The sequence below is a fragment of the Anabrus simplex genome, chromosome 9 (assembly GCF_040414725.1).
Source record: "Anabrus simplex isolate iqAnaSimp1 chromosome 9, ASM4041472v1, whole genome shotgun sequence".
NCBI lineage: Eukaryota > Metazoa > Arthropoda > Insecta > Orthoptera > Tettigoniidae > Anabrus > Anabrus simplex.
In genome coordinates, this window is record NC_090273.1 from 151,193,623 (window position 1) to 151,337,801 (window position 144,179).

Consider the following 144,179-nt stretch of genomic DNA (forward strand, 5'->3'; position numbering starts at 1 on the left):
CTTTGGTAGAACAGTTAAAAATTCTTGCTTGAGGTTGTGTCTTCTTCTGGTTTCTGCTGCTTGTGAACTGATAGTATCAGAGTATTGAGACTGCTTCAAAAATACTCTTGCTTAATTTATTTTACTTCCCAGTTATCTAAAACAGACGATTAAAATTATGAAGCATACGTATTGAGTAGTTCGGTAACTTTATGATATACTTTTATGCTGTGTCTGTACCTTAATTAAGGCCACGGCCGCTTCCTTCCCAGTCCTAGCCCTTTCCTGTCCCATCGTCGCCATAAGACATATCTCTGTCGGTGCGACGTAAAACTACTAGCAAAAAAAATGATATACTTTTTTATTTGTGTTTGCTCAATGGTACTTTATGCGGAATAATTTATGATTTGATTCATACTAAACAGCAATTTACCGATCTCGATAGCTGCAATTCCTAAAGTGCGGCCAGCATTCAGTATTAGGGAGATAGTCGGTTCCCACCCTACTGTCGGCAGGTATGAAGATGGTTTTCCGTGGTTTCCTATTTTCACACCAAGCTGTACCTTAATTATGGCCACAGCCGCTTCCTTCTCACTCCTAGGCCCTTCCTGTTCCATCGCCGGTGCGACGTCAAAACACTGGTAAAATATAATACATGGACTTTTTGTTATGAAACAGGGAAATGTGAGCTGCGGTATTTCAAAAGTTGGGAAATTCTGCGCTAAAATTGAGTACATTTTCTGCATGATGACATGAATAAACCCAATTTTGGATATTCTCCTCTACATTCGCATGGGTTGAAAACTGTCTTCTTCGCTTCACCAGCAAACCTCTACCACAACGATACATCTACTTTAAATGACATGAAATATGGCATACCCCAAATTATTTCTGCCATCGTTATTCCGCGAGGGATGAAGATCTTACACGAGAAAGAAAAGATTCTTTCAGCCGTCGTCTGCGTGGGATCGACAGTCACTTTTACACAATCGTCTTCTTGATTTATCACTTCACCGTTTTCCCCTCCGGGCCCCAGGAAACATATTATCTTCCGACTTCCCCTCATCCCGATGCACGTGCGCTCTCCCGGCTAAACCAGACACTGACATCTTGTCTCTAAGGATAATCTGTGAAAAATGGAGAGATTAAGACGCTTGAACCCCTCCGGGAAACTCGACCATAATGTCATTTTTAAGACAAATGCACAAATATTTATTTTCATTGCCCATTCCCCACGGGAACAGGAAAAACGGCTAGACACGGATTTTAAAAAACCAATGAAATTAGATTTTTCACTTATCATCATCTTAAGTTGAAACAGTGCATTGGGTCTCGCATCCTTGTATTACATTAATTGTCTTTAAAAAATAATAACAATATTTCTTTATATCCATTTCAAACCCGAGAGGATACAACTTTTGTCAGAAAAATGACTAATTATCAGGTGAGTAGGTCCACCCATTCAACATTTTTCATATCGTACATTTAATGAATATACATAATGTTAATCATATATTCAATAGAATACGCTGTAAAGGAAATCAAAGAGGAACTTGAAAAATCAATCACAATCTAAGCAGAGAAAATCAAAACCCCAAGATTTGTCCATAATATTGTTATTTTATCTCAGGCTGCAGAAGATCTGGGGACATTGTTGAATGGGGTGAACAGAATCTTGGGGAAAGAGAACGAGATGAAAATAAGTAAGTCCAAAGCAACTGTAATGGAGTACATTTGAATGAAGTCAGGTGATGCTGGCAAGATTAAATTACAAAAAGATGTCTTAAAGGAATTAGATGAGTATTGTTGCATAGGTAGTAAAGTGACTAACGAGGCAGAAGTAAGGAGGACACACAATTCAGACTAGCAAAGCAGGGAAGATCTTTCTTAAGGAAGAACATTTCTGAGGGTGATACAGGTAGATGGAATCTCGAATGAAGGGATACTGGATAGAATTGGTGAGAGGAGATCGATTTGGTTAAATGTGACGACAGGAAGAGATAGACTGATACCACACATCTCTAAGACCTCCAGGAGATGTTCAGTTCGTTTTTGAGGAAACTTTACACGGTAGGAAGGGAAGGTGTACGCCAAGTGTATGACAAGCAGATCAGGATGTAGTAGTCACGTAGAAATTTAAAAGATTAGCACTAGAAACGGTGGGATAGAGCGCTGCATTAAACCAGTGTATGGACTGATGACCCATACAACATTTAATTAGAGATTAAGTTTGTAGAATATATGTTTCTGCTAGTTGCTTTACGTCACACCGACACAGTTAGGTCTTATGGCGACGATAGGATAGGAAAGTCCTAAGAGTTGGAAGGAAGCGGCCGTGGCCTTAATTAAGGTACAGGCCCAGCATTTGCCTGGTGTGAAAATGGAAAACCACGGAAAACCATCTTCAGGGCTGCCGACAGTGGGATTCAAACCCATTATCTCCCGGATGCAAGCTCACAGCCGCGCGCCCCTAACCGCACGGCCAACTCGCCCCGTAATATATGTTTCCTTCAGCAGACATTTTCAGTTGTTTGAAAAGCTTAACTTTAAATCACAAGAATGACAGTTACATTGAAAACACTTAAAACCATTACTCATAGGTATAATTTTTAAATTGATTATAGTCTTTAGTCTTGTAATAGTTGAAGTTAACAGTATCTATGACCAACAATCTTATAATCTATGTGAAGCACGCACGTTTAGAAACATCGTTTTATAGATATATAATATAGAGTTGAATGGAGCCCAGCAGTTATTAAAATATCCAATGGAGAGGTTGTATGTACTGTACTTTGCATATAGATCTGTCATATCTCACTAGGAAGAAATTAGTTAGCGCTTAGTTAAAATATAGTAATGATTGACTTTCAAGTGATTGTCTATAATTATAACGAAAATAAAAGTTTCCAGAGTACAGACCTGGAACGAATGAAGCCCTATGTAGAGGTGACGATAGGAATTGTGCCGGCTGCCGAAGCCTGTCGCACTCCTCTGGGTCAATGATTAATGACTGACAGATGAAATGAAATGGTAGTGCAGTGTGTTGCTGGAATGAAGGATGACGGGGAAAACCGGAGTACCCGGAGTGAAACATGATCCGCCCCTGCTTTATCCAGCACAAATCTCACATAAAGTGACCGGTATTGAACCACGGAACCCAGCAGTGAGAGGGCGGCGCGCTGACGCCTGAGCGACGGAGGCTGTCTTTAATTGTTTCTTTAAAATTAATTTGAAATGTTGGCGGCATACTCTTCGCATATGACAGTTTCTCTTATCCGTAAGGAACGCGTCGACATTGGCCCATTGTTCGAGATGAAATTCATCAATATTATTGTAGTAACAAATATTAATTCGGAATTCTTCAAGCTATAAAAATGCTTTCAGGCAAGCAACATAATGTTGAAAACATCGTAGGGATATGAGCTACGAATTTTAAGCGAGTAAAATATAATAAATTGTGAGAAAACATTATTTTTTTCTATAAGTTACAATCCATTTCTTAGTCATCGTTACCAGGTCGATTAGATTAGCAGTTTGCCATTTTCTTTTACCACCGCGAGCGCTAATGTGAGTCAATGCAGAATATCACTTAAGCCCTTATAACTACTTTCAATATGGACATTTTCAAAAATCCAAAAGGGCTTGAGGGTATTGAACTAAGGAACACATAAAAGAATTATGGAAATCAGTTAATTTGGCTAGGATTTGAATAAAAAGGACGACGAGTTAAAAAACAAGCGATTTAAGGCTTTCTTCGGAACTGCATTTAGGCCGGAAGTGATTTTTCACAATTTGAAACTAGCTCTTTAGCTGCTCAACAACTGAGGAAATTGCTTAATTTTAAAGTTTTCGTAGTATGGAGACCATTACTTTGTCTGCTAAGAAAAGTTTTCAACACAAAACATTAACACAACTTAGCCGAAAGTTTTGGGCTACATATTAGTGTGTTGTTACTAAATTTCATTTCCTCTTTCACAGATTAATTCTAACTGCAACTACACATATTTACACTCCGGTGGTCGCGCGAAGAAAAGTCACGTCAGTGGTCGCGCGGACCACAATTGTGATCCGCACTTTCTTTGTGATATAAGGTTATTCTATGCTATTTATTCAATGAATATGATTATGCATTGTGAAACGAACTTTATTTTCTGTACAATATAATATAATTATGCATGAATTTATAAACAATACCTGAAAAATTACCGGACATTGTGATTTGTCTCACTTACTCCCTCCATACTCTTTATGAAGTACCTCACGGTCTGGTTCAATCAGCCATCGATTTATATTCTCATAGCCATCCATTTTGTATTTATATACCAATAATTAATATAAATTCATAAAACGGAGTAGATATATGCACATGAACTGGGATTAGACACTGTAATAAGGAAACAAACAAAGTCAAAAGAAGTCACGCCAGTGGTGGCACGGATCACAGTTGTGATCCACAAGAATAAATGGTTTTATAATGCAACAACCATCAGTCAAGGTTAGCAGACCACTGCGTTATCAGAGAGGGGATGGGGGGCGAGGAAGGTACGCAGATGATCAAGGTCGACAGTCATACCAAATACCAAATAACTAAACAGCTGGATCACTATTTCTTCAACTTGAAACATAACGTAGAATTTCACCTCATTAGAATTTCTAAATGGTCTGCATTGTTTTAAAGTATGAAATAATTCTAAACGGCAACAACTTGACATTAAACATCTATAATACAACGTCTAATTATAGAGTTAGACATATCTGTCCTCGTATCGTAGTACTGTTTCCAAGAATTAATTAATTTGTAGATTTCTTTTTCTTCTTAATCTGTTTACCTTTCAGGGTTTTCACCTCGAACGCAGCGAGGGATCCTATCTCTACCGCCTCAAAGGCAGTGTCCTGGAGCTTCAGACTCTGGGTCGGGGGATAAAACTGGGGAGGATGACCAGTACCTTGTCCAGGCGGCCTCACCTGCTATTCTGAACAGGGGGCTTGGTGGGGGATGGGAACATTGGGAGGGATAGACAAGGAAGAGGGAAGGAAGCGGCCGTGGCCTTAATTTAGGTACCATCCCGGCATTTGCCTGGAGGAGAAGTGGGAAACCACGGGAAACCACTTCCGGACGGCTGAGGTGGACATCGAACCCACCTCTACTTAGTTCACCTCCCGAGGCTGAGTGGACCCCGTTCCAGACCTCGTGCCACTTTTCAAATTTTATGGCAGAGCCAGGAATCGAACACGGGCCCCCGGGGGCGTGCCAGCTAATCACACTAATCACTACACCACAAAGGCAGACGTGTGTAGATTTTTATATTTCACTGTATGACTATAGCAGGTTACAAGCGAGGCGGTGCGGTTCCTAGATCACTTGTGGATCCTGATCCTGTCTTATATAGTCTGCAGAGCCCTGGGGTATTCTCCAGAGTACAAACACACTAAGCTGTTCTGGGAATCTCGACGGAGCTGTTAGACCGTGTTACTTTACTTTGAAACAAGTTGAAATTGGAGAAATTTAGAGCAAGACTATCTACGAATGAAGAGAAGATTGTGTCAGTAGCATATGCCTCAACGATTTCTCTCTCTCTGTAGTAGACTGGGTCTCTGGTAAATTGTTCAGTTCACTCCGTACATGCTATAACTAGAAATTCTAATATTCTCAGGCCATGGTGACGTAGTTTATAATAAGAACTTAGTTATCAACGAAAGCTAATACTTCATTTATATTAAGAGGAAAGTAAGTTAAGGGTGTATTGTGCCCGAAGGCAGGTCCTAACCTCCACAGAAGTGTGCCTGAGCCGGAGTTTACGTACGGTAGAGTACCCCGTTCCTTTCCGCTCATCCATTCCCTTACCCCTAACCAACAACGCGTGGAAACCCATCCAAATCTTGACCACGTCCAATGTTGCTGAACTTCGGAGATCTCACGGCATCCGGTGTTTCAACACGGCTACGGCTGTTGGCTTGTTAAGAGGAGACGATGACTAAATAACTGGTATATTTTGAAACTCCAATTGCTTTTCTAATATTTAAAATATAATAAAGACTTTTGGGTCTGCCTCTGTACTATAGTGGTTAGTGTGATTATCTGCCACCCCCCGAAGGCCCGAGTTCGATTCCCTGCACTGCCACGAAATTCGAAAAGTGGTACGAGGGCTGTACCGGGGTCCACTCAGCCTCGGGAGGTCAACTGAGTAGCGAGGATTTCGATTCCCTCCTCAGCCACCCTCGAAGTGGTTTTCCGTGGTTTCCCACTTCTCTTCCATGCATATGCCGGCATGGTACCTAACTTAAGGTCACGGCCACTTCCTTCCCTCTTCCTTGTCTATCCCTTCCAATATTCCCATCCCCCGTCAAGACCCCTGTTTAACATAACACGTGAGACCGCCTGGGGGAGGTACTGGTCATTCTCCCCAATTGTATTCCCGACCCAAAGTCTCACGCTCCAGAACACTGCCCTTGAGGCGGTAGAGGTGGGATCCCTTGTCGAGTCCGAGGGAAAAAACCAACCCTGGATGGTAAACAGATCAAGAAGAAGAAGAAGAGGAAGAATAATTAATGACCTTTGCATTTACATTGACAAAAATTTAAGCAGTGTACGTGGTGTTAATGTCAGTGTAATCTTCATTCCTTCACTAATCACACCACTCAGATACAGTTTAAAAAACAACGAGACACCCCTCTTCTAAATTTGGCATACGCAGTTTATGGCATTAGGAACTTCAATAACTGGAGACTTTTCTTTATTTTTAAAAGTCATTGTTCATTTTGGCCATAACAGTGCAACTTGGTGAGACGTCATTTCATATTAAATTGATGTTTTTTTGTGAAACTGACATTACCCAATGGAGAAGGGAGAACCCAGTTACACAAAAATCGTAAAAATCGTTCTCAAATGTTATGTAATGCACTTGTGCTATGAATATTGTAAAACTTAGAAAAGCTAAATACAAAAAAGTATTGTTACGAAGGTCGGCACCGCGATGCAGGGGTAGCGTGTGTGCCTGTTTTCTGGAGGGATTGGGTTTGATTACCGGCCAGGTCAGGGATCTTTGCCAGGATCTGAGTTCTGGTTCGACGTCCACTCAGCCTACGGAAGATATCTGACGGTGAGATGGCGACGCGGCTCTAGGAAGCCAAGAATAACGACCGATAGATTTCGTCGTGCCGACCACCAAGCCTTCGGGCTGAGCAGCGGGCGCTTGGTAGGCCAAGGGCCTTCGGCAGTGTTGCGTCATGGGGTTAGACCTGGGAGGAAGGGACGAGCTGCTCGACTAAACGACATGTTTCCAGCTGTCAGCGGAGGGATGGCGTGGAATGACATAAATGGACGAATTAGCAGGTGTGGTGTTTCTGAAAGTAGGAAAAATGATAAACTGAAGATAAAGTTGGAATTCGAAAGGGACAATTTGGGACAAATTTATAGTAAAAAAGAGATTGTGATTGGAATTATTTATGAAGAGAGGTGTATGATAAATTTCTCAATAGTTTGAATTCATTTAAGAAAAGAGTAGGAAAACACTGATAGGCAACAAATAATATTATTATTAATATAATAATACTATTATATAAGATCACACATATTAGGCTACAGTAAACATATCTACAGGAAATGGGTCCGAGGTCATGACGGAGTATAAGAAATGAGAGAGCTGATGAACTTGCCAAAGCTACTGCTACTTCTTCTAACGCCTTGTTGATATAATGAAAAGTGCCCTGTGTCTCTTGTAAAAAAAAGGAGCTGAGAGAGTATACACAAGATATGTGGAACAACCAAGGGATTACGAGCATAAACGGCCGGCTAACAAGGGACTTGTTCTTTCCAAATATTCAGGACAGACTACAAAGCAGGTTATTGCAACATGAACGTATTTTAACTCACTTTCTGTCAGGACATGGAAAGTCTGGATCGTACTTCGAGAGTTTTACAATCAATATTCAGAAGCCCTGCAGCTGTACCAGTGAAATGCCACAAACTGTTCCTCGTCTTTTATTTGAGTGTCCAGTTCTTGACAGGAGTAGATATGAATTATTAATGCACACCAAGCACTTCTCACTATGGTATTTCAGAGAGGATGCTCTTATAAAGTGTTTCTTAAATTTCACCATTTCATTTAAAAGTCATCTCCATTTTAAATGCAATTGTCATGTGTTAGCTTAGTCTCACTATCTATAGCCCTAATATACTACTTGTAAAATAGGGTTTGTAACTGGATATCCAATAATAATAATTATTATTTCTGCATTAAAGACAAATATATATTAGCCCTGATGAAAATCAATGAAACGTGACTGAAAGATCAGATTTTTTAAAGGCCTGCTAATATACACTCGTGGAAAGAAATATACGAACACCATGATTAAGGAATGTAGAATGCGGACTAGAGGTTAATATCTACGTAAGAAACTCCGTCGCTAATGTGACATGCTGGTCCATTAATAACCTATGTCATCGCTTGTCTGTTGAATACGTGAATGCATTGTGTCGTACAGGTGCCGAATGTCACCTTGTGGAATAGAGTTCCATGGCACTTGGGCGGTCAATACAGGTACTGTTATTGCCGGCTCTGGATGACGCTGGAGTTGTCGTCCAATGACGTCCCATACATCCTGGAACAGGGACAGATCGGGAGATCGAGCAGGTCAAGACAATATGTCATGACTCTATAGAGCACGTTCCGTTACAACAGCGGCATGGGGGCGTGCATTATCCTGTTAAAAACACCCCCGGGAATGCTGTTCATGAATGGCAGCACAACAGATCGAATCACCAGATGGACGTATACATCCGCAGTCAGGGTGAGTGGGATAACCACGAGAGTGCTCCTGCTGTCATAGGAAATTGCTCCCCAGACGAGAACTCCGGTGTAGGTCCAATGTGTTGATGCCGCAGAGAGGTGCAATGCAGGCAATGATCTCCTTCCAACCAACACACGGCCATCACTGTCACCAAGGTACAACCGGCTTTCATCGGAAACACAACGGATCTCCACTGCAACATCCAATGAACTCTCGCTGAAATCACAGACGGCAGTGGTTTGGGGAAGTGGAATTCACACCGCGCGGCGTCTGACTCGGAGCTGTCCTTCATGTAACCGATTTCGAACATTTCATGGCGTCACTGTGGTGCCAACTGCTGCAGTCAGCTGAGCGACAGCCATACGCCGAATACTGCGGTCCCCCCTCTCGGTGGTGCCAAGGGATGCCTGGATTTTGACGTCTAAGGCAATTCCTATAAAGTCAAGAAAGATGTTTATGAAGTGTTTTGTGTGGATTGTGGTGTCACACGGACCTGAAACACGCACATTAAGAAAGAAAGATATAAAGTATTTGGAAATGTTTATAATACAGTATGGTTGTGAGAAGAATGGATTAAGAGAAGTGGACAGATAACGTGAGAAATGATAAAGTGCTAAGAAGGGTAGAATAGAAGAGATACCTGATCCAAACGAAAAGAAAGAGGAAAATATCCCGGTTGGGTCATACACTACGCAGAAATTGTTTTCAACACAGGGCGATGAAATGAAATATAGATGGAAGAAGAAGACGAATAAGAAGAAGAAGATGAAGAAGAAGAAGAAGGTTTACCGGGCGAGTTGGCCGTGCCCATCGTCGCCATAAGACCTATCTGTGTCGGTGCGACGTAAAGCCCCTAGCGAAAAAAAAGAAGAAGGTTGGGCATGTGAACACATGTCAAGCATGGTATAAGTTATAAACATGTTTAGGACAGAGAATCATGGAGGATGTCTAGTTGAAACCTGTCTCACTACAGATTCATAGAAAAGAAGAATCCAATACGATTTCACAACCTATACCTGTTTCCTTCTGATTACGGTGGAAATACAATGGTGGAACAGGTAGACGATTTCAAGTATTTAGGATGTGTATTCTCTCATATGATGCAGTGCGCTCGTATTTGTGATCAACAGTATTCTGTAAGAAGGAAGTCATCTCCCGGACGAAACTATCTTTACATCGGTCTGATTTCAGACCGACTTTACTGTATGAGAGTTAAATCTGGGTGGAATCGGGATACGTTGTTTGTAAGTTATAAGTAACAGAAATGAAAGTAATGAGAATGATTGCTGGTACGAAGAGATGATAATGATAACAGGAGGGTACTCCGAATGAGGAGATAAAGAATAATTTAACTTAAACTCAACTGATGAGGCTGTACGCATGAAGCGGCTTCGGTGTTGAGGTCATGTGATGCGAATGGAGGGAACAGGTTACCTAGGAGATTAATGGACTCTGTTATGGTGGGTAAAAGGAGTAGAGGAGCACCAGGACGATGATAGTTAGTCTCAGTTTTAGCGATCTAAATACAAGAGGTATAGAACTCGGTGAGACCACAGAACGAGTTACTAATGAAGGATTTTTGTGGAATTTCATAAAATCATAGAGGATTGCAAACTGAACGGTGAAATGAATAACAGTCTGTAATGAAGATGCATGTATGTTAGTGTTAATAGATATGATTGTCAAGTTGTAGTTTTTCTTAAAATAATCACAAATACAATTAGATAATTCTCACTATGTTTATAACAGAACGTTTTCCGGCGGTGGCTGGGAAGCAATACATTACCGCGACAAGAATAGGATTTCTTATAGATATCCACTTTACTGGCTCTCATATCAGACAACTCCTCAGTTGGCCTCGCAAGGCTGAATAAACCCATCACAGTCAAAAATGAATATCCTTGTATGGAGTGCAACCCACCGCACAGCGATGACAGTCAAGTGACCTAAACATCATGGCAATAACTGAGATTATTATGTAGAAAATCGAACATTTCGTGCCGGCTATATTCAGTATTAGGCTGCGTGGAGTTTTGAGGTTCAATGAAGCTCTTTAGCAGCAGAAGTACAATCATTTATCGCATTGTTGGCTGGAGCATGTGGTGCCGTCCAAGAATCCTTTATACATTCTGGAAAGAGCTTGAGCTACCTGTGAAAAGCGTCGATGAAATTGTCATTGCTACCATTCGAGGATCTGTTGCGAATAAATAAGAAGAACTAGAAGATACGAACCCAACACACTGAGTGTCTCATACAAACCCAGAGCGAACGTACAATGTTTGTATTCCGCGCTAGGAGGGATGTACAGTCTGCAACTGCTCGGCCTCGTAAGCATGAATCACCAGACTGATTTTAACATAGTAAGACAGTTATCATTGCATCACCGTATTTTCGTATGTAAAAGTCCTGGTTTCATCTTAATGGTCATGTGGACAGTCATAACTTTCACTGAAAATGCTAATGGTGTTTGGTGTTCGATGTGCTGTTCTTTCTAGACGACATTAAATACAGAGAAGTACTAAGATGACATTTTAACGCCGTTCTTCGATGAGTTAAAAGCAGAAGAAAAATCGCGTGGGTGGTTTCAGCATGATTTAGCCCCTGGTCATACAGCAGAAGATTCCCTTCTTACAATCTCGGAAGTGTTTGCAGACAGAGCGATCAGTACTGTTCAATTTCTTCCTCGTTCTCCAGATCTAACAGTGTGTGATTTTTACTTGTGACTGAAAAAAATGTGTATCGAACAAATCCTCACACATTAGAGGAACTGAAAGAAAACATTACGAATGAAATCAGGGAAATGGACGAACTCACCCGCGTCAGTCAGAATGTGGGTAGTAGTTACAATGCCCGTATAACCCAGGAAGAACGATCTTCCAGCATCTTTCGTAACTGTTCCACCTCGTCAAAACACTTGGGGAGATGAAAGTTATTATCTAGGGACACATGAATATCAAATAAACTATTTGTGGCTTGCCCGAAAATTGCCACGCAAATAGAAACAATAAACATTCCATGGTTCCCCATTTCTCTATGTAAAGTTTGGGTGCCATAGTTACAGTTTTAAATAAAACTGTAAACCAAAATTTATATTTACTAGCATAGAGACTTATACTTAAATCACAGGGGTAGGATTTTAAATAATTAACCATTAAGTATCGCTTAAAAAGGAAAATTAACGCAATATAAAATACAAATGAATTTATTATACCAAAAAAAATGAGATGAATCGGAAAAGTTTCCTTAAAGCGTGGAGGAATTTATAATTTACTGAATTTACCATTGCTTGCTTTATCTAATTGAAGCTCACCAATTGCAGCTTTCGTTGACGTCATCTGGTTTCCGTGGTTACTCGTTCTCTTCTTCTCGATGTAGACTTTGCTCCATGGACATCCTTCCTTCCTTCTCTGATGTAGTATGGGCTGTCTAGACTAACACTCCCTACTTGCCTAGTCTTTAAAATAGACATTGGCCCTATACTTGTAAAAACTGATCAGCGTTGATCATAAGAGGAAAAAATTCAGGGATATGAATTTTTCCATATTACTAGAAATCTCAATCCAACTGAGCTATACTGTTTAAACGGTACAGACTTGTACCAAAATTCCGTAGACTTGAACTAAACGTAGTTCTTCGTCCACAATATTTACTGAATATCACACAAGCCATAAGCTTGTTTCGTTTCTCGTAGATCCGATAACATTACCGCAGCGACAACACATTGTACAAAAGCAACTATGTCGCGGAGCGACCACACACTGTATCAAAAATCAAATCACGTCGTTCAAAGTAGATGTTCACAGTAGAATTACTAGTGATGGAGTATCTCCTTAGGATGTTAGCTTCACAGCAGAAGTTGTACTTAGTTAGGTCGTAAGGTTCTAAGGTAAGGTCCCGTTCTCGTGTAGAGAATCAGTATATATCCGGGCTCACCCCCACTCTTGGTAACAGTTCAATCTCAAAACTCATATACAACGAGGTATCTGATTCGATAGATCGAAGCATCAACTCCCCTTCTCTTCCTCGACAAGTCCAGAAGGCGTGGCGATGATATCGCTGACCATCTTGCAAGCCTCGCGCACGGGTCGCTGTTTACTAGCCTTGGTCATAAAATAAACCCATGACTAACGCAAAATCCCAAGCTTCAAGAATAACCCTCCGTATACACAAACATGAGATGAAATGAAAACAACTATGTCTCAACATATTGACCGTATTTACAACATAATGAATTCTTATCCTACATAATATAATAATTTAAATACTAAAACGATGTTATTATATATACAATATGATTCCAAAAAGCCTTGAATACAAATGATTGACGTTGAATAAATATGTTATTAGAAATAATTGCCGATAGCGGATAAACTTGATATCAAATGATATCGCGTAAAATGATATTATATTAAATTAGTAGGGCTGGAGAAGCCTGGACGGTTACACTTTCATAAGGTAAGATTTTATATGAGATTGTATAAAGTGGGGTGGCCGCGTGCGACATAAGTTCGGCCGAGGCAGCTGCCGTAGCACAGAGCACGAAAGTTGTATTCCTTGCCCGAAATATCACCTGTATCTAATATTCCTGCTAATTCACACGAATATTCATTTTAATGTATTGCATGAAAGGTTCCAAACTGTAAGATATTACTAAGATCTGTGTAGGCCTATATTAATCATAAGACATATTTCACAAATGAGATGACTCTCCCTGTGAGTCAGGACAAACTTTGTAAAGGCCAGTCATGAGGTGGTTACTCACTGGAGAACCTACATCATGACTCGCACTGAGGATTGTACTCCATGCGTATATTAGTCATGAGGGCTGTTGTTCATAACAGCCTCATGCTTTTATGACTCTGTAGATCTTTGTACATTAAGATAGTATAAATGAAGGAAGGACTCCCTACTCGAGGTTCATTCTCTTCACCACTATTCTGTGCAGTACACGATGGTGCTGGTCTTATGATATAAGCAGACCATGTAAGCAACTTTGTAATTATCAACCAGACCTTTCTACTTGTAATACACAGTTATTCTACAAAAAGTCTTCAATCCTTTCTGAGTTAAGGAACACGCAGACACCATCTGAATTTGACGGACCGTTAGCCGTACAAAGCTAAAAACTTAACTCAAACACCTGCGTTCGGTCTAATTTTGAATGAGAGACCCTCTACGTTTCACAATTTGTTTTACGTCGCACCGACGCAGATAGGTCTTACGGCGACGATGGCATAGTAAAGGTTGAAAGGGTGCGACCGTGGCTTTGATTAGGGTACAGCCACAGCATTTCTGTTGTGTGAAAATGGGAAAAGTCAGAAAACCATATTCAGGGTTACCTACAGAGGTGTTCGAACCCACTATCTCCTGAATGCAAGCTGACAGCTACGTGACTCAAACCACGTAGCTACTTGCTCGGACATCTGGTGAGGTGTTATGTTAAAATCTTCAAAAGAGAATACGGATGCGTAAACCAGAATCTGTTTCTACATTATTTTACCCACAAATTTATCGATGTGTAAAGTAACTTGCTCTTCACCGTGACTCTCCTTGTGGCACGACGAAGTTCGGAGCGCTTCTGCTTCTCGAGACAACGCCTGCAGGATGTACCGCCGAACACAATTGTTCTGCGGGTAACATACATTAGTTTTGTACGGCGCTGTAATACAGCACATGAGTGCGGTGTCCTTCCTCCTAGCCAAAACTATACATTCAAATACAGTACCTACCTTGAAGTAGGTTTTCCTTTTTGCCCCCCAGCGACCTAGGGCTAACGAGCCTGTCTCTCAGCCAGAGAATCCTTTAGGCGGGAGCGATAGAATACAAACACGGTATCCCCTGCCTGTGGTAGGAAGCTCTGAACTTTAGAGCGTGGGTTGACGATCGTAGTTACCCCAACTGCATTGTGGCATAGCTTCCACTTTCTTGTGCGTCTATCCTACCTGACCTTCCTTAGTCAAGTCTTGTTCTTCTCCGACCCGGACAATATTAGATTTACGAGGCCCAGAGAGTCTTTCATTTTCATGCCCATCGTTCCCTTGCATTTATTTTGCCAATTCCTTCATTTTTCCGAATGTTCAGGTTCCTTACATTTTCTCCCTCTGGTCAGTGTTAACAGAGGATGGTTGCCCAGTTGTACTTGCATTTAAAATAATAATAATCACCATCAACTTTTACCCAGAAGCCTCGGGTTCGGTTCTCGGCTGGCCAGAGATCTGGATATGAGAACTGGTTTGAGGTCACATAGCCTACATGAGAACAAAAGAGGAATTATATGTCAGTGAGATTTTGTTTGAAAGCCAAGAATAACAACCTGGGGGACACATCATGCACAAAATTCGTCATGTCATAATTTGCAGGCCTTCGGGATGAGCAGCCGCTGCCTGATGGGCCAAGGCCCATCAGGGATTTAGCGCCATCAGGTTTGGTTTGGTCTGTTTGTTTACTTCCATTAATTTTCCTTACATATCATTATGAACTACGTGAAAGACCTGCTACTACAGTGGTAGAGTCGGGTGATATTTCGAAGGTACTTGATACGCCAGCCTCGCGTACTTACATTTACCCATATATACAAGAACTCCAGGCGGGCAAAATTTACTGCCCCTTTACGTCTTTGAAACCAGTCAAATTAGCCAACACCAATAAAATATTATAAAGAAACAGAGCCCCTTTAGTTCACTGCACGGTTCTAAGGAACGTCCATTTTCAAACTGTGGGCTCGAAGCGCACTGTCAAGAATCCTGTGGTCTGTACTAGCGATATGACGGGTCGCATAGTTTAACTGAACTCAATGTCCGGCTAAATGGCCAAATGGTTAGCGTACTGGCCTCTGTTCACAGGGGTCCCGGGTTCGATTCCCGACAGGGTCGGGAATTTTAACAATCATTGGTTAATTTCGTTGGCGCGGGGGCTGAGTGTATGTGTCGTCATAATCATCATCATCATTTCATCCTCATCACGACGCGCAGGTCGCCTACGGGAATCAAATCAAAAGACCTGCACCTGGCGAGTCGAACATGTCCTCGGACACTACCGGCACTAAAAGCGATGCGCCATTATTTACTGGACTCAAACATGTATTCGACCGAATAGCCTCGAGTGCGGCCGAGTGCTTTGGTTACGTTCAAAGACCGCTATATCTCTCCCTCGAGCTGCTATGAATATAACATGATCTATCCAAACTTTAATCACGCCACTTAGAATCGAAAGGGGTTTCATGACTTTCAATGAATAAATAAAGGAATAAAAGAAGTAAAGAAAGGTCCACTTACCTGGTGTTGATTTCTCCTCATCCCATGTTGGTTGCTTGACCGCTACATGATAATCCTCTCTGCTTGCTCTCGGTGTCCTCGCGGGTTCAGTTTTTCATCTTGCGGACACACAATGGTTTATAATATCACTTCGTTCTATGTCTATATAACGTTCCTTAAACTCATAATGTAATAACAGCATTGTGCTACACATATTGACACATGCCATTCACAAATTACGGATCACACTCACCCGAGGTATATTTCTATTAGATGATTTTGTAGGCATATGCTCGCTTTCACCAAGCATTACACCATTTCACGGAATTAACCTCGCGTGCCTTTATGATCACTTGAACTGTGAGAGTTGGTCATGTGATAAGGGGTGCGCAGGTGAGGCCTTGCATTCAGGATTTAGTGGGTTCGAATCCCCCTGTCGGCAACCTTGAAAATGGTTTCTCATGGTTTCCCATTTTCACACCAAGCAAATTCTGGGGCTGTAGCTTAATTAAGGTGGTGACCTACCTCCTTCCTATCCCATCGTCGCCATACGACATATCTGTGTCGGTGCGACGCAAGGTAACTTGTAAAGTATATAGAAATGAATCAATACTCACCTGGCTTCACTTTCAGTTAAAGAGTGAATTATTCTATCTTATAGACCACATTCTATGACCTTGAGCTAAAATCACCTCAACTGAAACTGAACAGAATGCCCCCGGGGAAGTAATAATTCTCTGTGTCTACCCCAAAAGCAACTAAACATTTAATTTATTATGTTACATATTTATTTGGCTGGAGAAAGCTAATAAAAATGGAGCCTTGCGGTGTGTGTGTATGTATCCCCATTATTCTTCTCCCTCAATTCCCGTCACATGTCGGCGATGACAGGCCTGCTAAACTTTTGTGACTGGCCACATGTCAGCTCGCGCTTCAGCCCGGATTTCAGAGGACGGCTTAAAACGTCATAAATGTCAAGCTGTTGATATGCGACTCGCGACACCCCAGCTTTTGTGAGGCGCACACAACCTGTAAAGTGCACCGTCCGCGTTGCTCGACTGATGTGCGGGTTGCAGATACTTAGGGACCACTGACCCGCACAACAGTCGATAGTTTTGCTGCAAATCTTTAAACCTGAGGTTGCTACATTCCCAAGGCTGGCTGGTTCTTCAGCACCTCATTCATGAACTGTCATAGTCAGCTTAGGCGCCACTGAAGAGGCATACGTGGTAAATGAGGAGTGAGGAAGTTTCCCATTGTTTTCCTCACCGAGGCTATTGCATTTCATTTTGCCAAAACTGCTCTATATACGCACCCACCAACTCTGTAAGAGACATGTTCACACCATTCTTAAGATGGGTTGGCTGCATAAGGATTGGCATTACTAGCATCGAACTTTTCTCAATCACTTTCATTTTGTATAAGCACTAGACGTATACTTTTCATGTATCAGCATACAGTATTGTTAATTTTCGATCCTTTTATAACCTCCAGACTCATCTATACCAGGTGGCGCGCTAGCGCCGTACTTTCTACTTACAATGTCCCGCATGCACTAGTGATGCAAGGGATGCCTAGCCACTTGTTTTCGAAGGACTGCTACAAAGTGCAGTATTGTGGATGTTGTGAAACAAATTTTACTGCACACGTTCCACAACAGGGAGCATTTGTAAATACGCCTAAGGCGCTGAAAATAAAACTGAATAACTTATTAATTTATGCATGTGTAGACATTCCACTCTATAAAACAGTCGTTTGTATGAAACAAAGACTAATACTATTCGGCGAGGTACGTGTATGGAAGGCAGAAGTCTGTTTGGAGCTTCCGCTGCATTGTCACCAGATTCTCCACAGATTAAAATGATATCTGTGTATTCGTTAATGCTGAACACACTAGCCATGGCCGATATGCAGATAGCAAATATAGCCGGCGCAATTCCTATCCTCTATTCCTATAGTACTGATATACACTGGTACATACACAAACCTAGTACTATGCGGACGTAAACGAGATTTACTAAGGCGTTTGTAGCCCGCATTACATCCAGTACTTACCTGGTTACACAGTTAAGAAGCAATACTTTTAAGTGAAGATACTGAATTCTTTTCCTGCCGCTTTTCCCACACCTGTGGGGTCGCGGGTGCGAACTGCGTCGCACATGTGAATTTGGCCCTGTTTTAACGGCCGGATGCCCTTCCTGACGTCAACCCTCTATGGAGGGATGTAAGCACTATTGCGTGTTTCTGTGGTGGTTGGTAGTGTAGTATGTTGCGTGAATGTGATGGGGAGAGTGTTGGGACGGACATATACACCCAGCCCCGAGCCAGAAGAATTAATCAGAAGAGATTAAAATCCCCGACCCGGCCGGGAATCGAACCCGTGACCCTCTGAACCGAAGGCCAGTACGCTGACCATTCAGCCAACGAGTCGGACAAGTGAAGATACTCAATAAAGGATTAAAAATGACGGCGACTCTAAACAAACCTGAAATTTCAACCAGACTTGGTACACATATGACTTAATATTATCCGGAGGGAAACACTGTGGGAGAAAGAAACACCTGGCATCCCTAGGGGTGGACGTGGGGGGAGTCATACGTAAAAATAATCCGAAACGACCTAAGCTGGTATTAAATCTCCAGTTTTCAGGGTAGCTGAGATAGATAGTGACACTCCGGATGGCATTTAAATCTAAGTTTTGCCACCATCAGCATAGGGGTTGAGGAGGGGTGGAAAAGTAAATGTCCAAACGAAACGCAATGATGTGTATTTATGTGAAGTGTATGTTCCAACATAGCTTTCAACCAAACTTGGACCACATATGACTTACTTTCTGGAGCAAAATACAGTACTGTTGGGTTAAGACACACCTATGCTGAGGGGGAGGGAGTGAAATAAACATAGTCGAAAATTACTGCTCCTAATATATCAACGTAACAATAAATAAGCCTAAAAATATTCACTTCACACATAATTAACAGGTAGTACAAATCTAAAATTAACCCTCGAAAAGCTACCCGGGAAGCGCATGGAGAAATTTAAGGCACGTTACCTGACCACGGGTTTTCTAGTTTTATATAAATTTTGAATTGAATTAATGCTTTATATGAACGTAATTTGTTGTTATTTGTTTAAACCAGAATAGCACGATACTTGCATCAAATCAATGTAGAATACATGAGGAATGTTTTATAGTCTTCTATTTATAAAGATCAAAGAATTAAAAAAATCCACTTCCTTCAATTTCAGAACTTCCGTAGCTCGTACGGAAGCGCACTAGATTCTCACCACTGTGTTACGTGGTTGAAATTCCGGTCACTCCATGTGAGATTTGTGCTGGACAAAGTGGAGACGTTTTTCTCCGGGTACTCCGGTTTTCCAGACATCTTTCATTCCAGCAACACTCTCCACTATCATTTCATCTGTCAGTCATTAATCATTGGCGCAGAGAAGTGTGACAGGCTTAGTCAGCCGGCGCAATTCCTGTCCTCGCCGCTAGATGAGGCCTTTATTCACTCCATTCCTGACCCGGTCGAAACTCCAAAGAGGCTATGGATTGACATTTGTCACGTACATGTGTATTCGCTTTAATTTAAAACAGCGTGAAAATATTGTTATCTTTCTCAAAAGTTACTGAATTTCCAAGATATGTTAGAAAAAATACGCTAAATCACATGCAAAGATATCAATACATTTTCTCTCACATGGTTTATGTGTTGTCTCCAGAAACCACCTGGGAACTTCATGGAAGACTCCGTAACGTGCTGATATCTGGCTGTTTTTGTTCACCAAGATGATATAGCATTCCTGTGTTTCCTCTAAATGCAATGCAATTCTCGAATTTTACAGTTTTTCCATTTTCGTTTTGGTAGGTTCGCACTTGGCCCCAACAAGTAAATAATTCCTTTATATATGAAATATTAATGCTACACCCATAAACTAGGCATTTTTGACAAGTGCAATAAAGTTATCATTAAATGCAATAAAAACAAAACAAGCGAAGCGATAGATCATTTCTCTTCTTCTTTTCCTGCTCCTTAAGACGCCGTATCCATATGGAGGTTCGCGATCTACGTATCCAGCTCTGGTCTTTGCATTGTGCTGAGCCATTACTATGTGAATTTATAGGGATATCCTTGAGGATCTTGAATGCGGTGGTTTCCCGTTGCCTCCTGCATCTTAATGCCGTTGACCAAAATCTGATTCTTCCGCTTTTAGGGACAATTTCTTGCCACCATTACAATAGAGTGCCCTAACCTATACCTGCTCATCCACTTTGAGGGAGACTGTTGGCACTTGGTATAGGAGATCTCCTATACCGGGACCCCTACGCAATTTTCCCGCCCTGGAGATGGCTGACTAAGTAAGGGCAGAAAAACTCTGTGGCCTGGACAACGCAGAACATGAAGAGTGGAGTCCCTATCTGTATCATAGTTTCCATGGCAATGTTTTTAAAGCTTGAAAATTGGCAGTTCTTAGGGCAATATCATCAACAAAAATAATAACCTGCCCTTGTAACAGATGTTAACTATGGATTGACCGAAATAAATAAAGATGTCGGGCCGTTAGGGCTCAACAATATAGCAAATTATGACTCTAATATCATTTATAACAGATCGTAGTCACAGGATAACATCAACACAGGGTCAGCGCATATAATCAAACCAAAAATACCTTCTATAACCCACAACTGAGGCACAGTTCTTCTCAATAGATCGATATATGACCCAACATATCTACACCTAATCTTATCCAAGGCCTGCTGTATAAAAATAAAAGGTTGAGAGAGGCATTTAAAGGTTTATAAAGTATAAACCATGCACAGTACAGTTAAGCAGAGTTTGCACATCAATCGGTCATCGCAGAAAGGTCATGAGTCAGCTATTTTACACAAATTAGGTTTGTGTGGGATATTTATGTGGAAGGGTGGATCTAAAAACCTGCGCTGAAAGGTCACGGGTAATTAATCAAATACTCTGTAGGCTGAGTTTCAAAAAACTGTGTCGTGAAGAAACGACATGAGTCACTGACTGAGGGCCTTTCTGCTCATTTCAGAAATATTAAAACTTGTATTATTGTTTCTTGTTATTTACTTAAGTTAAAAAAAATCATCCGAATGTTTCAAAGCATGTCGGATAGTTATTACTCGATATATTTCTGCGCTTCCAAGAGGATTACTTTGGAAAACACTACACACACACACACACACACACACACACACACACACACACACACACCTGGCCAAGTGGTTACAGAAGAATTTACTGATGGTCTTAATAAAAAAATAACAACATAACATCATAACTGTGAATGTTTTTTTAAAGTTGGCTTAAATTCGCACGGACGCACATAGGTCTTATGTCGACGATAGGATAGGAAATGGCTAGGAGAAGGAAGGAAGCGGCTGTGGCCTTAATTAAGGTAAAAATTGGAAGCTATTCTGGGTTGACAACAGTGTGGTTCTAACCCACTGTCCCCCGAATGCAAGCTCACAACTGCGCGACCCTAACCGCACAGCCAACTCGCTTGGTAATACAGATGTCTTCCTTCTCCAGGTCATATTCATGTTTAGCATCGCGCTACAGCTAAATGCTATTAGATGCTTTATTTCCGGTTACAACCAACGCAGTATGGAATATGAAAACCTTAAAACATGGTTCACGCCTCTGAGAGGAAAGCGGTGTAATGAAGAGGCGGAGCTTACCAATCGTGAGTTTGAATCTGGGCCAGCGACGTGTTGTGTTGGTTTTGCTGGTGACAGGTGACATTCCACAGACTTGTTGCTTACTGATGGAGCTTGTCACTGGTTTGTGAGCCAGATGAATGAATGAATAAATGGGTGGACCATGTCGGGACCCCATCCATCAATCTAAGGCGAAACAACCTGCGGAATGCATTAACCTTGCTCTGTTGACGGAATTAACACATATACTGAGCTCTAAACTCGTAGCTAGGCGGGGATGAGAAATACTTTTTCATTGTCCAAACTTTAACACTTAGCCGTTCAATTTTAAAATAACTTATCCGAATTTACTGTGGTATTAACAGTTTCAGAAACATTTATAAAAACTAATTTGCAGTAAGAATCAGTTTGGGATTTTATACAAAACTAGCTTCGCCCAAGTTCAACCGCGTTAGATGTCTGCAAACCGTTCATTAAGAAGTAAAAGGAAAATTATATTTATTTACACATATCACTTTCTCTTTTAATATTAGTCTTTTTCTATTATTTCACCCCCTTTTCAACCCCCACCATTAGAGATATCTTACCTCATAATTTTCTTTCCCAAAGAGTAAGTCATATGTGTATCCTGTTTGGTTGAAAGCTATGCTGGAACATACGCGCGTATATCCGTAATGTCGGTCATTTTGGACATTCTTTCTTCACCCCTCCTAACCCCCATACCGATTGGGAATGAACTTTGACTTAAACGGCATCGAGAGTGTTGCAGTTCCTCTCCGCTAAGTTAAAGATTATGTATTCGCCACTCATATGGGTCATTTTCAAGTTTTTACATTTCACCCCGTTCCCTTAGTCGTGCTAGAGGTTTCTTGCCCTTACAGTAATTTTTCCAGGTAGTACTGTAAGTTGTATGCGTAACCGGTATCAAGTTTGTTCGAAAGCCATGCTGAAACATATACATATTCAACCATAATCTCTGTAACTTTCTACATTTTCTTTTTTCAACCCTTGTACCAGTATATATATTATTTATAGAAGAAGGAGGAGAAGGCGAAGAAACAAATCACGATCTTCACATACTGTTGATTAGACAACCCGCTAATCAGACTTGTCTTGCGGCTTGCTTGCCTTCCGCTATTTTCTTCTCCTACCCTTCTCACGCCGTATGTCGAACTACTGATCCGATTCCGTTCAAACCACTTCCTAAACCCTCTCAGGAATAATACAAAAAATGTAAAATTTTCAGCGAAATCTGTCCAGTAGTTCTTGAGTCTACAAATGACACATAAAGAAACATTAATTTTTATATAGAGAGAATATGAATTAGCCTATATCCCATACACCCATTAAGGTCATCAGGTACTCCAAAACGGTTTCTGTCCAGCGGGATGACCTACAGCACTACCTCCGTGATGTACAGGCCGTACTGTTGCTCCGATGACGTCACGCAACAGTTTCCTCGGTCCGACCCGCGCAATGCAAGGACATGATAGGTCTGTACCTTGTAATTACGAAATATTCAGGAATGTTATATTAATATAACAGAAGAGATCATTAATACCTGTAACCGCATCATATCTGGTAAGTTAGGTCCGTGCAATTTTAGGAGAAGTAGGTTTGAAGAGTGATCCACAAGGTCAAAGCTTCAGGGTTTTGCCTGTCAAGGTTTCCAACAATATGTATTAATACAAATATGGAGATATATCTCTAGATATCCATAAATACAGTAGATTTCTTGGTTCTTCTTGACACTCCTGGAACTATCCTCCGAAGCCTTTTTTGACACCCTTTCTTCCACACAAACATTTGTATCATTTTTTGCTTAGGAATAGATGTTTCCCCAAATATTAATGCACTGACCAGGAATATCAGTTAGTTATTTACCACATTCCTGGAAATTGCCCAGGAATAATTTCCTAATTATCAAGAAACAATTTCTTCATTATTAAGTTGTATTGCTTCTAACAACTAAATGTCATCTATCAGCAATAGTTAAATTTTAACGTTTAGTTCTACATTTATAGACTGGGATATGCTTTTACTCGCATTAATTTTGGGGAGAAAAGGCAGCGCGTACTCAACATTATTAAACCAACAAATAATCATATGAAGGTTCACGTCACGGTTATGATTGTTCTGCATCAACAATAAAACGACCTGCTATAAATCTACACTAGTGTCCAACGTTAAGCATAAGTTACGAGTAAGCAGGGCAGTAGGAAATAGACCGCAAGTCGCACGACATATGCAGCTACCAATCTTACGTGTTCGCTCTGCATAGGACCGCAAGTTAAACACAGCCAGTGCCTGCGCTCCATACTCCATCAGTCCTGTTTGTCCTGTTATAGTGTGCGGAGTGCAGCCTCGTGGTAAACGTGACAACATAATGGTACAGCGACACCATTTGGAGCCCGTTGTGCAGAGTAGAATACTCGGCCGCCTGGAAGCTGGCCATACGCTTATTCGTGAATGTGCCACAAAGTGTCATTTCCAGGCTTTGGAGACGATTTCTAGACACAGGGGATGTTAGTCGTAGGCCAGTACCAGGTCGACCAAGGGTAACTACCCCACAGCAGGACCGATATCTGGCATTAACCGCCCGACGAAATTGGAATGCACCTTTAAGACAATTGTCGGTGGAGCTTGCTGCCGTCTCAGGGGTTATTGTTTCCTGGCAAACTGTGTACCGGAGGCTCAGAACAGCAGGGCTGTTTTTCCGACGTCCGGCGGTATGCGTCCCGCTCACTCCAGCACAGGGACCGGCCCGTTTACTGTGGAGCTGTCAACATCGAAACTGGACCGTGAATGAATGGAGGCATGTGCTCTTCACAGATAAATTCCGCTTCAGTTTGCAGAACGATTCCCGTCGCACATTAATCGGGAGAGAACCGGGTAGCCGATACAACTACAGGAACATCGTGGAATGGGACAAGTATGGTGATGGTGGCGTTATTGTGTAGGGCGGCATCATGTTGAATGGCCGCTGGACCTGCACATGTTCATGGGTGTACCGAGGGACACTTATAACGCTCGAAGATACAGGAATGAGGTACTGAGACTTCGTCTTCAGAGGTGTAGTTAGTCCAGACTTCCTCTTAATGGACGATAATGCCCGACCGCACCGCGCTGCTCTTGTGGATGATTTTTTGGCTGGGGAAGGCATTCATTGCATGGACTGGCTAACGAGGTCTGCGGATCTGAATCCTATATACTGTAACATGCCTGGGATGCATTGGGGAGGCGAATTGCATTCCGTCAGCCTCCATCTAGGACTCCCAGGACCTTCGCATTGCCGTTTCGGAGGAATTGGATCGACTGCCACAAGAGCTCTTGGACCATCTGATAGAGAGCATGCCACGTCGCTGCGAAGCAGGTGTGGCCGTTAGGGGTAACCATACACCCTATCAACAGCATATTTTGTTATGAAAGACATTGCCAAGTTCTGTTAGTTGTTGTCAAAGGTGTACCTTTGCTATCAGAACATTTCTGACACTGATTTTTTAGACAAGTTGTGTGACATATGGTGTGTGATTCAGCTTCCGTTTGTTCAGCAATCCGTCTGACATTCCTATCAGGCTGTATGGCCTCGTTTAGTAATTATGCTTAACATTTGGACACTACTGTATGTATCACGAAAGCCAAAAGCAGAACCCGCCCGCAGTTCAGGAAATAGAGTAAAACATATTCCTGTATTTTTCATAACAGGTACATTTTCGTTTGGGATCATCGTGTTTCATAAAGGTATTTTGCGCTCATACGAAGAAAATTAAAATGTTAATGTATATGTACTTATAGTAGTATTTTCACCGTGGTACGCACAAGTACTTAGCATTTTGACATCTCCGAACTTTCACACACTCTATTTAAACAAGAACATGCTATACGATAACAATATTCAATGAATAAATTCCACGAGAAGTATTACGTCCCTTGAATGTACATTGCATTACTATGATGTCTCATTATCTTAATAACAGCTGTTTATGTAATTCCTGATGTGATATATTTAGAGAACAGACATGTAGTATACTTAAACTTAAAGGTCTGTCTTTCAACAGTGACAATTATCCATAGAATGCTCCCAATCCCTATGCATTACCTTTACAAATACAACTTATAACATTCGCTTAGCTCGCCTCAGTTGATCACTTGATAGGTTTGGCGCGGTTTTTCTTTTCAGTGTGGCCTGTACATTAGGATGGCAGTTCCTACAGATATTGTGTCGCACATTATTATCAGCCATAGGAACTTATCCTTACGCCATTGGACTTTCGGTTCCTTTGTTCACAACATAGGGAGGGATTTGGGGTTCTAGCTTAAAACTTGAAGAATGTTATTACATGGCATTACAATCCCAAAGGGCCTTGGTCTAACTAGCGGCCGATGCTCATCCCGAAGGCCTGAAGATGACGGGATGACGATTGGTCCCGTGGCGTATACACTGCGGAGCTCTTTGCCATCTCCGAAGCTCTGCAGTTTGCGCTGAGTGATGAAAAAGGTCACTTTCTCGCGTGTACCGAATCGTTAAGTTCTCTTCAGTGTATCGATACCTGTTCCATCTACTGCTGCAACAGATTCATGACCTATCTGCCTTTTTTGTGTGGTGGTGGTACCAGAATCAATTTCACGTGGCTTCCAAGCCTCCTTGGCATTTCACGAAATGAACTTGCAAAAGAAGCAGCACTTTTATTACTTTGACTTAGAACGTACCTGATGCAGATATTCGTTCTCAGGTACGTAAAACCTTCTTGGCGTCCTGGGAATCGGAGTGGCTAGCTATCCAGGCTGAGAGCAATTAAGAAGACAACTACCGTGTGGCGGTCCTCTTTCCCGCTTTCACGGAGAGAGGCCGTAATATTGTTTAGGCTGCGGATAGATCATGGACGATTTACGCACCTGTATCTCCTAAAGAGGGAAAACCCTCCCACCTCCCTGTGCGTTCATGTCGTGCCGACTTCACCGTGGCCCACATCCCCACAGAGTGCGCCGATCTCTCTTGCCTAAGACGGAGCCACGACCTGCAGTAATCACTCGAACTCATATTAGCCGATGACGCGAATACTGCTGATCTCGTTATCCGCTTTATGTGCGACAGTGAATTCATTAAGAGAATCTAAATATCAAGTTTTCAGTGTCCTTTTCGGTACGAAATTATTATTTTATTTTTTATTTCACTTTTAATTCCCCGTTTAACATATATTTTTAACTTTCTTGTAACTTCTTTCACTTAGTTTGTTGAGAGAGAATGGTTACCTAGTTGTAGTTTCCCGTAAAACAACAATCTCACGACCGCAACCACTCTCGGCCGTTATTCCTGGTTTTCTAGACCGGTGTCGCCATCTCACCGTCAGATAGCTCCTCAGTAGTAATCATGTAGGCTGAATGGACCTCAAACAAACCCTCAGGGCGAGGTAAAAGTCTTTGACCTGGCCGTGAATTCTAATAAAGTGGTAACAACTACCGAGCGGAACAGCCATCTTGTTCGACCAACCACCCTGTAGAAATGAAATTCCCTCCTATTGGCCGTTTCTGATGGTTGAAATGTTTTAATTCACATATTCCTTATGGCTGGGAGTTGTCTGAAACTCATAATTATCATCATGTGGAGCAGTTTCCAACCACAGGCTGGGTCTGCTTGGAACATAAGCTTCTCCATCGACCACTTCTCTTCTGTCACTGTTGTCCAGTTCCCTCCTCTTGCCTCAATGCTCTTCCTTACACCTTTCACCCACCCCTGCTTGGTCTTCCTATAGGTATCCTTCCCTTGAGCTCCATTTCTAACATTTTTCTTGTTATCCTCTCTTCTCCCATTCTTTCAACATGCCCATATCACTGCAGCCTTGATTTTTCTATCTTTTCCTATAGGGGTACCTCATTTATCATTTCCCGAACTCTCACTTTTCTTACTCTGCCCATTGTCGGTAAACCTATTCGACGCCTTCGGAACTTCATTTCCGCTGCTTGTATTCTACTTTTATCCCTCTCCTTCATCACCCATGTTTCTGACCTATACGTCGAAATTGGCACAAAATATGTCTTGTAAGATACATACTTTACATGTCTGCGGTACATCCCTTTCCATATCAATCCTCCCACACTCTTAAAGAATCCTTTAGCACATCTTCCTCTTTCATTGAGTTCTATCCTGTTTCCCCCATTTCCTTCCATTACACTTGACAGGTATGTAAAGCTTTCCTTTCTTTCCCTCTGCTCGTTACAACATCCGTGACGCGATGTTGCCTAGCAACGGTGCACGCTGTGCTGTGAATACTCATGGATGGCCATGACTGAGACACATATAGAAGGCTCTCCTTCTCATCACGCTCTAGAGAACTGATTGTTTTATTTGTGTTAGATTCAGAGGCTCTGAGTCAGTTTCCCACTGCATCCTTCACTCGTCGACTCCAAATTACAGACAAATGTCTCGAAAACGATTTGTAAGATGCAAATAAATTTATCGTTTTAAATTTGAGTTTCATGTAATGCGAGACATATTTATGATCGTTTCATTTTCCCAATGGTACTTTTGACTCCATTTTCATCTGTCACTCGCCCAGGCCAGAGCACTTCCACTACAGCCTTCAATAACGGTATTCAGAGCAGTACTAGCGCGTCTTACAAAGTGTAATGAGAAGTGCTATTGTAGTGCCAGTTGTGGTGCAGTAGCAGGTCTACTTTCTACCCCAGTGGAAAAAGCAATGGAAAACTACCGGACTCAAAATCTTGCCTATTTCGCCTCAGTTTGGTGCCAACATCAATGTTTGTGGTTTACATAAAACTGCATTAGTTTTGGTGGTGCTATTTGAAGGTCCAACCAGCTATTGACATAACAAACAGACAGACAGAAATGAAATAACTGGAAGAGATGTAACTTCTTATCCATACTTTATTATAAAAACCCGACATTGTTGTCATATGTAAAACGTTATTTCATTCCTTGATACCTAACGGTTCTTTTTACTTTTGTTGCAGGTGAGTTGCTGATGAAGTTTTTAACACCATCCTCTAAATTAGATAAGGTATGTACTTTGCATTTTAGTTACTTGTAGCACTTTTATATGGCTTGCTTGCTTGCTTGCTAATCCTCTTGTATCTTTTGATGGAGACGTTTGAGAAGTATTTATGTAATCCGCAAGATTTGCTTGATTGAATTTTGAGTTGACTGTGTGTCAGTCAATCAACACTTGTTGAGGTGTTCTTGCTCCATGTTCCTTCGGAAACATCTTCACATGCATTCTCTCAGGGTTATAGCAGGGAAATCTGTCGGTTCGTGCTAGTTCCTTTACTCACCGAGCTGGTGCGTTGTCAGATCGTCTGAGCTAATTCAGTTCGTCGCATTGTGTAACATTTTGGCAATCTAAGGGATCTTTATTCTCTCGCTGATCTGTATTTACGTTTTAGAGGTCTTTTTGCGTTTTGCAGTAATATGAACAAGTTAGTATCAATTGTATAGTGTATTGCAAACGCAAAACATAACTTCAGTCATCTGATGAAAATAGAATCTGTACGGGTATATTGATCCTCAGGGCGATATATTACGCAAAAAATGATCGCCTAATTAGGCTAGAACTTAACATAGTTCATAATGCATATTATTCCATACACACCGCACAAAAAAGCTACAGAATTGTCATAGTCGTGTGCTTACAATTTCCTTTAAAACAAGGAACAATTATGGCGTTACTAATTCCGAATCAATGGTGTCAGAACGTTCTGATCAGCATTCTAATAACAATTGTACAACGTCTGCTGTCATCGTTTCCGAATGTTTATACGTAGGAGGTGCTCTTACACTTGCAATTAATGGAAGAGATATTATGAGCAGTCTGTGTATTAAACCCATGTTTGTTGAAACTGTACATATTTTCCTTGTAAACAAAGCCGTCTGTGTATAAGATCCACGTCTGTTGAAACTCTAGATGTTTTCCTTGTAAACAAAGCAGTCTGTGTATCAGATCCACGTCTGTTGAAACTCTAGATGTTTTCCTTGTAAACAAAGCAGTCTGTGTATCAGATCCACGTCTGTTGAAACTCTAGATGTTTTCCTTCTAAACAAAGCAGTCTGTGTATCAGATCCACGTCTGTTGAAACTCTAGATGTTTTCCTTGTAAACAAAGCAGTCTGTGTATCAGATCCACGTTTGTTGAAACTCTAGATGTTTTCCTTGTAAACAAAGCAGCCTGTGTATCAGATCCACGTTTGTTGAAACTCTAGATGTTTTCCTTGTAAACAAAGCAGTCCGTGTATTAGATCCACGTTTGTTGAAACTCTAGATGTTTTCCTTGTAAGCAAAGCAGTCTGTGTATCAGATCCACGTTTGTTGAAACTCTAGATGTTTTCCTTGTAAACAAAGCAGTCTGTGTATCAGATCCACGTTTGTTGAAACTCTAGATGTTTTCCTTGTAAACAAAGCAGCCTGTGTATCAGATCCACGTTTGTTGAAACTCTAGGTGTTTTCCTTGTAAACAAAGCAGTCCGTGTATTAGATCCACGTTTGTTGAAACTCTAGATGTTTTCCTTGTAAACAAAGCAGCCTGTGTATCAGGTCCACGTTTGTTGAAACTCTAGATGTTTTCCTTGTAAACAAAGCAGCCTGTGTATCAGATCGACGTTTGTTGAAACTCTAGATGTTTTCCTTGTAAACAAAGCAGTCCGTGTATCAGATCCACGTTTGTTGAAACTCTAGATGTTTTCCTTGTAAACAAGGCAGCCTGTGTATCAGATCCACGTTTGTTGAAATTCTAGATGCTTTTCTTGTAAACAAAGCAGTCTGTGTATCAGATCCACGTCTGTTGAAACTCTAGATGTTTTCCTTGTAAACAAAGCAGTCTGTGTATCAGATCCACGTTTGTTGAAACTCTAGATGTTTTCCTTGTAAACAAAGCAGTCTGTGTATCAGATCCACGTTTGTTGAAACTCTAGATGTTTTCCTTGTAAACAAAGCAGTCTGTGTATCAGATCCACGTCTGTTGAAACTCTAGATGTTTTCCTTGTAAACAAAGCAGTCTGTGTATCAGATCCACGTTTGTTGAAACTCCAGATGTTTTCCTTGTAAACAAAGCAGTCTGTGTATCAGATCCACGTTTGTTGAAACTCTAGATGTTTTCCTTGTAAACAAAGCAGTCTGTGTATCAGATCCACGTTTGTTGAAACTCTAGGTGTTTTCCTTGTAAACAAAGCAGTCCGTGTATTAGATCCACGTTTGTTGAAACTCTAGATGTTTTCCTTGTAAACAAAGCAGTCTGTGTATCAGATCCACGTTTGTTGAAACTCTAGGTGTTTTCCTTGTAAACAGTTCTGGATATATCCTAGTAGGCTATAGTTATTGCGTACTTCCTGTGATTCTTTCGAAAGATGAACTATCGGCATCTGGTATCTGTAAACACTGTATGGTCACTTAGAACAGTCTTTCAAGTGCAGTCCTAAAGTACACCGAGTGTATTCAGCAAATTTGTTAAGATCTTTTAGCAGTTGAGGCTTTCACGGCCGGCGTTATGAAAAATATCTGTATTATATGGGCTTGTAGGCCGTGGTGACGTTTCACCAAAGAATGTGTTAGGCATCTTCAGGGGTTCCGAATGACTTCGATGGCTACGAAGCTCTCTATGGAATGAAGTGCTGTCAGAATTCCACCTCGATGTAATATGTGGTCTGCAATGGTGGGGGCGGTCTCTAATTGACTGTTCCTTGACCAATGATAATGCAGGGTACGGTACGTTGCTTGCCTATTGGTCCCCCTTGGTGCGGGTGCGGTCGTTGATTGGCTTTTATTTGCCCAGTGATTGAAGCCAGGGAAATAACGGCGTTAGTGGACCTGCCTAGGCGGAGACAGGCAACTGATCACCCGTTGCATTTTCTGGCTGAACGCAGTCTTCAGAAAAATCTCCGGACCATCATAGGCTTCTAGATCACGGGCTACAAGCCGAGAAATTGTTAAGACCAACCATTACTCAGACATTCTAATGTCACATGAAATATCTTTACCATTGTACTATTCCTGCAGTTATCTCGGCAGATATTTCAGCATTACTACAAACGTTCCATGCCGTATTTCCGTCATTCGTATTTCTAGTCGTTTGTTCTGGTGTATCTGCCAGCAAACCATGAGTACTATGCAACAGTTCCTCCAGACGATACTCCTCTCCGCGCGCATTCGTCAAGCAGGCAGTCCCACCCATTCAATGTGTCAGTTCAGTTCTATCTAGTGTCTGGTACTTTGTTAGTGTATAGCAGGGCCTCTCAGGGTGAATGCGCCTGGTGCATGACTGTGCACGGTGCAAAAGATGACTTCGCTTGGTTGCCCAGAGTGCAGACCCCCACTCCTCGATTTGGAGCAACAGCGCTGTCTCTCTCTTTCCCCACGCCTGTCTCATTCGCTCCCCCTCTCTTCCTCTTCCACACTTGCTCCATAGCGCTCCAAATCCGAGCCGATTTGAGCCGAATTCAGCCAAGCTTAGCCGAGTAGCCCAGAGACGAAGCGTTGGTCCGAGCCGAGCCGAGTGGAACCGATGCACACTGCACGGAACTCTTGCGCCTCGATTTGCACGCTTGAGATTTTGGGCGTTTGAGAGGCCCTGGTGTATAGTCAAATACGAAATGGCCTTTTAATTGTATAATCGCGCCGTACGTTTATTTAATGGTAAGTCATGTGCAATATTGTTCCTTAGGTGAAAGTTTTACTGCATAGTCTTCTTCTCGTTTCATCCATCTGAAGACCTAGTTATTTCGTATCAACTTCGTTTCTTCTGGTCTTTCTCCGTGTCCAATATTATTTCATTCCTATATTTTGCAAAATTCTTCGCTCTTGTGTCCATGATTAATTTGTTTTGGGCCTAGTTCTGTCCTGAAAATCCGTGACAACCTGAATGTTTCATTTAAAAATCACTCTGTTGTATGTCTCTTGTTTCTGTATTCCCAGTTCTTCTAGATCCATTAGTACCTGTTGGGTTCAGCCTTTTTAGGTCCACAAGAAACTGTATTATTTGCAGTGTTAACCTCCCCTGGTCCGTTCTCAGGATGTGTCCGAAGAACATGTTCCTTCTTTTCCGTATGACGTCCGAGTTGTCTGTATCTTCGTGTACAGTTCCTGGTTCGCTTGTCTTGTAAACTGATGGTTCTTTGATCTTCACCGCCCCAATATCTTCCTGAAAATCCATGGTATTGCATAGATTTGAATCAAAATATCAAAAGAGCTATAGTACTATGCAACAGTTCCTCCAGACGATACTCCTCTCCGCGCGCATTCGTCAAGCAGGCAGTCCCACCCATTCAATGTGTCAGTTCAGTTCTATCTAGTGTCTGGTACTTTGTTAGTGTATAGCAGGGCCTCTCAGGGTGAATGCGCCTGGTGCATGACTGTGCACGGTGCAAAAGATGACTTCGCTTGGTTGCCCAGAGTGCAGACCCCCACTCCTCGATTTGGAGCAACAGCGCTGTCTCTCTCTTTCCCCACGCCTGTCTCATTCGCTCCCCCTCTCTTCCTCTTCCACACTTGCTCCATAGCGCTCCAAATCCGAGCCGATTTGAGCCGAATTCAGCCAAGCTTAGCCGAGTAGCCCAGAGACGAAGCGTTGGTCCGAGCCGAGCCGAGTGGAACCGATGCACACTGCACGGAACTCTTGCGCCTCGATTTGCACGCTTGAGATTTTGGGCGTTTGAGAGGCCCTGGTGTATAGTCAAATACGAAATGGCCTTTTAATTGTATAATCGCGCCGTACGTTTATTTAATGGTAAGTCATGTGCAATATTGTTCCTTAGGTGAAAGTTTTACTGCATAGTCTTCTTCTCGTTTCATCCATCTGAAGACCTAGTTATTTCGTATCAACTTCGTTTCTTCTGGTCTTTCTCCGTGTCCAATATTATTTCATTCCTATACTTTGCAAAATTCTTCGCTCTTGTGTCCATGATTAATTTGTTTTGGGCCTAGTTCTGTCCTGAAAATCCGTGACAACCTGAATGTTTCATTTAAAAATCACTCTGTTGTATGTCTCTTGTTTCTGTATTCCCAGTTCTTCTAGATCCATTAGTACCTGTTGGGTTCAGCCTTTTTAGGTCCACAAGAAACTGTATTATTTGCAGTGTTAACCTCCCCTGGTCCGTTCTCAGGATGTGTCCGAAGAACATGTTCCTTCTTTTCCGTATGACGTCCGAGTTGTCTGTATCTTCGTGTACAGTTCCTGGTTCGCTTGTCTTGTAAACTGATGGTTCTTTGATCTTCACCGCCCCAATATCTTCCTGAAAATCCATGGTATTGCATAGATTTGAATCAAAATATCAAAAGAGCTATTATTACCGCTCTTAAGTTGCTAGACTGTGAGCCTTTACCTCTCGATCGAAATTCGCCCAGAGAGCATAATAAACCCACAATTTTCCAGCCATTTTATCAATTTTGATGTTATCCCCCCACCTAATCGCTCCCCACTCCCTCTCTCCTCCACTTACACTAGTGTCCAAAAGTTAAACATAAGTTACGAGTAAGCAGGGCAACAGAAAATAGACCGCAAATCGCACGATGTGCACCTACCAACCACACGTGTTCGCTCTGTATGGGAAAGGAGTGCTCCCTACTTTGACTTGCGGCGTAACCGCAAGGTGAACACAGGAAGTGCCTGCGCCCTATATTCCCTCAAGTCGTGTTTGCCCTGTTATAGCGTGCGGAGTGTAGCATCGTGGTGAACGTGATAATATAATGGCACAACGACGCCATTTGGACCCCGTTTTGCAGGGTAGAATACTCGGCCGTCTGGAAGCAGGGCAGACAGAGACCGAAGTCGCCGTATCCTTGAATGTGCCACAACGTGTCATTTCCAGGCTTTGGAGACGATTTTGAGACAAAGGAGATTTTTTTTTGCTAGTTGCTTTACGTCGCACCGACACAGATAGGTCTTATGGCGACGATGATGGGACAGGAAAGGGCTAGGACTGGGAAGGAAGTGGCCGTGGCCTTAATGAAGGTACAGCCCCAGCATTTGCCTGGTGTGAAAATGGGAAACCAAGGAAAACCATTTTCAGTGCTGCCGACAGTGGGGTTCGAACCTACTATCTCCCGAATACTGGATACTGACCGCACGTAAGCGACTGCAGCTATCGAGCTCGGTCACAGGAGATGTTAGTCGGAGGCCCGTACCAGGTCGATCAAGGGCAACCACCCCACAGCAGGACCGATATCTGGCATTAACCGCCCGACGAAGTCGGAATGCACCTGCAAGACAATTGTCGGCGGAGCTTGCAGCCGTCTCTCGGGTTACCGTTTCCCGGCAAACTGTGTACGGGGGGCTCAGAACACCAGGGCTGTTTGTCCGACGTCCAGCGGTGTGCGTCCCGCTCACTCCAGCCCAGAGATGGGCCCGTTTAGTGTGGAGCCGTCAACATCGAAACTGGACCATGAATGAATGGACACATGTGCTCTCCACAGATGAATCCCGCTTCAATTTGTATAACGATTCCCGACGCACATTAATCTGGAGAGAACCGGGTAACCGATACAACCACAGGAACATCGTGGTATAATGGTGGTGGCGTCATAGTTTGGGGCGGCATCATGTTGAATGGCCGTACGGACCAACACATCTTCATGGGTTGTCCGAGGAGCACTGTTAACGCTCGGAGATACAGGGATAAGGTACTGAGAACACATGTTCGACAATTCAGAGTGCGGTTGGTGCAGACTTCATCTTAATGGACGATAATACCCGACCGCACCGCGCTGCTCTGGTGGATGAACTTCTTTCTGGGGAAGACATTCATCGCATGGTCTGGCCAGCGAGGTCTGCGGATCTGAATTCTATAGAACATGCCTGGGATGCATTGGAGAGGCGAACTGCACCCCGTCAGCCTCCACCAAGGACCTTCCAAGACGTTCGTATGGCCGTTTGGGAGGAATGGATTTGACTGCCATAAGAGCTCTTGGACCGTCTATTAGAGAGCATGCCAGGTCGCTGCGAAGCATGTGTGGCCGTTAGGGGTAACCGTACACCCTATGAACAGCATATTATTTTGTAGAAGAAATCGCCAGGTTTTGTTAGTTGTTGTCAAAGGTGTACCGTAGCTATCAAAACCTTTCTGACACTTTTTTTGGACAAATTGTGTGACATATGGTGTGTGATTAAGCTTCTGTTTGTTCAGCAATCTGTCTGACATTCCTATTACGCGGTATGGCCTCGTTTAGTGATTATGCTTAACTTTTGGACACTAGTGTATATTTCCCAGCCACAGCTACTGACTTGATGGAGGCTTGTAAATGCTGCCCTGACCTTCTCAATGAAAATGAAAATCCACAGCCTGTTTCCAGTCAATTAACCTGGTTATAAATGGAAGGAATGGAGCCCTATCTATCGGCAAGGATAGGAACGCCGGGCTGAGTGAGTCAGGCGGTTGAGGCTCTGGCGTTATGAACCCAACTTGGCAGGTTCGATCCTGGCTCAGTCTGGTATTATTTGAAGATGCTCAAATATGTCAGCCTCGTGTCGCTAGATTCAGTGGCACGTAAAAGAACTCCTGTGCGACTGAATTCCGGCAACTTGGCGTCTCCGAACACCGTAAAAGTAGTTAGTGGGACGTAAAGCAAATAACATTATAAAAGAGGATAAAAGCTCTAAAGTGGCAATGATTAATGACTGACAGACGAAATGAGATGATAACGGAGAGTGTTGCTGGAATGAAAGGTGATATGTAGTACCCGCAGAAAAATCTGTGCCGCCTCTGCTCGCATGAATTGAAAGAGATTTGAAGCACGGAACCCAGCAGTGAAGGATCGGCTAAGCCACGGAGGCTCCTCGGCCTTCTGAATGCGGCTCTTTATTTCTTGGGAGTGATCCCAGTGCTCTTTGACGACTCTGCATAGGTACGCGATTTTCTTGACCCTCTGTATCGCAACTTCGCTGATCCACAGACAGGGCCCTTGCTCACAATCATAATGGTCTTCTTTTCGCACGAATCCACTGCTTTTAACAAGATGTGCTGCAGGTTTCCCGCGTTGTCGTCAGCGTATCTGATGTTGCTGATCGTCACTCTGTGCACTTTGATGCCGCTATCTATATCGTGTAGAGTCTCCGTGAAGCGGGCCTCTGAGTACACTTATGTCGGCGAAAAATGGAACGTGTGGATAAAGCTGACAGGAAACGATCGATTCTTTTGAGCTTTAGTTTTGGCCACGTCTGCGCAAGATACCGTGCTTAGCCAGAATTAGTAATAAGAAAATGTTGGAGGATATCAATCCTAAAGTTTCGTTCGTTGGGAGAATAGTGAGATAAAATATATATATCTATACTTTGGCCCATGATGAGAAATACCTCCCTGGAGAAAGGATACTTTATTCGGAAAGCCGGGTAGAAGAAGAGGAATTAGAAGCCCTTGATCGATTTAATTAAATCTTCCGTGCCATGGCTTAAGTCAAACATAGGTAGATCAGAGGATACAAGTGTTTTTACAGGGTGTTATATACACTTTGAGGGCTAATAAGGAATGCCGGATAGATAACCATTTTGAACGGAAACAAAGGTCCGTAAACGTATCCTTTCTCCGCTAGAAGCAATTACAAATCGTAGAGGGTTTCAAAAGAACAACACAGAAAAATTGATTTATCTTTTCTCTGATATAAACATGTCTTATGGCTGACTGCATCTCAAATTAGTAGCCGATGATGGATGGCCATGATCGAGAGACATCGTTGCTATGGTTCCAGTACCACGTATCTGACAACGCTATTCCTATCCATTATGTTTCTCAAGACTGATCACGACTCCCAGCCACGTATTGATATACAGTCTGTCGAAACATTTTCTTCGTCCTCAATTCCCTATGTGCGTGTGTAAATGAAAATCAACTTCAAAAATATCGTACCCTACGAGTGGGTAAATATGTAATGCAAAAATACGTTCATATGGTATCGTACAGTAAGGAAAATGAACTCAACGAAATTATTGCTATTAATATTATTAATATTATTATTTTTGATACTAGTAGCAGTATTAGTCCGGGTATAGGAAGCGAAGAACAACAGCAGAGAGGATTTGTCGTTCCGCTCACAGGACACGTCGTAATGTGCAGGACTTCAGGCTGAGCAGCAGTCGATTGGTAGGCCAAGGCCCGTCAGGGCTATAGTAGCAGTAGATGTAAATTGACATATGCTTGTAGACTGAAAGCCGAAAGGCATAACAGTCTACAATCAAGGTGATGATGTTGATTATTATTATTATTATTATTATTATTATTATTATTATTATTATTATTATTATTATTATTATTATTATTATTTTACAATTTGCTTTTCGTCGCACGGACACAGATAGGTGTTATGGTGATGATAGGATAGGGAGGAGCTAGGAGTGGGTAGGATCGACCGTGGCCTTAACCCTTTTCCCGCCCACATTTTCACTCCCCTTATCCCCAATTTTCAACCTATTATTTAGGAGAAATTGAAACAGAACACATAGTTTCAGAAAAAGTTAAATATAATAAAAATATTGATCAAAATGTATTCAAAATTTCAATAATATCTTAAAACATACCATCACATCCATTTCTCTGTTCATCTATATATATAAAACTAGCAAGATACCCGTGCTTCGCTAGAGTATTATACTGAAATTTATAATTGAATGCTTATTGTATTAGATATATAATCCGCCGAAATTCGCGATCTGACTCGTTTTGTGCGAGAATCCACCAAAATTCCCGATCTGACTGGTTTTCTATGATTTTACGGCACGTTTCCTCCCACTTTTAAATCTTCCTTTCCAGCAATCGATTTCGTACTTCCCGGGCTAGGCTAAGGTATTCCTCCCGGTCAGTTGGGTCCGTAAATCTTTGCCATCTTTTCCCATAATATTTTTAATATGGATAAAATCCTGCAGGAGATCCGGCGTGGTGTCATATTGGGTGCCTTGGCGGTACTGAACCCGCGGCCGGACTGCATTCTTAGTCATTACCCGTCCAGGAGCCGTTTCCAGCGCGTTCCGCACATTTGACGACGGTCCGGATTATTATTCTTATTCTTATTCTTATTCTTATTCTTATTATTATTATTATTATTATTATTATTATTATGTGTTGCTGGAATGGCTGATGACAGGGAAAACCGGAGTATCCGGAGAAAAACCTGTCCCGCCTCCGTTTTGTCCAGCACGAATGCCACATGGAGTGACCGGGATTTGAACCACGGAACCTAGCTGTGAGAGGCCGGCGCGCTGCCGCCTGAGCAACGGAGGATCCTTATAAGTACATTAATAACAGTAAAATCAATTGGTCTCGCCTCCTTCTACACCCCACCGCCGTTAAGTTTATTTACCGCCATCCCCCCCACCCCCCCAAAAAAATTAAAAGATTGCTTGTTTCTTTATGTTTAAGGGAGATTCCAAACACCAAAGTTCACGTCTATTACCTTCAGTATTGAGATATAAGTATCCCCATAAAAATAATTCACTTTTTTTTCACTTCATTTCACAATAATCCCCCCCCCCCCTCCTTAAGTGAATTTTCCCGCAAATAATACTTGTTTCTTTAATAGTAAAGGACCTTCTAAATACCAATTATCACGACTCTAACTTCTTCGGTTTTCGATTTATGTGTCCTCATGAAAGGAATTCAACTCCTTTACACTCCCGCCCTCCAAGATGGTTTCCCCACCAAAACGCGTTCTTCTTTGTTTTTAAAGGAGGTCCAAATAAGAATTTTCACGTCTGTAACAACTTTAGTTTTTATTAGATGTATGTATTCTCATACAATTCAGTCAATTAATTTTTCAATTTTTCACCCCTCCTCCTTCATTGGATTTTCCGAGAATACGTGTTTCTTTACTTTTAAAGCAAATTGCAAATATCAAATTTCACGTCTGTAACATCTTCATTTTTGAGATATCAGTAGCCTAATTAAAAGAATTCATCACCATTTTCAGTAACATTAACCCCCCCCCTCCACCCAAGTGGTATTTCCGAAAACTAAAAGTACACGTTTCTTTATGTTTAATAGAGATAAAAAATACCATTTTTCACTTCTGTAACATGTTAAGTTTTTTAGATATTCTGTAAAAAATCTCATTTTAAAATTTCACCCCTTTTGAGTTCCGCTTAAGTGGAGTTTCCAAAAACAAATCACCTATATTTCTTTGCATTTACAGGAGATTTACACCCACTCTTTACGTCTGTAACATTTTACGTTTCCAAGATATTCTGTAGATATAGTCTTTCAAAAAATTCACCCCAATTTGTCACTCCTGTTTAACCGCCATTAATTGGCTTTTCCAAAAACTAAAAAATACGTGTTTCTTTATTTTTAAAGGAGATCCCATATGCAAATTATCACTTCTGTAATATCTTTCGTTTCTGAGATATGTGTATCCTCAATTAAGGCATTCAACCCATTTTTCACCCTTTTACACCCCTCCTATTAGGATTTACAGGAAACAAAAAAATACGTGTTCCTTTATTTTTAGAGGAGATTCTAACTACCAATTTTTACATCTGTAAATTTTAAAGTTTTAAGATGTGGACACACTCATTTTAAAAAATTCACCCCCCTTTTCACCCCCCCAATATTTGGATTTTCCAAAAACGAAAAAATACGTGTTTCTTTACTTTTAAAGTAGATCCAAAATACCAATTTTCAGGTCTGCAATATCTTCAGGTTCTGAAATATAAGTAGCCTCATGAAAGGCATTCAACCCATTATTCACCCATTTACACCCTTCCTATTGGGATTTTCCGAAAACAAAAGAATACGTGTTTCTTTATTTTTAAAGGAGATTCTAAATACCAATTTTTACATCTACAAACTTAAAAAGTTTTGAGATATAGTTACACTCATTTTAAAAAATCACCCCCCTTTTCACCCCCCCCCCATTAATTGGATTTTCCACACAAAGAAAAATACGTGTTTCTTTCTTTTTAAAGGAGATCCCAAACACCAATTTTCAGGTCTGTAATATCTTCAGGTTCTGAAATATAAGTAGATTCATGAAATGCATTCGACCCATTTTTCAACCTTTACCACCCTTCCTATTACGATTTTCCGAAAATAAAATATACGTGTTTCTTTATTTTTAATGGAGATTCTAAATACCAATTTTTACACCTATAACCTTTAAAAGTTTTGAGATATAGATACAGTCATTTTAAAATATTACCCCCTTTTCTCCCCCCTTCATTGTGTTTTCCAGAAAAACAAAAAAATACGTGTTTCTTTATTTTTAAAAGAGATCCCAAACACCAATTTTCAGGTCTATAATATCTTCAGTTTTTGAGATATAAGTAGCCTCATTAAAGGCATTCAACCCATTTGTCACCCCTTTTCACTCTTCCTATTGCGATTTTCCGAAAACAAAGAAATACGTGTTTCTTTATTTTTAATGAAGATTCTAAATACCAATTTTTACATCTGCAAACTTTAAAAGTTTGGAGATAGAGATTCACTCATTTTAAAAATTCACCCCCTTTTCACCCTCGCATTAATTGGATTTCACAAAAACAAAAAATACGTGTTCCTTTATTTTTAAAAGAGATCAAAAGTACCAATTTTCAGGTCTGTAATATCTTCAGTTTCTGAGATATAAGTACCGGTATCTTGATTAAAGGCATTCAACCAATTTTCCCCCATTTTCGCCCTTTTCCATCCCTCATATTGGGATTTTCTGAAAACAAAAAAATACGTATTTCCTTATTTTTAAAGAAGATTCTAAATACCAATTTTTACATCTGTAAACTTTTAAAGTATTTTTTTGTTTTCGGAAAATCCCAATAGAAGGGGTGAAAAAGGGGTTGAATGCCTTTAAAGAGAACACTTATATCTCAGAAACTGAAGACATTACAGACCTGAAAATTGGTGTTTGGGATCTCCTTTAAAAATAAAGAAACACTAATTTTTTGTTTTTGGAAAATCGAATTAATGGGGGGTTAAAAGGGGGTGAATTTGTAAAATGAGTGCATTTATATTTCAAAACTTTTAAAGTTTATAGATGTAAAATTGGTATTTAGAATCTCCTTTAAAAATAAAGTAACACGTATTTTTTGTGTTCGGAAAACCCCAAAAGCAAGGGCGGAAAAGGGTGAAAAGGGGGTTGAATGCCTTTAATGTAGCTTCTTATAATTCAGAACCTGAAGATATTACAGACCTGAAAATTGGTATTTGGGATCCACTTTAAATGTAAAGAAAGAGGTATTTTTTTTGGTTTTGGAAAATTCAAATAATGGGGGTGAAATTTTAAAATGAGTGTGTCTACATCTTAAAACTTAAAAAATTTACAGATGTAAAAATTGGTATTTAGAATCTCCTTTAAAATAAATGAAAATGTATTTTTTTTTTGGTTTTCTGTAAATCCCAATAGGAGAAGTGTAAAAGGGTGAATAATGGGTTGAATGCCTTTAATGAGGACACATATATCTCAGAAAATGAAATTACAGAACTGAAAATTTGTGTATGGGACCACCTTTAAAAATAAAGAAACACGTATTTTTTTTTGCTTTTCGAAAATCCAATTAAAGGCGGTTAAACAGGAGCGACAAATTGGTGTGATTTTTTTGAGACTATATCTACAGAATATCTGAGAAACGTAAACTGTTACAGACGTAAAAAGTGGGTATTTGGAATCTCCTGTACATGTAAAGAAATATAAGTGATTTGTTTTCGGAAACTCCACTTAAGGGGAACTAAAAAGGGGTGAAATTTTAAAATGAGAATTTCTACAGTATATCTCAAAAAAGTTTTCAGAAGTGAAAAATCGTGTTTTTTTATCTCTATTAAAAATAAAGAAATGTGAACTTTTAGTTTTCGTAAAAAGCACTTGGGTGGAGGAGGGGGGTTAAAGTGACTGAAAATGGTGTTGAATCTTCCAATTAGGCTGCTGATATCTCAAAAATGAAGATGTATGTTAGAGACGTGAAATTTTATATTTGGAATCTGCTTTAAAAGTAAAAAAACACGTATTCTCGGAAAATCCAATGAGGGGGGGGTGAAAGAATTGAAAAATTAATTGACTTAATTGTATGAGAATACATACATCTAATAAAAACTAAAGTTGTTACAGACGTGAAAATTGGTATTTTGATCTCCTTTAAAAACAAAGAAAAGCGTGTTTTGGCGGAGAGGGGGAGACCATCTTGGGGGGCGGGGGTGAAAAGGAGTTGAATTCCTTTCATGAGGACACATAAATAAAAAACTGAAGAAGGTAGAGTAGTGATAATTGGTATTTAGGAGATCCTTTACTATTAAAGAAACAAGTATTTTTTGCTGGAAAATTCATTTGAGGGGGGAGGGAGGATGTGAAATGAAGTGAAAAAAAGTTAATTATTTTTATGGTATACTTATATCTCAAAACTGAAGGAAATAGACGTGAACATTGGTGTTTTGAATCTCCTTTAAACATAAAAAATGCGCCTTTTTACATTTCTTGGGGGGAGGATAAATAAACTTAACGGCGGTGGGGTGTAAAAGGAGGTGAGACTAATTGATTTTACTGTTCATAATGTACTTATAAGGAGCCTCTGTTGCTCAGGCGGCAGCGCGCCGGCCTCTCACAGCTGGGTTCCGTGGTTCAAATCCCGGTCACTCCTTGTGACATTCATGCTGGACAAAACGGACGCGGGACGGTTTTTTCTCAGGATGCTCCGGTTTTCCCAGTCATCATTCATTCCGGCAAGACTGTCCAATATTTCATTTCATTTGTCATTCATCGCTCATTGCCCCAAAGGAGTGCTTCGGCAGCCGGCACAATTCCTATTGTCGCCGCTAGATGGGGCTTTGTTCATTCCATTCCTGACCGTATCGAATGACTGGAAACAGGCTGTAGATTTTCCATGTACCTATTCTAACCATAAACCGATCATTTTTAATTTTTCCTGGGTTCGTTTTCAACAGCCATCTTTCCCTTCGGAGAACCTTCTTAGATTACAGGTGATTGTCCTGGCATATAAATAAAAATTTAAACACATTTGAAATAAACGATAGGAATGAGAGTGAACGTCAAATTGTTCACCTCTATGATAAGGTCAATAATGCACAGAAGTATGTCATTCGTATCGCCAGAAATCCCGCTCACTTGCCTACGCGCGACAATGGTGCTGGTCACATTGTCAAAAATGACTATGGCAGCAGATGTAATTTACCGCCAAGTAGCGGTCTCGCATCTTGCTGTGGGGTCCAGAAAATCTAATAATAATAATAATAATAATAATAATAATAATAATAATAATAATAATAATAATAATAATAATAATAATAATAATAATAATGTTCTTGACCGTCGTGAAATGTGCCGACCGCGCTGGAAACGGGTCCTGGACCGGTAATGACTAAGAATGCAGTCCGGCCGCAGGTTCAGTAGCGCCAAGTCACCCAAGACGACACCACACCGGATCTCCTGGAGAATTTGTTCCATATTAGGAAAAGATGGCAAAGATTTAGGGACCCAACTAACTGGGTGGAATACCTGAACCTTTCCCGGGAAGTACGAAATCGATTGCTGGAAGGAAAGATTGAAAAATGGGAGGAAACTTGCCGTAATCTATTAGAAAACGAGTCAGATCGCAAATTTTGGGGTATTCTCGCAGAAAACGAGTCAGATCGCGAATTTCGGTGGATTATATATCTAAAACAATAAGCATTCAAATATAAATTTCAATATAATACCGTAGCGAAGCATGGGTATCTTGCTAGTTGAGTCATAAGGTTGTTGGTTCAAACCTCCACCCCCTACTGGTGATACTCGACACAGAGGTAGGCTGTATTTGCTTCACTCTCAAGTTGTCTGAATCCCTCTAAACCAATAACCACATGATTCTGGAAGTGGAATGATGCCCATAACTGTATATCAGCTTCTATTTCCCCTGGGCAAGTGTCTTCCCATTCCGTATCTATGTTACTGGAATGTGCCTGTTAGAATGATGCATTGATCTATATGAAATTGGCTATGTCACTGAAGAGTTTGTCCCCATCTTAACACATGTAAATGTAATATATTTCTCGTAATACTCTTTCGAAATTATGTACAGGTTCAACGTCGTCCATATACTCATTCAGAGTAACGAAACGAAATGTTTGTGTCACCTGACCATCAGGTCCGATTTCTCTGTATCCGTTTTTCATTTATATCACTGTTATTAAATTTACCTCCGGTGATACGTTATTCACTGACTAAAAGGTTCACCTCCACACGTACTCAACGATTCTGTGTCACTTTCTTCGCCTATATTCAGCTCAGTTTCAATACCCGCGCTATTCACTCCCGCCATGTTTACGAACGAAACAGCTGACCCGCATTCGCAGAAGTTTAAGACCGTTGTCCAGGCAACTTTAAGACACATTATTGCTCTTCTTTTATTTCCTAAGCCTTGTAGATTGTAGATGCCTTATAAACACTTCACTGCCGAATAAAATGCAAAACTATCAGAAGTGCACTTATAATGCAGGCGGGCGCTTTCGAGTGCTAAGGGAGGGTGAGGGTTAATTTAGATACAGCCCCATCATTGCCTTGTGTGAAAATGGGAAACCGCGGAAAAACATCTTCAGGGCTGAGGACAGTGGAGTTCGAACCCACTATCTCCCGAATGCAAGCAACATGTCCAAAACCACAAGGTCACTTGGTCCGACGAAAATTGCTGATGGACTCCATATTAGTATGTGACTGTGAGGCGTGAATTGTCCTAAAATATATAATGGATTGGAAGAGCATTGTGAGATTCGAGGTTTTGGAACAGTAGCGACGAAATTTTATAGATTTTCGTAAAAGGAAATTAGGTATCTTAACTGCTAAAAATTAAATCAATGACTTGGACTTTCAATACGATATATAAAAAAGCTGATGCCAGGTTTCTGGAACGTGCGATGTCGAACCTATAGTGGTATCGAATGGTTTTTGCATTGCTTCAACGTAAAACACATCTACCTGTTTGATAAACCGCCCAAAGTATGAAATGACATGGCGTATGGCTTTTAGTGCCGGGAGTGTCCGAAGACATGTTCGGCTCGCCAGATGCAGGTCTTTTGATTTGATTCCCGTAGGCGACCTGCGCGTCGTGATTATGAAGATGACACATACACCCAGTGATGGTTAAAATTCCCGCGACTCCTGTGTCCAAAGGCCAGCGCGCTAACCATTTAGCCATGGAGCCGGACACCAAGTATGAGGTCCCTGAACAATTGGTATCTATTCGTTAACTTGGCGATGTTTCCCCGAAGCCATTCTATACATGATTAACGTTCTGGAACGACGACGATTATTATCATTGTTGCCCTAATGTTCTTAAAAAATAAAGTGACGATAAATTGAAAGAGAGATTCAGGCTAAACAAATATACTGCCATAACTTTTGCTGAAAGGACAATTCCTGCCCTGCGACAAATTTCCATTGTCTTCTCTTGATCGAATATTTACGATACTCTTTTATACTACTGAGTCTTATCAGATTTTTATTGGTGACTATTCGTGTCCCTAAAAACACTGGTAAAAGTGACTATAACAGATAAATAACTATAACAGGCCTATTTGCATTGGCAATCAGCATTATACTTTCATATACTTTTTAATTAACGATATCACATTACAAGGAACTAAGAGATTATGCATGGTAATTACTAGATCTCGGATTTTTAGGTGGTAATGGGTTAGAATGCAAAGTAATTTGGTTTGTAGGAAGTGTCATGCAACCCGTTGTACCATAATGTAGGAAGAGTAGCATCAATTCAAGGAGTTCTATAGGCTGTACTCCTAAAGTCTACGCAAATCTCATATCATAACCGTTGGACAGTGTAGGGTATACTTGTTACTGGGTAAAGTATGTTTGCATTCTAACCTATCAGAACCTAATAATCCCGACTCTAGAATTACGCGGTATTTGTCGCTATACTGTGGCCAAATACACTTGGGGTGGACACATGGCCAGGTTGCATCAAGATAGGTGGGCTTACACCACAACAATACGGGATTCCAGGATAGGAAGGAGACACAGAGGACGTCCACTACAGAGATTGTCTCAGGAATTCAGGGAAGTGGCTGATGTTCAATGATCGAGGGCAGCAAGAGACAGAATGAAGTAGAAACTGTTTATTGCGAGATCGCTTTAACCACGTATTTGATATAACGGCGAAATGTAACGGCCCCGTCTAAAATACTGTATATTAAACATCGCTTATTACTACATATCAGATAAAACGGCGTATTTTGATCACATTTTCGGAGAGTTGTATCGGCTATAACGTTCAATGTTGATTTTTATTTGTTAAGCGTTTCGGGATTGCTGAAAATAATGTCAAGCTTATTTCTAAAATCTTGTTTTCATTAGATTGTAGATTTCAAATCAGTCTGTCTGTTAAATTGTCAAATGCTGTCAATTTGTCGAAAAAGAAAGTGTTTAATATCGAAGAAAAATCACATATTATATGGCGATTACAAAATGGGAAAAGAAGCAATCGGAAGCAGTTGTGTGTATCACACTCAACGATTTCTACAATTTGGAAGGACGAAGAGAACATCTCATTTATTAGCCAAGCCTGTGCGCGACATTACTGCGACATTGCTACTACTTGTTCCCTCACTATTTTATATTTTGCTGACATATTATTGCTGTACGTCCTATCACTGCGCCAAGCCCATCAGCTGATCAGTACAGACGAGATAAGTAACAAATCAATAGCTATCGGACACATAAGTTACTGTACCATTACAGAAACCGGGATTGATACTCTTAAGGCCTGATACGAAAGAGTTACTGGCATGACGATCGCTGGAATTGAAAGAAGCTGCTTCAATCAATCAATCAATCAATCAATCAATCAATCAATCAATCAATCAATGATCTGCATTTAGGACAGTCGCCCAGGTGGCTCATTCCCTATCTGTTGTTTGGAATGTTTCGAATAACAGGAGTAGATGGCGAAAGATCGTAAGGCTCGGGGAATATCGTTTCATGCGTTACAGGTGTTGTTAATGTACATACTTCGGTCCTCAAATTCTTCTGACTGTCTTTAAACTGTACGAAACCGAACGCAAGTCGGAATACCAATTTCTCGCTGTACGAACGCCCTTGGTAAATTATTCCAATTCCTAACTCCCCTTCCTATAAACGAATATTTGCCCTAATTTGTCCTCTTGAATTCCAACTTTATCGTCATATTGTGAATATTACTTTGTCGATCAGCTCGTCTCCTTTCTCCCAAGTGTTCCCAGCTCAAACTTTGGAACATTTTCGTAACGCTACTCTTTTGTCAAAAATCACCCGAAAGAAATCTAGATGCTTTTCTTTGGATTTTTTCCACCTCGCAAATCAAGTAGTCCTTGTGAGGTTCCCGTACACTGGAACCATACTCTAGCTGCTGTCTTACCACAGACTTATATGCCCTCTCCTTTACGTCCTTACTACACCCCGAAGTACTCCCATAACAATGTGCAGAGATCTGAACCCTTTATTTGCAATCCCATTTATGTGATTGCCCAAATGAAGATCTTTCCTTTTATTAACACTTAGGTTCTTGCAGTGATTACCAAAAGCAACTTTCATCCCATAAACGCAGTAATTAAAACTGAGGGGACTTCTCCTGTTAGTGAAACTCGCTGGATTAATGCTGAATGGGGATGCATGGTCCACAGAATAGCCGAGAATTGTAGTCCACTGAACTGATGAAGGAGATTTGCGTTGATGTTTTTTCCATTAATGTAAGTTTTATTAAACTCCTGCCCCCTCAACCAATTGTTTTGGTCTTTAAGAAAGGAAACCATGATAAAGAAACACCCAGTTATTCCTCATTATACATTTGTTCGCGTACAGTTCCTTTGCCATTATGTATAGATAGATTACTTAGCATTACAGTTAAGCATATTATCGGCCTTTCTCGCACTGGGTAAAGTTTCAACGAGAAAATGTCACTGATTAAATCTTTGCAGAGTAAAAGCTCTGTTAATAAGCTGGGCGAGCGAACATTGTCTTGATGTTTAGATATTCTCCGAGCATCTACCCACAGCTCTCCCAGAATTGGTTTAAAAAGTTAGCAAAGAAGGAGAAGGTACGGAGCTGAATGCATTTATGAGTCGTTTTTCCCGGAGAAATACGATGGGATTGTTTCTGGCTAATATGCAGATTAGATTGTTGTAGCAGCGAGCTGGTCCCGCCGTGTGAGAGGGGAAAATGTAATAATGTAAGTCTTGGGTTACCAATTTGATTCTCCAGAGTGGAGCAGAGAGATGGAGAAGCAACTTTCTTGAGGTTTCGATAATGAATGGAGGCTGAAGAGGTGAGATGAGGTCACGTGACCAGTAGACATGCGAGGGAGCAGAAGAATGCACAATTTACGTTATCTCTTAGCCCTTCCTTGACGTCGATGATTGATTTCCTTCCCCTTTCATCAATAGAATGCAATTCGGCTCTATAGTTAAATGGTTAGGGTGCTGGCCGTTGGTCCAAGGGAACCCGGATTCGATTCCCTGCAAGGTCGGGGATTTTAACTTTCATTGGCCAAATACGATGGCTCGGGGGCTGGGCGTCTCTGCTGTCTTCATCATTAGAATTCATAACAGGTAGGGCCCGATTCTTACAGAAGCGCAAGTCGCCTATCGGGGGTCCACTCGAAATACCTGCACCGGACCACTCCATAAGATGTACGCCATTATTATTATTATTATTATTATTATTATTATTATTATTATTATTATTGACTAAAAATATCTATGGCATACAGCTCTTGTTGCGGCTTAAGGGCTAAGATATAGTACATTCACTGGCGGAGAAAGAATATCGAAACACAAAGGAAGGGTCGTGCTAGATAAACGAACGTTGGTAGGCTTGTTTATACATCTCAAAGATGACGTTGATTCAAAATTCATACAAAACGCATTAACGTGGCGCTAGTAGCGGCCCTATGACCTTGCTCATCACGTTCGCTTTAAATACGGGCTGTACTGGACGAGAGTGTTAGTAACCTTTGAGACTGGACGGAGTGACTGTGAGTGGGTCAAGAATGCCTTTACGACGGCGAAGAGGCCAGTATCAACAGCTCACTGCGGTTGAACGAAGCCGTATAATATGGCTACGTGAAGGTGGATTTTTGGATTTTCCTTCTGCGGTATTGGAGGACGACTTGGCAAGAATGTCTCCACTGTGCATGCGTGCTGGCAGCAGTTGTCACGAGAAGGTACGCTCAGGAGAAAACCGGGCTGCGGACGTCCCGTGGCACCACCGAGAGGGAGGACCGCCGTGTTCGTAGTATGGCTCTGGCTCAGCGGACTGCGGCAGTTGGCACCACAGTGACGCAACGAACTGTTCGAAATCGGTTACTTGAAGGACAGCTCCGAGCCAGACGCCCTGCGTCGTGCATTCCACTTACCCCAAACCACCACCGTCTGCTACTTTAATGTTGTCAAGCGAGAGCTAATTCTAGGATGGAGTGGAGATCCGTTGTGTTTTCCGATGAAAGGCGGTTCTGCCTTGGTGCCAGTGGAGGCCGTCTGTTGGTTAGGAGGAGGTCAGGTGAGCGATTGCATTCCACTTCTCTGCGGCGTCGACACACTGGACTTACACCGGGCATTCTGGTCTTGGGAGCAATTTTCTATGACACCAGGAGCATTCTCTTGGTTATCTCACTCACCCTCACTGCAGATGTATACCTGTTGTGCTGCCATTCATGAACAGCAGTCCCGGAGGAGTTTCCAACAGGATAATGCACGCCCCCATGTCGCTGTTGTAACCCAGCGTGCACTATAGAGTGTCGACATGTTGCCTTGGCCTGCTCGATCCCCGATCTGTCCCCAGTCGAGCACGTGTGGAACATCATTGGACGACAACTCCAGCGTCATCCCCAACCGGCATTAACTGTCCCTGTATTGACCGTCCAAGTGCGACAGGCATGGAACTCGATCCCACAAGCTGACATCGACACCCGTACGACACAATGCATGCCTGCATTTAACAGTCAGGCGATTACACTGGTTAATAGTGGACCAGCATGGCACATTTTCTATGGCTTTTCTAGCGCGGATATTAACCTGTAGTCCTGTACCCTTGATCAGTTAAATATATTGCCAAAATTTCCGTATTCTACATTATTCATTGCTTGGTGTTTGGATATTTTTGTCTGCCAGTGTATTTCGTTTGCTAAATTTATTTAAAAAAATAATGTTGTTGGCTTTATGTGCCACCAACTGATTTTACGGTTTACGCAGGCGCTGAGGTGCCGGAATTTAGTCCCGAAGGAGTTCTCTTACGTGCCAGTAAATCTACTGTCATGGGGATGACGTATTTGAGCACTTTCAAATACCACGGAACTGATGTAGGATCGAATCTGCCAAGTTGGATTCAAAAGGCCAGCTTCTCAACTGCTTGAGCCACTCAGCCCGGCTAAAATGAATTGTGATATTTGAGGCTATTTCGTTTCAGTTTTGAATCATTTGATTTATAACTAGACATCGGATTTGTAAAGACAAAGACAAAGTCACCTCCGTACAGGCCATGAAGGCCCTTGGAGGAGTGGAAGGTAAAGGCTTCCACCATTGACAACCGCGGCACGTGATGGGGTAGAGTGGTTAGCTCTACGCCCGACCGCCTTTGCCCCCAGGAATTAACCTGGTACTCATTTTTGGTGTAGGCTGAGTGAACCTCAGGGCCATATGCACCTCCGGAATTGGAAATCTCGTTTCTTAAATTTTACGACTTCCTGACGGGGATTCGAACCCACGTCCTTCCGGGCGAACTGAGCACGCCTTTACCGCCTCCGCCAGGCAGTCCCTCATCGGATTTGAATGAAAATGAATATTTTGTTTGCCGATATGTAGACATCCTAAACTGACACGTTCATTAGTGCATAAATATGCACATTTGCATATATTTGATTTTAGTGGATACACTTCAAATATCTGATTTGTTTTTCATGTTTTCCACTTTTATTATGGATATTTTAACATGTCTTACAAGCAGTATTCAACAAAATATAAGATATTAAATGCCGTGAACTCTTTCAACTATGAAACGGTTCAAAAAGGGAGCTGGCAATTGTCAAGACACACTTCCAAATCATACCAGAATCAAAGGAGAAGCTAGAAACACGTGGACGGCGTCTTTGTGAGTGATTCGCTGGACATTATGGAGATCGTGAAGCGCGAAATGGGAGATATCCCAGAAAACCTCGGACTCCGTATGCAAACAAAAAATCGTGATGTCTACATATCGGCAAACATGAAACAAAATATTCATTCTCCTTTTCATCTTTATTACAACCCTTAAATACCCTCACAACCATATGCAGAGATCTGAAATCTTTCTTAACAAGCTCGTTTATATGATTACCCCAATGAAGATCATTTCTTATATTAATACCTAGACTCCAGTTAGAGTATGGTTCCAGTGAGTGTAACTCACACCAGAACTACTCGATAAGATAACCGGGAAAGACCCGAAGGAAAGCAACGCGATTTGATCTGGATGATTTCCGACAAAATGTTTACAAAGTTTTGGCTGGAAATACTTGGGAGAAAGGAGACAAGCTACTAGACTAAGTGGTATGTTCCGAGCTGTCAGTGGAGAGATGGCGTGGAATGGCATTTGTAGAAGAAGAATAAATAAATAAATAAATAAATAAATAAATAAATAAATAAATAAATAAATAAATAAATATCTTTCAAGTACCTCTAGTCATTGATAGACTCTTAGATTCGTAATTATTTAATCGTTGGAAAGGTAACTTGAAGATAACTTTGCAAATCCAGAATACAAATGGGGGGAAATATTCACTTATAGGACGAGGAATAGGAGGTTCGAATAATTTATCAAGGCAAATGTTCTATGCATTTTCACTGAAAATATTTAAGATAAGGCTATGTAAACAACTCATAGGGAATCTTCCACCTGAGAGACAGCCAACAATGCAGATAATTAATGACTGATTGTTCTCGCTCCATTCCCGACCCCGAAGAAAAACGGCGTAAAGGTTGGATACATACACATTGAATATTGTTAATTGAGGCATGCAGCCGCTCACTTCTGCTAGATAGTTTTACTTCTGTAATTTCTCAATAACGGGCTCTATCACTATTCTTCTTCGTACCGTTATTTGTGCACAGTGGAAAAGTCACAGCCTTCTTCAGTTTATCCAGCTGGAGTCACCCACGCTGATTTTGGTTTAGGCGGGTCATTTGAGAGTGGATTGTTTCCCTAACACCAACTTGATGAATGAGACGAAAATCTAAACCCAGGATCAACAAGGATTCGAACCACTGCCTTCTGGGCAGGAAGCCACCACCTCGCCAGTGACAACAAAAATCCAGGTGCTAAATCCGTAAAGTTATTATCGCGATTGATCCGCTGTCGCTTAGGTCGTTCATGAACAGTTCATGCTTCTGTGCCTCCATTTGGGATTTTCTTCATAGTAGCGCAAACTGTGAGAATCGCTCTAAATCTAATTTAAAGGGGATTTTGTTTCTATCATGGTGGAATATGGAGCATGTGTTGTCATGAGCTCAGTAAACAAGTGCGCTCGTCACCATATTGGAATAAGGTATAGCATTTGATGAGAGCATCTGGTTCCCGATAATCCCACGAGATTTGATTCTCATTGCGCTACCATTTCACGATCATTCTCGCTAAGCATACGGTTCTAATGCTTTCTCATTAGCAGTAATATCAGCGTACGGAACATTTTGTCGAGCCCGTCCAGATCAAATAACATAGAAAGATTTATTACACTGTATAACACATGCTCCGCCATAACCGTGGTAGTTCAGTGTCTTTCGCAGTGTTACCAACTTAGCGGATTTTCCGCTAAATTTGGCGGAATTAGAAGACTGTCGGCGGAGAAATATATAATTTAGCGGACAGCGGATTTTTTGGCGGAATTCTAGATTTATTATAGCGGAATTTACTGTTTTATCCATTTTACGTTTTTTAAAATTTGTACTCCAGTCTGTCTCTGAGCTATTCCGTATTTCTTGTCAGGAGCTAGCATTCACATGAGGAAAACATGTTATTTGGATTTCATGGTATGAGATCATGGTACCATAAATCGGGGCCGATGACCTTCGATGTTAGACCCCTTTAAAACAACAAGCATCAAGCAGGTATCATAAATTTGTAATGCGTGGGGAAAGGTTACTTATCTCTTAGTTGACGAGTGACGACAGATAATGAAACTGTGTGAGAGTAGCATTTACATTTATGCTATGAAGGAAGACCTTTTAATGAACTGGCCTGTTCTGTGTGTGGCCCTTGAGGTAGAGGATTCACCCGGCACTGAAACGCCTACAAGTTTTTTTTTTTGCTAGTTGCTTTACGTCGCACCGACACAGGTAGGTCTTATGGCGACGATGGGACAGGAAGGGCCTAGGAGTTGGAAGGAAGCGGCCGTAGCCTTAATTAAGGTACAGCCCCAGCATTTGTCTGGTGTGAAAATGGGAAACCACGGAAAACCATCTTCAGGGCTGCCGTCCGTGAAGGCTCGAACCCACGATCTCCCGGTTGGAAGCTCACAGCCGCGCGCCTCTACGCGCACGGGCAACTCAACCGGTCCTACAAGTTTTAGCTCGCCGGCTCACAGGCAGGAGGTTAATCCTAGTGAAACTCACAGATCAGGTGAGTGCAGATATTTACTATTATTATTATTATTATTATTATTATTATTATTATTATTATTATTTCTTATTATTTGAGATCGGATTTCTTGGCGGAATTTTAGCGGATTTTTAGTAGTATTTAGCGGATCTTGAAAGTATAAGTTGGCAATACTGGTCTTTCGTCAAATGGTTAACAAACAGAATTATTTTGTAAAATGCAAGTAGACTTAATGATTGTATTCGTTGGGAGACATGCGAAAATTTGTGAAACGCGACTAAGTATGTAACGGAAGTGGCGTCACTTCAGTCGTTGCCGTAGGCCTTGGTCGTCAAAGATGCTGCGGCTGTGGATTTGTATAAATAGAGTGTGTTGAAATAGAAAGTGTACCGTCAGTGACGTCACATTAGTCGTTACCGTAGGCCTTGGTCGTCAAAGATGCTGCAGCTGTGGATTTGTATAAATAGAGTGTGTACCGTCAGTGACGTCACATTAGTCGTTACCGTAGGCCTTGGTCGTCAAAGATGCTGCGGCTGTGGATTTGTATAAATATAGTGTGTACCGTCAGTGACGCCACATCAGTACATACCATAGGCCTTGGTCGTCAAAGATGAAATATAAATTTATGATCATTCTATTTTCGCAAAAAGTAATGTTTATTCTTTCTGTCGTTCTTCATTTATTTTCTTAGTGATTTATTTAAAAAGCATCAGTAATTTACATTAAAGCCTGCAAGATCACATCGACCACCTGTACTCTGCCTTTCATTTCATCTGTCAGTCATTTATCATTGCCCCAGAGGAGTGCGACAGGCGTCTGCAGCTGGCACAATTCCTATCCTCGCCGCTAGATGGGGGCTTCATTCATTCCTTTCCTGACCCCGGCGATTGACTGGAAACAAGCTGTGGATGTGCATTTTCATACTCAGTTACCAAACCCATAATAAACAAGATACTAGAAGAAATATTAAGTAGCTTACAGTTTATCGGAGACTGAAACTTATCAGTGTCTCTGTGCAACAGTTCTTAAATATTATACTTCAGATTCTTTTCATGTAATTGTATTAGACTATGTTCAACACATCAGTGGACGCAGAGTGGCCCAGCCGTGTCCGTGGTCCGACAGCTCTGCACTCCGACCGACCAACCGAGCTGCGGAAGGGTGGTTACGGCTCTACGTCTCTGTATTTGCGACACGTAGAGGGGCTGGCCCCCAACGTCGGCTGTCCTGAGAATGTTTTTCAGTGGTTTTCCATTCTCCTGCACTAAGGCGAATGCTGGGACAGTTCCTAATATAGGCCACGGCCGGTAACCATCTCACTTTTTTCACACATCTCCTGGCCTGAGGCTCGCGTCTCACTTCAGGGGAGGAGTGAAAACTGCAAGACAAGAGTGTCTAGAATTTTGAAATAGTTTCCTCAGCCAAGCCAGCAAAGGCATTGAATTACTTTCCGCGTAACAAAAGAAAGCCCTGAAATCATTTAAGACGAATATCAATTATCATATTGAACCCTTGACCTTACCGTTCCATCGCTAGTCATCTGCCTCGGCTACTTAAGTACAGCAATGTCGTACTCTCGGATCTCAATGTCGTTACAAGTTCTTCTGTCACTTCATTGACAATCGATATGGTTCAGAGGAGAGCATAACTACTTCAAATCAGGGGCAAAATTGTGCTTACTAAAATTATTTATTCAATGTAATCACGATAAATTGTTTACTAAATAAGTAAGGAATGTCAGTTAAATTTGTCACAAACTGTTATAACGCAATTACAATCGATAACGTGAGTGGGAAAATTATCTTGAAATTGTTTATGTTATTGTATTCCAAAGAATGAAAACACAATATAAGATTCGTGGACAGCAAAAACCAGAAAAGGAAAATAGGAAACCTGAAAACTGGGCAGCATTGATCCAAATGATAACTGAGAGTTAACCAACACGATCCGCGTAAATCTGACCTTTAACAAGTAAAATTCCAGATTTATATTTAATTAAGTTTATCCACTAGTCGACTATCCTACTGGATATTGGAATATTCCCCGAATAGATCCTTAATTGAGTCAACTCGATTATCAGTCGCTTTGGGTAGGTTGCGAAATATTACTTGAAAACAAGGGGTTCATTACAAGTTAACAGGAATTGTCACAATCCAAAATAAAATTCCACCATGTATTTTTATCTCGTGACACCCTTAAGTTACACAGGAATCCCGATGCTGAAACATGCATCACCCCAAACAGATGTTCAGAGGGAACCAGCAACACTTGATCCGATGGGATCTTACATTACATCATTCTGAAGGAACAAAACTCAAAATGCAGGAAAACATTAATTCATTGTGAGTTTAGAAGAAACGCGATACATAGAAGTTAAAGAAAAGTGATAAATCACTAGAAAATGCTCTTACTAAACTAACTTTGAGGTTATGAAAGAGTTACGTCATTCAATTAATCAAAATACAAGTCCACAATAAAAACACAAACAATATGAAACCTTTCCATTCTCTATAACTACGACTACAATTACAAACCTGTCTACCTACACTTGTCGCGTTAAACCAAACTACAAGCGATCGATAGATCAACGTCTTACACAAATGATGTGAATAACGAAAAATGAAAATAAAATATACTAAGAACTGACAAATCGAAACCGCATTCGTAGAGTTAATACTACAAAAATTACCTAAGTGTAAACACACGGCAGTAGCGTAATATAACATACACCCAAACAGTAAATCTTAAAGTAAAGGTAAAGAAACAAATAGAAACGAAAGTTCATCGAACTTGAGCACACGCGGCTAAGTAGTAGGGCTCAGTCTCCATTAGGCAGGTTTCCAGGTGCCGCTACTGGCGGTACGCTATTACGAGAGCACCTTCCGACTAGTAAGGATTAAGCCGAAACATTGCCTAAATAGCACCTGCTAATATATTCCACATTGGTATCCGCTACTGCAAACACGAACATCGTTCACGTCGATTCGCAAAACAGCGTAACCATTGACTCGGATATGTACAGATGGCGTCCTAATAGTGTCCTTGAGTCAACGTTACAGTGTCTACTCATCCTTAACGATAATTATAATACAAGCGGCATACTAAATCTATCGTTGATACAACGTCACTCATACTGCCAGGCGAAATCGAAACTTTAACACAATGTCCGGATATTTAAATCTGATCCTCGTTGAAACTCTAACACATGAAGTGAAATTCGCTACAAAAATGAACTGGAATCTGGAAATATTAAAGGGTCAGGTCAGAACCTCAGCAGAGGTGTACTTGTAGTTAAGTACGGTAGAGTGGCCAGTACGTTACCGCTCCTTCTTTCCCTCACACTCCACCAACAGCGAGTGGCAACCCATCCAAATATTGACCACGCCCATTGTTGCTTAACTTTGGGAGATTTGACGGGATATGGTGTTTCAACACGGCTACGGCCGTTGTTACTGTGTCCAATTCCTACAATAAAGCGTGAAATTGAAACTAAACAACAGGTGCGAATAGTTTAATTTATTCCTTATAACAATTTAAACAAATGCGATGAAGTTCGCTAAATATAAATTAAATCAAATCTCGTTTAATATTACATAATATCACTGAAAACAATAAACACAACCATCACGATATTTACGGCATAACTCGAGTGTGGGGCTCCAACTGACCTGCCATGTCAACACTCCAAACATGTATCATCGTGAACTGTCCAGTGAAGAAACATCTCATCAACATACACAGGATAAACCCCCAGTCTAATCAAATTTATTCTCTCACCCGCAATGTTTCCAGTCCGCGAAGTTTTCGTCTCGTAAAGAATCAGAATATAATTCAATTTACAATCTTTCTTTCTTAATCTGCTTACCCTCCAGTGTTGGTTTTCTCCTCGGACTCAGCGAGGGATCCCACCTCTACCGACAAGGTCAGTGTCCTGGAGCTTCAGACTCGGGTCGGGGATACAACTGGTGAGAATGACCAGTACCTCGCTCAGGCGGCCTCACCTGCTATGCTGTACAGGGGCCTTGTGGGGGAATGGGAAGATTGGAAGAGAAAGACAAGGAAGAGGGAAGGAAGCGGCCGTGGCCTTAAGTTAGGTACCATCCCGGCATTTCCCTAGAGGAGAAGTGGGAGACGACGGAAAACTACTTCCAGGATGGCTGAGGTGGGAATCGAACCCACCTCTACTCAGTTGACCTCCAGGGGCTGAGTGTACCCCGTTCCATTCCTCGTACTACTTTTCAAATTTTGTGGCAGAGCCGGGAATCAAACCCGGGCCTCCAGGGGTGGCAGCTAATCACACTAACCACTACACCACAGAGGTCAATTTACAATAATTTAGGTATTATCTTGACTGTTTGTCAGAATGTACTTTTTTCGTGAGGTCGACCATCACAAAATGCACTTCGCTGGAATCAAATAGAATCGTCACCTCGACTTAACTGCCGTTCCCTACGGTCTTACATAACATAGTAATCACGGGAGAACATCAACTTGTATTTAAAACGGGTGGTACAACGCACCCACTAGGATTTGACAACCCTTATATTTTTCAAACGTTCTAGATCGCTACAGGAGACGCTCCTCTTATACAACCTGTCTCAGAAATGTTACACATCATCGTATACACCATGTCACAAAAAATCATTTCCATCGAATCACAGGGCCTCTTATTCTCGGCATACTGCTTATTCTACATCACTCATAAAAACAGACTTAATCTGCCTTTAACTTCTTCCTAATTATTCTCATAATATTTCATTTCCATTACAATCAATATTCTTCTTGCTTGAAACTCCTTAAATACAAGCGATCCCATGACCACACAACTTTGTAATGATTTCAAAATTAACTTCTCGAAATTTTTCCGGACCTCAGGAGCAAAATAGCATGCCGTAATTTTCTATGACACAAATACACGGTGTCACGAAATGTAAATTTCCTAAATACCAAACTTTATCATAATTCACTGGGTTTCGATATAAACTGAAAAACCGCATATCTAACTGCTGAACGCATTATTATTATCATCTCAATTTAATCCTGACCTGATTATTATTATTATTATTATTATTAATATTATTATTATTACTTTGGATGCGTTGTTATTTGACTTTCTCACACTCATAAGGGTTATTTTATCGTTATCATTATTATAACTTTTACCGGCCTGAACATTATTTCATTGATTTTGATTGTAATATTTAACTTCACTTTAAAGAAAATTAAACTTAGTTTAACGTCTCACGCGCTTACGTAAATAACAAACAATTCGCCTCCACAATGTAATAACGACAAGACACATCATCGTCATCGTAACGTACTTAATTCTACACACGCCACATATACAACGCGACGTTATGATTTATTAATTAATTAATTAATTTAAAGGAACAAGCATTTACATCCACAACTACAAAAACACAATATTTGAATTAGACAGACCTGTAATTGTGCCGCTTGACATGACGTTACCTTGGCCTCGTCTCGCAAGCAAGCCACCTCTGAACTTAGCCCCTCATAATGGTAGGAGGTATTCTTCGCTTAAATGCTACCTTATAAGTACACTGATTCTGGACTCGTCTTGAAGTAACACACATAAATTTCCTTTATGATCTTTAACTTAACAAGAAATTTTATTCTGTATACATACACAAAAATTAAACCACACAACCTCGTGTGAAGTTTTCAATTGATGCAGTTTGTGGAAAATTCCCACCTCCTTTTCACCAGGTGGCCCTCAGATGTTAATGACTGTGAGACAACGGCTTTATCTCTGCCAGACTCCAACAATCCTCCCTTACCTATTATCAAAATAACCTTGTCCGAAATAATTTTAAAGAGCTATTACTCTGCTGTCTCCCTGCGCGGAAGTTCAGGAATCCTACAAATATTATGTTATAATATTCCCACCTAACAGGATGGATGTCGTAAAGACATGTTTCAATATCTAAGTTATCTTCACTCTCCATTACCTCTTTGTAAAATATTCATCCCTCGAGCCAACTGGCTCTAGCTCCCACACTTTAATTTTAGAAGTCATCTTCTTAATTTCATTTAACGTCGGTCCACCCTCTCGGACAACTGAGTGATGACTGACTTTCTCACTTGTAGAGGGGGTATTTATGCATTCTCCACAGACGCGCTGAATTGCATCATCTACTGTTGTGCATTTATTCCATTTGATAACCGCTGGACTGATTTCTTTGAGACTCAACCTCAGAGATTTCGCCTATTTTTCAGTCACGATGGTGTTGTTCGCTGATTTTTCCTATTCCCTTAACGGGCGTAATTAATTAATTTCGTGTACGATGGTTCACGCACATTTTGACCTTTATCCTTGACACGTATAATTTCACTCTGCCAGGATGGATGCCAACTTCTCTCCGAGCATAGTTAAATATATTTCCACCCCGTGAAATTAGCTTCATTAAACGTTTCCCAAAATTTGTAATTAATTATCTCTTTGTTGATGACAGTGCCGAAAACTCTCGCAATGAGTGTTATTATCCACAATTCCATTATTAATTACCCGAGGCTTTCCGAAATGTTCCGACCTCGTTCGATGTTTTGGTGGATCGCCTCCCGCTGTGAGTTGGCACGCCACGGAACACGAGGTAAGCTTGCAATAAAAATACGGATGCGCATTTTTTCTCCATCTCGTAGTTGGTATTTCAGCATTGTAGAATTATGTGCACAATATCTATACTAATATTATAAAGAGGAAAAATTTGTTTGTTTGTAACGAATAGACACAAACTACTGAACCGATTTAAGAAATTTCTTCACCTATAGAAAGCTACATTGCCAGTGAGTAACATGGGCTGTATTTTATTTTCAAAACAATTCGAAGTGGGGGGCACACGGGGGGGAGATATAAAATAATAGGCTAATATAAGCAAAATATCGAATTTGTCGTATAAGGACGAGACAATGCTCAATTTATTCCTCTTGACGCAAAGAACAAAACTCAGTAAGCCCTACGGACCCGAAAACCATGTTTTGTGGCCGTAAAACCAACTCTTACGGAGATATTGGCACCACACTACCCCTGCTCTAGGAATCGGATAAAAGAAATGAACTGCCATAACCATGGCAACGTCAGCTCCAGAAATCTAGGGCAGCGAAATTATGCATGTACGTTTGGACATAGCTGCCAACCACAATTGGTACACATAAGACTTACTATCTGGAAAAAATATACTGTTGTGTAAGGCACGGATGGAAAGGGGATGAAGTATAAAAATCTTATCTTACTATATATAAAAATGGATGTGTGTGCGTGTGTATGTTTGTAAATGACACATCTCCTCCTAAACCACTAGAGCAATTTCAACCAAACTTCGTACATGTATAACTTACTATCGGGAGATGAGCACTATGGGGGTAAGCCATCCCTAGCGCATTAAGGGAGGGAGGTCAGGGGGGTTAGTTATAAAAATAATCGAGAATAGTGTCGAATTCATAGTTTTCGGGGTCGCTGAGTTGAAAAGTAATACTCCAGAATTTTTAACGTCCTAGTTCAGACCCCTTTTAGGTGGGGAGCGAATGGGGGGTGAGATATAGAAATAATTCAAAAAAGCTTCGAATCCATAGATTTCAGGGTGTCTGAGATGAATAGTAATAATCCGGATTTTTTACAGGTCCAAGTGCCTGGCGAAGGGGGTGAGATATAAAAATAATCGAAAAACTATATATAAAATCTTATCTTCTTCTTCTTACTATATATAAAATGGATGTATGTGTGTGTGTGGGTGTGTAAATGACACATCTCCTCCTAAACCACCGGAGCAATTTCACCAAACTTGGTACACTTATCAATTAGTATCAGGAGACAAACCGCGTGGGGGTAAGAAACCCCTAACTCCCCTATGGGCAGGGGGCGAGGGGGTGGTATAAAATAATCTAGAATAGTATCGAAACCATAGTTTTCGTGGTCGCTGAAATGAATAGTGACACTTCGAATTTTTTAAAGTTCATGTACATCCCCCTTTTGGGTGAGGGTGAGGGGGGAGTGAGATATAAAAATAATCGAAAACAGTGTCGAATCTACAGTTTTAGGGGTCACTGAGATGAATGGTGACAACCCACATTTAGGGGGACAGTCTCATTGAGAGTTGAAATTCTGTACATCGTATCTATAGTGCGAAGGCTAAATACATATAGTTAGCACTTATTAATTTTTAACAGTATCAAATACTTCCCAGTCGATTCGAGTTTCCATAAGGACGAAGTTTTACTTGAAAATTAAATAATTTAAAACTTGAAATCAAATACATCTAAATAATTCTACAACTACATTATAGATCGTAACATATCAATCTGCAAGTCAAAAGAGAATTCTATAAAAATTCACTACACACGTAACTAACTGGTAATGCAAATATTAAAGAGAAATATTCAGAAACTATCCGGGCAACGCCGGATACTACAGATAGTATTGAATATTTTGATATAACCACGTGTTCCTTTATTTTTCAATCACACCCGCATACTTTCAAATTAAACCTATGATAACGTTTGTCTCGTAGTCATTATAATAACACTTTAGTTACGTTTTACTGCGCATGTATACACCGCACACCATAGCCTATAATAATGTCAAACACGTGTTACAAAGTACAGCTCCAATCTGAGCGCTTTATGTAAAGAAACAAAAGATGCTCACTGCGAATAGCGTTCAGAAATCTCACGGAAAAGTGTTAATTTGTCTTTAACAGCTGTTTCGTGTTGAAACTGTGTTAGTGAAACAGAGGACTTTTAACAGAAGTGTAAAATTAATAACGATTGAATCACCCATTTAAGAAACGGCACTTATCTAATCAGTACCATGCTGATATATAAAGTTGAATTGTGTGTTGTTTTGTTATTCATTTAAGTAAGGACACTTGTCTTAGACATGACTTGACCAAGCTCGATAGCTGCAGTCGCGTAAGTGCGCCCAGTATCCAGTATTCGGGAGATAGTAGGTTCGAACCCCACTGTCGGCAGCCCTTAAAATGGTTTTCCGTGGTTTCCCCATTTTCACACCAGGCAAATGCTGAGGCTGTACCTTAATTAAGGCCACGGCTGCTTCCTTCCCACTCCTAGCCCTTCCCTGTCCCATCGTCGCCACAAGACCTATCTGTGTCGGTGCGACGTAAAGCAACTAGCAAAGAGATGACTTGCTTGCTTATATAGGAAGTAAAGCAATATTTTGAAATCATCTTACGGTCTTCTAAGAGCCATGACAAGTTTTCCATCATTGTGGTTGTGACAGTGATGTTCTGAACTTCACTGCGTGGTGGGCGAAGTTCTATAAGAGGAGAGGACTGTCAGAAGAATGTCGACGAAGGAGAGGGCGTAGCAACTTTAAAATTCATTTCCATCCATCATCATTCATGCAATTAGTTTACTCATTCGATGAAACAAAACCGTACGGACAAAATATTTGACCAGTGGCCTAACTGAAGACACCTTCCGTTTGCAGCTGGACAGCAACGTCCAGTTTCCAAAGGAGCAAGCCTAGAAAGAATCAATTCATAACGATACGAATAAGGGGAATGACCTAGGGTGTTTAAAACTGTACATTTCAGGAAGTACAAAGACTTTTACAACGAAATACCCGTGTGGCGAACTGTTTTTGTGACGGGCAATGAGTTTCATTGACTGTCCTCATTCAAATGATAATTACTGTAGAACAACGAACTTACGTGTGTATTTCATAGCAAAACAGATTTTCTGTCATGCTACACATTATACATTCAGCCATCACTACAGAAAGGCACGTAGCTATTATATTTAACTCCCAATTTACGTAAATGACTGTATATTGACGCCATATTTCATCACGTTACCTACCTACAACCATCAACTCTAACTGTAGAAGCACATGCATTTAGCGTAAATAGCAATACTGGATTCTAAGTCAGTTGTCTGTTCCAGAAAAGCTACATTTCTGGGGATATGCCGTTTCTTAAATGACTGATTCAATTGTTAGTTCATATTTTTTAAGCGAAATATAACACAGAGTTCGAGAAACAGGGCATTAGTCTTCGTGTTCCTCTTATGATATTTTCACACTTAATATGGCGAAATTTCAGTTTTAGTTGGGTTGTACATAACGTGAAAAACTAGGAAAAGAGGGGATTATCTGAGTGTAACGTGAAAGCTTATGTTCCCCTTTAACACGTGTGGCGGCCAAGTTCTTGTCGTACTGCAGGGTTGCGGTTCGACACTCTCCTAGCGACTAAACCACACGTTCGTAAGACACAGCCGCATCCAGAACAGTGTGTGCGTGTTAACAAAGTTGTTCCTAGTTTCCACTTCGCCTCAACTAGAGGAGGTTGCTTCACTTCATTAACTCTTCAAGTGCAAGACATACACTTTATTTAAGGTGAGTTAGTTCATTCAATCTCATACATCTTGTACAGCACCAAATTCTTCCTTCAGTTCAATATTTCACGATAGAAGTTGTCCAAACTTGTTCAGCATTGCTGAAGATTTGACAGTTGTGGTTCTTGTACTGGCAGGGGGATACGTTATTAAAAAGAAGGAAAATGGGCAGTAAACCGAACTTTACCTTGGGAAAATATTAATGTGATTTTTGTAATGTAATTACTGTCAAAAACCATTTGCAGAGGTTACGTTATATTTCATTTCCTGACATTAACTGAACAAAATTGTACCAATGCAAGGAAATTCTTGTCTTATCACACAAAAACATATTAGTAATATACTAATAATAATAATAATAATAATAATAATAATAATAATAATAATAATAATAATAATAATAATAATAATAATAATAATAATAATTCCAATAAACATAATGATAATAATAATAATAATAATAATAATAATAATAAATAAGAAAAAGTCCCTCTCTCGAAATGCAAAATAATCTACATTATCAAGCATTATATGCAGCAGAATGTTTAATACTTCGAACACACTGTCTGCTTGAAAAACTGGCAATTAAGGAAATGAGAATTATCCAAAAATTTCTTTGTCCCAGTCTCAAACATGGTGTTTACAGACTTCGGAGCAACTTAGAAGTATACACCCACACCGAACAGATATCAAGCGTAATCTGAAAAAGAAGGATAACATTCTACACTCACCTCTTCAGATTGCCAGCTGAAAGAATCTCTAAACGTTTGTTATTCTACTTCAGAAATCTGAAAACGGTTCCTCCGTGGTTGGCGGCAGTTGATAAAGATCTTCTAAAGTATGGAATCTCAGAAACGGGCATTCAACTCCGAGCACCACTCAAATACAAACTTGGACAGGTTCATCAAGAAGAAGTTCCAACTCGGCTGAAGCATGTCCATCCTGATGGATGGAAGAAAGCACACTCTGAAAGGTTGAAAACCTTTTGTGGCTGCGAGAAAAGAAACAATTGATATCTCGCGGTCCTTAGTGGCCCTAACGATGAATAATAATAATAATAATAATAATAATAATAATAATAATAATAATAATAATAATAATAATAATAATAATAATATGCGAAGATCGTTATGCCTATAGGTCACCGTATGGTAATAAACATAAATCTGTCCACCTCATTGAGATATTTCTCTTCCAATCTCCTCGTACGCTGTCGTTTCATTAATTTTATTATGGTACTCCATGGAGGCAACTTAATATAGGAAGGGATTACCTATCAATTATTACACATACAACATCCCACGGTCGTAAAGACGAAGCAATGTTCGTAGTTTTGATTCCCGATCCCGGCAATCCCAGCATGCCTAGCGGCATAGAGTGCAACGCTAATACTCGAATTTCAATGGTCAGTTCTATTAAAGACTTGGCAATTCTTTGATCGATTACAACTTTAAAGACTTTTGAAGACTTCTCGAGACTTGCCAAGTATTGAGAGTGATTTGATATGTAAACTTGTTAAGTATCGAACATTCTTGTGAAGTCTTGAATCTGTCAACAATTTGATTGTGTACAACAAGCTTCATACATAAGAACATTTCAAGAATTTTGCATCCATGTCACAGAGATCTTCCCAATTCAATTTTAAAAAACTTAGGTTTTATGGAATCTACTTATGGAATCTACTGAGCAAGCATTATGTGAATTTTAGAAGTACAATCCATTAGAAATGTCCAATGTACTTTGAGACATTTTATTCCTTTTTCGCTTGAAAGTACTAATATTCTTTCTCCATCGCTGTTGTCTCCAAGGAGAAAAGTACTGCGATCGGTCATGCGTAGAGCGTCTTCGTCCAAATTAATATCGTTTCGATGTGTTGGTTCGTTCTGGACTCCCTGTGCTTTATTTTAATATCTGTACAGCGTAACTTGTTTCATCCCTGCTCATAAAACGTATAATCCTTCTACACTAAGATTAGTTTAGCATTTCCGAAGTAATGAATAGAATAACTGAGTAATTATCAGTGTAATATTCAGAGAACTTCATCTGTAGTAGGGGCATGCGATATCCCTTTCTAAAAGTACATGGAAAAAGAGGCGTTGCAGGGCAAATTGAGTCATCATGTAGCTGATGCGGTCATCGTAGGTACTTGCTCTCAGAAGGCATTCATTTCGTGACTTATTAAAACGTTTATTAGCCACTTGTTTGTAGTTGTGAGTTCTGAAATTATTTTCTGCGGATTTTAGCTCGTGAGTTTGGAGATTCGTGAAATTTGAGACATAACCGGTGAAAGTACTACTCCTCTAAGTGGAAGTGACTGGGTCGTTGTTTACTTCGAGGGTGAAGGTTTCACGCATGAAGGAGGGAAATTCTTAACAAGATGCTGACTTCAGATCGATGTTCAAATCACCACCAACCACGATAGGTAGTGGAGACCTGCATATTTCGTGAACATGATCCCTGTCCTTAAACGTTTGGTCTCAGACAAACGATCCTTTACAGAAAATTAATACATATTTAGAGGAACTTTTGATAAAGTTTCCTCTAAAAAATGACCCTTTGTTTCGATGTTATTAAATTTTTGTTTATAATTTTTTAAAGAAAATAAGCTATATTTTTAGTACATGAGGAGATATGGACAGTGCAATATGGAGATTATATTAATAATTTTTGTTATGGGGAAAACCAGATACCTGTAGAATATTTTTAATTTCAACAGAACAACAGAATAATTTTCCATTTATAATTCCCCCGTTTTAAGCCCTTCATGTTACGGAGATAGATTTTATGTTAAGTTGCGGTGGGATATTGACATTGCAACGTAACGTACAAACAACCTCGGTAGCTCGAGGCGTCTCCGATCCAGCTAGATCAAGGGATGTTTGTTTTGTTACCTCTTTATATGGTTCTATTCGGAGTTATAAAACGGGGGAATTTTTATATGTGTAAAAAGCGGTGGCGTGCGATAAACAAATAGTATCAACCGAAGTGATCTAATATAGTATAGAGCTTAAGCAAAGAGTTCATAGAAAAGGGAGGCCCGAATAATAATAATAATAATAATAATAATAATAATAATAATAATAATAATAATAATAATAATAATAATAATAATAATAATAATAATAATAATAATGTTGGGTACTCAGCCCGAAGGCTGGTTTGATCCTCTGCAGCTCCACCAACAGCTGTCATAAATAGCCTAGGCGTCACTGAAGAGGTGTACTATGGAAATGAGGAGTGAGGTAGTTTCCCGTTGCTTTCCTCACCGAGCCGGCCGCTGCTATTACATATCGGTCTGCCAAGCCCACTGAAATGCATGCACCAACCGACCCTATGAGCGATACCTTCACACCATTCATAACAGGGACTGGCTGCATAAGCAATGGTATTACTAGCATCACTCATACCTCAGTCACTTTCATATTGTCAAAGCCAAGGATGAGACTGAGACAGGTCAATGAAAGTAACAAATTTGATATAGCCCATACCAGAAGACATAGTGCACTGTACACACTACATCTCGCCAGCAAAGGCATAATAATAATAATAATAATAATAATAATAATAATAATAATAATAATAATAATAATAATAATAATAATAATAATAAATAATGATTAAACCATGGAAACGCGCAGTAAGAAGGAGCTAGGCCAAGAGGAAAGCCAAAAATTAACAATATGGATAGAATATATTTAACAATAAAACATAGTAACAAGATAAATAAATCGAAGACAAATTTTAACAAGTGGTGAAAGATAAATATGTAAAATATGTAATAACTTGAGAAAATTAGAAAAGTGTGCCACATTTACAAATACAATTTCAGAAATGCATGTAAGAAAAGCCTATTGAACAAATACAAGTTTACAATGAATACATACAGAAACTGAATAAAAAAAGTGGAAGCAAATCCTGAAGGAAAAGAAGTACGAAAGGAAGGGGAAAGGGAAGTGGGATAAGGATCAGAACGGAGAAAGGATTTTCTTCACCGGGTTATGAGAACAGAATTTAAAAATAGCATACGTCTTAGAAGACAACTGAAGTGATTACAAACATTTTTTTCTGTCCGTAGCGCAGTTCGTGTAGAAGTGCAGTCTTTCATATGAGCTTTTAAAACACAAAGTATTAAGTCGGCGGAAGAAACGTTCAGCAGGCAGATGGCCCAGATGAAAAATTAATGTCCAAATAATGACAAATCTTGCTCACCAAATTGTTTGAAGTCATACAGTCCAGATGGAATTGACATATTACAAATGAGCACGGTTATTTTGGCGCTCCACCACTCCGAGACGAAAGCAGACTCAAATTGTGGAGCAGTGGAGTGGGAATATATAGGTGTGTAGACAGATCTAGAAAGGTGAGGAGGCTACAAGCCAGCAAGTTCGAGAAGCATCTCATCACGTGTCCAGGATAAGCACGCAGCCCACAGACAACGGAGGAGGCGATGCGTAGAGAGGATGACGTCATAGTCACGTGATGAATGGCGCAGCCAGAGCACAGGTGAGCGGAGTAGTGGAATGCTTGAAGCAGCGGCGACAAGATCGAAGAGAACAGGTAGGGAATACACGTTGTATATTCGGAGATCGTAACATATGGAAACATATTCTGTTGCTCTACTACAATTATAAATATTCTAGAGATATATGTTTCTCCATAACAAAAATGATTAATGTAATCCCAGTATTGTACTCTCCGGATCTCCTCAAGTACTAAAAGCATAGTTATTTTCTTTCAAATTATTATAAGGAAAATATTGAAACACCAGCCATTAACCTCGACAATGGCAAACAAATTAAAATTCTGAATAATTTCAAATATCTAGGGGAAATTATAACCTGGAACACAAAAGAGAAAACATCGATCGACAGCAGAACATCTACACTGAAAACAGCACAGTGAATCACCTGGCCAATTTATAAAAAATATCCCTCTAGATGAATGCTAAATTTCGACATGGGAATACAGTTGTAAAACTGGAATTAACTTGTGGCAGTGAAACACTCTTCAAGTTGGGAAACACTAAATCAACAACCGATAAATTGCAGAAAGTAGATGTAAGAATTATCAGGACAGTCATCAATAAGAAACACTACGTTGATGGCCAATGGAGATTATTACTTAATGAAATGATATATCGTGAATCAGTAATGGATACAATGTGGGAAAGAATAATTGTCTTTTTTGTCATGTATTCAGACCGCCAGAAATCTGATTGGTGAAGCAGTTATTTTGTTACTTCTGGAAAAATAAAACAAAGAACACTGGTTCACAGAGATCATGAATGATTTGGAAGAATAAATTTATCAATGCTTCAAATTGGACACAGAGAAGAGAAGACGATTATAAGGAATAAACACTTACGATTCAAACTGTGAACGTTTGAACGAAGGAAGTACACCATTACCGACAATGAAAGGGCAACCAGGTTGGACAGAATGAAGAACTTTTGGGAGCTGAAAAGATGACTCTGTTTAATACTATTAGACTTTAATGTATGTGACTGAATAAAGTGCTCCAATGGGGGCGTAAACTATGTAGAAAATTAATAATTTCAATACAAAGAGGCATATTTCAATGAACAGTTTCTCTAAATATGTACTAGTTCCCTGTAAAAGAATCGTATGCCTGAGATCAAAACTTTGACAGGAATCATGTTCACGAAATATGCAGGTGTCGTTGAACTTTTGCTAAGACCTGTAGCTACGTATTGATGACGTCACTGACTTAGGATACACAGATGACACACAGTGGTTGCCATGGTAACAATGGTGTCGGGAAATTTAGGAATATACTAGCAAATGTACCCGTGCTTCGCAACGGTATTCTACATTGTATACGGATATCGACGTAAATACTGTGCGTGCAGCAAATGAGATTGTTTTAAAATTGCATGTCTCTTAGCCTTATCCGAGAAATAGCATGGGGAGATCCGCATACGTTGTTTCCAATGTAAAGTGAGGGTTGCGGAGTTGTGATGATAACGCCAGGCTCACTTGCCTACTGCCATTCAGAATCGAGTTGGCAAGTTTACATTATAATTGCAGGCCCCAATGCCTACTGCGCGGTCACAATCGATTTGGGGAGTTTTAGTTACAATGGCAGACCCATTTCCTACTTTCAGACAAGTTACAGTTGAGGAGTTTTGATTATAATACCAGGCAACTTCCCTACCACCAGTCAAAATTGAGTTGTGCAGTTATCATTATAATGACAGTCCCTTTTTACTGCTGCTAGCCAGCTTACTGCCAGTCACACAGAATTAGTGAGTTTCCATGAAAATAGCAGGCCACTATGCCTAATGCTAGTCAAATTTTAGATTGGAACATTTGTTTATAATGGCGGGCACCCTGGCCTAGAGCCAAACACAATAGAGTAGGGGACTTTCGAACAAAACTGCATGATCCCTTGCCTTCTGCAAGACAAATCGAAAAGTGAATTATTCATTAAAATGGTAGGCCCTCCTTACTAATGCCAGTTACACAGGAGTTGGAGAAGGACCCCATTCCTACTGCCAGCAGTCAAAGTCGGTGCAGGGAGTACTGATTACAATAGCAGACACATCCTTTCTCGATCGCTACAAATCGACATCAATGAATATATACATATGGACATACGAAAGTATATGAATGTTTACAATATTGCAGACCTTCATTTACAGATTAACTGCTGCTAAACGGTACGTCATATCGACAAAGGATTGTACCGTAAGGCTCAGTATTTAGCGATCTAAATGGCTGGTCCTTTGATATTTTCTCGCATCTAATCTATTCATGGGTCAGATTGAATCAGAAACGTTGAATAGGTTGAAATTTGTGTAAGAATATCTTACATTGAATTACTTTTCGGATAATTATGTGACATAGCATTTGGCTCACATATGGGTACTGGGTGGGCCAATGTTCGTGCAGAGTTTGATCATACTGTCTTTCCTGTAAGTGATTGAAATGATGCACATGAGAAGAAAAGGTTTAGAAATTAATTTCCATTAAGGTAGGTAGATTTCCATTAAGTTTGGTTGTGTGTATTTTGAGGGAGTGCAAAATCACGGTTTCGGTTTCGTATAAACCCCCAATTAGTTCAGGGATTTAGAAACAATATTTGCCTAAAACCTCCCCAAAGAACAGGTGGATTCTAATTATGAAGTTTGGTGGCAATATATCCAGTAGTTTTCAAGTTAGAGAAAGACAAACAGAGCAACAAACAAAGAAACAAACAAACTAACTAACTAACTAACTAACAGACACCAAGGAAACATACCCTTGGACAGATGGATGCTATATATAAAATTTGGTTCAAATATCTCGTAAGTTTTCAAGTTGTAAGAAGTACGCTTTACACGCACCCGCTCTTGCGTTAAGTCCGCTGGGATTTGTACCGAAAAACGGTCCGTTAATGATATCTCCCTTACTAAATCCTGTTATCGAAATGATGCACATGAGAAAAAAAAGGTTTAGAAATTAATTTTCATTAAGGCAGGTTGATTTCCATTAAGTTCGGTTGTGTATACTTTGAGGGAGTGCAAAATAACGGTTTCGGTTTCGTAAAAATCCCCACTCAGTTCAGGGATTTAGAAACGATATTTGCGCTAAAACCTACCCAAGGAGAGGTGGATTCTAAATATGAAGTTTGGTGGAAATATATATTTAGTAGTTTTAGTAGTTTTCAAGTTATAGAAGGACAGACAAACAGACAAACAGACAAACAGACACCTAAGCTAAAAATGATCCAGATGGTCATTATTACACATGAAACGGATAACTGTACGGAAATTTCGCCAAAATAATCAATGTACAGACACACGGTCGTTACGATTTTATTTTTTGCGCTAAAACCTACCCAAGGACAGGTGGATTCTAAATATGAAGTTTGGTGGAAATATATCCAGTAGTTTTCAAGTTATAGAAGGACAGACAAACAGACAAACAGACAAACAAACAGACAAACAGACACTAAAGCTAAAAATGATGCAGATGTTCATTATTACACCTGAAACGGAAAACTGTACGGAAATTTCGACAAAATAATCAATGTACAGACACACGGTCGTTACGATTTTATTTATATAGATGACGGATAAGCATGAGCACGTTGAAAAGTGCAGACTTCCACTTCGAGATTCATATCTCCTAAACGGTTTATGATATTAAGAAACGGTTTGCGCCATCAGACGCCTCATTTATCGCTCTAGATGTTTATTTCTAAACTATATCCTCGTATCTCACATATTAAGGGGGTAAATTGAGTTCAAATTTTGAATAGGGTGAAATTTGGGTGCATTTTTTACATTTTACATTACGTTTTGCCTACTTATGTATAAGCTAGAATTATAAAATTTGGTACACATATGTCCCTTAATCGTGCCAATGTGCGCACCCAACGTGATGATCCTATCATTATTATAAGTGTGTCAAACAATGAAATATACTTGTAAAAATCACCAAATTTACGAACAATCCAGAAATACGGCCAAATTTAACGTATAAGGGAGAGAGATAGGACAAAATGTCACAGGACCAAAGTTGTAGATCACTCCGAATTGAAGGGACATTGTTCCATCCGTTTTGTGATACGACTTACCGTTTAGCCAAAAAATAGCTCAAAATGAATGTCTGCACAGTCATTAAAATTGCCTCCATATTTCGATATCATTGGGGGTAAAAAGTGAAAAATTTTAACATTTTGGAATTTTCCCGTCGGTTAGGGACCAAAAGCTATAATTTCACCAAATTTCAATTGTCTACCTCGTCTGGCAGGTTGTGCCGCCATCTTGATTTGGGGGGATAGGTGATAAAAATGAAGAAATTCCCGAAAATTTTTAAGCCCACGAAACCTATAGGTTATCGTTTTGGATATACTATACGACTGTGTTCTTATGCTGAGCCCAAAATTTGAGCCCCCCCCAGCGTGCCCCCTTCAGGGAATTTTGAGAATTTCCGATTTTTCTAGGGATCCTGGGGTCATCAGTTTCCCTCGTACCAAGTTTCAAATTTCTGAGATTTCTGGAAGTGCCTCATTAATTCACGTCTTTTTTCATTTTTAAATATTTATATATACATCGCTCCAGCCCGACTTGCATTTATGTATATAGATTTCTAGATATTCGTATCATACGAAATCGTCACTGGAACCAGTGAGCGGCAGTCAAGATCAGCCGAACAAGATAAGTTTCAGACGAGGACTACGCCAAGGCTGCATACTTTTATCGCTCCTATTGAACCTCCATACCGATGACATCTTCAGTGAAGCCTTGCATGATACTGAGCCGTATGTGAATGTAAACGGAGTCGCCATAAACAATATTAAATATGCCGATGACACCCTAATTACACGTGACACCATAGCATGTCTTCAAGGTCTGCTCAGTAGAATTCATCTCACTGGATAAAGATGTGGTCTAAACATCAATACCACAAAACAAAATGTCCATGGTATTTATCAGAAGCAACCGCGAAGGTGTATCCATTGAACATTGAAGGAGTAAGTCAGTTCAATGTGGACCGTGAAAAAAGAGATCAGATGCCGTATTGAGATTTCTAGATCATCCTTCCAAAAGAGGAGGTAATTCTTTTGCGATGATAATCTAAATCTCAAACTAAGGCAAAATCTCTTGAGATGTTACATCTGGTCAACACTGTTTTATGGAGTAGACTCGTGGACTCTATGAACGTATCAGAGGCCTTTGAAATGTGGTTACACAGGAGAATGTTCAGAATATCCTGGACAGATTTTGTAACCAATAATCTCGGCGAATGGATTGAACCCATATTATCATAAAGAGCATCCATGAGAGTCAACCAGTTAGAACTCACCTATTGACTGGCAAAGAACACTTAGAACAAAAATTGCCTATGTCGCAATCTGGAACTGGTCATACGACTAGAAGCTCTGTATGTCGTGGAATGTCTTTCTCTGAAACGAAGAGTTCTGATGGAGAAACTGTAAATCAGAGTGAGGATAATTCACAGGAAGATCTTAGGTCCGGTAAAGGAAGATGAAGACTTCCGTATACGGCACAATTCCGAGCTCCACGAACACGTAGAGAGGCTCTCTGATTGTGCTAGGAAAAGGAGAGTAGCCCTCTATGGCCATACCGAAAGACTGACCAATCGCCTTTCATCTTCTGGCAGAAAAAGAAGATTCGTACCGCTTGGGCGACAGAAACTAAGAAGGACGTTCGAGAACTGGGAACATCAGATATTCACAATAAACAGTCTGTACGACCTACCCTGGAAGAAGTCCATACATTTCAGGAGAATTCCGGAAGAAAGGTATCCCCTGGACAGATGAAAGAAAGGAGATGCACCGGGAGAAAATGCGAGAATACTGGGCAAAGATCAAAGCTTAACATTTGAACAAGCGTGGTCGAAAGTAGGGCGATTCGAAGTGGTAAGGAGAGGTTGAGGTGAACGTGAGGAGGCAAGGCCAGGAAAACAGCTTATTTAGGCCACGTTCTACGAGGCACAAAGTACGGGCTTCTACTCCTCATATTACAAGGAAAGAGGAGCTGGAACACCACAGACGTCAGGGCTCCGAAACATCAAAGACTGGACTTGCATCAACAACACTGAAAAACTCGCTTACTTGAACGAATCGTATCCATGAAATTTCATTGTAATTTTTTATCTAAAAGGAGGATAATGATTGATTTCACACAAATCAACAGTAAAATTAGCAGTAAATTAATAAATACCATTATTACTAGAGAAATACAGGTATGTAACTATGGCAACTCTCTTCTGTGGCATTCCGCTTCATTGTGCCGTCTTTTGTTTCCTTATGGAGGTCCAGGGCTATCACCGACGAATGGAAGTGCTATATCTGTGAATTCTCAATAACTTCGACTATCATGACTAGCGCGGGCAGTTCAGCCGGGAAAATGGAGGTGAAAACGATATCGTAAGCAACAAAATATTATTTTTGTTTAAATAAAATTAGCATGATCCCTGGACCAATAATTATCTTATATTAATTAATGAGTTATCAGCACAAGTCAACTACTCGCCCCACCGAGTAACATCAAGCAAAGCAAAGAAGTTCATTTAGCAAACACTCACTACACAAAAGTGTTACATAAACAAAAGACATACTGAAGCGCTGTGACGTAGCGAAGTACTTATGAATATATTTCTCTAGTATGGTATTTATTAATTTGCCACTAATTTTACTCTTGATTTGCGTAAAAGCAATCCAATTCTTCCCTTTAGGACAAACATTATAATGAAATATCCTGGATATGATTCATTCACATAACCGAAAAACTCTTCAGGTTGTCTAAGGAAAGGGGTGATTTATCCAAAGTGAAGGGTGATCGCCAACGTCTGGGTGACCACATATGGCACTTGAAGTAGAAGAAGAATAAGTAGAAGATATCTACGAGGGCTAGTCCATAAGTATCTGCAACCATTTAATATAATTTATTACAAAAAGAGTGCACACATTTTATTGGTATCATTTTCAACATAGTCACCCTGGTTTTCAGTGCAGGTTTCTGATATCCTCTACACAAAAATAAAACGTATCTTGGTTGCGCAGCAAGCCACGTATGCACTGCTCCTTCACCTGTTGTTGATTTCATATGCAGAAACATGGCTAATGTTCATATGGTTTGCCATGCTATCAACAATCACTCATTCAGTGATTAAGGATCACATCACGCGCTTGTTCAGTGTTGGCTTCAGTTACACCTGCAGATGGATGCTCGGATTTTTCCACATCCTTCACGATCGCGAGACCCCTTTTGAACTGTTCAAACCGCTGGTAAACACTTCGCTGTGGCAAAACATTGTCCTCGTATTGTGCTGAAACTCTTTTATGAATTTCTGCTCCTAGTACACCCCCAGACAACAACAACGGATTACGGAACGCTGTTCTTGCTTGGTCCAAACAGAGAGTGTCGCGGTCATCTTTACGTCACAACAGCGCAAGATGTACTGATCTGATCATATCCATGTTAAAACTGGTGTAGGTGATGAGGTTGGCTGCACTGCCCAACAAGTAACCAAATTAAACACGATGCAATGTTATAACCATGGCACGGAGAAGAACAGCAAAGCTAAGCTTCTGCCCACAAGATAGTCAATTCTTAACTGGTGATATCCACAGGTTGAAACTCTGTGAGTAAGAACAATCCTTTCTTTCAAAAACTGTAACATAAATCAAACGTCCTGGATCTCACACCTCGGGATGATTTACGATCCGTATTTCAGTTTCTTCTCCACAGACGGAAGCTGCTCTAAGAATATATTTTCCTCTTACGCTGACATCAGCTAAGTTAGCTCGCCGTGGGGAATTCTGCCGGTATGCAAGAACTATGTAGGTGAGATATACACGCACACAACTTCATCAAAGATTCATAAGCTGTTGGACTTATCGAACACTCCACTAGAAATTCCTTAAATCCCGCTGCCACCGATATAGAAATATGGCTCCTAGCTGCTGGCTTACAGTAGACGAGAAATATTCCTTCAACCACCTTAACTGGGTACTAATCTTATGCTCTTAATTCTTTACAACTTTCGTAGATAGAAGCTGTCTGTCTACAAATTCACACTATATGTCTGGACGATATTGAAATAATAATAATAATAATAATAATAATAATAATAATAATAATAATAATAATAATAATAATAATAATAATAATAATAATAATAATAATAATTGTACCGGGCGGTACACCTCCACGCCGAGAATTTACATATTGCGCCAGTTGAAAACTCCTCTACAGGAGAAAGCCTGAACTTTAACAAACTGTATTACCTCAACAGGTTCTCCGAAGATGGCTCTATGTGAATTTCGTGGTGTTTCTGTTTTTCATGTATCAAGAAGTGTGGACATTCTTTACCAGATGTCTCTACTAAAAACTATGATAACGCACTCTGGTGAGAAGGAATGAACCTTCTTGAAGAAATTTAGTATTCATAAGTTTTGCTTTTACTATATTTTGTTCTGTTATTTTTGGATTGGCAACATCAATCCTTTCTTTCCGCCTGTTTTGAATTTAGCCAATCCCAAATTTCTTTAATTTATTTTCAACCAATCATGTACATCTTCTTCGACATAGGTATGTTTTCTAAGCGATCCAATAAAAGCGAAATGGGTGTGTCTAATCATTTCTGAAAGGTCTCGAATGTTCCACGAGGATATATAAACTGCTGATTTTTTGTCTCCGGGCCATTCGTATTACATCTTTCTAAGTGTGTGGATATGTATCAGGGGGCGGGAAGCGCCTCTTTCTTCAAGCAGCAGTTCATCTACAAGGTAATGGCCTATTAACATCTTCATTTCTTGCTAGTTCAGCAGTTTAACTCTCGGGGAGGGTTCGAAACCTTTAGTATGTAACCTACCCTTTTAAAATGTAAATTCTTTTGTGTCTCTCTACAAATTACAAATCTGTAAAGCGGGGATAGAGAGTGCTTCACCCTCTCGAACTCCCCTTCATTTTGAATTTGAGGTGACAATGTTTTCGTAACCGTTTTTCTTTTCCTTCTTAAAGTCTTAAACTTATTTGCCGACTAGTCACCTCCATAGCTTGGGATTATCCCCTGCCTGATCGGCCTAGCGCCACATAGGTTTTTAAACAAAACGTTGTGTAGGAGTGCAAGTTATCGCCTCCATTCAATTTTGTATTATGGGCCAGTAACTTAACCTGTTGTTTTGTTTTCCCCATGTAAAGGCCCTGTAGGTTGGGTATCAAATACCCCTGTTTCTTGGTGTGCCTTGAGGGCAGTCTAAAGTGAAGGTAATATTGAGAGCGGGTCTGCTCTTTTCTTTAACATTGAAATTAGGAGCAAGTGCTCCTTGTACTTAGGGGTTTTCTGCCTGTGATTGTGAGCTGAGAGCTCAAGAGTTAATGAATTCGGGCCGTAGCCCAATATCACTTAACTGGTTTTTGGTACAGCGGTTGTATACCTGATTGTCTTTGTTATTTCCCCTAGTGGGAACCGGTTAAATATTCTCTAAATTGTGTACCTGATTTAACTTGTTGTTCTTTGTTGTATGCTCAAAATTCTATGCTACCATTGTTAGGTTTTGAAAATATCACCTTGTTCAAATTTTAATTCATCTTTCGTGCTTCTGTATTTGAGACCTATTCCAGCCCGCACCTTCTTTCACCTCTGCAAAACCACAAAACTCCGTAACAATAATAATAATAATAATAATAATAATAATAATAATAATAATAATAATAATAATAATAATAATAATAATAATAATAAAATTCACATGTTTTCTGCATTGGCATGTAACTGTTAGCTATCGTTCCGGAGAAAGTGGGTTCGAACCCCTCTGTCGATAGCCCTGAATATGATTTTCTGTGGTTTCCTACTTTTTTCACCAGGTTAATACTGAGGCCACGTTTGCTTCCCTAGCTAATTCCTGTCACCATGAGATTTATCTGTTTCGGTGCGAAGTAATACGAACAGCAAATAAGTTAGTTTGTGAATTATGATGGAAACCATGTACGATTGTACGTATAAATACTGAAGTTACGGAAAATGAGCAACAAATACTTGGCGATTGTTGTTATTGTTGTTGTTTGAGTCACTAATCCATATACTCGTTTGATACAGCTGTCCACGGCACCCTATCCTGAAATAACATTTTCATTTTTATGTAACTATTACGTTCTTGCATCTGTTCTAATCTGTTCGACATATTCATACCTTTGTCTATCCCTGACACTCTCACCGACAACAATTCTCTCGAAAAGAAACTGAGTAAGTCCTGGGTGTCTTAAGATGTGCCTTATCATTCTATCACTTCTTCCGGTCAAAATTGGCCACATCGATTTCCACTCACCAATTCGTTTCAGAATCTCTTCATTCGTGATTAGGTCCAACCATCTCATCTTCAGCACTCTTCTGTAACACCACATTTCAAAAGCGTCTAATCTCTTATTTTTTGAGCTATTTGTAGTCCATGTTTGACAGACATACAATGCCACGCTCCTGACGAAAGTCTTCAAAAACACCTTCCTAATTCCTATGTCAATGCTCGAAGTGAGCAAATTTCTTTTCTTAAGACGGGCTTTCATTGCATGTACTAGTCTGCATTTTTGTCCTCCTTAATTCTGCCATCATTAGTTCTTTTACTACCGAAGTTACAGTATCCGTCTACTTCCTTTAAGACTATTTCCTAAAATATTTCCTGCATCACCTGACTTCGTACGACTACACTCCATTATTTTTGTTTTGGACTTAGATATTTTTATCCTGTAGGGCCTACTCCTTCCACAAGACTCCGTCCGTACCATTCAGTAATTTATCCAGATCTCCTGCAGACTCACATAAAACAACAATAACATCAGCAAATTTCAGGACTTTGATTTCCTTTCCGGCGATTGTGATTCCTCTTTGACTTCCTTTACCGCGTGTTCTATATAAACAATGAAGAGGCGATACAAAAAGTTATGACTTATTCTAGGTCATCAACACTACAAGATTAGGACGCAGTAAATCACGAACATGGACAGCGCAAACATAACTTTTGATGTAGAGGAGATGATTATTTCTTTCTACTGATTAGAGAGGAAGTTATATTGAGAAAGGGAGTACGATTATTTTAGTGCTATCTTTTGTAATGAATTGTTCCACAGTTCTTCTCTGCACAGTCACCAAATATTTAGTCCATATTTGGCTAGTGCTCGTTCAAAAGTCACATCGTTTTTGGACACTAAATCACAAAAATTGTGTCAACAATATTTTCGTTATCATCCCAAGCATTATCCTGCCCACTACCATGAAGGTAGCCCACCCATTCAAGTTTTTAGAAACTGTACAAAACTAACATTGTCCAAGTAAATGATCTGGTTTCTACTGTATGTATCCCCTGGGAGAAATGCCATTCTATAGCCCAAGCTGCGTTGCCAAACTTTGACATTTTAAAAACCGTACAGAAATTCAAAATGAAGAGTATTATCTATCGTAAAACCAAATAGTATTAATATTCGACAAACTACACTAACATGCAATAGAATTCGTGCAATAATATCAAGTAGCAATAATAATAATAATAATAATAATAATAATAATAATAATAATAATAATAATAACTGAAGCGTATTACTAGAATTAAAATAATGCAACATATACACTTTGCCCTTTCTTCGCGACTCTCTGTACTTTTGTTTCCTTCTGGGTGTGTTAACATAAAGCTTTAATATTTTGGGTGTCAAAGTACCTGATTTATTTTTGCACTCGAAAGTTAACCGCATCTTTACTTACTTAACATCCAAAATAAACGCAAAAAAATAATGTATACGTAATTAATACATAGTAAGCTAACCAGCAACAAATTGAAGCACTGCACAATCACGCAAAATAATTTGTGGGTTCATTCAAGAGTGTGGCTGTGAAAAATTATACGATTCTGACGTCCACAGTTGATAAAGTGTGATGGGAGATAATCCCGGCCGCAGAGTGAGACAGAAAAATACCACGTGTCAGACTACTCAGGCGCATCATTGGTTAATCTGAAGCCAGCTCAAGGGTGAACCACAACATTCAAATTTGGGACTCTCCTGGAGATATGAAGGCCACGTCAAACCGGAGAGAAAGAAGTATTTTATATTTTAAAAATCTGAACATTTCCATTTACAATAATAAAATTTCGCAAAACCGTATATAACGCATGCACCTTCAATTACCAGCGGACCTCGCCAGGTTCGAACCTGCCAAGTTGGGGTCAGAAAGCCACTGAGCCCACCTCTATGCTTACAGTACTGTATTTCATATCATAATGGTGAGAATAAGTCGGCGAACAACAAGTAGCGGACGCTACCAGGAGCCGTCTATCGATCTTGATATCGTGAGTGACACTTTGGTTATCTTTATGAATATCAAATGAATCCTAATGGATGTTGTTACTTTCGATGTCAGAGTAGGTCGTTTCTCCCAGTTCTACATTACTATAGGCGGAGAATATCAATTTGAGAAGTAACTAACTGAATATTATTAAAAGGGAGAAAACTCGTCGTATATTCCTACTAAATTTTAAATTACACATTCCAGAGTTGATTTTTACAAGACAAACAAAATGGCAACATAATGACAACATCTGCAGATCTACCATTCAACAGCTCTGGTGCAGTTGTTAGGTTGGATTTGAGAGAAGGTGTGTTTCAATCTCTGCTTTGACATGGCTGAACTTGCTTTTCTCTTGTTTAAAAATTTTACACAAGGAGGATTCTGGGTCTGTACCCCAAGTAAGGCCATAGCCACTTCCTTCTCAGCCGTAATCCTTTGGTGCTGTATCCTCGCAATAAACCTGTCTCAGAATAATACGGCGTTAAAGCATTGGCAAAAAGAAAAGTCCCAAAATGCCCTTTACTGAAGCAATTCAAGATATAGGGATATGATCTACGAATGTTTAGGTAAATTAAATATAATCCCGGCCGCAGGGTAAGACAGACAAATCCAACAGACTATTCAGGCGCTGCATTGGTTGATCTGAAACCAGCTCAAAGGTCAATCATCTAAGCCACGTCATACATGTCTAGGAAATGAGGTGTGTTCAAAGAGGAGTAAAATTTAACTTTGCATAAAATATCTGAACGTTAACAATAATAAAACATATTAATTTATAAATTCCTTAGAACCTCATATAACGTGTTTGGTTTTACATTCAGACCGAACACCGTACGTAGTGGGTTGATAAAAGTACGGTTGGCAATGTTGCCTATTGTGTCAGTGTGACTTGTAAAAAAGAAACCTGCCGGGCTGAGTGGCTCAGACGGTTAAGGCGCTGGCCTTCTAACCCCAACTTGGCAGATTCGATCCTGGCTCAGTCCGGTGGTATTTGAAGGTGCTCAAATACGACAGCCCCGTGTCGGTAGATTTACTGGCACGTAAAAGAACTACTGCGCGACTAAATTCCGGCACCTCGGCGTCTCCGAAGACCTTAAAAAAGTAGTTAGTGGGATGTAAAGCAAATGACATTATTAAAAAATACACCATTTTCTATTTGCGAACACCCAATGACCATATCACTCATGGTTATCCGTCAACGGGTGCTAAATTCACATGACAATCAGGCGTGCAATTCTCGTAAGTAACTTTGTCTGACCATCCATCCATACCATACATCCCAGCTTCCACGTTTGTTAGATAAATATCATCTGACCATCCATCCATACCTTACGTCACAGCTTGCACGTTTGTTAGGTAAATATCATCTGACCATCCATCCATACCTTATATCAAAGCCTGCACGTTTGCTAAGTAAACATTATCTGGCCATCCATCTATCCTGCACGGTTGCTAGGTAACATTGTCTGACTATCCATTCATACATTACATCACTGCCTGGTACGGTTGCTAGGTAACATTGTCCGACCATCCATATCTTACATCGCATCACAGTTTTATAATTGACATTTTTGACTACTTACTCGTGAAACTCAGACGAATCCAATTGCGCCTCACAAGAAGTGCTACCACGCCAGATTCTAGGGCTACACTTCTTTTGTTATCCACGTGACTCGGTTATTTTATCTCAAGATCGTGGCGGCATTGCATTATCCGCCAACGTCCTGCCAATATCCTGGAAATGTAAATGTACAATTTATAACTATGCTACAGTTTAGCTTAGAGTAGTCCAAGATTTGGACATGACTTCTTCAGTACAAGTTGTACAATGCCATCTACTACAATAATACCTTAAAAAATTGAAATAGTTTCCCGCACAGTTCGTTGTAAAGGTCATAATATGTTACACGTTACACATGCCAAAAGTTCCACATAATTATATGTTTCGAAGTTTCGGAACCTGTCAAGTCATACGAAAAACCTGACTTTCGGCCCTTGTAACGTAGATAACCTCAACGTAGAAACTTTTACATGTTCCCCTTTATGATATCTACGTTGAAATGAAATGTCGTATGCCTTTTAGTGCCGGGATATCCCAGGATGGGTTCGGCTCGCCAGGTGCAGGTCTTTCTATTTGACTCCCGTAGGCGACCTGCGCGTCGTGATGAGAATGAAATGATGATGAAGACAACACATACACCCAGCCCCCGTGCCATTGGAATTAACCAATTAAGGTAAAAATTCCCGACCCGCCCGGGAATCGAACCCAGGACCCTCTGAACCGAAGGCCATTACGCTGACCGTTCGGCCAATGAGTCGGACATATCTACCTTATAAACATACATCGTGCTTTCCGAAAATGGGAAGTAGATTTCATTATAATAATGATAAAGGTGATAATATACTCATATTTCAAAGAACCAAAAGACTGACAGGCTAGAGATAGGGAGTTCATATTCACAAGACATGTGAATATGTTCTGAAGAAATGATTAGCATTTGGACCATGTCGGCCCCCAGGTTCATCGTCGACATCGATATCTCTGCGCACCACCACCGACTTGTGAGATATGCCTGCGGCTCTTGTTGTCGTTATGAACCGAAGGTATTGATCAGTGTGACTTGAGCAGACGTGCACGATGCCTCGCAGACGTATGCTAGAACCGTACCGTCAAATTAGTGTGTTTGAAAGAGGGCGCATTATTGACATGAGGGAACCTGATGCATCTATCCTGGAAATTGCTACTTGTATGGGACGAAGTGCGTCGGCAGTGGAACGGGTGTGTATAGAATGGTTCACAGAAGGCTCCAGAACACGACGAGATGGGTATGCCCCCTCTCCCCCCCCCCCCCCGAGAAGATCGATACCTCGTGCGAATGGCATTGCTGGACAGATCTGCGTCCTCCCCGGCTCTGGCGCAAGAGCAGAACAGTGTAACACATCGTGCCCTATCAGGAGTGGCAGTCCATCCCCATTTATTACGATCTGGGTTGCCGGCGCGTCGTCCACTTCTACGCCTACCTTTGACTAATGTGCATGGTGTATGGAACGACGTCACTAGGGAAGAACTGGCAGCACAGAGTGTTTTCCGACGAATCCAGGTTTTGTTTGTTTGAAAATGATGGGCGCATTTTGGTTCGCCGCAGTCAGGGAGAGAGGCATTACATTGACTGCATTCGCACAAGACATACAGCGCAAACTCAAGGCCTCTTGGTGTGCGGTGCTATTGGGTACAACCACAAATCACAAATGATGCGTGTCCAGAGCATGGTGCCCAGTTTGACCTACGTGAATGACATGCTGCGACCCATACCCATACCCTTTCTGCACGACACCCCAGACGCCATATATAAGCAGGACAATGCAGGACCACATGTTGCTGCACGAACACTTCCTTCTTGTTGTCACAGGATGTCAGATTGTTGCCCTGGCCCGCACGGTCACCGGACTTGTCGCGAATCGAAAATGTATGGGGGTATGATGAAACATCGGGTGCTGCGATGTGACCCAATGCCAACCATGAAAGATGAACTGTGGAACCAGCTGAATGCAGCATGGATGACTATACCCCAGGACGCCATTCGCGCCTTATACCCATCGATGCCATCACACATGGAACAAGTTATCAGTGCCCATGGAGGAGCCAGTGCCTACAAGGCAACAGGACACATGCTAAACCTAAGTTACTGAAATGCTAATCGTTTCTGCAGAACATACTAATGAACTTGTGAATATGAACTTCCCATCTCTAGTATTTCAATGTTTTCTGTTTTTTATGGACATGAGTGTGCTCAGCACAGCACTACTGATCCACAAAGGGAATTTTATTGCTGATGATCTTCTCGGTGTGGTGGGGGGGAACCCATATCGTCGTGTTCTGGAGCCTTCTGTGAACCATTCTCTACACACTCGTTCCACTGCCGACACACTTCGTCCCACACAAGTAGCAAGTAACAAGTATGCTTGTGTCTTCAAGAAGATGGCTTCAATGCCACTTAGACGAAACCGAAATACTGTTGGTGTGATTAAGATGAATTTGTAATTAATTTTGTTGCATAATCACCAAATGTGCCACCGGAGATTTTTTAGATTCGGACACCGTACGGAATGGAGTATGGAAGGAGCTTTCTTTCACCTTCTGTTAGTTTTGAACATGCCGTCGTAAGGAACGGAGGCATAATCCATGCTATCAATGGCGTGATTTCAGGTTTGCAGGCCCTTGGATTTTTCCCAATCTAGCCAGCCTATAGTTACAGCACTAAGCACTACTGATCCTCAAGAGGAATTTTATTGCTGATGATGATTACCATTGGTTTCCAAGGAAATCATAAATTCTGAAAAAAAAATGTTTACCACCGGGCGAGTTGGCCGTGCGTGTAGAGGCGCGCGGCTGTGAGCTTGCATCCGAGAGATAGTAGGTTCGAATCCCACTATCGGCAGCCCTGAAAATGGTTTTCCGTGGCTTCCCATTTACACGCCAGGCAAATGCTGGGGCTGTACCTTAATTAAGGCCACGGCCGCTTCCTTCCAACTCCTAGGCCTTTCCTATCCTATCGTCGCCATAAGACCTATCTGTGTCGGTGCGACGTAAAGCCCGTAGCAAAAAAATAATCTTTACCATTTAAAGTCCAAATACTTTGTAAATGTCCTGCGTGGGAATCGGCCGCGCATGTGCAGAGGAGGAACCGAGGGGGATGTCTCGTCTTCCACTCCTCTCTCTGCTCAGTCTTCGTCTTCACATCGTGTTATGCACTGTACGCATTGCCTGAACCTAACGTGTCAACAAGCAAGTTAAGAGATAGCGAACCGGGAAGAGAGAGAGAGAGAGCGCTAATCAGACCTCCCACACTATCTACATAACCACGCCCCGCCAGTCACGGAGAAGGAAGTTTAGTACGTATTTGGACAATAACTCTCTGTCTTCCTTTTTTTGTTTCCCCTACATGTCTGCATCGCGTGCTACACCGTCTGTTAACGTGTAAACAGCCCCTGTATTTGGCCGTTAAATGGATGATTTTTATTATGGCATTAACAAAATTGATTCCTTGGTATGTTTATAGCTAGTGAGAAAGGATTAAAAAATCCCTTTATCGATAGATTAAAGAGCAAAGAGACATTTTTGCGTGTTGCGTGGTGTATCTTCCTCACGCTTATCACAAGATACCACTGAAAATCTGCAGTACAGCCAATCACAGTCAAAGTAAATTATATTTACATCCAGGAACGCATGGGAAGCTCACACAAATTTACAAAATTACTCCCGGAGACGTAATGGTAAACCTTGTATGTAAGGATTAATGTTAAAATTGGCACGGAGTCAATAATTAGCCGGGAAAATCTGAGTCTAATACTTTTCGACCACGTCAACAGTGTTTTAGGCGTTAATATAAGGAATGATCTTCATTGGGGTAATCATATTAACGAAGTTGTTAAGAAAGGCTACAGATCTCTTCACGTGGTAATGGGAGTATTTAGAGGTTGTAGTAATGATGTAAAAGAGGGGGCGTATAAGTCTCTGGTAAGACCGCAGTGAGAGTATGACTCCAGTGTATGGGATCCCCAGGACTACTTTACGCGAGAACTGGGAAAAATCACAGGAGAGCAGCACGTGAAGAGAGATATCGCGGTAATCAGAACTTCCACACTGCCTACATGACCACGCCCCGCCGGTTACTCAGAAGGACATTTAGTAAGTATTTGGACTATAACTCTGTGTCTTCCTTTTTGTTTGTTTCCCCTATATCTCTGCATCGTGTGTTACACCCCGTGTTAACTTGCAAATAGTCCTTCATTTTGCCGTTCAGTGTTTACTAAAATGTTGCAAAATTTGGGCTGGGAAGACTTGGGAGTAAGGAGACAAGATGCTCGACTATGCGGTATGTTTCGAGCTGTCAGCGGAAAGTTGACGTGGAATGACATAAGTAGAAGTTTGATTGGAGCTTTTAAATGTAGGAAAGATCACAATATGAGGATAAACCTGGAATTCAAGAGGACAGATTGGGGCAAATATTAATTTATAAGACGCGGATTAAGGGTTTGAAATAAATTATCAAGGGAAAGATTCGATAAATTTTCATTGAAAGTATTTAAGACAAATCTAGTTAATAGTAAATATAAACAACTGATATGGAATCTGCCACTTGGGTGACCGCTGATCACTGATGATTGATCAGTCATTGTCATTAGAAATTTCAAATCCAGAAAATTTAGAATTAGTTGTATGAGAAAATTAAGATGATTTCTCATGACTATAGGATAAATTGACAAAGACACACAACAATAATATAATATATTTATATTATCACGGCTGATGACCTCAAGATATTGTAAATTCTACACTTTATAGCACGGCTTACTTACCGTTGAATGCTCTCCCTGCCCTTGGGACGCTTCTCAGCGGATAGTAATATTTTTTATGAATGCTACAAGATGTAGGTTAGACAACATACACAGTAGTTTGCTTCTGAATAATTTACGAATGCTGCAAGGCTATCTCATAGTATCGGAGGTAATGGATGAAGGTAGGGTAATGTGATGGTTCCCTCCAACAGTTACTTACCTACTTTATTGCACAGTATACGGCAGTCTCCCAGCAGCACTACAGTTATTAATGCTTCTCCGCAATCAATATGCTATTTCAAGCAATATACATTCGAGCTATTTGCTCATCCACTTTCCATTTCATAATAGTTTGTCCATATCTACGTTCCACTTAGAAAACAATTCATCTTTGATGTCAGAGAACATTCGCCTACGATGTCCTCAATCAGACACGGAAAATCCGAAACCTTGTGTGTGTAGGGAGGAATATATCAACGGAATCCCACCTGTGTCGTGAGCGGTGTCTGAACGTGGTACCCAAAGGTCTTTCCTTTTTTAGGAGCCCGGGTCGGAGACCGCGGTGTATCTAGCTGAACTGGCACCTTCTCACCTTAACCTTAACCTTTTTTTTCAATTTCAATATTCTTCGAGGAATCGTACCTTATCAATTCTCCCTCTGATTGATGCTAACAGAAGATGATTGTGCCAAGATGTACTTCATCTTCAAAAATATTCACCACCACCAAAGTGTCGGGACAGTGCTGTCCATTTTCACGTTGAAGTTTTTAAAATTACAGTTTATCTTTCGTTTTTATCTCCAAGCCTCTTCACACAATTATACTCCAAATCAGATTGAGTCAGAATTAGACCTTTGAATGGCAAAATGTATCTTAAATTAGCTAACATAGTCCACGTAAAATCCGTACGCCTCACTTCTCATAGAACAATGGTCTCATTGTGATATCTTATTCTACTTTTAAATTGTTCGTACATTTTAGAATGTTTGCCCCTGTGGTCTAGTGGTTAGGGTGATTAACTGGCACCCTCATGAGGTCCGGGTTCGATTCCCAGCTCTTTCACGAAATTTGAAAAGTGGTGTACGACGGCTGGAATCGGGTCCACTCAACCTCGGAACGTCAACAAAGTACAGAAGAGTTCGATTCCCATCTCAGCTATATTCAGAGGGACTTTCCGTGGTTTCCTCCTTCTCCTCCAGGCAAATGCCAGGATGATTCCTAACTTAAGGCCACGGCCGCTTCGTTCTCTTTTCCTTGTCTATCCCTCCCAATATTCCGATCCTCTCACTAGGCGCCTGTTCAGCATAGCAGAAGAGGACGCCTGGGCGAGGTACTGGTCCTCCTTCCCAGTTTTGTCGTACCGACCCAAAGTCGCACGCTCCGGGATACTGCCCTTGAGGTGGCAGAAGTCGGATCCCACGCCGAGTCCGGGGGAAGAACCATTCCTGGAGCGCAAATGGATTAAAATAGATAGATGATAATTTAGAGGACTTCTATTTAAACGTAGTTATTGCATGTACCACCTAAAGATCATCCTTTCATTCATTCTGAATTCGTCCGCTAGAGTTTGGATTTTCGTAATTGATTACATAAATAACTATTCTTAATATTTTGGGCCGGTCGATTGTCTTCCCATAGACCCCGGGGTCGGTTTCCAGTCACATCAGTGGCTTTAGCTGAATGTGAGGGCTCAAGGTCCACCAGAGCTCTAGTGCACACTCCCAATGGAGTCACGCACCATCCCTCGAGGAGGACAGCTAACAGTGGTAACCTTCACGCTGCAGAGGCAGACGCATACTCTGTGTAGAAGTACGCATTTTAATCAACTGTTTTCGTGCTCTTTTGTAGCGTTATGTGTTGCCTGTGAATGAAGACGTTTAAAAGGACGAACACAAACACTCAGCCCCCTAGTGAGAGTGATCGACGACACGGAGGTAAGATCCCCGACCGGGCCACCAGTGTAACTCAGGTTTCTATGAATCGTAGCCTATTACGCTGACTATTCAGGTAAGAAGTTGACAATTTTAAAAATAAAATGAATGCTCAGTCATTTACGGGGAATAGAAAATCCACAGTTGTAGCGCTTCAGGCAAGCAGCTCAATGTAGAAAACATCCAAGACATATAGGCTACGAATGTTTGGTAAATAAAGTATAATAAAGTATGAATATATATTTCTTTCTAAAAATTACAATGTTTTTCTTAACCAACGTTATTCAGTCGATTAGATTAGATTAGTAGGTGGCTATTTTTTGCCACTACGAGAACTAATGTCAATCAAGGCCTGAGAGTATTGAACAAAGGAACACATTACAGAAAGAACTATGCAAATAAGTTAATTAGGCTAGGATGTGAATTAAGAAACAAACGATTTTGTGCTGTTTTTCCGGAGCTGCATTTAGGCCAATTTGTTTTTCGGTTTGGTTGAGCTGTCCAAGACTCGCAATTTGAAACGTTTGAGTTTGTACTCATCAGCTAGCTCGCCAAACACGGCCTCCTGGACCAGATCACTTCACGTAATGGAGGTCTTCCACTGTTCGCAGGTGCACAGACTCGTTCGCGATTGACTCAACAATGACTTTCATTCACTCTCGCTCGGCTGAGTGGCTCAGACGGTTGAGGCGCTGGCTTTCTCACCACAACTTGGCAGGTTCAATCCTGGCTCAGTCCGGTGGTACTTGAAGGTGCTCAAATACGTCAGCCTCGTGTCGGTAGATTTACTGGCACGTAAAAGAACTCGTGCGGGACTGGAATCATTGTGGAAGCATTATACATTGTTAATCTACCTCCATTTTCTACCCAGAAGCTTCCTTACCGCGGACCTCAACAATATTTCGGTGATATTATTTTGCTCCTTGCAGGCCGCGCATATATTGTCGCCGCTCACTCGGCATTGTAGCCTCCTCTTAAACTCTCGTCTTTCCTTGTCAAAATATTTAATCATCCGAATTTACTTCCTCGTTTTTACAGGATCATTCACTAATCTGTAATTCAAATACCGAAGATTAACCGCGGATGTGATTGTTTTAATAATATTACTTAACGATTTACTGAGTGTGGTTTTTCATATCATGATCTTGTGTAATCTAACAGTTGTTGATTATCTAAGTTTAAACTGAAAAGAACCGCCTTCTACTAAAACAAAACAAAAACATTTTAAACGAAATTTTCCACGCGCCCAGCCACGTAGCACTGCCAGCCTCTTACACTTTAGGGATAGTTATTATTTTTATTTGACTGTGATAGATAATTATTATTATTCTCTGGCACAGTTTGCAAAATGCATAAGTATATAAACTAAACGTGTTAATAGAATTTCTCTTTTTAACACCATGAAGTTCTACTTAACAATGGTTTGCTCTAATTTTAATCACGCCCAAGGTTACGCATGCGCTATGCATCTCTTAATAACTTTGTCTGTGTGTCACATTTGACCAGGTAAATGCTCGGAAAAATGCTTTCTATTTTATTTTTTACAAGCTCCTGTAAGTCTCACCGACACAGATAGGGTTTATGGCGACGATAGGATAGGAAAGTGCTAGGAGTGGAAAGGAACAGGCCGTGTCCTTAATTAAGATCCAGCTGAAACATTTCCCTCGTGTGAAAATGGGAAACCGCGGAAAACCTTCTTCAGGGCTGCCGACCCTGAGGTTCGAATTCACTATCTCCCGAATGCAACCTCACAGTTGTGCACGGCCAACTCATTATTTCCTTAAGAATGTGTTCTACAAAGTATAACATCGTTGTAGGGATTGAATTTAGGACAGAACCAGTTAAAACGCTATCGCTAACATCCGTGCTATATATTGTGGTTTTAGGTATGTCATATTCCACTAAAATGCTGATCCTATGTGCAATATTTTGAACCCCAAAAATGAAATCCAAAACTGTTTGACAACCAAAAAGAGAATGATGGGTTTACTTTGACTTTCCAATTCCTTATCATGTTGTCATGGTTTACTTTTATTGTTTGTTGTGGAGCGGATATTGACCATCGTTTGTTGCTTGTTTCCGATAACACGGGAAAGGCAGATTAGAGCCTTGATATTCTATGTGCATGCTGCTTTTCAAACATAGTTGTGCAGCGGGTTGCCAAGAGGGCAGTAGGTAGGAGATTACATGCAGGTCGATACATGTGCGGTTACAAAGGAAGTAATAACCTCTGTGAAGTTTCTAGCAATTAAAACTTCTTTGAATGTACACGAGTGAGGAGATGAGCAGTTATTCTCTAAACGTTCCATTACCTTCAGAGATGAATGAATTTTTTTTTAGTGGTTTAATGTGGCACTGACGACGTAAAGACGGAAAAGAGCTAGGAGTGGGAAGGAAACGTTAGTGGCCTCAATTAAGGTACAACGACGGCATTTGTCTGGTGTGAAAATGGTAAACCACGGGTAAACATATTCAGGGCTGCTGACGGTGGGATTCGGAACCACTATTTTCCGAAAGCAAGTTTAATGCTGCGCCGTACGGCCAGTTCGCTCGGTTTGAATGAATGAATGAATTAATTAATTAAGGGATGAATGACATTGTCCATTAAAAGTTGCTGGAATTGTCAGTCTTATCTTTTAATCAGAAGATCATGGGTTGAACTGAGACATCTGAGAAGGTTATGGTTCCGAATATCACCCTGAGTTTTCTAGAGGTTATTATCCGTCAATCTCCCACTCTTGAAAGTTATTATTATTATTATTATTATTATTATTATTATTATTATTATTATTATTATTATTATTATTATTATTATTATTATTATTATTATTATTATTAGCATTATTAAAATTATAATTTTTATTATTACTTCGATATCAACCATCTATATAAAAACAAACCCCTTGGCACTGCAACCCTTTAAAGGCCTTGGCCTACCAAGCGACTGTTGCCCAAACCTAAAGCCTGAGGATTACGAGGTGTCGTGTGGTCATCACAGCGAATCTTCTGGGCCGTTATTCCTGGCTTTCTAGACCGGGGCCGCTGTCTCACCCTCAGATAGCTCCTCAATTTTAATCACGTAGGCTGAGTGGACCTCGAACCAGCCCTCAGGTCCAGGTAGAAATTCCTGACTTGGACGGGAATCGAACCCAAGGCCTCCGGGTAAGAGGCAGGCACGCTGCCCCTACACCACGAGGCTGGCTGGCCGTCCATATACCACGTAAAATAACTTCCTCATTTTGTTTTGCCTACTTTGTTGATATTCAGTCCCTCCGGTAATTCTCCACACTTTCACTCTGTTCTTTCTCCTTCCGTCTGTCCAGACACTTGCCCGCTTTCTGTCTCGACCCTGAAACCTCACAAACTTTATGATCTTATTGCTAAATGTAGGCTTGTTTAGAATTTCTGCGTTAGTAAACCTAATTTCTGCTAAATATTTTTCACTTCGATAAACCAGCTTATCTGTGTTTTGGAATTTTTGTCTATATATATATTTGTACAGACGCTGTTGATAGCCACGCCTAACCTCAAGTACTGACGCTACCTGACATTCTACAGTAAATACACTGGTGGAAAAAATATCCAAACACCATAAAATACGGATAATTTAACAATACATTTGTCGAGTTAACATATTTAATTGATGAAAGATACAAGAATACAGGTCAACACCCGTGCGAGGAGAGACATTGCAAATGTGCTATGCTGGGCTAATAATCACCGGTGTAATCCCCTGACTGTAGAACGCAGACATGCAAACGTGGATGCATTGCGTCGTGCAGGTGCCGTACGTCAGCTTGTGCGATATAGTTGGCCAAGGAAACATGTCGACACTCTAGAGAGTACGTTGGGTTACAACAGCGGCATTTCTGGATGGAAAACATCCCCGGGAATGCTATTCATGAATGGCAGCACAACATGTCGAATCACCAGACGGACGTACACATCTGAAGTCAGGATGCGTGGGATAACAACGAGAGGGCTCCTGCTGTCATAGGAAATTGCTCACCAGGCCAGAACTCCCGGTGGAAGTCGAGGATGCCGGCGCCGCAGACAGGTGGAATGAAGGTGCTCACCTGGTCTCCTTCTGACCAACACACGGCCTTCACTGGCACCAAGGCAGAATCGGATTTCGTCGGAGAACACAGTGGACATCCACTGCATCCTCGAAAGAGCTCTCACTTGACACCACTGAAGTTGGAGATGGCGGTAGTTTGAGGTGAGTGGAATGTACGCCACAGGCCGTCTGGCTCGAAGCTGTCCTTCAAGTAATCAATATCGAATAGTTCATTTTGTCACTATATTGCCAACTACCACTCGAATTCCAGTTGCAGACAGCCCTCTCTGTTGTGCCAAGGTGACTTCCGGAACCCCATCTTCTTGCGAGCGAACCTTCTCGAGACTACTGCTTCCGGCACAGTGGAAGGGAAATCCATCTTCAAGTAGCACTATTATACGGCCTCGATCAACAAAAGTGAGCTGTTCATGCAGGCCTCTTCGTCGTAAAGGCATTCTTGACCCTCTCATACTCACTGGTAACTAACGCTCTCGCCCAGTACAGCCCGTATTTAAAACAAACCTAATGTGCATTGTCAGGAGACAACTACTAGCCCGCCTGTCAACGTTCGTTAATCTAGCAAAGCCCCTTCTTGTTTTTGGAATACTTTTTTCCGCCAGTGCAGTTCTTCCGCCTCTTCAGTCGTTCAAACCAAAGTCATCTTTGTCAGGGTTGGAAGGTAAAAGCTTCCACTATCTATAAACTCGGCACTTGTTGGGAAAAAGCGGTTAACTCTTCGCCCGGCCGCCTTTGTCGCCAGAAATTAACCTGCTACTCATTTTTGGTGTAGGCTGTTTGAACCGGTGGGCAATGTATACCTCCGAATGTGGAAATCTTCTTTCTTAAAAGTTTCTACTTTCTGACGGGGAATCGAACCCACGTTCCGTAGGCTGAAACAAGCACGCCTTTACCGCCTTGGCCAGGTAGCGCGTCTCTACCGTCCTTCGATATCCATAATTCTCTTCCGCCTTCAGAGCCGATGACCATGTATTCAAGAGTGTGTTCTGATCCGTGAGAGCTACTTTATTTAGCTCAGGTCTTCCGGCGAGCCGGTGAGGTGCCCCCTATCCTCTACCTGGGACGCGCCACGTGGGAGTATCACCTCGTTACGACAGCGTAGTAGGTGGCTCAGACTATGAAGGCTGTTATTATATTACACTGTTAATGTGTCAATGTGGAAAAAATATAATTTAATTATTTATAATTAGTTATAGTAGGCTATATAACTATATATATACCACATTTCACATATTTTTGCACCACACTTCGTCTTTATCTCCGATTAGATGGACAGAAACAGAAATAAAAGGTATTCAGTTGAACTACTGTCGATCTGTTTGGTCCTGGGTGGTAACATGTTATGTGAGGTGTTGTTTGGTTCGTCTCAGTCGGTTCTACTCGTATAGGAAAGACTAATTCAGAACTGTAGAATGTTGTGTTGCGAGGAATTGAAAAATCTCCCTTTGAGTAGCTCAAATCCTTCATAAATATGCTGTGCCCCGGTGTCACCAGCTACGCTCCCAAGTAGGCGTGCGAGGATAGCGTCAGTCATTCTTATCAATGCCACTTTCGTTCAAAATATGTGACGCCATATTACCTAGCAACAGTACCTTGCGAGTTGCATAGCCCTTGAATCTGTATGTCATGGCCCCTATCATTACCTCGCAACACAGCCTGCACCGTTGCCAGGTAACCTCACGTCACACATGTTATTGAAGACATACTTATAATCGTTTGACTTTCCCCAAAGGGAAATTTAATAATGTTGTTTATCCGTACGTTTTAGCTTTACAGGAACTTATATGTTCTACGTTCTGTCCAGGATATTCCTATGACATGATAACACACTTATATTTCCAATGGTTATATCCTCTACCTGACATCTTCTTTGATATTACATGCTGACATTGGTGGCTGAAAGCAATCCCGGGTACACCTCAGGATCCCTGTGTCACCAAGTAGGGATGCGAGGGTAGTATCAGTCATTCTTATCAACGTCACTTTCTTTCAAAGTTTGTATATTTTCTGTTTTATGCACAATTTACGAAGGATTTCATCAGTCTCGTTTGTAACCCACCTCGCTCTATCGACAAATGAGTGCAGGTTTTTAATTAAAATTTCACGGTGCGTTTTAATAACGTTGATATAAATGTTTCCTTCTCCTTCTCCTTGTTCATCTCAGTAACAATGGTCACTGCGCTGACACGGCTATAGTACCTCGTATGCTGGCATAAAACACTCCAAAACACTCCAAAGGTGAACTCCACATTTTCTTTGACCCGTATGTAAGGAAACCAAGAGATTGTGGAAATCGTGAAGAAGCGTAATTTTGAATATTTTGTCCATGCCAGCGAGATCAATAGAAATAAAGTCTCTTGTACAACATTCTACAACGTGACACTGAAATCAAGTGAGATCCCGGCAGAAGGAAAACATCCTGTCTAAAGAATGTGAAGAACTGATTTGGAAAATATACCTTCAAACAGTTTCTAGCAGAATTGGATAAAAAGGGTATCATTTATCACTACCTGCAATATTGCTAGGTAACATTGTCTGACCATCCATCCATACCTTACATCACTGCCTGCACGGTTGCTAGGTAACATTGTCTGACCATCCATCCATACCTTACATCACTGCCTGCACGATTGCTAGGTAACATTGTCTGACCATCCATCCATACCTTACATCACTGCCTGCACGATTGCTAGGTAACATTGTCTGACCATCCATCCATACCTTACATCACTGCCTGCACGATTGCTAGGTAACATTGTCTGACCATCCATCCTTACCTTACATCACTGCCTGCACGGTTGCTAGGTAACATTGTCTGACCATTCATCCATACCTTACATCACTGCCTGCACGGTTGCTAGGTAACATTGTCTGACCATCCATCCATACCTTACATCACTGCCTGCACGATTGCTAGGTAACATTGTCTGACCATCCATCCTTACCTTACATCACTGCCTGCACGGTTGCTAGGTAACATTGTCTGACCATTCATCCATACCTTACATCACAGCCTGGACGGTTGCTAGGTAACATTGTCTGACCATCCATCCATACCTCACATCACAGCCCGCAATGTTGCTAGGTAACACTATGTCACCATCCATCCCCACCTTACATCACTGCCTGCACGGTTGCTAGGTAACATTGTCTGACCATCCATTCATACCTTACATCACAGTCTGCACTATTGTTAGATAACATCTGACCATCCATCCATACCTTACATCACAGCCTGCACGGTTGCTAGGTAACATTGTCTGACCATCCATCCATACCTCACATCACAGCCTGCAATGTTGCTAGGTAACACTATGTCACTATCCATCCCCACCTTACATCACTGCCTGCACGGTTGCTAGGTAACATTGTCTGACCATCCATACATACCTTACATCACAGTCAGCACTATTGTTAGATAATATCTGACCATCCATCCATACCTCACATCACAGCCTGCAATGTTGCTAGGTAACACTATGTCACTATCCATCCCCACCTTACATCACAGTCTGCACGGTTGTTAGGTAACATTGTCTGACCATCCATCCATACCTTACATGACAGCCTGCGCGGTTGTTAGGATTACACCCCCGTCACTCAAATTTTCATACGACCCCTAGCAACGAGACGTACTTATGCCAAAATAATATCGACAACGTTCATATATATTTTTTATTGTTATTTATTTTCCGTCACTCCGCAATTCTTCTTCAATGATGCCACAGGACAGGATATGAGCCTGGCCTTAATATTAAGTAAGGTACAGCTCGTTCTGAAAAGGGTGAAAAGCGTAGAAAAATCATCGTTAGAGCTGCCGCCAGTGGGATGTGAACCCACTATCTCCAAAATGCAAGAAGCTCACAGGTACGTAACCCAACCCGCGTGGCCTATTCACTCGGTACCAACGTCCACTAAGCGGATGTGGTGTCGATATAGGAATAATACTAGTAAGTGTAAGGGGGCCGGCGCTACATGTGGACTTAACACAATTTCCGGTTGGATGCCGTTCTTGACCCCAACCATATTCGTACTGCGTGCTTCTGTGGAGGTTGCTATTGTGGTGAGCTGTGTTGTCTATATACGAAAATAACTGTTTTAAGACGAACACAAACACCTAGCCCCCGAGACAGAGGAATTGCTCACATCCAGTTTAAACTCACTACGCGACCGGGAAGCGAACCCGAATCCCTTTGAACGGAAGGCCAGCACGGTGAACATTTAGCTAAATAGCTACAGAATTATATTAAGAAGAAATGAATCCTCTTCGTATTTGTCGGTGCTCTCGTTGTTTTGAAAAGAGCGGTTGAGGGTGACACATCATGTCATACGTAGCCAGATCTTGATCACATTTATCTCGTCTAACCGATTCCCTTAGCTTGCCGACCTCTAGAGAGCTGTAGATCCGCCTGCCTTGTAGAGACAACCTCTCAAGTATATTAAAATCCTTTTATATCATCAAAAATAGGACTTGTAATACAAGAAGATACAAGACACATGGAGAATTATCAACGGAAGAAGTATGATCGTTCAAGAATAAATGCCACCTGATTAACAAAACAAACATGTTCTAGGAGAGACAAAATGAAGTCGACAAAGAATGCAATAAAACACAGAAGTTCTTATTAAAATGTAAAAAAATGGAATAGATTTACACTTCTAATTTAGGAGGCATTATTCCAGTAATAGTGATGTAAGGAGTTCTGTTACTGCATTACATTTGCAGGAAAGAAAGGTACCGGTTTTCTTGCTCTTGTGAAAAATTAAAATCTGTATATTAGTGTCATTGATTGATGTTACTAGGCGAGGGAAATCACTCGCGTAATGAGCAGATAAAGGCTAAGAAAAGGTACTGTTATCAAGCTGGAATTTCTCAAATAATAATCACCACCATCGTCAAGGGCAAAAGTAACAATGACCTGGAAGAATGAAGTTGTGCAAAGTAGAGATAACTAAGACGACCGTGTTCAAATCTCTGCCGATAGGTGGGATATGTTACGTTGTTGTAGTTCGGGACGTCCTCTGGTTATCAACAATCACGTCAAACCACAAGCTTGCTTGCTTTGGCAATGGACTGTCTTAAGTCATGTAAAATGAAGGAGAATAGCATTTTCAAGGAGAATTGTGCATAAGCAGAAGACCCAGGAGATGGAGAGAGTTTTAATTCACACATTATACTGTTTACACATTTACAGGACTCTTTTTCTTATATACGAATTTCTTCTAATAATATTAATAATATTTAATACTAGAAAGAAATTAACCTGTCATGGCCTGAGAAGAATACCTCGTACTTGATAATGTTCTTCCTGTATTCCTTAAGACTGGTCATGACTCCTAGCCTATACAGTCCATCGGAACAATTTTCGTAGTGTTCCTTTTCCTGTGGTTACCTGTAAAGGAAAAGGAATCATGTCGTACAGTACTGTAGGGATGTGTGGCTGCTGGACTTATTTACGCACGCATATAAGCTTTATTTTCCTACATACACAGGCATACCAAAATTAACAAAATTGTTCTGATGAACTGCATATCCGTATGTGGCTGGGAGGCGTGACCAGTCTTAAGGAAAATAATGGATAGGAAGAGCACTGTCAGATACGTCGTACTGCTTCATATATTACAATATTATCATTACTACACTAGAAATTAAAATTAAATTCGTAACTATCTATGACACACACGAAATATTAATATTATTATCGTTATGCTCATTTAAAGAACGCGTTTGAACTTGGCCTGATGGTTTTCGCCTTCTTATCTTCCCAAAATCTCTTCATGAATGCACTGTGTTGCAACTTGCGTATTATGGCCCACTTCCTACCAGTTTCCCTTTTTAGGGTTCTCCACGAAATTGTGCGTGGCTGCTATTGTCCAAAAGACTACACGATCTTGTATGTCGTCCGTGATATTCATTTCTTGGAGGTCCGCCTTAGTTTCTTCTAGCCAGTTAATTTTATCCTTCTTTTAGTTGATAGATTTAAACAATCTTTTAGAGAGAGTCTGCCGCTGTCAATTCTATAGATCTGGCCATAGAATTCCAGGCGTCTCTTGTGTACGTCATCAGGGAACCTGTCAGTTAATGAGTAGAGGTCCGCTATTTTCTTCTTAATCCACATTCCATTATCTCTTCACGTACCATAAATTTTCCGTAAAATTGTCCTTTCTTCCTTTCATATTTCTATAATTTTAGAGTGACCTCTGAGGCTTATGGTTTCTGAGGAGTATTAATATTATTATTACACATTGTTCTGCTCAACTAACGAGCGCGATTGAACTCATTTAGCAGATGAATTTGCTTTCTTCTCTTCTCTGAATCTCTTCATCCTCTCGCTGTATTTCTTCTTCCGTTCTTCCGTCCTTGCCGTGTTGGTTCTTATCTTGGATTTTTCGAGCATGTTGATGTTTGTTCACCAGCGTTCTAAAGCTCGCACTGTCCCAGGTGGTTTCACCTGTTACATTGAGTTCTTGAAGGTCTTTTTCAGTTTCGATTATCCAACATTTCTTGACTTTTTAGCAAGTCTTTCATTGCTCATTCTTTGAATATCGACATACAGTTTCAATCGCCTTTTTCTTATAGTGTCTGATATTTTCAGACCTCCTTTTCATGCACATTCCTTGTATGCATACTGGGCCAAATATTTCTTAAAGGATTTTCCTTTCATGTTTTTCTAAATTTTTAGTTAGTGATCTGCCTCCAATGACTAAGGCTCCTGATGCGTGTATTACTTCAGGCTTATTTACAGTGTTATAGTGTTTTAATTTAGCGTTCTGAGATATTTATTTTTGTTGCACCTGTTCCATACGATGCTATAGTATTTTTGTAATTTAGGTATTCTCTCTTTGTTTACTTCACCATCCGGGTGGCTGAATGATTTCCTATTAGAATTTGAAAATATTATTACTGTTATACTTAACAAAATAATACCAGCCTCATCAGAATCGAGTCACGATATCAGTAATTATGATATCACCACCTTACAGACTATGTAGTATATATAACAGTGCATCTCGGTAAAATACTGCTCTTGATTTCAGTACAAACATAACAACATTTTTAAAAGAATTCGTGACAGCAAGAAAGGCCATCTAATTGATACCACAGTCAGCATGGAGCATCACACCGGCCAGCCTTTATTTTCCCGTTAATGTTATAATAAGCAATGTAGTGTTCTTTGATATTTTCTTTGCTGTGTTTCCAAATGTTAATGCTGTAGACTGTGTTATTGTTATTAATTTTGATACTTTTATTTATGCAGTTCAATTTTGTTCTTGTGGCAATGTAGTATGTCTGGAAAGTAGTTCAGTTTTTCAGTAAAAAGGATTAGATTTAGCTTAGTTTAGAATAGTTTTAAGTTAAGCTAGGTAATATTAACTAATAATTATTTGTATGTTTTCTGTGTATCACAATGAATGCTGCTGTAATTGGGATAAAAATCATGTAGCAAGCAATGAAATGAAATTAAATTAAATTAATATTATGTGAAGTGAAACCTCGTGTGTGGTGATTCAAAATTTTAATTGTGTAAAACAGGTATTTTTAACAATGATACCTGAAGCACGATTATGAGTATGATAAAAAAAAGCACATGCTGGAGCTTCGAATAGAAACTGAGTATGATGAATTGAGATTTTCATTTAGTTATTTCTTTAAAATATTTTAAATATGAATGGAAAAGTATTTAAGAAACGTCAGATTGACTTGCTTGTTTAATTTACATATTTGTAAAAATTCTGCAAAGGAATTAATTAATTTTAGATGAAATATTATAAATTGCGTTTCGTTACACTAGTTTTGCATTGTATGATATACAGCGATGGTACAACTTACTGCATATTGGATATTCATGGTTTGTATTAATCCTCCTCCTTCTCGTCTTCATCCCCATCATCTCTACTACCATCAGTATTTCAATTACGATTTATACTGCTGTTTATAGTAGCTTTTCAATTATGTATGACAAGAAAAAAGGCCAAAAATGAACCTTGCACTGAGGATCTCGGAAAGAAGTGTGAGATTACGAAAAGGGAATTCATTGGGCTTATAACTTGTGCTACGGGGACAATTCATATGCAGAGGTTGAACGTCCTAAGAATAAACGAAATTGCGGACACGTTGAAAACTTCATTGCCGATTGTTAGACACCATTTGTATTCCCTCACCTGAAATGTAATGTATTGGACTTTATTTTTCCAGTAAAATCCGGAAGAGAATATCCGCCTCATGGTTGACAATTTTAATTTTGATTTCTTACTCAAACCCAGCTTACATCAAACATCAGATAGAAGAAGTATTGTTCACATGAACGATCTTTAGATGCCCTAATAGGGGCGACTATCAGGTGGAAGATCTCTCTCTGTATATTTATAAGTCATACTGCTGCGAGTGGTAGGATATATTGATATCGTGTCTGTTTGTGTAATATTTTATTTCAGTGAGCTAGCAAACTCATTAGTAGTCGCCTTCAGTATTTCATTGGTTGCGCCATATTGCCCCAGACACGTGTTGTTTTAAGATATTTCCTGAGGCTATAATTTCGGATTTTATATTTGGTAGTATTTGCTAATCGAATGATTTGTGTTGTTCTTTAGTACTGGAACCACAATCATCAATGCTGACTGACATGGCAGTGCTTGTGCACGGGTGGTCATAGTAGTCTACCGCTAGTTTTAAAACTCCCTCCCTACTGTAAACTTTCTTACCATTTGGAGACGCAAGGTATTTTAACCATTATGGCCCTTTCTTTAGATCTTTTCCCACGTATTTGTCTGATTTTGACATAAATGTGTCTTATCGCTGGGGGCTTTCCAAAAATGTAAGTAGCGTAGCGCGACAAAATGTGTGACTGAAGTGTAACCATAACAACTCTGCAGACAGGGATGTTAGTTATGTATGGTTGGAAGTTAAGACGATGTTACCTAGCAACCGTGCAGGCAGGTTGCCATCTCAAATAGCAGCCGTTGATTGATTGCCACGACCAGGAGACATATTTATGCTAATTTAAGTTTGGTCATGGGTAAAGTGCTTTTTTTGTATGGTTTCTCTTCTTCTTCTTATTCTTCTTCTTCTTCTTCTTCTTCTTCGTCTTCATGTGCCATGTCCTCGCAGAACGTTGGCGATCAGTAGCATGATCTGTTCTTTGCTCATAGCTGTTTTGAACAGAGTAAGCTTTATCACCTTAAACCACTGGCTCAAGTTGCCGAGCCATGATGTCCTACTTCTCCCCGGACCACGTTTTCCATTAATTTTCCCTTAGAGTATTATTTGAAGAAGGTGGTATTTACTATTCCGCATCATGTAACCAAAGTGTTCTATCTTCCTTCTCTTGATGATAGTGGGAATTTCTGGTTCTTTCTTCAAACGGTGGAAAACTCCTATATTGGTCATTTCAGCTGTCCAAGGTATCTTCAGCATCCTTCGGTACGTTCATATTTCAAATGTGTGCGACTTCTTGCACGTGGTCTCAGTCAGTGTCCATAGCTCAACGCCGTGTAACAGAATGCTGAAAACTTAGCACCGGAGTAGTCGTGTCCGTAGTGTAATGGAAATATCACGGCTTGTCAAAAGTTTTCTCTCTGAAAAGAATTTCTGGCCTGCTCAATTCTGCATCGGATCTCATGATCAAGGTCCCAGTAATCACTGATGTGACATCCCAGGTATTTAAATGTTGCCACACTTGCGATCTGGTCCTTTGCTGCTGTGAGATTGCCTCGAATGCCATCTCCTTTCCTGCTTATAACCATTCACTTGGTCTTCTTTACATTAATGTTAATCCTCCTCCTCCTCCTCCTCCTCCTCCTCCTCCTCGTCGTCCTCATGATCATCATCACCGTTACCATCAGTATTTCAATTACATTTCATACTGTTTTGATTGGTAACTTTTCAATGATGTGTGAGGAGAAAAAGGCTGAAAATGAACCTTGCTCTGAGGATCTCGCAAGGAAGTATGAGATCACGAAATGGGAAGTCATTGGTCTTATACCTTGTGCTAGTGAGACAATTCATATGGAGAGGCTCCGCTTCCTATGAACAAGGAAATTCTCGGACACCATTATCCAGACAATGATGACAACTTCATTGGCGATTCTTACACTGTTTGTGCTCCCTGGGCTGAGATGCCATATATTGGATTTTATTTTTTCATCAAAATCCGAGAGAGAAAAACCTAATTTCGCCCAACGTAAGGGGTCTGCTCAAAACTTAATGTGCCGTATATCCCATAGAAAATGCAAAAGTGTTAAAAATGACAATTTTTAAAGCTAGCCATGGATGGCTCACTATTTGTTATCTTTTGGAAAGAAAAGCTAACATTACGCAATGTCTCCGAGCCAGTTAGGAAGAAAAGACAGTGAATTTCCATACATTTTCTATGGGTTTGCGCGAGAAAAATTCGTACTTATTTCGTAAACTGATGACGTCGGTGTGTCTTCAAGATTACAACGTGACGAGTTATTCAATTATTTTATAATTTATATTGATTTAGTATTTTGCGTTTTCATTACAAATATTTATTGAAATTCCTTCAATATTTCTCCGGCTAAAATGAACGTGCGTATGTATGTTAATAATAATAATAATAATAATAATAATAATAATAATAGTAATAATAGTAAGACTCTATGGTGTACTTGTTAGTGTGATTAGCTACCACCTGCAGAGGCACGGGTTCGATTCCCACCTCGGCCATCCTCGAAATGGTTTCCCGAGGTTTCCGATTTCTCCTCCAGTTAAATGTCGGGTTCGTATCTAACATAAGGCCACGGCCGCATCCTTCCCCTTTCATGTCTATCCCTTCCAATCTTCGCATCCGCAGGTGAGGCCGCTTGGGAGAGGTACTGGTTCTCATCTCAAGTTGTATTTCCCGACCAAATGTCTCACGTTCCATGACATTGCCCTTGAGGCGGTAGAGGTGGGATCCCTCACAGAGTCCGAGAGAAAAACCAACCCTGGAAGTTAAATGGATAATGAAATCATAATAATAATAATAATAATAATAATAATAATAATAATAATAATAATAATAATAATAATAATAATAATAATAATAATAATAATAATAAAAATAATAATAATCACCGACGTTGGAGCTCTGCGTGTCTCAAGTAGATCTCGGACACAATTGTGCTGGTGAACAGTTAATATTCATTGCGCACTGAGGTGTGGTGTCCACCTTGGAGCGCATACATCACAAGCTAACTCTTTTGGGCGACAATTTATTGCCAATTAAGAGCACAGACCACGTACATGTTAATAAAGATATAGTGAGATAGTGATGATGGAATGGACTCGCTGTGATGCATATCTCCTAATGGTCTCTCAGTCTGTGGCGATTGTGAATCTCCCGGACATTACCGTCATCGTCATCGCAATACAACAAGGACACATTCCGTTGATGATGTTATTGTTGATAAGTTATGCCAAAAGGAACACGTCTCGACTTACTTGTTACAATTCTTATTCCTTTCTTCCCAACAACTCTCCATTCATTCACTGAGTTCCTTTCTGTGTTCTTGTGTCCATCTTGTAAATTTTCTTTCAGCTTTTTTTTGTGCAAATTCTTAGTTACTTACTAAACATCTAAATGTTGTTCCATCTTGGTAATACATATTTTTTCCAACATCTTCCTTTATTCCACCGACCAACTGTTGTGCTTATTCAGGGATAGTACTGTCCGACTCGTTGGCTGAACGGTGAGCGTACTGGCCTTCGGTTCAGAGGGTCCCGGGTTCGATTCCCGGCCGGGTCGGGGATTTTAACCTTAATTGGTTAATTCCAATGGCACGGGGGTTGGGTGTGTGTGTTGTCTTCATCATCATTTCATCCTCATCACGACACGCAGATCGCATACGGGAGTCAAATAGAAAGACGTGCACCTGGCGAGCCGAACCCGTCCTGGGATATCCCGGCACTAAAAGCCATACGACATTTCATTTCAGGGATAGTACTGGGTTTAGAAGTTTCGATGTCAACATGTTTCTATCAATTCTGTGAAAGTGTCCATAAATTTGTATTCCCACCTTCTAATTGTATCTGTGATATTTTTACTTGACAAATTTCTAGTGATTTCCTTTTAATGTTGAAACATTTATCAGCAGACAAAGTAGAAGTCCTCATACTATGAAAAATGTAAAATTAAGCCATTTTCTCGATTGTGCCAGAAGTTGAAGGGCTAAAGGGCTGGGAAATGTTTCAAATTGCGAGTCTATCAAACTAAAAAGATTCGAAAATCACTTCTGGCCTAAATGCAGTTCCGGGAAATCAGCTTAAAATCACTTGTTTCATTACTCGTTTTAACGTAATTTGTCCCTTGCGGCTCGGCAGCCCTGAAGATGGTTTTCCGTGCTGTCCCATTTTCACACCAGGCAAATGCTGGGGCCGTGTCTTAATTAAGGCCACGCCGCTTCCTTCCCACTCCTACCTCTTTCCTGTCCTATCGTCGCTATACGACCTATCTGTGTCGATGCGACGTAAAGCAACTAGCAAAATATATACCCTCAGGCATTTATTTTTATTTCTTGAAAATTTACCTCACCGAATGTAGTTATAAGGGCTTAATGAAACTCTGCACTGACTCACATTAGCGCTCGTAGTGGTAGGAAAAGACAGAATGCTGATCTAATCGACCGGATAATGATGATTAAGAAAAGGGTTTTCACTTTCAGTAATAAATAAAGAATATATTCTCATATTTTATTATATTTTGTCTACCTAAAATTCGTAGCTCATATCGCTAGGATGTTTTCAAGTTTGAGTTACTTGCCTGAAGCTGTAGAACTGTGCGTTTTTCATCCTAATGCCATTTTCATATTTTGACTCGACGAATTTTCCTGGCTTACTTATCAATATTTTGAACTTGTTAATAATAATTATGTCTTTTCTTTCGCCGGGCTGAGTGGCTCAGACTGTTGAGGCGCTGGCTTTCTGACCCCAACTTGGCAGGTTCGATCCTGGCTCAAGCCGGTGGTATATTAAGGTGCCCAAACATGGCAGCCTTGTGTCGGTAGATTTACTGACACTTAAGAAAATTTCTGCGGGACAAAATTCCGGCCATTCGGCGTCTCCAAAAACCGTAAAAGTAGTTAATGGGACGTAAAGAAAAGAATATTATCTACCAAACGAGGCTGACGTATTTGAACACCTTCAAATACCACCGGACTGAGCCAGAAATGAACCTGCGTAGCTGTAGTCAGAAGCCAGGCTCATTATTTCTGACCTGCTGCTACTTATCCGATGCACAAACTGCCTCTGGCTTGATGTCTGTATTGTAGTGTCACGATTTTGTATTTTTTTAAAGTACATTTTTTGTTGTATCCTTTCCAGCTCTATCCAGTTTTGCAGTTCTTTCTTTACTTGCTTCCTGATTTATCCCTTCTGGTAGAACAATTTTTATTAGATATTTGCATCTATCAACTTGGAAGATTTTTATGAATTTGGGGACTAATGATTAAAGGTGCGGGGAGTATTCGTGTATGTGCGCTAATAATATCATTCCCGCTACCTTTCAAAACCAAAACAATAATAGACCACAAGATTAATTCATTTTTCCTCAACTGTTTCCTCGAAAAAGTAAAGGTGGTCGGATTTTTCAAGGCTGGAAAGAAGTGTATTTGATACTGCGCGTCGTAGGTTGTAGGTGTATGAAAGGTGTCTCTGAAACACTTGGTATTCACCTCAAAGAATAATAAAAAATAAACTATCCTATCGGCCAAATAGAGTTCTGGTTCCTCTACCGTCTTGTTGTGGAAAACAGAACGTCACAATTGATTCAGAGACACATTCAATGCTTTCAGTGTAAAGTGCCCCCATACATTAAGTGATATCAATCACATTCCTTTTTACTATTGCCAGTATTATTCCTGGAATTTTTACTAATTATCTGTACACAGTACTTCATGACGACGAGTTGGCTGCGTCAAGTACCTGTGAGCTTGCACTCGGGAGATGGATGGTGCCAATCATTCCGTCGGTATTGCTAGACATGCTTTTCCACTCTTTCCCAGCCAAATGCTGGGGGTGTACCTTACTTACGGGCACAATTACTACCTCCGCAAACTTGCGTTAGCGAAGCAGCCCTACAGGGTTACAAACTTTCAGGGATGAAGGAGGGCGGCAAGTGTGTCGAATTGGCGTCCCCCTGCACGCACGGCAGCGTCGCACAGAGTTCTCTCGTACCCGTTCGAACATCCTCGGTATCGTTTGAACAGCGTCGCAGGCAGCGAGAATTCTTGCCAAGAGATCGTCTTCAGTCTCGACAGGTGTCTCATACACAAGCCCATGTCTTTGGCTTCCTGCACGTTTTAAAACTACTACGGGGCGGAATTCCGACACACCGGCGCCTGTTAAGAACGGACGGACGTTAAACAAATTGGATTATTTATAAATATTGTTCAGATCATTCCCAGACTACAGCCCGTTATCACAAAATGATCCATTTGCCGTCCTCTATTATCATCACGGATACAGCCTGTACATGTTAGCGTGACGTTAAACTACAAGCAAATGGAAATACGTTGCCTTTGCTCGAGTTTTTACACCCTGATGCTTTGCCCCAGTCTAGAGGGGTGTATTCACTATTTCGTGTTTCCGTACTGGTTAGTTGTGTGGTGTGTAAACAAAATCACCCAATCCCCGGCCCAGAGAAGTTAAGCAAGAAGCGTTGTTAAAAAACACTTAACTGACAAGGAATCGAAGCCAGAACCCTCAAAACAGAATTGTGTCCATGCTGTCTCTTCACGTAGGGAGCTGAAGATCATATGATTCTTTTCTTTATTAGTAATACTTGGAAATTTGTCATTACGTATACATAATATAAAGAAAAAAAGTACCTACTTACCTTCCTTAGCAAATAATCTTATTTAAAATGTGATCTTTTGTTTAAAAATCTGCTTTAGCAAACAATTTAAAGAGCTGACTATACGAGTCAGGCTCGAAATCTGTGTTGTCTTATCCTGTAGAGATGGGAAACAGAGCTGTTGGGTCCATCAGCATGCTGTGAGCGCTCCAGTTGGGTCTGATTGGAGCACTGGCAGTATTCTCGTCTTGTTTGGCTTTCTTACCGGCCTGGCTCGGTCAACAACACGCGCTGCCCACCAACTTTGTCCGCGCTCGCTAACGTGTCCCGACATTCCGACAGAGACAGAAACTTGAAGAGGACCCTCTCATTCTGCAGTGGGCGTGCTTTTCGGAGAACTGATACTGAACCACTTCCTATCTAAGATTATATATATAATAACATTTTAATGTTGAATACATTGCCTCGGAAATTTACATATCTGTACAATACTGACCTCATCCTACATCCACAACGAAGTCCGGAACATTTAGACTGATGCTTGTGATGACTGTGGACATAACACAAGCTTTGTGGCTTTTGTCGTGTCAGAAAAACGCGGTGAACTCTTTACGTTCTGCATAAATCTTTTCTTTGCGTCTTCAGTCCAAGTACCCCTTATTTTCCTTATTATTATCATTATTATTATTATTATTATTATTATTATTATTACTAATTTCCTTACGGAAAATGAACCCTATTGTGCCGTGTTGTAGCAATGTATATTTTCATGAAGTATTCACGCACTCCTGCAGTATGATGAATTTATGGTTCATTTTCATTTACGTATTAGTAGAGAAAAACGAACACAACGAAAATTGTTCTGATGGACTGTAGTAGAGAAAAACGAACACAACGAAAATTGTTCTGATGGACTGTATGTCAATACGTGGCTGGGAGGCGTGACTAGTCTTAAGCAGGATAGGAAGGGCATTCTGGCATACGACGTACTGCACGCGTGGCAAGTTCGCATATTGTGTAATTACACTATCACTAAAAATACGGACACAACATGACACTATTATGATTGGGTTTTATTCAGGAAACGTTGGCAAAATTTACCAATTCACCTTTCTGCCTGTTATTCCACCGCTCGTCTTAAAAACCCTCGGCATAACACGTTCCCTCCACTCCTTTCTTCATTTTTACTATCCATGTTATCTTTTGCCTACATCTTGCTCTAGTTCCATTCACCGTTCATTCGAGCATTTCTCCCGGAATTTGTATTTCTTCCATTCTTCTGATATGCCTATACCATTTCAACCTATTCATCTGTATTCTATGTTGTACTTTCTCTTTTCCTACCTGTCCAGTATCTCTGTTTCCTTTAGAACCATTCTTCCGTGTTTTTTAGTAGCATGCTTCGCAGAAACTTCATTTACTTCACGGTATGTCCTTTTCCTCTCTGACTCTTTTAACCCATATTTCTGACAAGACTGCGACAAAACAGGCTTTGCACCATCTTGGTACCCGTTAATTCCACTAGGTTCTCACGACCCATAGACGTAAAAACGTTTCATTTAGTCTGTGCTATTTTTTAAATGCCTGGGTTTAAGAAAGATGTTTTAACTGTTTATAATCAGTAAAAGATTTGAAAAATATTGTCATTTCAAATTTGCCAACATTCCTTACGTCATAAAAAAAGACGAATTAGATTTTCAGATTTGGCGCATTAGTATTATGTGGAATCACTCTTTTCGGTTTGGTCATTATTCATTACATCGAAATTTTCAGGCTTTTTTGCTTCCTACGTTCCTTTTACCTGTAATTAGGCTCACACAAATCGAAACTAATTTCAGTTCAGTTCATTTTCCATCCGTTTGTTTGTTAAATCCATTTGTAAGTTACAACATTAAGGTAAAGTGGTTTAACAGAATTTCTTGCAACTCCATTAAGTTCGGGGATAGCAACGAGAGTCATACAGTAAACTAGGCTACATTTACAGTGTTTTACAATTTTCATTATGTCGCACCTACACAGATGGGTCTTACGGCGACGATGGGATAGGAACAATCCAGCAGTGAAAAAGAAGTGACCGTGGCCTTAATTAAGGTCTGAAGGCCTGGTCGGAATATGGGTAACCACGGAAAACCATCTTGAGATATTTCGATAGCGGGGTTCGAAGTCACTATCTCCCGAATGCAAGCTCGCAGTTGCGCGACCCTAACCGCATCGCCATCCCGCTCGGTTAGGCTACATATTACTCGTAGTAAGTTTACCACATTGAGAGAGCCAACATTGGAATTGTCAAATATCTGCATAAATATATATTTTTATTTATTGAAGAATGATAACAACCTAAATCATAAAAAATAAAACTACCGAAGATTTTGCAAACATGAAATAACTAGCGTTCCGGTCCGGTGTGGCAGAGAGCTCGTCAGATGGATTGCCACGCTTTTCCAAGAACTGATGCCGTTGAGACACCCTCTTCTGAAGACGTCTCGCAAAGAACGTAAATCATTGCTCCTCATTTATTCTTTGACATAGGGAATTTCCAAAAGATAAAGGTAATAATATTAATAATAATAATAAAGCCGACATGAGTGGCTCAGACGTTTCAGGCGCTGGCTTTATGAAACCAAGTTGGCAGGGTCGATCCTGGCTCAGTCCGGTGGTATTTGAAGGTGCTCCAATACGTCAGCATCAAGTCGGTAGATTTACTGGAACGTAAAAGAACTCCCGAAAGAACTCCCGCGAGACAAAATTCCGACATTTCGGCGTCTTCGAAGACCATAAAATGAATTATTGGAACCTAAACATTGTTATTATTGTTATTATTATTATTATTCAAAGAGGTTAATTTATTATTCAGTAGCGTGTCACGGTACATTGCATCTGGTATGCTAACATCATTGTCAGTAGGAAACAGAAAACAAAATTCAAAACTAAAACAAACAAACAAAAAAAACACTTTTCCCTTTGCTAAAATCAAATGATCATTGCCATCCATCAATGGCTGCTAATACCATAAGACATAGCAGACACGGTTGCTAGGTAACATTCTCTGACAATCCACCGATACCTTACATCACTGCCTGCACGGTTGCTAGGTAACATTCTCTGACAATCCACCCATACCTTACATCACAGCCTGCTCGGTTGCTAAGTAACATTGTCTAACAATCCACCCATACCTTACATCACAGCCTGCACGGTTGCTAGGTAACATTGCCTGACAATCCACCCATACCTTACATCACAGCCTGCACGGTTGCTAGGTAACATTGCCTGACAATCCACCCATACCTTACATCACAGCATGCACGGTTGCTAGGTAACAATGTCTGATCATCCATCCACACCTTACATCACAGCCTGCACGGTTGCTAGGTAACATTGCCTGACAATCCACCCATACCTTACATCAAAACCTGCACGGTTGCTAGGTAACAATGTCTGATCATCCATCCACACCTTACATCACAGCCTGCACGGTTGCTAGGTAACATTGTCTGACAATCCACCCATACCGTAGATCACAGCCTGCACGGTTGCTAAGTAACATTGTCTGACTATCCACCCAAACATTACATCACAGCCTGCACGGTTGCTAGGTAATATTGTGTGCCCATCCATCCGTACCTTACATTACAGCCTGCACGGTTGCTAGGTAATATTGTGTGACCATCCATCCGTACCTTACATCACAGCCTATACAGTTGCTCGGTAACATTGTCTCACCATCCATCCACACCTCACATCACAGCCTATAGAGTTGCTCGGTAACATTGTCTCACCATCCATCCACACCTCACATCACAGTCTTCCGGGTTGCTAGGTAACATTGCCTGACCGTCCATCCATACCTCACATCACAGTCATCACGGTTGCTAAGTGTCCATCCATCCATCCATCCATCCATCCATCCATCCATCCATCCATCCATCCATCCATCCATCCATCCATCCATCCATCCATCCATCCATCCATCCATCCATCCATCCATCCATCCATCCATCCATCCATCCATCCATCCATCCATCCATCCATCCATCCATCCATCCATCCATCCATCCATCCATCCATCCATCCATCCATCCATCCATCCATCCATCCATCCATCCATCCATCCATCCATCCATCCATCCATCCATCCATCCATCCATCCATCCATCCATCCATCCATCCATCCATCCATCCATCCATCCATCCATCCATCCATCCATCCATCCATCCATCCATCCATCCATCCATCCATCCATCCATCCATCCATCCATCCATCCATCCATCCATCCATCCATCCATCCATCCATCCATCCATCCATCCATCCATCCATCCATCCATCCATCCATCCATCCATCCATCCATCCATCCATCCATCCATCCATCCATCCATCCATCCATCCATCCATCCATCCATCCATCCATCCATCCATCCATCCATCCATCCATCCATCCATCCATCCATCCATCCATCCATCCATCCATCCATCCATCCATCCATCCATCCATCCATCCATCCATCCATCCATCCATCCATCCATCCATCCATCCATCCATCCATCCATCCATCCATCCATCCATCCATCCATCCATCCATCCATCCATCCATCCATCCATCCATCCATCCATCCATCCATCCATCCATCCATCCATCCATCCATCCATCCATCCATCCATCCATCCATCCATCCATCCATCCATCCATCCATCCATCCATCCATCCATCCATCCATCCATCCATCCATCCATCCATCCATCCATCCATCCATCCATCCATCCATCCATCCATCCATCCATCCATCCATCCATCCATCCATCCATCCATCCATCCATCCATCCATCCATCCATCCATCCATCCATCCATCCATCCATCCATCCATCCATCCATCCATCCATCCATCCATCCATCCATCCATCCATCCATCCATCCATCCATCCATCCATCCATCCATCCATCCATCCATCCATCCATCCATCCATCCATCCATCCATCCATCCATCCATCCATCCATCCATCCATCCATCCATCCATCCATCCATCCATCCATCCATCCATCCATCCATCCATCCATCCATCCATCCATCCATCCATCCATCCATCCATCCATCCATCCATCCATCCATCCATCCATCCATCCATCCATCCATCCATCCATCCATCCATCCATCCATCCATCCATCCATCCATCCATCCATCCATCCATCCATCCATCCATCCATCCATCCATCCATCCATCCATCCATCCATCCATCCATCCATCCATCCATCCATCCATCCATCCATCCATCCATCCATCCATCCATCCATCCATCCATCCATCCATCCATCCATCCATCCATCCATCCATCCATCCATCCATCCATCCATCCATCCATCCATCCATCCATCCATCCATCCATCCATCCATCCATCCATCCATCCATCCATCCATCCATCCATCCATCCATCCATCCATCCATCCATCCATCCATCCATCCATCCATCCATCCATCCATCCATCCATCCATCCATCCATCCATCCATCCATCCATCCATCCATCCATCCATCCATCCATCCATCCATCCATCCATCCATCCATCCATCCATCCATCCATCCATCCATCCATCCATCCATCCATCCATCCATCCATCCATCCATCCATCCATCCATCCATCCATCCATCCATCCATCCATCCATCCATCCATCCATCCATCCATCCATCCATCCATCCATCCATCCATCCATCCATCCATCCATCCATCCATCCATCCATCCATCCATCCATCCATCCATCCATCCATCCATCCATCCATCCATCCATCCATCCATCCATCCATCCATCCATCCATCCATCCATCCATCCATCCATCCATCCATCCATCCATCCATCCATCCATCCATCCATCCATCCATCCATCCATCCATCCATCCATCCATCCATCCATCCATCCATCCATCCATCCATCCATCCATCCATCCATCCATCCATCCATCCATCCATCCATCCATCCATCCATCCATCCATCCATCCATCCATCCATCCATCCATCCATCCATCCATCCATCCATCCATCCATCCATCCATCCATCCATCCATCCATCCATCCATCCATCCATCCATCCATCCATCCATCCATCCATCCATCCATCCATCCATCCATCCATCCATCCATCCATCCATCCATCCATCCATCCATCCATCCATCCATCCATCCATCCATCCATCCATCCATCCATCCATCCATCCATCCATCCATCCATCCATCCATCCATCCATCCATCCATCCATCCATCCATCCATCCATCCATCCATCCATCCATCCATCCATCCATCCATCCATCCATCCATCCATCCATCCATCCATCCATCCATCCATCCATCCATCCATCCATCCATCCATCCATCCATCCATCCATCCATCCATCCATCCATCCATCCATCCATCCATCCATCCATCCATCCATCCATCCATCCATCCATCCATCCATCCATCCATCCATCCATCCATCCATCCATCCATCCATCCATCCATCCATCCATCCATCCATCCATCCATCCATCCATCCATCCATCCATCCATCCATCCATCCATCCATCCATCCATCCATCCATCCATCCATCCGTACCTTACATCACAGCGTGCACGGTTGTTAGGTAACATTGTCTGACCATCCATCCGTACCTTACATCACAGCGTGCACGGTTGCTAGATAACATTGTCTAGCATTCCATCCATACAATTCATCACAACCTGCACAGTTGAAGTTGCACTTCCGTAACGCTAATTTTCATATGACCCCCAAGCGTAAGACACATTATGTCAAACCTTTATGGCAACTGTGTATAGATTACTTACAGTTATTTACCCTGATTCTGCACACATTTCCATATCATTCAGAATGTTCTCACGAATCATCAGACGCCATGCATTGCATACACTGTTTCGCTTAGCATAAGGATTAGGCCCACAGTTTTGTTCAATAGTATTCCGAGTGGCGCGTCGACCTGCTGCATGCCTACCAGGTCCATGGGGCATGACTCCCCAAACTGTTCAATCACCACACTTTTCTTCATGACCTAATGAGAATTATTATCCCCTTGATTTTACATTAAGTGCTTAAACATATCATATTGCATATCTGCATATTGCGCAACACTGTGGAGGCGGTATATTTGAAAGACTTTGTTTGCGAGGCGGTAAGCTAAGGGCTCTGTTCTGGGCCGCGCCCTGGAATAGCGCCCGGTAGCCATGTTTGAATCGGCCTGTGGTTTGAAAGTTTAAACTAGGCTGCGGGTGTGTCACGGCGTCGTCTAACGTACGGCGAGTTTGAAGTGAGCCAATCGCGAGCTGTGAAGGCGAGGCCCACGGTCATCGTGTATTTCCAAGACAATTGCGCGGGATTGCTAATTTCGATCATCACAGTGCTGACCTGCGAGAAATGTGGGAGAAATCTGATAAATAATCCGGGATAGCCGTGAAGGAAGCAATTACTTGGACCCCGCCTGAGTAAGATGCACCCCGATTGCCTGGAGTCCTTTGCGAGGTAGTATGACGTTCCAGCTGCGTTCCGGTCCTATGAAAAGTGAGTCTCCACTTGTCCCAGCGGGATGACCTGACAGCCCGACGTGGAGTGGCGCGTGCCACTAATGACCTGGTTATGAAGAAGTGCTCTGACTGCATGTATATATTTTCTTTAGATTGTGATTGTGTTGTTATTTTACAGGAGTTGTGTTTGTTTATTTATGTACCATGCATCGGAGTGTCTTGTCGTGTTAGTGGCCATTGTGTTGTGTCTTGACGAATTAATCATTGCATCTTAAATTTAGCCCGGAGGTAATTTTTCTTGTGGTATACAGTTTCAGGCTGGTTGATGGCGACAGATCGGATCTGTCAGTAGAATCTGTATAGTATGTAAGTTAGGACCCCTGGATTTTCCCTTAGCGTGATGAATAATTTTGCATATGTAAATAGGTGTATATATATGGATTGAAACTGGCGTGATTTTCTCTTGTCGAAGCATAGCTTGTGGACGGTCGTAATCGAAATTCCCCTTGGGGAAATCGGCATATTCACTTGGCGGCGTTGTCTATAATTAAAGTTGTACATTCAGCCAAGATTTAATATTTTGTTTATACAAATTTGTTTCTTGCATTTGTTCGGCATTTGGACCGACCGAGTTCAGTGATGTAATTGGTAATTATTTCGAATGTGCTCGGCACATACTGTTTTTATTATGACAGTTTGCGTCATGTTTTATTGTATTTCGTGAAATTTCGTTAGTATGAATATTAATTATGTGCTCTATTGAATAGATCCATTTTACCCCGTGTATCTGCCTCTTATTCACAACAAATGCAACTGTTTCCCATTCATATATACATTGGTGTTCATTTTATAGAAGTTAGATTTAATTTTCGCCTCTCGACCGAACGGACCACGAAGCTCTAACCGACTTAGCCTAGCATATGTGATATTGATGCATGGGAACGGTTCAGTACCTCCCATAGGTCTTGCAAGCCCCTACAGGATCTGTCACAACAGGAGTTTCAGCTAGAGGCGGCTTGAAAATAACGTAGCAGTTACTTTGTCACAGTTACATGCCTGTCACTGTTGCAAATGTAACGAGGACAAAAAATGGCAGTTTACCGAGTAACGACAACAAAATAGCGTACTAGTGAAAACAGTAAATGGGAAGTGAGAACTGTCACTTGTAGCAGCTTACAGACACAGAATGTGACGTTCGGAGTTCAGATCGTACGCATGTCTTCCAAGTGAGAGTGTTTTCGTACGAGATTGATTTAAGTCAAATACACAATAGTGTATAATATGCTCTATAGTGTATTTGTTTAAGTTTCTGCTGTCATCTGGTAACTAAAGTGCAAACTGTTATGACATATTGAACTTCTCAGGGGTAATCGTTGACTCAAACATCGTGCAGGGATACCTACTGTACATTATAATATTATTATCAGTTTCACCCGTATAATTTTTCTTATACTATAAGTACATTATAATGTTAACTTCCCATATTGATATTATAGATAACATAAAATTACTTCGTTTTACTTAATCGATCCTCTTGTACCGGTTTGTGTCGAGGTTTTGCAGACAGATCATAATGCTTTCTTGTCTTCTATCCTTGATCGGGGCATTGTCAAACTCATTCCTCTAGATTAAAAAAGAGACGCTATGCTGTCTTCTCATTCCATCCGTTATCTGCCTCTCTTTAACTTTATAGCAAATAGGAATGTGTGTTTGGCTGCACCGACTTCCAACAGTGTAGTGATGCGTGCGCGCATGTGCGAGTGAATGAATGGGACTTCGCAACACAGCTGTGAGAATACAAGCTTGAAGCAGTGACCAGGCTACGGCCAATAAAAGGTGAGTAACGTTGGACTTTATGTTTAACTGTTACTTTTCACAGTTACTTTATTGTAGCAGTGACGATGTAGCAGTTACAAAAATAACCGTTTGTCACACTTGTACTTCAGCATTCGAAATCACCGATTACATTTCATTACTTTTATCTGCACTTGAGCATTCTTACTCCTCTTTTCATTCGGTACGTAATCCTCAAATTCTCCCTACTGCTAGACTCTACACTAAAAAGATAATGATATTATTGTAATGCCTCTTCAACAGTCACCAAATATTGTTTATGATATTGCAGCGCATGATATACCAAAACAATCTACACACTTTTATTTGAAGCGGTGAACACAGCAATACAAACAAGGGAAACGTATTCAAATCAACAACGTGTAAAGTAGCAGGCTCGATTGCGACACAGAGAGTATTACACAGTATACTGCAAACTAGCGCAATCTATATATATAAAATAAGAGTTTTGTCTGTACATTGCTCAGAATTTGAAAAGAATGGTATTTCTGTATGGGTCATGACCATAGTAACAAGAAAATGCACTTTTTACTTTTCCGTAATTTCTGTCTGTCTGTCTGTCTGTCTGTCTGTATGTATGTATGTATGTACACGCATCACGAGAAAACGGTTGAAGAGAATTTAATGAAAATCGGTATGTGAAGTCAGGGGATGAGCCTCTACAATCTAGGCTATAAATCATTTTGCTCACGCCGAGTGAAATGGTAGTTTAGGGGAAGGCCTAAAATTGAATTCTCAACTATTTATGTTATTAGTGGTCGTATTTTAAAGAAAATGGGTATGCAAACTTGGGGAATAAGTTGCTACAATCTAGGCTATCAATAATTGTATTCACGCTGAGAAAAATGGTAGTTTAGGGGAAGACCTAAAATTTAATTCTCAAATATTGTTGTTATTAGTAATCCTATCTTGATGAAAATCGGTATGCAAAGTCAGGAAATAAGTCGCTACAGTCTAGGCTGTAAATTATTTTATTCACGCTGAGTGAAATGGTAGTTTAAGGGAAGGCCTAAAATTTAATTCTCAAATATTTCTTATTAGAGGTGTAATCGATGAATGCTACATAACTAAGGTTATATAGTATTAAATTTCCTATTATTCATGTCTTATACATTGTTACCGTACTGGCTATGATCACAAAGATATTCATGAATTTGGATTTTTGTTACTAAGTCCATATCAGCGCCGAGTAACGAGAAAATGGGTAAACAGTATTTAATGAAAATCGGTATGTAAAGTCGGAGAATAAGAAACTACAGTTTATGGTATAAAATATTTTACAAATCACAGAGTCGAAAGAAAACTAAATGTGGAGGCCTACAATGTAGAAAGCTCAAAACATTGATCAAAAATAACATTACATTGACCATTGTTTGTCGTGATGTGCTTTGTGTCTTCTGTTGCCCCTCATCTCCGGTGGATACGATTACTGCTGCGTACAGAGTATTTTTTATTTGATTTACGTTGCACCGACATAGATAGGTTTTATGGCGACGATGGGATAGGAAAGGGCTAGGAGTGCCTTAGGTCTTAATTAAGGTACAGGCCCAGCATTTGACTGGTGTGAAAGTGGGAAACCACGCAATACCATCTTCGGCGCTGCCGACAATGGGGTTCGAATCCACTATCTCTCGGATGCAAGCTCACAGCTGCGCACCGCTAACCACATGGTCAACTTTCCCAGTCGTACAGGGTGTAACAGCCTGTCTGAATATTGATGGGAAGTAGCTGGGGAGTTAGATAACTTTCTTCTTTAGCATGCCATTCCCCTGGTTTATAAATTTTCTGATACTACTGGTACGTAACACACTGGATCATCATAGCATTCGGACTATTCAATCCCTACTCTGAGGCATTGATTGGAATGAACAGTGTGCATATTTAGCGGAATAATGGCAGATGAGTGTTCATGGCAATCTGCGGCCTGGTCATCCCAGCTCTGGAACTTTGGACTATTAGATTGGCACCGCAATCTAACCGCAGCACTGTTCGTTAAAAGTGATAAAACGTGCGGCTTTCCATTTGATCGAGTATTTTATATGATAGCATTGCTTTTAATGGCTACATTCATACTTACGTTTTTGTAATGATCTATATTGATTTCAGGTTAGGAAAACCACAAAGTCAGTCTTTCTGAGAATCCCGTAGCGAAGCACGGGTACATCAGCTAGTACATTTATAAAACGCACACTTGCAACGACACAGAATATACAGAATGCCGATTGACTGCTCATATACTGAGACAACAATGAATTGTTAATTATTCTCTATTTTTATACAAATTACTCATTATTAGACCAGCAAGACCAAAGCAAAGTTTATAAAAGTATAGTAAAAATACGCAGAGTATTTATTTTTTCATTTAACATTCTGACATTTGGTCTGTAAGATATTTCTGGCAGCTCTGTACATTTATTAAATGAAGAAGGTTAAGGAGCAACATTTTCCCGCCATGGGGCATGTCACGGCATTACGACTACTTATGACTACAGTAAAGGAACTTATGTTGGATGAGGAGAGTTTAAACAGTGACTAGAGAACAAGTAAAGTATATCACAATGTTAAATTGGCTTCACCTAAAAAATTGGCTATTACTTGATAAACGGATGTCATAGCTGCTTACGGAACTTTCTGTTTTATACAGGATGTCTCAAACCTTTTGGGCCGGGGGAGTTGGCCGTGCGTGTAGAGGCGCGCGGCTGTGAGCTTGCATCCGGGAGATAGTAGTTTCGAATCCCACTATCGGCAGCCCTGAAAATGGTTTTCCGTGGTTTCCCCTTTTCACCCCAGGCAAATGCTGGGGCTGTACCTTAATTAAGGCCACGGCCGCTTCCTTCCAACTCCTACGCCTTTCCTATCCCATCGTCGCCATAAGACCTATCTGTGTCGGTGCGACGTAAAGCCCCTAGCAAAAAAAAAAAAAAACTTTTGGGTCAAACAGGTCATGGTGGGTTCACGGAAGATACGGAACCGATGACCGGAAATGCATACTTTTTGTGTTACGAACATACAAGGCGTACACCGCTTAACAACAATGCAATCCATATCTGCCGCACTCCTCCAAGGATCCCGGGTGTCTGCTGTCCATTGCATCGGACAGTTTGTGATGCGTTACAGTGCATAACGCGTAGTCAAAGATGGAACGTTGTCACGAGATTTGTCAGACATGTATTTAATGCACGGTGTGGCAGGATGTAGTGCCCATAAAGCAGCACGAAGGTACAGAGAAAGCTTTCCCAACAGAGGTCAACCTAATTGGAAGATGTTTATCTCCATGCATACCAACTTACAAGACACGGGGTAGTTTACGCCACAGAGGGCCAGCAAATGTTCCCGCCAAAGACATGTCCGAACACCAGACTTTGAGGAGATGGTGTTGGATCGTGTGGCCGACCATCCAGCAATAACCAGCCGTCAACTTTACCCGTGAAACGCACACTTGGAAGGATACAGTCTTGAGAGTACTGGCGGAACAGGTGTTACAAGCCTATCATAAAGAACATGTGCAGGCACTTAGACCAAGGGATTTTGAGCCGCGCATTCACTTCTGTCAATGTATTATCCACCGCAGTGCTGTAGTACCGTAATATGTACAGCTTGTAGCCTTCACATGTGAGGCCTCATTCACCCATGATGGTGTTTTCAACAGCCATGTCTGGAGTGAGGGCAGTGCCTACGCCACTCACATCGGTAGCCATCAGCAACAATTCTCTGTCAACGTATGGGTGGGCATTCTCCAAGATCACCAAACAGACCCTAATTTGCTGCCTCCCAGTTTGACTGGTCCGCGTTACCTAGTGTTCCTGCGAGATGTGCCACCATAGATCCTGGAGACTGTACTACTTGTTGTCGGCGAAAGGATGTGGTTTAACACGACGGTGTTCCAGCTCACTTCGATATAAATGTACGCGAGAACCTGAACAACATGTGCTGTCATCGTTGGATTTGACGGGGAAGTCCTGTGCCATGGCCAGCACGATCGCCAGATCTCACACCTCTGGTTGTTTTCCTCTGGGGTTACGTCGAGTTGTTGATGCATGAAAGCCCCGTAGAAACGGATGAAGACCTGGTTGCTACGGTCCAAGCTGCATCTCTCCTGGCACAACAGACACCAGCGATCTTTGGAACAGTGTGGCAATAAATGCACCGAGACTGGCGGTCGTCCCTTTGAACAGTTACTATGAGCTACATTGTTGTTATGCGGTGTAAGCTTTGTATGTTCGTAAGACAATAAATGCGCATTTCCGACCATTGTTCCCCTAGCTTAATATAATCGTTTGTGGACTCACTGTCACCAGTTTAAATATGACTCAGAAGATTTGAAACACTCTGTATTAATTGGTTACTTGGGATTTGTATCTATTATGCACCTTAAACTGTACGGTTGAGATCTCCTTCTTAATCTTAGACAAAAATGCATTATTGGGTATTGTTATATATTCATCTTATTATTAGATCAAGGAGACCAGACAGGATACAATATAAGTAAAAACAAGCGAAATAAAGGTGCTACACTACGATTTTAATCATTTGGATCAAGTTGACACGGCCGTCCTTAAAGGTAAAATGATAAACATCAGTAATATTTTGGTTTGCACGTTCATTAAAATTTGTATATGTTATAGTGGAAGTTTCAGAAAAGGTATACCATCACTGGTGGTGGCGCACCTTTACTGACCCGTTTAGTGAAAGTGGATTATTGATACCAGATTTGCCAAACAATACACATTCACTAGGGATGGTGCACCATCTCTAGTGCTGGTACATTTCCACTGTCAAGAGGTCGAATGTGAACAACGGTGCTGCAATAACAAAACATAGTCATATTTCGAAAGTTGATTTTTATGAACTGCAATTTGAAACTATAGGCACATTACATAAATTAGCATGAACGTATAATGTATGAACAGAAAAAGCAGTAATTTGCTGCACAGAAAGTTTATGAAGAAAGAAGAGAATTGAACTTCATGCAGAATATCATTCAGTTCTTCACCATAAACATAGTACCTACTTTCTTCAGTAACAGGTATTCCATTCACCTGGAGCACTTCATATCTCTTCAAAAGCTTGTAGTCATTGCCATCATTCTTTCCGTCCAGACTTTAGTGATGTGACCTAGCTGATACGTGACTCGTACTTTTCCCTGACCAGGAAGACACAATTATAATTGGGTTCTCCCGCTGCACTCTAAGATATTTGTAGAACTTTACTGATTTAACTATAACTGCACTGCTGTATAACATATCAATAACCATCGGACGACGATTTTCAAACATTCATGCTGATGCCAGGTACCATTGTTGGACGCTAACAGGAGGTCATGTTCATTAGTAGTCTGCTACAGTACACATCCAGTAACCGGAGCTAGTGATGGTTCAGATTCACTGGTCGGTATGTTTTATTTATTTTAAGGTAATCTTTCACTAATCATTTTAGTGATGGTATACATGTAGTAGAGTAGAGGAGATTTACCTCCCCTAACCATCAACTTCCTCTATAACATGTGCAATAAGGTAGCTAACAGTTGTGAAAAGTCACTAAATGTGTCTTTTAACTCCACCATTATTAATCCCATAGGGGATACATGATATATAATGACCGCTCAGTTCTTCTAGTGTTAAGTTGTGTATGTAGCGATTTATAGACCATACATCTTAAATATTGAGTGCAGAACAACTCCGTCTCACCCGCTGAGGTATGGAATTACTGAGCAAGGATTTTTTAAAAGGACGTGTATACGGTAGAGAAGAAGGGGATGTATGGCTCGTGCTAATGAATATTTAAGAGTTCTTCAGCGTGAAATGTGATTAACATACGTGGAACATAAGGTAAATATATCGCGGTAATTTGCATACGAGAGTCAAGTAAACAAGCTCTATGGTTGGTTGAAACGGGTATACTGTGCCCCAGGTATAGAGGTGGGCTAGAACACTACACTCTGAAATCTTACGAGGAACACTAACCGAAGTCGGAATTATCAATGCTCATAAAAGTATAACATACGTTGTAAAGTACTAAATACTAAGACACATGAACAAACGAAATTATTTTGTAAGTTAAGGGAATCTTTGAAGAGTATTTACCGGAAAAATCGTATTAATCTTTGCGATTTATTACGTTACACTACCCGTATTTGGTTTTTTATTGTCCAGTGTTGTCAAGTGCTTTTTGTTCCTTCGGAGGGCGTGAAAATGACAGGCGCACTAGTCCTCACAAACGCCATATCGTATAGGTCGGAAGAGAAAAGAAAGTGCCTGCACGGTTGTTAGATAACATTGTCCATCCATTCATACCTTATATCACAGTCCGTACAGTGCACTGAAAGAGTGTGATCAGATCAGGTGTCTTTTATAAAAGAGCCTGCTGTGTTTCTCGATAATGGCCATCCATCAATCCTTCACATCATAGCCTGCAAAATCACATCGACCATCTGTACTCTAACGCCCCTTTTGACATAAATACAAGTCTTATGTAACGTGACGCGACACAATCTGCAACAGAAGTGTAACCATGGCAACCGCACAGACTGGGATGTAAGGTATGAATGGATGGACAATGTTACCTAGCAACCGTGCAGGCTGTGATGTAAGGTATGAATGGATGGACAATGTTACCTAGCAACCGTGCAGGCTTTGTCTCATGACTCGTTGCCATCTGAAATTAGCAGCAGTTCCTGGATGGCATGACCGGGAGGCATATTTACCATCATTTGACTTCTACTGAGGGTAAAGTGGTTTCTTTTTTGATAATATGTCTCAGTCATGTCCATCAATCAGTACTTTACATCATAGCCTGCAAAATTGTAACATCGGCTCACACATTTAGTATCACTAATTTCAGATGACCTCCAGCCATAAGACATACATATTTATGTCAATAAATGTAATGTTGAAAACAGTTCTTAGCTCGAAATGTTTAAAATTATGAGTGTTGGATAAGTCTATCAAACTAGAAGAACCAATTCCGAATATCACTTCCGGTCTAAATGCAGTTCCGGAAATACAGTCTAAGATCACTGGTTTTTTACTCCTTTTTCTTTCTGATTCGAATCCTAGGCGAATTAACTTTTTTACAGAATTTTTTTCTGTAATGTGTCTCTTGGTTCAATACCGTCAGGCGTTTTTTGTTAATTTTTTTAAATAAATGTCGAAACCAAATGTAGTTATAAAGCATTGACGCACATTAGCGCTCGTAGTGGTAGAAAAAAGGCAAACTGCCAGTTAATATAATCGACCGGATAACAATGAATAAGGAAAGGATTTTCATTTTTAGGAATAAATAAAGTGTATATTCTCATATTTTATTATATTTTTTTACCTAACATTCGTAGCTCATGGCCCTAGGATGTTTTTAACATTGAGTTGCTTCCCTGAAGGGCTAGAACTGTGGATTTTTGCGGTTTAGCTATAACTGCACAAACTTCAGTAGCGCTAATTGGTGATCCAATAAGCATATGTGTTAAAAAGAGATATGATCCAACCCAGCTTCCACTCCTGTACAGCAACCCAAATTTCTCGTCATAGAAAGCAATTTCTAGTACAGCCGGTAGTGAAATGTTCTCACCTCTGATCTGTTACATAATTCTGCGGACCACTGTGACAGACTCAACACAAATACATGCTCTCTTTAACAAACTGATATTTGTAATAGTAATGAACTGTGAAAAAACAAGACGAATTATAATGGATATCTATTGTATCGGTCACCCTCAGTGTGCATTATCGAAAACTGTACTGACATTTTAACATTCCCTTGATATTAATATGATAAGGGTAATTGGATTATAAAATCCCCACGAATGTTAATTAATGACACACCATTACAAATAATTGGTAATTAAAATAGCAAAATCTGATAATCGAAATTAATAAATTACTTTGTGGCTTGTTATGCATTGATTACGGAAAACTGCAATATATTCAGTGGTGTTTGAACAATTTTTGAAAACAAACGGGAGACTCATAATTCGTTATCGCGACATGGTAACTTTGTTACTAACTTTGTTTATTCAGAGATTAGCTGGTGATTAAATTCGCTTTAACACCCTAGTTTTCTGCTTGTACGGCCGTGATTATGGTGATGGTGTTTACATTTTAAGAAGAAGTGCAGCTAAACAACCATCTAATCCTCCAAACTATGACGATGTCGACAAAGGAAGACGAGGGATGACGGAAAAAGAAAGGCGCCTTAGAACTGTCTAATCTAATACCCCTACACAAGTGGAGGCAAAGGCGCCTTAGAACTGTCTAATCTAATACCCCGACACAAGTGGAGGCAAAGGCGCCTTAGAACTGTCTAATCTAATACCCCGACACAAGTGGAGGCAAAGGCGCCTTAGAACTGTCTAATCTAATACCCCGACACAAGTGGAGGCAAAGGCGCCTTAGAACTGTCTAATATAATACCCCGACACAAGTGGAGGCAAAGGCGCCTTAGAACTGTATAATATAATACCCCGACACAAGTCTAGGCAATGCTAGATTAATCGTGATTGTTAACACTCACTCGAAAATTGAAAGCTCCCAGTCTTACGCTTAACAGACTCCTAGGACACACGAAGATATCGCAGATGCTCTTGAAAATATATAATTAAAATTCCGTTTCACGTGTATTTCTCTTTAGGTAGAATTTTCTCATAAAATGACAGATCTACAAGTAGTAAATTTTAGGTCGGATTTAAGATATGTGATCTACAGTATTAAACAAAAAAAGGAACTATTATTTACCTAATATATTTTGCAAAATTTGGCTAATATTATTTTAAATAATCGGAATACCAGATGCATGCATAAGTCTTCTCCGGTTTCGCTAACAGATGGTCCCAGGGAACGATGAATTTGACACGTACGTCAGTTTGTTCTTCTGGCATCAACCTATCATCACACACAAGTTGAGTCCGCCAAACACTACCTCTGTGTTGTATCGTTCAGTGATCGTGTCGACATTTGTGCCTGAAAACATTTGCGGCATGCATTGCTTTTCTTATTTAATACTAGCAAATGTACCCGTGCTTCGCTACGGTATTCTACATTGTATACGGATATCGACGTAAATACTGTGCGTTCATCAAATGAGATTGTTTTAAAATTGCATGTCTCTTAGCCTTATCCGAGAAATAGCATGGAGAGGTCGACATACGTTGTTTCCAATGTAAAGTGAGGGTTGCGGAGTTGTGATGAGAGCGGCAGGCTCACTTGCCTACTGCCATTCACAATCGAGTTGGCAAGTTTACATTATAATTGCAGGCCCCAATGCCTACTGCGCGGTCACAATCGTTTTGGGGAGTTTTAGTTACAATGGCAGACCCATTTCCTACTTTCAGACAGGTTACAGTTGAGGAGTTTTTATTATAATACCAGGCAACTTCCCTACCACCAGTCAAAATTGAGTTGTGCAGTTATCATTATAATGACAGTCCCTTTTTACTGCTGCTAGCCAGCTTACTGCCAGTCACACAGAATTAGTGAGTTTCCATGAAAATAGCAGGCCACTATGCCTAATGCTAGTCAAATTTTAGATTGGAACATTTGTTTATAATGGCGGGCACCCTGGCCTAGAGCCAAACACAATAGAGTAGGGGACTTTCGAACAAAACTGCATGGTCCCTTGCCTTCTGCAAGACAAATCGAAAAGTGAATTATTCATTAAAATGGTAGGCCCTCCTTACTAATGCCAGTTACACAGGAGTTGGAGAAGGACCCCATTCCTACTGCCAGCAGTCAAAGTCGTTGTAGGGAGTACTGATTACAATAGCAGACACATCGTTTCTCGATCGCTACAAATCGACATCAATGAATATATACAGATGGACATCCGAAAGTATATGAATGTTTACAATATTGCGGACCTTCATTTACAGATTAACTGCTGCTAAACGGTACGTCATATCGACAAAGGACCGTACCGTAAGGACCAGTATTTAGTGATCTAAATGGCTGGTCCTATGATATTTTCTCGCATCTAATCTATTCATGGGTCGGATTGAATCAGGAACGTTGAATAGGTTGAAATTTGTGTAAGAATATCTTACATTGCATTACTTTTCGGATAATTATGTGACATAGCATTTGGCTCACATATGGGTACTGGGCGGGCCAATGTTCGTGTAGAGTTTGATCATACTATCTTTCCTGTAAGTGATTGAAATGATGCACAAGAGAAGAAAAGGTTTGGAAATTAATTTCCATTAAGGCAGGTAGATTTCCATTGAGTTTTGTTGTGTGTATTTTGAGGGAGTGAAAAATCACGGTTTCGGTTTCGTATAAACCCCCAATTAGTTCAGGGATTTAGAAACAATATTTGCCCTAAAAGCTCCCCAAAGGCCAGGTGGATTCTAAATATGAAGTTTGGTGGAAATATATCCAGTAGTTTTCAAGTTAGAGAAAGACAAACAGACCAACAAACAAACAAACTAACTAACTAACTAACAGACACCAAGGAAACCTATCCTCGGACAGATGGATGCTATATATAAAGTTTGGTTCAAATATCTTGTTAGTTTTCAAGTTGTAAGAAGTACGCTTTACACGCACCCGCTCTTGCGTAAAGTCCGCTGGGATTTGTACCGAAAAACGGTCCGTTAATGATATCTCCCTTACTAAATCCTGTAATCGAAATGATGCACATGAGAAAAAAAGGTTTAGAAATTAATTTTCATTAAGGCAGGTTGATTTCCATTAAGTTCGGTTGTGCATACTTTGAGGGAGTGCAAAATCACGGTTTCGGTTTCGTAAAAATCCCCACTCAGTTCAGGGATTTAGAAACGATATTTGCGCTAAAACCTACCCAAGGACAGGTGGATACTAAATATGAAGTTTGGTGGAAATATATATTTAGTAGTTTTCAAATTATAGAAGGACAGACAAACAGACAAACAGACAAACAGACAAAGAGACAAAAAGACAAACAAACAGACAGACACCAAAGCCAAAAATGATGCAGATGGTCATTATTACACCTGAAACGGATAACTGTACGGAAATTTCGCCAAAATAATCAATGTACAGACACACGGTCGTTACGATTTTATTTTTTGCGCTAAAACCTACCCAAGGACAGGTGGATTCTAAATATGAAGTTTGGTGGAAATATATCCAGTAGTTTTCAAGTTATAGAAGGACAGACAAACAGACAAACAGACAAACAAACAGAAAACAGACACCAAAGCTAAAAATGATGCAGATGGTCATTATTACACCTGAAGCGGATAACTGTACGGAAATTTCTCCAAAATAATCAATGTACAGACACACGGTCGTTACGATTTTATTTATTTATATGACGGATAAGCATGGGCACGTTGAAAAGTGCAGACTTCCACTTCGAGATTCATATCCCCTAAACGGTTTATGATATTAAGAAACGGTTTGCGCCATCGGACGCCTCATTTATCGCTCTAAATGTTTGTTTCTAAACCATATCCTCGTATCTCCCATATTAAGGGGGTAAATTGAGTTCAAATGTTGAATAGGGTGAAATTTGGCTGCATTTTTAACATTTTACATTACATTTTGCCTACTTACGTATAAGCTAGAATCACGAAATTTGGTACACATATGTCCCTTAATCGTGCCAATGTGCACACCTAACACGATCATCCTATCAATCTTATAAGTATGTCAAACATTGAAATTTACTTGTAAAAATCACCAAATTTACGAACAATCCAGAAATACGGCCAAATTTAACGTATAAGGGAGAGAGATACGACAAAATGTCACAGGACCAAAGTTGTAGATCACTCCGAATTGAAGTGACATTGTGCCATCCGTTTTGTGATACGACTTACCGTTTAGCCAAAAAATAGCTCAAAAGGAATGTCTGCACAGTCATTAAAATTGCCTCCATATTTCGATATCTTTGGGGGTAAAAAGTGAAAAATTTGAACATCTTGGAATTTTCCCGTCGGTTAGGGACCAAAAGCTATATATTCACCAAATTTCAATTGTCTACCTCGTCTGGCAGGTTGTGCCGCCATCTTGATTTGGGGGGATAGGGGATAAAAATGAGGAAATTCCCGAAAATTTTTAAGCCCACGAAACCTATAGGTTATCGTTTTGGATATACTATACGACTGTGTTCTTATGCTGAGCCCAAAATTTGAGCCCCCCCAGCGTGCCCCCTTCAGGGAATTTTGAGAATTTCCGATTTTTCTAGGGATCCTGGGGTCATCAGTTTCCCTCGTACCAAGTTTCAAATTTATGAGATTTCTGGAAGTGCCTCATTAATTCACGTCTTTTTTCATTTTTAAATATTTATATATACATCGCTCCAGCCCGACTTGCTTTTATATATATAGAAAAAGGAAAAGGCTGTGGAAAGTCAAAGTTTCCTGGTAGAAACATATGGTGAACACGCTCCGTCGATTAGAACATGTGAGACATGGTTTAAACGTGGTGATGACAGTAGACCACAAAAGTGTGAAGACGAGCAATTGCAGGCGTTACTGGATGATGACCCCACTCAAACTGAACAGCGATTAGCGCAGGCATGAAATGTGTCACAAAAACGATTAGCAGACGTTTACGAGCAATGGGGAAGATCAGTAAACTTGGTAAATGGGTCCCACACGATTTGAATGAACGGCAAGTTGCAAATCGCAAAGTCAACTGTGAAATGCTACTTCATCGCTACGAAAGATAAACACTTCTGTACATAATTGTGAAGAGTGACGAAGAATGGATTTATTTTGAAAACCCGTAGCGGAGAAAATCGTGGCTGTTACCTGTCGAAGCCGGTCCTTCAACACCTGGGCGAAATCGCTTTGCAAGAAGACATGCTTAACCAGAGCGGTAATGTTTATTATGAACTCTTGAAGCAGGGAGAAACCGTTATTGCACAATACTATCGGCAACAAATGATTAATTTAAATTGATCGAAAGACAACTGGAATGGACCAGAAGACATGGCAAAGTTATTTTGTTACACGACGATGTGCCGTCTCACACAGCAAAACCAGTGAAAGACACCTTGAATGGGACATCCTTCTGCTCCCGCAGTATTTCCCCGGCCTGGCGCCGTCTGAATATCACCTCTTCGCACCAATGCGGCACGCGCTCGCAGAGCAGCACTTCAGCAATTTCGAGAAAGTAGGAAAATTGTTCGAAGAATGGTTTGCCGCAAAAGACAAGCCGTTTTTCTGACATGGTATTCATAACTTACCTGAATGATGAGCGAGATGTGTGGAAGCCGATGATCGACATCTTGAGTAAAAAACTGAATACAGTATCCCTTGAAAAATACATATTTTCTTTACCACGAAACTCGGAAAAACAGTTATGCATAAACCTGGTAGTTTAAATTTAAATAATATTAAATATCGTTCACCATCTTGAGGCTGGTTTCAAGAGTTCATGTAGAAAACGTTATAATTCTATCTCAAACAGCTGCTGGAAACAGCGCACCTGAATATCTGAAAACAAGAAGTTGACGTATTTTCAAGACAAATTTCATTGCAGGTGAGTTAATTGCATTACGACTTGTAAAATGTATAACAACAGTTGAGAACATTCTTATCTATGTATGTGGTAAAAAGTGCATTAGTCCATTGTTGTATGAGTTTGAATTTGGCCAAATTAGTCTGCAAAACGACAGGAATTGCCTACCTTCTTCCATTCAGGGCAAACGTATTAAAAAATAGTAAACTTTTAAGTTTAAAGTACGATAGGCGATATCACCAGGGGCGAGGCGGTAATGAGTGACCGGTTCTCCCGGAAGGACGTGGGTCTGATTCCCCGAAGAATTTAAGAAACGAGATTTCTCTTTGCGGGGCTGCACATGGCCCAGAGGTTCACTCAGCCTACACAAAATATGAGTACGAGGTTAATTCTTGGGGTCAAAGGTGGTTGGGCGTAGAGCTAACCACTCTACCCCATCAAGTGCCGAGGTTATGGATAGTCGAAGGCTTTACATTCCACCCCTCCAAGGGCCTTCATGGCCTGTACGGAGATGACTTTTATTTGCTTTGCTTTCCTTTGGTGATATCAGCAAACGTAGGGAAGAAACTCCATCAATTTTCCTGCATTATCTCGGCCTACGAAAATGATGAGACCATCTAAACTACGAATAAACGTAGTCAATTCATGTTCACCAAACTACACTCATAAGAAACCTTGAAAGACTAGATATAGAAAGTTCATATTTACAGGACATGTTTATTAGTATGTTCCGCAGAAACGATTAGAATTTCAGTCATATAGGTTTAGCATGTGTTATGTTGCCTAGTAGGCACTGGGTCCTACATGGCTATTGATAACTTGTTCCATGCGTCGTGGCATCGATGCGTGTAAGGCGAGAATGGTGTCCTGGGGTATAGCCATCCATGCTGCATTCACCTGGTTCCACAATTCATCTTCGGAGTTTGGCAATTGGGTCACAGCACCGCACCCGTCGTTTCATAATGTCCCACACATTTTCGATTCGCGACAAGTCCTGTGATCGGGTGGGCCAGGGCAATAGTCTGACATCCTCTGACAACATGAAGGCACATGTTCTTGCAGTAACATGTGGTCGCGCATTGTCCTGCTGAAATATGGCGCGTTGCCGAGCTCGATAGCTGCAGTCGCGTAAGTGCGGCCAGTATCCAGTAATCGGAGGATAGTGGCTTCGAGCCCGACTGTCGGCAGCCCAGAAGATGGTTTTCCGTGGTTTCCCATTTTCACACCAGGCTGTACCTTAATTAAGGCCACGGCCGCTTCCTTCCAATTCCTAGGCATATCCTATCCCATCGTCGCCATAAGACCTATCTGTGTCGGTGCGACGTAAAGCAACTAGCAAAAAAAAAAAAAAAAAAATAGCGCCTGGGGTGTCGTGCGGGAAGGGTATGGCTACGGGTCACAGGATGTCATTCACGAAGGCCAAACTGGTCACAGTGCCATGGACACGCACCAAATATGATTTGTGGTTGTACCCAATAGCACCCCACACCATGAGGCCTTAAGTTGGCGCTGTATGTCTTGTGCAAATGTAGTCAATGTGATGCCTCTCCCCCTGTCTGCGACGAACCAAAATGCGGCCATCATTTTCGAACAGAAGCTGTATTCGTCCGAAGATACTTTCTGCTGCCATTCCTGTCCCCGGTGACGTCGTTCCATACACCATTGCAGTCTAGCATGTTTATGCAGATTAGTCAAAGGTAGGCGGAGAAGTGGACGACGCGCCGGCAACCCAGACTGTAATAAACGGCGACGAAGTTTCACTTCTGATAGTGTATGATGTGTTACACTGTCCTGTTGTTGCGCCAGAGCAGAGGAAGACGCAGAAATGTCCTACAATGCCATTCGGACAAAGTGTCGATCTCCTCGAGGGGTAGTCTGAGTGGTGTGACCAGGCCGATGTCGTCGTGTTCTACGGGATTCTGTGAAGCATTCTGTGCACACCCGTTGCACTGCCGAGACACTTCGTCCCACGCGAGCAGCAATTTCCCGGATGTATGCGTCACGTTCTCTATTACCAATAATGCGCCCTCTTTCAAACTCACTCGTTTGACGGTACGGTTCTCGCATACGTCTGCGAGGCATCCTGCACGTCTGCTCAAATCACAATTATCTATTACCTTCGATTTATAGCGACGAGAGCGCAGTCGGTGGTGGTGCACCGAGATATCGATGTGGACCCTGAACCTGAAGCAATGCACACATCCTGTGAATATGAACTTCCTATCTATAGTCTTATAGGTGTTCTGGTTTTTATGAACATGAGTATATTATACATATTGGCGAGCGAAGAATACACTTTACAATATGTATTCCTCCATTTGTTTCGTCCAAAAAATAGACGAAATCCAAACAACTTGTACGGAGAGTTCCCTAAGGGAAGGACTACTATTGAGTCGTCGCATTCCTAAAGGGCTGAAAAATCCATGTAACACATTTGGTGCTTACCCGACAAAGATAATTAAAATTGAGCCATAGTGTCCAAGAGAGATCCGATTTACTCTGCCAAGTAGAGTAAAACTGAACGTCGAAACTGACCAGCAAGCAGCCAGATGGCGTAAAATTAATTTTAAATAATTAAATTGCAAGAAAATTTTTGTTCGGTCAGACATTCAAGTTGAGATGGCTGTTTTCAGTAATGCAATTAATGAGAAATCTATCTGAGAAAATGAACCTACTGTAATAAGCAGCACTTTGCCCTCCATCAAGCATATCTACATGCTGTATCAAACTGAATACTCCCACTGTTAGGGATGATAGAAGAGACCGAAACAACAATTTTTAATATATAACCATGAGTCTGAAACAAATTTTGAGTAACAAAATCAGAATTTTTTTTTTACAATTGGCTTTACATCGCACCGACACAGATAGGGCTTACGACGACGATGGGATAGGAAAGGGCTAGGAGTTGGAAGGCCTTGATTAAGGTACAAGACCAGTACTCGCTTTTAAAAAAGTGGAAACCACGGAAAACAATCTTAAGGATTGCCGACAGTCGGGTTCAAACCCACTATCTCCCAAATGCAAGCTAACAGCCGCACTCCCCTAACCGCACGGCTAACTCACTCAATATAGGGGATTGAATTAATTATAATTATGACTCTCGCTGTTCGAAACCACTTTATTACAGAATAGTGATGGGAGTATTTGTTCCAATCGTTGACTGAATGGTCAGCGTTCTAGCCTTCGGTTCAGAGGGTCCCGGGTTTGATTCTCGGCCGGGTCGGGGATTTTAATCGCTTCTGATTAATTCTCGTGTATCGGGGACTGGATGTTTGTGTCCGTCCCAACACTCTCCTCTTCACATTCAGACAACATACCACACTACCAACCGCCACAGGAACACGCAATAGTGATTACATCCCTCCATATAGGGTTCGCGTCTTGAAGGGCATGCAAGGCCAAATCCACATGTGTGACGCAGTTCGGACCTGCGACCCCACAGGTGTGGGAAAAGCGGTAGGAAAAGAAGAAGTAATGCGAGTATTTGAGACCAAAATGTCGAAGAATTCGATTCTTAAATTTTCTCAAAATATCTCGAATCCTGATGAAAGCATTCGAATACTTCCGCTTGGGGTATTCACTCATGATAATCGCAAAGCGAGAACAGAGAGAGTAATGCACACCACACCAATCCTTGTCTCAGATGGAACAACGAGATGTTCTCGAATACTGTATAATCTTACCGACTGAGCTTCATCATCATCATCATTTCCCTTTATCCAGCTGTAGCCGGGTAGGGGAAAATATGGTTCCTCTCCACTTTCTTCGGTATTTCCACCACTCCTCCTCCAACACTGTGTCCCAGTCCAGGTTTCTTTATATAATGCTGCGTTGGATGGTATTTTTCCATCTCAATCGTGGTCGTCCACGGCCTCTCCTTCCTTGGATTTACATTTCCATCACCTTTTTTGGCATTCTTTCGTCGCTCATTCGCTTTATGTGCCCAAACCATCTTCTACTCTTCTGTATCATACTCCTCAAGAACTTCATTTCAGCTGCCTGTATTCGACTCTCATCCTTCTTTGTCATTGTCCAAGTTTCTGCTCCGTAAGTTGTTATGGGTACGTAATACATCTTGTACATAGTATCCTTTGCTTCCGTTGGCACATCTTTGTCCCATAACATATTTCTTACACTATGATAGAAACAACTTCCAGCTTGAATCCTTTTACTAATCTCAGCATCCAGTCGAGCATTCTCCATTAATTCACTCCCCAGGTATTTAAACGTTTCCACTATTTCCAGGGGCTTGTCTGCAAGTCTAATCTGACCTTTCCCTTCTTTCCCCCCACTAGACATAACAAGAGTTTTACTCTTTTCTACACTTATTTTCAATCCACATTCTTCGATCTTCCCATTCACCACATTCAACTGTTCTTGAACCTTCCTGTCGTCTTCTCCCCAAATCACAATATCATCTGCAAATAACATCATGTTCATTTCTCTTCCTCCAAATGCTGCTTTTGCTGTTCTCATGATGTCATCCATTACTATTGTAAACAGGATTGGTGATAGAACACTTCCCTGTCTCATCCCACTAGTTATTTTGAACCAACTTGTCCTGCCAACTTGTGTTTGCACGCAACTACAACATTCCTTATACAATGCCATGATCATCTTTATTAATCCCTGTCCAATTCCTTTTTGCACCAGACTGTCCCAAACTTTCGTCCTGGGGACACTGTCATATGCCTTTTCAATGTCAATGAATGTCATCACCATATCATTCCCGTACTCCCAATGCTTTTCCATTAGTTGTCTCATAATGAAAATGGGCTCTATTGTTGACCTTCCACTTCTGAAACCAAACTGATTTTCCTGTATCTGATTCTCAACCCTCAACCTTATTCTACTTTCCAGTATCCTTTACATTATCTTAGCAACATGGGATATTAGAGTAACTCCCCTGTAGTTCTTCAAAACTTTCTTATCACCTTTCTTGAAAATTGGGATGATTATTCCTTTTTGCCAATCCTCAGGGACCTCCTTATTCTCCCAGACATTCCTGAGAACCCGATATGTCCACTGCAGACCTACAGCACCAGCTGCCTTTATCATCTCCACTGAAATGTCATCAATTCCAGCAGTTTTTCCATTCTTCATCTTTCTTACTGCCATTTCAATTTCATTCATTGTAATTTCTTTATCCATTTCTTCATCAACTAATTGCCTTTCCTGGTCGTCCATTGAATGACTGTCATCCGTTCTTATGTTCAGCAGCTTTTGAAAATACTCTCTCCATCTATTTCTTATTTCTTCTGGCTTTGTTAAAATTATGCCACCTTCATCCTTCACAAATCTGGTGTTTACTTGATCTCTCTTTTTGTTTCTTAAGATACCATAAGTAATTTCTTGCTGCCCTGCGTATCATCTCTCAATTTCTGTGTGAATAAGGCCCAGCTTTTCCTCTTTTCTTCCTCCACTACTTTCTTGGCCAAATTTTTTGCCTCCACATATTTTCTTCTACTTTCTTCAGTCTTAGATGTTTTCCATGCTTTCCATGCCATTTTCTTTTCCTTCACTTTAATCTTTACCCTATCATTCCACCAGTGTGTTTCTTTGTCCTTCACATTTCCTGATGTTCTACCACACACCTTTCCTGCACATCCAACCAATGCTTCCTTAAATCTTTTCCATTCCTCTTCAACATTCCCCACCTCTGTCCTGGGTACCAAGGGTATTATTTCCCTTTGAAATTCTTCTTGTATGCTTTTCTCCTTCAACTTCCATACTTTAATTCTTTTCTCTCTTCTTAATTGGGGTTTTTCAATATTTCCAACTTTCAATTTTCCTATCACAACTCTATGATCTCCACCAAAGGCTTCTTCAGGCATGGCTGTTACATCTACAAGGTTCTTCCGGTGTTCTTTCTCTATGATTATATAATCAATCATGGTCTTTGTTCGCCTGTCTCCCCAACCATACCTTGTAATCTTCTGACTGTTCTTCTTCCTAAACCAGGTGTTTCCAACAATCATTTGATTCCTCATGCAAAAATCCACCAACAACTCGCCTTCTGGATTTACATTTCCATATCGAAAGGGCCCTAAAACATCTTCCTTTCCTTGAGCTTATAAGCCAATATCAAGTTGTAATGATCGTCTTACATGACTATCTGAACGCAAGTCACTCACAGTCAATTGTTTGCTTTCTTTATATTTTTTACAAGGAGAAATAAGATTTTTGTTTACTTTATTTCTTTATAATTTGCTTTACGTCACCCCGACACGTATAGGCCTAAGTCTCATTGCGACCATGTGATAGGAAACTGCTGGGAGCGGGACGGAAGTGGCCGTGGCCTTAATTAAGGTTCAACTCCAGCATTGTCCTGGTATGAAAATGGGAAATCACGGAAAACCATTTTTAGCGCTGCCGACAGTGGGATTCGAACCCACTCTCTCCCGAATGCAAACTGACAGCTTCACGCTGCGATTCTCTCGTTGAAATAAAAGAGATGGAGTCGAGGCATGAGTTGCAGGTGTGAAGAGATTGAGGCGAATATGCAACCCGTGAACGTCCGGTCACCCAACCAAGAGGTGACCACGCCCGATGTTGCTTAACTACGCTGACCAGGTAGGCAAGCCCCGAAGTACCAGCTAGAATACCTCTTCGGTGCTTATGTTTTCCTGGCTGGTAGTTCTTCTTATAGGCAACAGTGGATGGCCGGGAGTGGTTTTGGCGGCTTGTAGAAGCTCGATGAACGTTCGCAGGAGGCACGCAAGGTGTGTGTGCAAACGCCAGCTGGCACACAGATAGCAGAGCAAAAGGCCGGTGAGGGTTGGGTGACGGTGGCTCGGAGATGTGCACTGTTGCGGTACATTGATATAATTAAATATGAGTGTGTATTTCCAAGCACCTGCAGCAATCGCTAGGCAAATATCAACGAAAGCTGGATATGAAGGAAACAAAAAGACTCCCAATAATCTGTGCTGATATGCCGCACAGAGAACTTAGCAAAGCAGAGCGCAGGGAAACGTGTAGAATGGAGTAACGGCACATTCAAATGTCATGCTTCGAATAACCACAATCAGTGCAGATCACATCCCAAGTATGTGCCGATTACAATCGTGGGCCTTTTCCCAAGGGGAATTTCCGCGGTAGGTACATACTAAGCAAAACAAAAGGGAACACAGAAATGAGAACTCCCAAAAGCACAGGTTTAGGAAAATGAAATTATATATTGAAACAACTTCAAGAGATAACAAATGTTTTCACAACAGAGAGTAATATTGGACCATTTGCTACACCATAGAAAAGGGAATACACAAGTTAATGACAGGTCTATTTTAATTCATACAGGCACTAAAAGGGGAAGCACACAAATCACAATAAATCTTTGGTATACTCAGGTACGAGATAAGGGCTATAGGATAAAATTAATGTTCTCATTACATTCAAGTTCCAATATGACGACGTTCACATGAATGCCCCGCAAAAGACTGCGAGAAATTTTGAAAAGGGATAAATAAAAAAAAAATATATATATACAAGTTAAAGGGAAGTTTCCAGTACCTAAAATGCTACGCAATAAAACGACATGATATCCCCCACAAACTAACACACGCTTGTTTAAGACAGGAAGATACTAGAACTTTCAAAATGTAAACAACAGACGCAAGGTGAATTGGCAGAGCACAATGTTACCAAATTTCATTAACAAGTTATGAGAAAATACGAATAGGAGACCAGAAGGAGAACGGAAAGAGGAACAGGAAAAGAAAAGCAAGAAACAAACAGCAGGGAAAAGGAAATGATCAGGCTGTGAAGTTCCACTTCAAAACGTGGGAAGGCAAAGTTCGTGCACAACACTTTAGAAGTTGAAGGTCACCATAATATTGCTAGTCCATCACACTTCTTCCTTCACATTTCCACCACAAGTCTATAGCCAATAGTTTGGTACAGCGTAATTTCGTAAAGTCCTGAAGGGACTAGAGTTCGAAATCCAAGGATTAGCCAAGCCCATATAGAGAAAGAGAGGGCAAAATTGAATGGATGACAATAATAATAATAAAAGTCTGCTCACCCAGTACGTAAAGAAGAATGAAGCAAAATTGAAATGCACACGGCCCAGCCGTGTACACTGCTCAAGCTCTCACTGCCGAATTACAACATATCAATCACACCTGATCGCCGGACAAGAGAAAGCGGCGAGTATATATACGGAAGCGAAGCGAGCTCGAGAAAACACTGGAACCGGGTGACGTCACGGCGATTGCGCGTGGAGGGGCAACAGTCAAAGCAGTGGTGAGACAGACTTGTAAGCTGAAAGTTCGTGAAGCAGCGCAATATAATGTGCACTAAATCGGAGCGGAGAAGTATGCATAAGGTAAGCGAAGTTGAGCCCGTAACAGCACTGAATGACGACTGGCAAGCGATGTGATTGATGTCAATAGTGGCATATAGTGGTGAATGGCTGAAATATTACAACTGGATTGACAGGTAGTATTTTTATTCTCAATCACCACAAAATATACTTCAACTTTTCATTTTCGACATAAGGTTACTTAAAAAATAAAGTCTCTTTTTGTATTTTCAATCATTTCCAAAATTTCGAGTACTGAATCCTGGTAAACAATATATAAATGTATCCGCTGATAGGCTAGCTGTTTCCTACCCATCGTGCAGAGGTCAGTTTTTGTAACTCCAGCAATGCTGCCATCTAGCGGAACTGCCTGGCAGCGCATGAAGTGCGGTACACCTCAGCTAACAAACAGAACCAGTTATTTATTGCTGATAGTGGAACATTCGAGGTTATGGCCTTCAACTAACCTACACCCGCGCGTAGTTCTTCTTCTTCTCCTTCACCTTTCCCATATTCTTAATTAGAACTGGCTTCTTCTAACTTTCCTCTTATATTTCTCTCCTGTGTGTTCTGGTACAGACTCTTTAACCTTATGTCCTCTGCTTTCCATCTCCTTTCTGGGCTCCATCTTGCTACCCTAATAGGTGAGAAATGACAGATGTTGAGTCTACTGAGCAATCTAAAAGAGACATGATAGTTTCCATTTAAATTTAAATAATAGTAGTGGAGCTGGAGCCTCCGTGGCTCAGACGGCAGCGCGTCGGCCTCTCACCGCTGGATACCGTGGTTCAAATCCCGGTCACTCCATGTGAGATTTGTGCTGGACAAAGCGGAGGCTGGACAGGTTTTTCTCCGGGTACTCCGGATTTCCCTGTCATCTTTCATTCCAGCAACACTCTCCATTCTCATTTCATAGCATCTATCAGTCATTAATAAATCACTTTGGGAGTGGCGACCCCATCATACTAACAGCCTATATCTGCTTCATTCATTCCATCCCTGACCCGGTCAGTGACTGGAAAACAGGTTGTAGGTTTTCATTTTCAGTAGTGGAGCTATTATTATCGTTATTATTGATTCGTTAGGCCCCACTAAGGAGCATGTTTCAACTTATTAGCACTTCTTTTTCTTCTTCTCTTCGCAGTATATCTTCATCCTCTCGCTGTGTTCCTGTCTACGTTGTCCAGTCCATCCTGTATTTAGTCGGGTGGGATTTGCAGAAAATTTGTGTTTGTGAATTAAGATTCTGAATTTTATTCTATCTTGAGTGGTTTCGTCATTAATGCCAAATTCATTTAGGTTTTATCTTATTTCTTTTAGCCAATTATTGTGATTTTTCATTGATAAGGCTAAGTTTAAAATTGTATTTGTGAGCCTGTTGTTATCCATTCTATATAAGTGACCATAAAATTGTAATCACCACATCCTGATTGTATCCTTGATTTATTCTGTAACTTGATAGATTTCCTGTGATTTCCTTTTATCATCCAAATTCCATTTTCGGACTTTCCTCCTAAGATTTTCCTGCGGATTTTCTTTCTTGTTTTTCGAATATTTTTATTCGAGATCTACCACCATTTATAATAGTATCAGATGCATAAAGTGCTTCTGTTTTAACTACTGTGTTATAATGTCCACCTGCAGCAGTTAATGGGTGGATTGAATAGCTTATTAACTGTTATTGCCGGTCCCAAGCCCGGATAAAGGAGGAGGGTTGACGTCACGAAGGGCATTCGGTCGTAAAATTACTGCCAAAGCAAACAACAGCCAGAATACATCCCGAGGCAACATCTAGGGCTCAAAACCTCAGTTGTAATTTTGAGATCGAGTACGGTTGATCTCCCCATAACCTTTCAACTGATTAGCATGGTGGAACAAACAGCTGTTCTTCTTCTTCTTATTATTGTTATTGTTGTTTTAAAGCTCCCCCGTAGATGGACTGAATATCTCCCGGTATAAGAACATCCCCTATAGCAAGTGCCAACAGTCTCCCTGTCAGTGGGTGAGTTGGTGTAGGTCAGGGCACTCTGTTTGCAACGTTACCAAAAGAACACTAAACATCAAAATGAAAACAGCACAAACAACAAGAAGAAAACAAGCACAATACTTACCGTAAGGGCAGTAGCATAAAATATGAAGCGTGGAGGGCATAGCATGAATGAAAGGGCTGGATCTTATCATTAACGGTTGACAGGTTGCCAGGTTAATATTGCTAACTACCAAATGAGAGACCAGATTAAATTGAAAATGAAGAAATTTTAATAAATAAATAAATAAAAATGAAAATTTAAAATAGGTTGGAAACAATTTAATTTGCATATATTCTTCTCTTTTAAAAAAATCATAACGCAATTAAAACTCAAAGGTGAAACACCATTTTATAATGAATTTTATATTAAGGTAAAATGAATCTGCTAGCAAGATAGGGTTTCTCAAATAAATACTGAATTACTCAAAACAGACATCACTGAATAAAATTCTCAATAAGATTTGCTTAAAATATGGGAAGAAAATATTAAAATAGGTTGCAACCTTTTCAAATAAATTAAAAGATAAACACTAGGAAATGAGTATATAGAAATTCATCGTTATTTTTAGAGTGATGATCATGAGTATACGGGCCCGCAATTACAAATATAGCTTAACACTGAAATTTGCTACACTACAAAATAATTAATTGCAAGTCACACACAAGGACACACGAAAAAGGAAAAATAGTGGCTCCAACCGCAATAAAAAATACATAAAATAACCGAACAAGATGAAAACACAATGAAATTAAAGTCGACAACAGTCTCAACTAAATGAAGTACAGTATATCAAAGGAAAATTACAATGAACGTTCCTCACAAAAAATAATAGAACACGGAAACACACCCTAGGAGCTACCAGTACCGACGCCAAGCCATAATCCAGTCATAGTCATCAAAGCCACCAAAATTTACAACGGGTCAATCAGATTAGATATGAAGGGATAATTACGTAATAAAAACAAAGGCAGGGAGCCCAAAACAATGACCAGAAGGTGACAGGAAAACGTAAGGAGATTAGCATATTTAACGTTAAATACTGACCAGCAAATTTCAATTTTAAGATTTGACGGAATTAAAAATTATAATAATAATTTATCCAAAAGGTACTAGTACCAGTTTTCATTAGCTTTAGTTAATCAGTTTGCCTACGGCTTACATACTTTAGAACTGCGGGGGCCTTGGATTGCGCTACAATGCGTACATGTGGTGTCATTAATTAACGTCCCTAACAATGCAAATAACGGTCACATACAAAATCAGCCACGAAGGCAATAGGAACAGAATAAAACGGCAAATGCAAGCAACGAAAGAAAATTAGGGAGGAAAACACACCTCAACATCAAGCCTCAAAATAATAATAATAATAATAATAATAATAATAATAATAATAATAATAATAATAATAATAATAATAATAATAATAATAATAATAATAATAATGCTCCATCCGTAACTGTCTTTCTATGCGCCAAGCTGTCCTCTTGGGAGCTTCACACAACACAGCCATCTTGGGCTGTAGCGGCAAACGGACTGTTCGAGCTCACACTAAGCAAGCCGGAAGAAGCTATTTCCCATGATTCAAAGCGTGAGCGGCGTGATGCGCGCACCACTCAAACGATAATCCCGCGAATCAAGTTGATCCACCAAATACGTAACAATCGGGAAAAGTTATTTGAATTAAATTTTGCCTGGTAACTTCCAGTTAGGCAACAGTTCCAACAATGGCCGATAATGTAGATAACGTCCCCACACACAAGTATATATGTCCAACGAATGAGGGTATCGTAAATTATTGTCTCACTGTTGTCCAGCGGGCAAGAAATTGTCCCTGATGTTGAAGGGACCAAATTTTGTCAACGGCATTAGGATGCAGAGGGCGACGGAAAACCACTGCATTCAAGATCCACAAGGATATCTCTATAAATTCAGACAGTAATTGCTCGGTACAGTGCAAGGATCAGAGCTGGCAACGTGGATCACAACGCGCGTATGAAGACGACGTTTTGAGAAGAAGATCCCTTGAATGAATTATATCTACTTCAATGGTAATTGCTTTAAGTTACACGGATGATTTTGTAAGTTTGGAAGGAAGTTTCCAAGATAGCAATTGATATATCTTGCAAAACATTCGTGTATTGCCACTACTACTAAATTGTAGATCGGCCTCGTAGACGGTGACGCCATTTCTCACACCAGGGGATGTGTGATGGAGAAGAAGATGTACGCAGAAGGTGAGAGGGTTGGCAGCCGTGGCCTATACTAGGAACTGTCCCGGCATTCGCCTTAGTGCAGGAGAATGGAAAACCACGGAAAACCGTTCTCACAACAACCGACGGTGGGGACCAGCCCATCCCCGTCTCCCGAATGCAGAGGCGTAGAGGCATGTTAGAGCCGTGGCTACACTTCCTCTGCTCAGTTGTTCGGTCCGAGTTATCGGACCACGGGACCACGGAGCAGCCGAAGTCAAAAATATTTTTAAATATTTACAGGGCAATTTG